Source organism: Heterodontus francisci, chromosome 2 (assembly GCF_036365525.1).
Source record: "Heterodontus francisci isolate sHetFra1 chromosome 2, sHetFra1.hap1, whole genome shotgun sequence".
Taxonomy (NCBI): domain Eukaryota; kingdom Metazoa; phylum Chordata; class Chondrichthyes; order Heterodontiformes; family Heterodontidae; genus Heterodontus; species Heterodontus francisci.
Window position 1 is genome coordinate 33274250 of NC_090372.1, and position 121896 is coordinate 33396145.

The following is a 121896-nucleotide window of genomic DNA, read 5'->3' on the forward strand; positions in this document are numbered from 1 at the left end:
TATAGAGGAATAACGAGGCACTAAAACCGTAGACTGTCGCCAGTATTACGAATACAGAAACGAATTCCACTTCTGATTACTTACAGAGAGGCCATTCATTGTTGAGACTGCGGATAACGATCAACAGGCCAATATTCGTGGACATGCAATTAATTCAGGTTTACTTAGTCCCTCGAAGTAACCAGGTAAAGAAATTCCATTCGCCGACATGTAGTGACACACCACTCCAACAAGGAACCTCGACCCACCCCCTGAAATTTAGCACCCTTTCTACCTTGGCTTCTTTTTCTCATAATCGGGAGGAGCCGTTCTGTTAAGCAATTTCTCAAAAGCGAATCAAAAGAAACTGCAATTGCGTTCAGTAAATGCTGCAGCCCAAACGCCACAATATGGGTGTGGATTTCGACTCCCCTCCTCACTGCCTTTGCTATTGCAGGTTAATGTGTCTGTGTCAGCCCCTGTTGTCCTCCTCACCTGCCCGGCTCCAGGTCACTCCTCGGTGATTGACATCTGCTCCCCTCACCGGCAACGCGCTGCCCACAACAGCTTACCATTCAGCCGCCGCCCGCCGTCCTCTCTACTGCATTCTGCATTCTCTGTCGCCCTCTGCCCGCCAAAACACTCCAAACAACAATTGAGGAGCCTAAAAACCATTCCACAACATTTTATTTGATCAATTGATTAATGTTGCTGACATGTCGGACAAGATAAGCAGATGAAAGTTCATGCACATAAAGGAATTGGACAAATATTTGAAAAGGAAAACAATTCAGGGCTATGGGGCTAAGAGCAAGGGAGTGGGACTAATTTGAGAAAGAGCTCTTAACGGGCATGATGGGCCAAATAGCCTCCTTCTGCGCTATATGATTCTAAGTGCAAAATATTGCACATAGGATGGAAAAATAAATAACAGCAATATTTCATGAATAATGTGAAAAATGAAATGGAAAAGACCTTAGTAGTCTGGATGTTAAACATGTCCAACCAATGCAGAGCAACAAATAACCAGTCCACTGCATAGCCAAAACAATTGTCCAGAAGTCAGAGGAAGCCGTGATGAAATGATGCTGCAGTCAGATTGCACCCTAATGACTGCATCCAGTTCTGCACAGAAGACCCACGAAGCTGATCCACATAATCTTAGGGTCTGCAAACTTAGAATTATAGAATCGTGGAATGGTTACAGCTCAGAAGGAGGCTGTTCAGCTTGTCAAGCCTGTGCCAACTCTCTGCAAGAGCAATTTAGTTACTCCTACTCTCCCACTCTTTCTCTTCAGCCCTGCAAATTTTTTCTCTTCAGGTACTTTTTCAATTCCCTTTGAAAGCCTCAATTAGATCTGCCTCCACCACCCTTTCAAGCAGTGCATTCCAGATCATAACCACTCACTGCATAAAACATTTTTTTCCTCATGTCGCCGTTGGTTCTTTTGCCAATCACTTTAAATCTGTGTCCTTTGGTTCTCGACCCCTCTGCACTGTCTAGATCTCTCATGATTTTGAACATCTCCTTTCAACCTTTTCTTCTCTAAGGAGAACAAAACCAGCTTCTCCAATCTATCCACACAACTGAAGTCCCTCATGCTTGGAACCATTCTGTAAATCTTTTCTGCCCTCTCTCTCTAAAGCCTTGACATCCTTCCTAAAGTTCAGTGCCCAGAATATTCCAGTTGATACCAAACCAGTGTTTTATAAACGTCCATTATAACTTCCTTGCTTTCGCACTCTATGCTTCTATTAATAAAAATCCTTTTTAACCTCTTTCTCAACCTGCCCTGCCACCTTCAATGATTTGTGCACATATACCACAAGGTCTCTCTGTTCCTGCACCTGCTTTAGAATTGTACCCTTTATTTAATATTGCCTTGCCTTTTCCTTCGAAATGTGTCATTTCACACTTCTATACATTAAATTTAATCTGCCACATGTCTGCCCATTCCACCAACTTGTATATGTCCTTTTGAAGTCTATCACTCTGCTCCTCACAGTTCACTACACTTCCAAGTTTTGTATCATCCACAAATTTTGAAGTTGTGCCCTGTACACCCAAGTCTATGTCATTAATATATATCAAGAAAAGCAGTTGTCCTAGTACTGACCCTAGTATACCTTCCTGCAGTCCAAAAAACAGCTGTTCACCACCACTGTCTGTTTCCTGTCACTCAGCTGACTTCATATCCATGCTGCCAGTGTCCCTTTTATTCCGTGTATTTCAACTTTGCCGGCAAGTCTATTATGTGGCACTTTATCAAATGCCTTTTAGACCTTCATCAACCCTTTCTGTTACCTCATCAAAAAACATAAGTTAGATAACCATGATTTGCCTTTACAAAATTCATAATGGTTTTTCTTAATTAATCCATACTTGTTCAAGTGACTATAAATTGTGTCCCTGATTATCGTTTTTAAACGCTTTTCTGCCAGCGAGATCAAACTGACTGGCCTGTAGTTGCTGGGTTTATCCTTACACCCTTTTTTTGAACAAGGCTGTAACATTTGCAATTCTCCAGTACTCTGGCATCGCCCCATATCTAAGGAGGATTGGAAGATTATGGCCAGTACCTCTGCAACTTGTACCCTTACTTCCCTCAGCATCCTCGAATTTATCCCATCTGGTCCAGTTGATGTATCAACTTTAAGTACAACCAGCCTTTCTAGTACCTCCTCTTTATCAATTTTAGCCCATCCGTTGTCTCAACTACCTCTTATTTCACTATAACTTGGGTAGCATCTTCTTTCTTGGTAAAGACAGATGCAAAGTACTCATTTAGTAACTCAGCCATACCCTTTGCCTTCATGCATTTGTCTCCTTTTTGGTCTCTAATTGGCCCTACCTCTCCTCTTATTATCCTTTTACTATTTATATGCCTATAGAAGACTTTTGGATTACCTTTTATGTTAGCTGCTAATCTCTTCACCTCTCATTTCCTTTTTCACTTCCCCTCTAAACTTTCTATATTCAGCCTGATTTTCATTTGTATTATCAACCTGACAGATGTCATACACACCCTTTTTCTGCTTCATCTCACTCTCTATCTCTTTCAGCATTCAGAGAGCTCTGGTTATGGTTGCCCTGCCTTTCCCCCTCAAGGGAATGCACCGCGACTGTACCTGAGCCATCTCCACTTTAAAGACAGCCATTGTTCAATTACAATTTTGCCTGCCAATCTTTGATTCCAATTTACCACGGACAGATCCGTTTTCAACCCACTGAAATGGACTCTCTTCCAATTAAGTAGTTTTACTCTTGATTGCTCCTTGTCCTTTCTCATAGCTAATCTAAATCTAATGATGCAATAATCACTGTTCCCTAAATGTTCCCCTACTGACACTTGATCTATTTGACAAATGTGAGGTAATGCATTTTTGAAGGTCTAATGCAGGTGGGAGGTATACAGTAAATGGCAGAACCCTTAGGAGTATTGACAAGCAGAGAGATCTGGGCGTACAGGTCCACAGGTCACTGAAAGTGGCAACGCAGGTGGATAAGGTAGTCAAGAAGGCATACGGCATGCTTGCCTTCATCGGTCAGGGCATAGAGTATAAAAATTGGCAAGTCATGTTGCAGCTGTACAGAACCTTAGTTAGGCCACACTTAGAATATTGCGTGCAATTCTGGTCGCCACACTACCAGAAGGACGTGGAGGCTTTGGAGAGGGTACAGAGGAGGTTTACCAGGATGTTGCCTGGACTGGAGGGCATTAGCTATGAGGAGAGGTTGGAAAAACTTGGATTGTTTTCACTGGAACGACGGAGGTGGAGGGGTGACATAATAGAGGTTTACAAAGTTATGAGCGGCATGGACAGAGTGGATAGTCAGAAGCTTTTTCCCATGGTGGAAGAGTCAGTTACTAGGGGACATAGGTTTAAGGAGCGAGGGGCAAAGTTTAGAGGGGATGTGCGAGGCAAGTTCTTTACACAGAGGGTGGTGAGTGCCTGGAACTTGCTGCCAGGGGAGGTGGTGGAAGCAGATACGATAGCGACGTTTAAGAGACACCTTGACAAATACATGAATAGGAAGGGAATAGAGGGATATGGGCCCCGGAAGTGCAGAAGGTGTTAGTTTAGGCAGGCATCAAGATTGGCGCAGGCTTGGAGGGCCAAATGGCCTGTTCCTGTGCTGTACTGTTCTTTGTTCTTTGTTCTTTGACTCACCTCATTCCCCAGAACTAGATCCAGCAATGCCTCCTTCCTCGTTGGCTGGGAATGTACTGAACAAAAAAATTCTCCTGAACACACTGCAGAAACTCTTCCCTCTCTCTGCTCTTTACACTATTACTATCCAAGTCTATATTAGGATAATTGAAGTCTCCCTTTATCATTATTCTATTTCTTTTCCACTAGTAAGTGGGCTATAGAATACACCCAGTAGTGTAATAGTTCCTCTAGTGTTTCTTAACTCTAACCAAATAGATTCTGTCCTTGATCTCAGGACATCCTCTCTTTCCAGCATTGTGATATTCATCTTCATCAATACTGCCACCCCTCCTCCTTTCTTTTTTCCCTATCTTTCCTGAACCCCTTGAATCCAGGAATATTTAGTACCCAGACCTGCCCCATTTGAGATCGGTCTTTGTTACTGCTATGACATTATATTCCCATGTGGCTATTCATGCCTACATCTCACCAACCTTATTCACCATACCTTGCACGCTAACATTCTTCTTCTTCTTTGGCCTCCTTGTCTCGGGAGACAACGGGTAAGCGCCTGGAGGTGGTCAGTGGTTTGTGGAGCAGCGCCTGGAGTGGCTATAAAGGCCAATACTAGAGTGACAGACTCTTCCACAGGTGCTGCAGATAAAATTGGTTGTCGGGACTGTTACACAGTTGGCTCTCCCCTTGCGCTTCTGTCTTTTTTCCTGCCAACTGCTAAGTCTCTTCGACTTGCCACATTTTAGCCCTACCTTTATGGCTGCCCGCCAGCTCTGGCGATCGCTGGCAACTGACTCCCACGACTTGTGATCAATGTTACAGGACTTCATGTCGCGTTTGCAGACGTCTTTAAAGCGGAGACATGGACGGCCGGTAGGTCTGATACCAGTGGTGAGCTCGCTGTACAATGTGTCCTTGGGGATCCTGCCATCTTCCATGCAGCTCACATGGCCAAGCCATCTCAAGCGCCGCTGACTCAGTAGTGTGTATAAGCTGGGGATGTTGGCCGCCTCAAGGACTTCTGTGTTGGAGATACGGTCCTGCCACCTGATGCACTGTAAACCTGAATTTGGCCTTATGTATTCCCTTTTAGTCTGACCCCACCTAATATATTACTATTTCTTGCTCTAGTGCTATCTGTCTCTCCCAATCCTTTGTGCACCTTGTTTCCCCTTTCTAATGCTACATCCTGGTCCCCATTCCCCTGCAAAATTAATTTAAACCCTCTCCAACAGTACTAACAAACCTCCCCGCGAGGACATTGGTCCCGGTTCTATTGAGGTGTAACCCATCCATCCTGTACAGTCCCCACATCCCCCAGAACCAGTCCCAATATCCCAGAAATCTAAAGCCCTCCCCCCACACCATGTCTCTAGCCACGCATTCATCTGTTTTATCCTCCTATGTCTATAATCACTAGTGCATAGCACCAGGAGCAATCCATGATTACTACCTTTGAGGTCATGCTTATTAATCGCTTTCCTAGCTTTCCCCACTTTATTTCCATCATGAAAATGCTTACCTCATTAGGAATGGTGGGTATAACCTTTTTGTTGGTTTTCTACAGAAAATGTTCACACGTATTATATGCAACAAAATTTAATTATTCAGTTTATCAGATTGATGGAATCAGGCATCAAACTTCTACCCTTGTATGAAACAATTGCATTTTGGGTCCCATTAGTAATTATGGAGGTAATTTTCTCTTGGACATGGGTGGCAAACAAGCAGGATACCCATTATGCATTAGTTTGCCAACTTTGGTTGGACGTATTTGTAGAGATTTCATCACATGATCTCCTGCGTTCGACTACCCCACCCAGACAAACAGCCGTTTTTACCATCTCCAATATATTTATAACTAATAAACAAAAATATTCAAAGAAAATGAAAAAATATGACTTTTTTAATGTCCCTGTGATTTTTCTCCTGGGTTACTCACAGCAGTAGCTCCCGCACCATAACCTCTGGTGTCCCCCAAGGATCTATCCTTGGCTCCCTCCTATTTCTCATCTACATGCTGCCCCTCAGTAACATCATCCAAAAGCACAGCATTGGTTTTCCCATGTATGCTGATGGCACTCAGCCCTACCTCACCACCACTTCTCTTGACCCCTCCACTGTTGCTGAATTATTAGACTGCTTATCCGACATCCAGTATTGGATGAGCAGAAATTTCCTCCAATTAAATATTGGGAAAACTGAACCCATTGTTTTCAGTCCCAGTTCCAAACTCCACCCACTAGTTACCGACTCCATCCCTCTCCCTGGCAACAGCCTGAGATTAAGTCAGTCTGTTTGCAACCTTGGTGTCATATTTGACCCCGAAATGAGCTTCCGATCTCATATTTGTACCATCATTAAGACCACCTATTTCCAGCTCTGTAACATTGCCCGACTTTGCCTTTGTCTCAGCTCATCTGTTGCTGAAACTGTCATTCATGCCTTTGTTACCTCTAGACTTGACGATTCCAACAAGCTCCTGGCTGGTCTCCCACATTCTACTCTCCGTAAACTTGAGGTCATCCAGAATTCTGATGCCTGTATCTTAACTCGCACTGAGTCCCCTATCACCCCTGTGCTTGCTGACCTACATTGGCTCCTGGTCAAGCAACATCTTGATTTTAAAATTCTCATCCATGTTTTCCAATCCTTCCATGGCCCCACAACCCTCCAAGATATCTGTGTTCCTCTAATTCTGGCCTCTTGTGCATCCCTCATTTTAATCACTCCACCATTGGTGGCCTCTCAATCTCGCTTTCCTCCTTTAAGACACTCCTTAAAACCTACCTTTTTGTCTAAGTGATAGTTATACAGCTCAGAAACAGGCCCTTTGGCCTATCGTGTTTGTGCCGGCCATCAAGCACCTATCTATTCTAAATTGACCCCTCCACTAAGGGAAAAAGTTTCTTCCTATCTATCCTATCAATGCCCCTTACAATTTTGTACACCTCAATCAGGTCCCTCCTCAGCCTTCTCTTCTCTAAGGAAAACAATCCTAGCCTATCCAGTCTCTCTTCATAGCTGAAATGCTCCAGCCCAGGCAACATCCTGGTGAATCTCCTCTGCACCCTCTCCAGTACAATCACATCCTTCATATAGTGTGGTGACCAGAACTGTACACAGTACTCCAGCTGTGGCCTAAGTAGCATTTTATACAGCTCCATCATAACCTCCCTGCTCTTATATTCTATGCCTCAGCTAATAAAGACAAGTATCCCATATGCCTTCCTAACCACCTTATCTACCTGTGCTCCTGCCTTCAGTGATCTATGGACAAGTACACCAAGGTCCCTCTGACCGTCTGTACTTCCTAGGGTCCTACCATCCATTGTTAGCCTTGTTAGTCCTCCCAAAATGCATCACCTCACACTTCTGAGGATTAAATTTCATTTGCCACTGCTCTGCCCATCTTACTGTCCCATCTCTTTGTCCTGTAATCTAAGGCTTTCCTCCTCACTATTTACGACACCACGAATTTTCGTGTCATCTGCGAACTTACTGATCATACCTCCTATACTCACGTCTAAATCATTAATGTACACTACAAACAGTAAGGGTCCGAGCACCGATCCCTGTGGTACACCACTGGTCACAGGCTTCCACTCACAAAAACAACCCTCGACCATCACCCTCTGCCTCTTGCCACTAAGCCAATTTTGGATCCAATTTGCCAGATTGCCCTGGATCCCATGGGCTCGTACCTTCTTAACCAATCTCCCATGCGGGACCATATCAAAAGCCTTACTGATGTCCATGCAGACTACATCAACTGCTTTACCCTCCTCTACACATCTCGTCACCTCCTCGAAAAATTCAATCAAGTTTGTTAGACACGATCTCCCCCTGACAAAGCCATGCTGACTATCCCTGATTAATCCCTGCCTCTCCAAGTGGTTTCCCTACTACTGATGCTCGACTCACCGGCCTGTAATTACCTGGTTTATCCCTGCTACCCTTCTTGAACAATGGTACCACATTCGCTGTCCTCCAATGCTCTGGTACCTCTCCTGTGGCCGGAGAGGATTTGAAAATTTGTGTCAGAGCCCCTGCGATCTCCTCCCTTGCCTCACATAACAGCCTGGGATACATCTCATCTGAGCCTGGGGATTTATCCACTTTTAGGCCCACTAAAACAGCTAATACTTCCTCCCTTTCAATGCTAATTTGTTCAAGTATATCACAATCCCCCTCCCTGATCTCTACACCTACATCGTCCTTCTCCATAGTGAACACAGATGAAAAGTAATCATTTAAAACCTCATCTATATCCTCTGGCTCCACACACAGATTGCCACTTTGTTCCCTAATGGGCCCTACTCTTTCCTTGGTTATCCTCTTGCCCTTAATATACTTATAAAATGCCTAAGCATTTTCCTTTATCTTGCCTGCCAGTGTTTTTTCATGTCCCCTCTTCACCTTCCTAATTACTTTTTTAAGTGTCCCCCTACACTTTCTATACTCCTCTAGGGCCTCCGCTGTTTTCAGCCATCTGAATCTGTCATGAGCCTCCTTTTTTTTCCTTATCCAATCCCCTATATCCCTTGACATCCAGGGTTCCCTGGAATTGTCGGTCCTACCCTTCACCTTTACGGGAACATGTTGGCCCTGAACTCTCACTATTTCCTTTTTCAATGTCTCCCACTAATCTGCTGTAGACTTTCCTACAAGTAGCTGCTCCCAGTCCACTTTGGACAGATCCTGTTTTATCATATTGAAATCGGCCTTCCCCCAATTCAGTATCTTTATTTCCGGTCCATTTTTGTCCTTTTCCATAAATACCTTAAATCTTACAGAGTTATGGTCACTATCCCCGAAATGCTCCCCCACTGACACTTCTACCACTTGTCCACCTTCATTCCCTAGGGTTAGGTCTAGTACCGCCCCTTCTCTTGTAGGACTTTCTATGTGCTGGCTCAAAAAGCTCTTCTGGATGCACTTTAAGAATTCTACCCCCTTTAAGCCTTTTGCACTAAGACTATCCCAGTTAATATTGGGGAAGTTGAAATCCGCTACTATTATTACCCTATTATTTTTACACCTCTCTGAGCTTTGCCGACATATCTGCTCTTCTTTCTCTCCCTGACTGTTTGGAGGCCTGTAGTACACTCCCAGCCAAGTGATTGCCCCCTTTTTGTTTTTAAGTTCTCCCCATTTGGCCTCATTTGAGGAACCTTCTAAGATATCATCCCTCCTTACTGCAGTAATTGACTCCTTGATCAACAGTGCAATGTCACGTCCTCTTTTACCCCCTCCCCTGTCATGCCTGAAGATTCTATACCCTGGAATATTGAGTTGCCAGTCCTACCCTTCCCTCAACCACGTCTTTGTGATAGCAATAATATCATATTCCTATGTGTTAATCAACACCCTCAATTCATCAGCCTTACTAGTAAGACTTCTTTGACCAAGCATTTGGTCATCTGACCTAATGGGCTGAATTTTACCAGCCCTCTGACGTCGGCGTCATGTCGGGGTGCCCCAGAAAACTCTTCCAGGAGAGACCCACCATGCCCCACAATGCCGGGAAGGCTTCAAGGCATTTTCACGGCCTCAGTGCAGCCCCCACACCAGTCAGCGGGGTTGGGGGGGGGCCTTCATTTAAATATTAAAATGAATTAAAATAAATATAAAATAACTCAGCTTGACCCGACAGCCGTCCCAGCTGGTGGCCGGAACTCCCGCACCATCGGAGAAAACTCTTTCCATTGCCTGAGGGATGGTGGGAAGAGATTGAAGGGCAAGGGTGACTAAGTTCGGGGGGGAGGTTCAGCTTAGGAATAAAGTTTTTTTTGGTGGGAAAGGCCCAAAACTAAAGTGTGTGGTCATTGGGTCAGGAGGGGAGGTAGTAGAGGGTTTTCAGCTTTTATTGAATTTTTTACACTTAATGTCAAAGAAATGTATCTTTAAAAATGTAAATTTGGATGAAGGGCTTGAAGCCCTTTAAAATGGCAGTGGCGCCTGCGCGGTGGCGCCAGACGCCATTGCCAGGGTCGGAGCAGCCTCCCCCCTACATCATCAGTGCCGGCCATTCCACCCCACCATTTAAATGAGGCCCCGTACAAAATATTAAGGGGGCTCAATGGCACACAAGTCGCACACGCACGTACCTTCTTTCAAGCTCGCTGCTGAGAATGGTGGCAAGCTTTTAAAATTCAGTCCAATATCTCCTTTGGTGGCTCAGTGTCGTACTTTGTTTTATGATGCTTCTGTGAAGCACCTTGAGCTGTTAAAGGCACCATATAAATATAAGTTGCTCTTGTTGTAAAATAAGCCAAATTGATTTAATCTAGATTCTTCATTGTAATAATATCATAAATAAATCACGTGGAGGGGGCGGGCTGTCCGTCGCTGGCAATGATGTCAGCTGCCTGTGCACAGGCACTGCACCATTTTTAAATGGCAGCCAGCCCTGGCAGCATATTTAAATTTTTTAAGAAAGATTCCCCCAAAAGTAAATAAATAAATTTCTTATGCCGCTATCCCATGCCCAAATAACAATTACAATAAATATTTGCCCTTTGACCCCCCAAAACACTTACCTTTTACATCTGACTTCCCCCCACCTGCCCAAATTGCACAAAGTTTCAGGTTCAACTCTTCCCACAATCCCCTATATCCATTATGTGTATTTGACCCCGTTCCCCCCCACCTCCAGCACTGATAAAACTACCTACTCCCCCCTTCCCCACCAGTGTCACGCCCGTTTCCCCGGACAAGGATCTGAAGGCGCGGGAGCGCTGGCTGTCGCGCGGAAGATCACGGTGGGCCCTCAAGATCTCAGGTAAGTGTATTTAAATGTATTAATTTTATCGATTTGAATATGTTATTTGTGGTCCCATCGCCCAGCGGCAGAGGGGCCACCACGGAGCCTCACCACCGCCAGGAGGATCGGGCTGGGCCCTGCCGGCATCGAGGTCCGTGGCGGGCCTCAACAGGAGCCACCTTCAGGCCCCCCCGCCATCACGGATCATGACGTCAAGGGTTTCTTAAATTCCAGACCCTTGCGGATACCAGTGTGATACTATATTCAAATAAATCCCCTAATTGTGGGAGGGAAATGGAAATGGAAATTTGTATACTGATCGGAGGGACAATTAGGAATAAAAGAATTATTGTTCTAGGATATTTTAATTATCCACTCATTGATTGGGACTGGGTAAGTAAACAGAGAAAAAAGAATGGAATTTATAAAAGATGTGCAGGACTCCTTCCTCGAGGAAGGTTAGAGGCATTGTTAGATCCAGTTATGCATAATGAAGTAGATCAGATAGTGACTTAAATACGGGTGAGCACTTTGGGAGTAATGGCCATAATATGATTTGGTTTTGGTATAAATAGAAAGGGAATAGGTTCGTATAGAAGCCAGGTGACCAGATTGAAAGAGGGCTGATTTAAGACCAACAATGAGCAAGCAAACAGCTAACCTAAAAAAGGTTGTTTTATTCTCAAATCACAGAGGAGTAGCCTGCATTAGGCTTATGAGTGATATGTTAAACACAATGTATAATTATCGATATAATAAAAGCAGGATGCTGGAAATCTGAAATAAAAATATAAAGTGCTGATGAAAGCTCGGACCTGAAATGTTAACTCTATTTCTCTCTCCACAGGTGCTGACTGACCTGCTGTGTATTTCCAGGACTTTCTGTCTATAATTGTCAATACAGTTTGGATTGGGTTATGTGACAGTTAAAAAGCAAGCTGATTTAGGCATATTAGAAGGTAAATTCCAATCCAATTCTCTGGTGTATGCATATTAGAAGAGAGTAGGATATGTCAGATTTTTTTGACTAATAATAATTATCTCTTGGGATTTGGGATAATATTTCTTACATAATTTACAGGATTTAATGTTCAGCAACTTTTCAGAGTCCTCAAAAATAAAGTACGATTTAATTGATTATTCTTTAAAGTCAGAGCACCACAAAGATTATTTTTCCTAAATAGTTCCCTTTTAGATTGGTCAGTGTCCTTCTGGATCTTAATGGTGTATAAAGGAGACAAATCTGAAACTTGCAGTTGCTCTATTATTCTTGTTATTCTTGTCAAAATAACATGAATGTGCATTTTTATACCACCTTTAATGTAGGAAAATTACTCAAGGTGCTTCACAGCAGCATAAGCAGACAAAAATTGACACCAAGGTAAAGAAAGAGGTATTAGGATCAGTGACTAATAACCTGGTCAGAGATAGGGTTTAAGTCAGGTCTTAAAGGAGGAGAGAGAAGTGGAGAGGTTTAAGGAGGGAATTCCAAAGCTTAGGGCCTAGACAGTTGAAGGCATGGCCTCCAATGGTGAGACAAAGGGAGTTGGGGTTGTAATAGGCCTGAGATGGAGGAATGCAGGGTTCTTGGAGACTTATAAAGTTGGTGAACTTGGCAGTGGTATAGAGGGGCATGCCCATGGAGGAATTTGAAAACAAGGACGTTGACAGGCCCAGAGCTAACATAGGAGATCAAGCACAGGAGTTATTGGTGAGCGGATATTGATGCAAGTCATGAGACAGGCAGCAGAGTTTTGTATGAGCTCAAGTTTATGGTGGGTGGAAGATGGAAGGCTGGCTAGGAGAGCATTGTAATCATCAAAGGTTAGAAGATCAAAGGTCACAAGAGCACAGGTTGTAACATTGCACCCAGTTGCTATCAGGGCAAGAATCTAGTATAGATCATCTATTGTTTCTTGTTACTATGTTTATAAATTTGACTGGTTTTGCCTAACATCTACTTTGTTTTAAATTTATGACTTTCTCTTTTGTAATTTATGTATTATTATATAATTTTAGTTGGCTATGAATTACTGTGTAATCAGTTCAATTTCTATAGCAATCATAAGATTAATATGGACAAGGAACTGCATACATAGAATTACATGGAATGTAGAGCACAGAAACAGGCCATTTGACCCAATGAGTCTATGCTGGTACTTATGTTCCACACAAGCCTCCTCCCACCCTAATTCCAGTCAAATCATTTGTTAGGCTGCAGTGAGAACATTGGGGGTGATTTTGAGCATATTAATTGATGCACCCACCCAATGCCATCAACATTTTGACAATTGTGCCGCATTTAGACAGCCAAGCTGCCCACAGCTTTTCAGTGTTGCTAGGCAGCTCACTAATCTGGGGCAAAAACAAGAAATGCTGGATTCACTCAGCAGGTCTGGCAGCATCTGTGGAAAGAGAAGCAGAGTTAACGTTTCGGGTCAGTGACCCTTCTTCGGAACTCCGAAGAAGGGTCACTGACCCGAAACGTTAACTCTGCTTCTCTTTCCACAGATGCTGCCAGACTTGCTGAGTGAATCCAGCATTTCTTGTTTTTGTTTCAGATTTCCAGCATCCGCAGTATTTTGCTTTTATTTCACTAATCTGGGGGACAGGGGACAGTGTGGAAATCTGGCAGCCCATTTGCAGAAGTAATCTAGTACTTCCAATTTAAATTGGAGATCCAAGCGAATCGGGGAGGGGCAAGTGTAAGGTGAGTAAGCAGTCAGAAGCATTTTTTTTACCACGCTCATCCTAACCCAAAATAATGCTGCCAAAAGCGTGAAGTACCTGTTTTTCTCAGCGGTCGTCAGCGATCCCTTCTGTTCTATTGGGTAATTGTGCAGGTGTATTTACCCATAAAAATTGCATCATCATAGGACCCCAAATTGCATCTAGTAATGAGAATACAGCTTATTTGGGTAGGGAGTATTGGCTACCAACTTCAAAGGACTGAAAAGGGAGTAGGTGTGAAGATGGCATTAATTTTTCCTTTATGATTTTAGCCCCACTACAAAACCATTCCCACCTAAAAATAGGGCGGTAGAAAAACTAAAATTGTCCCATTGTCTTCTATTTAGGGTGTCTTACTTTAGGAAGGATGTCAAGTCCAAAAAGAAGGTGCAGATGTGAATTATTAAGGCGATAACAGGAATGAGATGCTGAAGTTATAAAGAGCGATTAAGGAAACTGGAGCTTTTCATTATAATGTTTATCAGTCAACTGTTGTCGGAGGCCCTGTGACTGTGCTCCACACCCCCTTAAAGCAGGGGCTTGAAATCTGGTGTTTTTCGAACTGTCCTTGGTTGTTCTTTCATTGACTTGTTTTGTACTTCAGCTGCAACACAACTTGCAGGTTAAGGATACTGCTGGCTAATTCAAGGATTAGCTCACCCACCTTTTGATGGCATTTCTTCCAACAAGGGTCCCATTCCCCTCTTCCAGCCACTCATCCACCCAAAGTTCATCGGCCCTTTCTGGAGGAGGCTGGGCTACTTAACCACTTCCTGGCACTTGGCATTGACCAGTCACAGCAAGCACTGTCTACTGGTGTTACTGTAACATATCCTTAACACCTGACATGACATCAATTATAAATTTAAGAGGAGATCAAAAAGAGGTGTTCAAAATTATGTAGGTTTCAAAAGGTAAACAGAGAAAAACTATTTACATGGTGAATTGGTAAGTAGAAGACAAAAATGTAAGATCATCATTAAAAGAGCAAAGGGAGAGATTAGAATTTTTTTCACACAGAAGATTAAGGGGATGTGGAATGCCATACCAAAAATTCATAATAGTTTTTACAAAATTGACTAAATATTTGAAAAATAAAAGTTTGAAAGGGTGTAGGGAGTAGGTCAAGGGAATGGAAGTAACTGGATAGCTTTTTAAAATGCTGGCACTGGCATCATGGTGTGAATGCCTCCTTCGGTGCTGCAAGATCCTAATTCTAATCATTCATTCCAGCCCACCTTAATTCATGCATCTAGAAAAATTTAAGATTTCCCATTCACACCATCATAGCATCTTTAATAATTCAAGGGTATTTCTATCTATTACCTTACCTAGAAATCATTTTCAATTGTTAATCAATCTTTGTGTCCATCTTTTCTGGAACTCCATGTTTGAATCCTTCCAATCAGATATCTGCCCCTGCTACAGCACCGGAGCGGCTCTTATCAAAGTTACAAATGAAAACCTATGTGAATGTGACAAAGGTTATCTATCCTTCTCTACCTATCTGCAGCCTTTGACATGGTTGACCAAACCACCCTCCTCTAAAACCTTTCCTTCATCGTCCAGCTGGATGAGACTGCACTCGCCTGGTTCCACTCTTAGCTATCCTGTCTAGGCAGAGAATCACCTGCAATGACTTCTCCTCCCATGAAAGTGCTTCTATTTTTAAAATATTTTTTGAGGATGTGTGTTTTAGAATTATAGAGATGGATTCATTGGAAGACTGAAGTGATTCCATAGATGCTGGACTTTTTTTTCAAAGTGTCATTGGAAGAACTCTATTTAAAAACAACATTTACTGAATGTCACATGTCGTCAGCTAAGTAAACAACAGTTACTTTCTGACTATGGGAGTTATTTATTTATTTTATTTAGAGATACAGCACTGAAACAGGCCTTTCGGCCCACCGAGTCTGTGCCGACCATTAACCACCCATTTATACTAATCCTACACTAATCCCATATTCCTACCACATCCTCACCTGTCCCTATATTCCCCTACCACCTACCTATACTAGGGGCAATTTATAATGGCCAATTTACCGATCAACCTGCAAGTCTTTTGGCTGTGGGAGGAAACCGGAGCACCCGGAGGAAACCCACGCAGACACAGGGAGAACTTGCAGACTCCACACAGGCAGTACCCAGAATTGAACCCGGGTTGCTGGAGCTGTGAGGCTGCGGTGCTAACCACTGCGCCACTGTGCCGCCCAAGAGAAGTGACATGTCAAGATTTATGGTGCTCAAGAGTAGGTTTCATTTTTGAAAACTGTTTTGAGTCAGTTAGGTTTGTAGCCTGCTGAAAGAAACACCCAGCTCATCTTTTCTCCACCTCTCTGAGAAACCTGCAAAAAAATTCAACGTGTGATAGCTGTGATGCCTGATGCTGCATTTCTCCTAAGAAGTTTTTGGATCACTTCCTCTCGACATCTCCTGAACGAACTGCTTCTGAAAATATCCCCTTGACCCATCTATGTGTACCTGGGCCCTAAACTGTATGCCATCTGGAACATAACATATCTTATCCTTTTTCTTCAAGAATTAACAAGTAGCCAAAGCATCTTTATTCTTCCTTTAACTGTTATGTGTGTCTGTGTGTATGTGTTGGGTATTTAGAAGGGAATGTATATATTTACTGTCATATCTCAAACTGTGTGTTCAAACTGTTTTATAATAAATTAATACTTTTGTTGTTTATTAAAGAAACCTGGTTGGTAGATTGTAATCTGAAACTAAAATAGAGTATATAATTGGCCACATCAGTAAATGGGTACACATTTAAATATATGTTGTGACCTGTGGAGAAATGGAACTATTGAAAGACAGTGCACTCCTCCTGCCTTGGTTGTAACACCACTCCCGCATGAATTTTTCACTCGATTTTAAATATTGAAATGACTGCCAAAGTACTAGGACGGACTTTCATTGATAATAGAGAGAAGAGCATAATCCATCTGAAAAGTATTAGACAGATACACAAGGACAATGGACTGAATAGTCTCCTTCCGTGTGATAGGATTCTATACAGGTTGAGATTTCTCTCATTGCAACTCCTGAGTGTGTTTCGAAGTACAATTGGAGTCATGCCTCACTAGGGATAAGGGACTTGGCTTTATTCCTGTTGGCATTTTAAAAAACTTAGGAGATGGGTCAGCAATTTTACAGACCTTCATCTGAATTATTTATGCTGTCACTTCAATGGTAACTGATTAGGTTCAGCCTTTATGCCAACATTTTACCTGGCAGTCATTCTTGCCTCTTAGTAATAGTTACTTGAAAATTAATAAGGGAGTCCAGACCAAATCTCCATTGAGAATAAAATAAATTAACTTAGCTTCCTCAGACAGTTTTCTATGTTGCATTGCAATAACAAGGTACAAGTGAGCAAACTGCAAAGACAGCTGTCTCCCTGATTTGAACTCATTGGTTGCCAGGAGCTCTTTAAAGATGTACAAAATTGTACTGAGTTACCAGTATCAAGAACAGCAATCCAGTTAGTTCCACTCCCTGGATCTTTCTCCATAATCCTGCAATTTTTCTCCTTCAGTATCTATCCAATTCCCTTTTGAAGGCTACTATTGAGTCTGTATCCACCACCCTATCGGCAGTGCATCCCAAATACCAACCACTCATTGTGTAAAGAAGTTTTTTCCTCATGTTACCTCTGGTTCTTTTGCCAACAACCTTAAATCTGTGCGCTTTGGTTATTAACCCTTCAGCTATTGGAAAGTTTATCTTTATTAACTCTATCCAAACCCATCATGATTTGAAACACATTTATCAAATATTGTCTTAACCTTTTATGTTCTAAGGAGAACAAACCCAGTTTCTCCAGGTAACTGTAATCCCACATCCCTGGAACCATTCCAGAAAACCTCTCCTATACTCTCTCCTAAAGTGTGGTGCCCAGAATTGTACACAATGTTCCAGCTGGGCTTGAACTAATGTTTTATATAGGTTTAGCATAACTTACTGGCTTTTATATTCTATGCCTCTACTTATAAAACCAAGGATTCCAAATGCTTTGTTAACTGCTTCACTAACCTGTCCTGCCACCTTCAGAGATTTGTGCACAAACCACTCCCAGGTCTCTATTCTCACACCCGCTTTAAAATTGTACGATTTAACTTGTATTGTCTCTCCTCATTCGTCCTACTAAAATGTAGCTTGTCAAACTTTTATGCATTGAATTTCATCTGCCATGTGCCTGCCCATGTCATCAGCCTGTCTACGTCCTCTTGAAGTCTATTACTATCTTCCTTACTGTTTACTACACTTCCAAGTTTTGTGCCATCTGCAAATTTTGAACTTGTGTCCTATACCCCCAAATCCAAGGGCTGGATTTTACGTCAGGCGGATGGGACCTGGCCACCGACGTAAAAGTCGATGGCGAACCCGCTACTGCCTGGCCCGGGGATCCGACCGACATTTTATGGGTCCCCAAGCTTTAATTGTTCCGAGGTGGAACTTCCACCCGCTTGAGAGAGGAAGTCCCGCCTCATTGAGCTGCTGGCCAATCATTGGGCCGGCTGCTCTTAGTCCCAGCAGAATCACCGGGAGCGGTGGCCACTGCTGGGACTGCATCCCAGCCGAGGAGCCAGGAATACAGGTAAGTTAGGGTTGCGTTGCCGGGCTAATCGGTCGCACCCCAGCGAGGCAAGGATGGTCGTTTGGGAGGAAGAGGGAGGCATCTCGGGTCCTGGGGGTGGTTGGGGAAGCGGGGGTGGCCCTCAACCAGGCACCCTGTGCCCGTCTGTCCGGGCCGCAACCCCCAGCCCCACCCCCCCATCCCCGAGAGGCCACCAGGTTTCATTGGGCGGCCTTTCACCTCTCCCAGACGCCCGCTTGCCACAGGTAAAATCCCTGGTAAGTGTCCGTTAAGTGACCACTTAAGGGCCTTGATTGGCCTGGGGTGGGTGGCCCATTTCTCACTGCCCCCCCCCCCCCGCCCTGGGCCATGTAAGGTGGGGCGGAGGCAGGAGCGGGTCATTGGGGTGGCGTAAAATTCTGGCCCAAGTCATTAATGTACATCAAAAATAGCAGTGGTCCTAATACTTTAACCTGCGGAACACCACTCTTTTAAAGGCTTGCTCGAGTCTGCAAATGAGACCCCACCCAAGTCAACAGAACCCCATCCGACCCCAAGCCTGACCCGGCTCGAGTCCTTCCATTTTTTCCCACACCTGACCCGACCATCAGTTAACCTACCTTCCGTTTTTCACTTTGTTCCTTACCTGCACAAGCTTAAAATAACTGTAACAAAACCACCTTTAAAGTCCAAAAAATTAACATTAGAGTCACTTACCTGAGGTCGTGATAGAGCGTGTCTGATTCGGCCTGACCTGACCCGAGCCCGAATGCCAGACCCAGATGTGCAACCCGACCCGAACCCGACACATCATCAGGTCCCATTGAGTTCGGGTTGGGTAGCAGGCCTGTGCACTCTATCCCTTCCTCCAGTCTGAAAAACAGCCATTCACCACAGCTCTTTTTTCTATCCCTTAGCTAATTTTGTATCCATGCTGCTCCTGCCCCTTTTATCGCATGGGCTTCAATTTTGCTTCCAAGCTGAATATGTGGTACTTTATAAAACGCCTTTTGAAAGTCCATATGCACATCAATTGCACTGCCCTCATCCACCTTTTATGGTATCAAAAAACTCTATCAAGTTAGTCAAACACGATTTGCCCTTAACTTTAACTCATCACATGGTTTCAGGTGGGGTAAGGAGGGTATATATTGCAGACCATTTGTTTTTTTCCTGTCTGTATGTTCATACTTGAGCACACAATTTAGATTGACTCCAGTGCAGTACTGAGGGAATGCTGCACTGTCAGAGGTGCTATCTTAATAGAGCTCTAAATATTGATGTCCAACAGGGGTACTTGCCTCTGATGAATGTGGCCCCATAATTAAGGTTAGGTGGGATATCTTAGGCTTGGCTGCAGCCCACCTAGCAGAAGGTACTCCAAAGATTAACTGTGAGGAAAACAAAAGGGAACCAATTCAGTTACTCCTCCCTAGTAAGTAGCTCAAGAATCTTGTGTGTGAGACATGAATTAGAACACCATGGACAGACTATATATGTTGGCATACTTCGGGAGAGCTGGCTCTTGGTATCCATGAAACCAATGTCTCGGATATATATACCTGATATATGTAATATGTATATATAGGTGAATTGTTCCTTTGAGTGTCAGCTAATAAACATCAGTTCTATATGAACAACTGATGATTGATATCAATCTTAGGTGTAGATAAGATGAGGTAGATAGGAACATCAAATATTAGGCAAATGCATGAAAAGTTCAGGGTGATGTCAAGGAATACTTCTTCACACGAAGGGTAGCGGAAATCTGGAACCTTTTCCCCCAAAAAGTTCGAGACTAGGGTCAATTGACAACTTCAAACTAAGATCAATAGATCTTTGTCAGGAAATGGTATTAACAGTTACAGAACCAAGGTGGGTGAATTGAGGAAGATACAGATCAGCCATGATATAATTGAATGGCAGAGCAGGCTCGAAGGGCTAAATGCCCTACTGTTGTTCCAATGTTGCTAAGGAGAAGAAGGAGCATGAGCTGCAAATATGGCCAACCAGGCAGCGGCGACAGGGAGAGCGAGGTGGCAGCTGGGTAAGTGAGTTTACAACTTATATAAACTTACCTTTTTGTTTTGGCGGTTTCTTTTTGCAGCGGCGACAGGGAGAGCGAGGTGGCAGCTGGGTAAGTAAGTCCTATATATTTGGGCAGCGACTGAACCCAAGACACTACATTTGTAGTGTCTCCCACCCACCCTCCTCCTCTAACCAAAAAAAAGGACTCGGTGGTGTGCAGATAAGGTAAGGCTTTTTCTATTTATTTTTTTTCGTGTGATTGGTAAAAACTTTTCGTTCCTTTTTCATTTATCTAAGTTAAGACTAAGTTAAGCTTAAGATTAAAAATGGCAGGAGATCTCAGACCCGTGTTATGCTCCTCTTGCTCAATGTGGGAGCTCAGGGACACGGCTGATGTCCCTGACTCCTTCACGTGCTGGAAGTGTGTCCAGCTGCAGCTCTTGTTAGACCGCATGACGGCTCTGGAGCTGCGGATGGACTCACTTTGGAGCATCCGCGATGCTGAGGAGGTCGTGGATAGCACGTTTAGTGAATTGGTCACACCGCAGATTAGGATTGCTGAGGGAGAAAGGGAATGGGTGACCAAAAGGCAGAGAAAGAGCAGGAAGGCAGTGCAGGTGTCCCCTGCGGTCATCTCCCTCCAAAACAGGTATACCGTTTTGGATACTGTTGAGGGAGATGGCTCACCAGGGGAAGGCAGCAGTAGCCAGGTTCATGGCACCATGGCTGGCTCTGCTGTTCGGAAGGGCGGGAAAAAGAGCGGAAGGGCTATAGTCATAGGGGATTCGATTGTAAGGGGAGTAGATAGGCGGTTCTGTGGTCGAGAACGAGACTCCTGAATGGTATGTTGCCTCCCAGGTGCACGGGTCAGGGATGTCTCAGATCGGCTGCAGAACATTCTGAAGGGGGAGGGTGAACAGCCAGTTGTCGTTGTGCACATAGGCACCGATGATATAGGTAAAAAACGCGATGAGGTCCTACAAGCAGAATTTAGGAAGTTAGGAGCCAAGTTAAAAAGTAGGACCTCAGAAGTAGTAACCTCAGGATTGCTACCAGTGCCACATGATAGTCAGAGTAGAAATGAAAGAATAGTTAGGATGAATGCGTGGCTTGAGAGATGGTGCAGGAGGGAGGGGTTCAGATTTTTGGGACATTGGGACCAGTTCTGGGGGAGGTAGGACTATTACAAATTGGACGGTCTACACCTGGGCCGGACTGGAATCAATGTCCTTGGGGGTGCGTTTGCTAACGCTGTTGGGGAGGGTTTAAACTAATGTGGCAGGGGGATGGGAACCAAATGAGGAGGTCAGTGGACAGTAAGGAGGTAGTAACTAAAGCCTGTAAGGAACTAGATAATGAAGTCAGCGTGACTAAGGGAAAGAGTAGACAGGGAGCAGATGATGAACGCAAAGGGACTGGTGGTCTGAGGTGCATTTGTTTTAATGCAAGAAGTGTAGTAGGTAAGGCAGATGAACTTAGGGCTTGGATTAGTACCTGGGAGTATGATGTTATTGCTATTACTGAGACTTGGTTGAGGGAAGGGCATGATTGGCAACTAAATACCCCAGGATATCGATGCTTCAGGCGGGATAGAGAGGGAGGTAAAAGGGGTGGAGGAGTTGCATTACTGGTCAAAGAGGATATCACAGCTCTGCTGAAGGAGGGCACTATGGAGGACTCGAGCAGTGAGGCAATATGGGCAGAACTCAGAAATAGGAAGGGTGCGGTAACTATGTTGGGGCTGTACTACAGGCCTCCCAACAGCGAGCGTGAAATAGAGGTACAAATATGTAAACAGATTATGGAAAGATGTAGGAGCAACAGGGTGATGGTGATAAGAGATTTTAATTTTCTCAACATTGACTGGGATTCACTTAGTGTTAGAGGTCTAGATGGAGCAGAATTTGTAAGGAGCATCCAGGAGGGTTTTCTAGAGCAGTTTGTAAATTGTCCAACTCGGGAAGGGGCCATACTGGACCTGGTGTTGGGGAATGAGCCCGGCCAGGTGGTTGAAGTTTCAGTAGGGGACTACTTTGGGAATAGTGATCACAATTCCGTAAGTTTTAGAATACTCATGGACAAAGACGAGAGTGGTCCTAAAGGAAGAGTGCTAAATTGGGGGAAGGCCAACTATACCAAAATTCGGCAGGAGCTGGGGAATGTAGATTGGGAGCAGCTGTTTGAAGGTAAATCCACATTTGATATGTGGGAGGCTTTTAAATAGAGGTTGATTAGCGTGCAGAAGAGACATGTTCCTGTAAAAATGAGGGATAGAAATGGCAAGATTAGGGAACCATGGATGACAGGTGAAATTGTGAGACTAGCTAAGAGGAAAAAGGAAGCATACATAAGGTCTAGGAGGCTGAAGAAAGACGAAGCTTTGAAAGAATATCGGGAATGTAGGACCAATCTGAAATGAGGAATTAAGAGGGCTAAAAGGGGTCATGAAATATCTTTAGCAAACAGGGTTAAGGAAAATCCCAAAGCCTTTTAATAATATATAAGGAGCAAGAGGGTAACTAGAGAAAGGATTGGCCCACTCAAGGATAAAGGAGGAAAGTTATGCGTGGAGTCAGAGAAAATGGGTGAGATTCTAAACGAGTACTTTGCATCGGTATTCACCGAGGAGAGGGACATGATGGATGTTGAGGTTAGGGACAGATGTTTGATTACTCTAGGTCAAGTCGGCATAAGGAGGGAGGAAGTGTTGGGTATTCTAAAAGGCATTAAGGTGGACAAGTCCCCAGGTCCGGATGGGATCTATCCCAGGTTCCAGAGGGAAGCGAGAGAGGAAATAGCTGGGGCCTTAACAGATATCTTTGCAGCATCCTTAAACACGGGTGAGGTCCCAGAGGACTGGAGAATTGCTAATGTTGTCCCCTTGTTTAAGAAGGGTAGCAGGGATAATCCAGGTAATTATAGACCGGTGAGCCTGACGTCAGTGGTAGGGAAGCTGCTGGAGAAGATACTGAGGGATAGGATCTATTCCCATTTGGAAGAAAATGGGCTTATCAGTGATAGGCAACATGGTTTTGTGCAGGGAAGGTCATGTCTTACCAACTTAATAGAATTCTTTGAGGAAGTGACAAAGTTGATTGATGAGGGAAGGGCTGTAGATGTCATATACATGGACTTCAGTAAGGCGTTTGATAAAGTTCCCCATGGTAGGCTGATGGAGAAAGTGAAGTCGCATGGGGTCCAGGGTGTACTAGCTAGATGGATAAAGAACTGGCTGGGCAACAGGAGACAGAGAGTAGCAGTGGAAGGGAGTTTCTCAAAATGGAGATGTGTGACCAGTGGTGTTCCACAGGGATCCGTGCTGGGACCACTGTTGTTTGTGATATACATAAATGATTTGGAGGAAAGTATAGGTGGTCTGATTAGCAAGTTTGCAGACGACACTAAGATTGGTGGAGTAGCAGATAGTGAAGGGGACTGTCAGATAAAACAGCAGAATATAGATAGATTGGAGAGTTGGGCAGAGAAATGGCAGATGGAGTTCAATCAGGGCAAATGCGAGGTGATGCATTTTGGAAGATCCAATTCAAGAGTGAACTATACAGTAAATGGAAAAGTCCTGGGGAAAATTGATGCACAGAGAGATTTGGGTGTTCAGGTCCATTGTTCCCTGAAGGTGGCAACGCAGGTCAATAGAGTGGTCAAGAAGGCATACGGCATGCTTTCCTTCATCGGACGGGGTATTGAGTACAAGGGTTGGCAGGTCATGTTACAGTTGTATAAGACTTTGGTTCGGCCACATTTGGAATACTGCGTGCAGTTCTGGTCGCCACATAACCAAAAGGATGTAGATGCTTTGGAGAGGGTGCAGAGGAGGTTCATCAGGATGTTGCCTGGTATGGAGGGCGCTAGCTATGAAGAGAGGTTGAGTAGATTAGGATTATTTTCATTAGAAAGACGGAGGTTGAGGGGGGACCTGATTGAGGTGTACAAAATCATGAGAGGTATAGACAGGGTGGATAGCAAGAAGCTTTTTCCCAGAGTGGGGGATTCAATTACTAGGAGTCACGAGTTCAAAGTGAGCGGGGAAAAGTTTAGAGGGGATATGCGTGGAAAGTTCTTTACGCAGAGGGTGGTGGGTGCCTGGAACGCGTTGCCAGCGGAGGTGGTAGACGCGGGCACGATAGCGTCTTTTAAGATGTATCCAGACAGATACATGAATGGGCAGGAAGCAAAGAGATACAGACCCTTAGAAAATAGCGACATGTTTAGATAGAGGATCTGGATCGGCGCAGGCTTGGAGGGCCGAAGGGCCTGTTCCTGTGCTGTAATTTTCTTTGTTCTCTTTGTTCAGTAGAGAATGAAGGAATGTGGGAAATAAATTCCACTCAGATTTCCCTTCCCCTTTAAGAAAATGACTGCTAACCCACCATCTTGTAAAAGAATGACAGCCTATCTATATCTATTTGATGTTGTAGAGGTCAGATTGACAAGGAGTAGTCCATGAATGACACTGGTCTGTACTACAGACAACCAGTAAAACAATTGCTCTGGTTAAGTAGAGGTAAAATTCAATCCATTTATTCAAGTGAAGCCGTTTCAAATTGATTTTGTCTACAACATTCTGAAATTTTGTCTGTGATGGGGACAGATATATTTTTTCTAGCAGTCTGATTTCATCCTGTTTTCTTATTTTGAAAAATAGTTAAAAAGATTGTTTTAAAGTGTATGTATCTAAACCTTCTACTGCAAATGTTTGTAATGTATTACTGCCTGGAGAGGACAGAAAGGAGCAATGGTTGGCTGGCAGTGTGCCTGGCAATTGTCAAGAAAGCTAACAAACAACATTGCAGAAAAAGACCAGGCAGATAAGGACAGGGTATGTCTGTTGACTAAATATACTGGGTTACTGGTTGACATCAGAGCAAATACTGAATTAAATCAATGGTTCCACACCATTCCAAGTCAAGCAATATGGAGATCTGTGCATGTCCACTTACGCAAGCTTAAAGAACTCCACTCACTGACACCAAAGCTGAGTAAAATTATTAATGTGAACAAAGAGCTGACATTCTTTGCTGAAACTAAAAAGCCTGAACATAAAATGTAAGCTATTTGTTGCTAATTCATTAATTTTCAGAGCTTGTAGTCCATATGAAGCCAAAGTGGCACTAGACTATACCTATGAGATGGCCTCACTTCTGTTAAACTGGATTGCTGCAGTTAAATTGCAGATGCTGCATCAAATGAACACAGAACATGCAGTATAACTGACTTGTGTATATTTGGTGTCCAAACTGGACATACACTGCAAATGAAAGCCAAAAGCTGTCACTGACCAGCTGCCAACAAGTCCCCTGACCAAATTAGGCTATGATCCAAGACAGTGTTGCTTGATTTTAAACTATATTGAAATATGAATAGCCAAAAACTTTGCTTCAAGGACTGAAAGTTGACCTAATTTTACTTGAATGTGGTCAATTGGTCGTATGCTGAGTTCTACTTGCAGTTGTGATTACATTACAATCTTGAGGTCATTCACCCTTTTTAATATTTTGCCAATGTCTATTAGCCTTGAGATTTAGAACACTTCTAATTCAATTTAATATTTAATTTTCTGTGACATTATCCTTTATTGGTACCAAAATATATTCATTCTCATCACTGCTAGTCCTTGTAAAACTCAGAAATACTGCAAACAGTCCAAACCTATATTTCATTGGGTGAATCTACAGATTACCAACTCTTGTTATAAAGAGTTTATTAAAGTTTGTGGTTCTGCGTATTTACATGTAGTCATTTGACCCATTAGTCAGAGAATCACTAACACCAGGTGCAATTGGCTTTTTTTTAACTCTTTCATGGGATGTGAGCGTCACTGGCAAAGCCAGAATTTGCTGCCCATCCCCAAATGTTCTGTTCTATAGAAAGCTTTGGCAGTCTACAGAATTTAAAGCCAGAAGTTGCCATACACAACCAACAAAATTTCCTCAAGCTCAGGAACAACGAACTCTTGCGACAGGCTTTAAACCAGGGTTGTCCAACCTTTACGGACGGAGGACCGCATTATGATTTTTGCTCAGCCCAGGGGGCTGGTGAGAAAATTTCAAAAGATAAAGGCATTAAAAATTTATCTTACTAATAAAAACAACAACAAATGTGCATTTTTGTGAAGAGGCTTTAAATGAGAAGAGCAATTTTTTTTAAGAGATACAGTACTGAAACAGGCCCTTTGGCCCACCAAGTCTGTGCCGACCATCGACCACCCATTTATACTAATCCTACATTAATCCCATTACCCTCTCACATCCCCACCTTCCCTCTATTCCCCTACCACCTACCTATACTAGGGGCAATTTATAATGGCCAATTTACCTATCAACTGACTTACTTTCTTGTCACTATATTGAAAACTGATTTAGTGACATACCTGGCATTGTTTTTGCTTGCATAATAGTCAATCTCTGCTTGCACACTTAATGTAGCGATGCAGAACATTCTGGATAGATTTCCATCTGTCAGGAGAGACCTTGTTCTCTCCTTGGTCTCTCTCTGCACATGTTTCTGTCTCTCTTTCCCCCTCTCCCATCCCTAGGACTAGGGAACACAGATTTAAAGTTTTCGGCAAAAGATGCAGGGGGAATATGAGGAAGCACTTTTTTTACACAGCTGGTGGTAATGACCTGGAACACGCTGCCCACAGGGTGGTGGAAGTGGAGACGATCAATGAAGGCAAGAGGAAGTCAGATGGCCACCTGAGAGAAATAGACTTGCAGGGATACTGGGATCAAGCCAGGGAGTGGGACTGACTGCATTGTTCCAATGAGAGCCAGTTGGCCTCCTTCTGTGCCTTAATTACTCTCTCTCCAGCCCCCGCCTGTCTGTCTCTCTCCAACCCCCACCCCCCCATATCCCCCACTCTCCTTTCAGTGTTACCACTGTGTTCCCCACTCCTCACTCAGTGTTCCTCACACCTGACTCAGTGTTCCCTGCTTACTGTTCCCCACAGCAGCCATTCCCACAACTGGATAATTACCATGCCTGCATTATTTAAGTTGGGGTGAGTGAAGATGGAAACCTGCCTAGTGTGCAGAATACAGGACATTTACTGAATTGCTCAAAAGCAGCAGGGGTGGCCGATCCCAGGGTGCCTGCGGCGCTTTCCACCAATCAGCGCTAGTGCTGCCCGGGCAGCCCCTATGAGTTACAAGGAGTGACCAATCACAGACAGGGGTCCCCCTGCCTGTCAGACACAGGTCCCACCTACACCCTCTGCCTGATGTACATGGGAATCGTCAATCAGAGCTGAGCCACAGGCAGATTGGCGGGCCAGATTTTGGCCCGCGGGCTGTATGTTGGACAACCCTGCATTAAAGAGACAATATTTTCTACAGTAAATAAAAACAGTGCGGGTAATACTCAGCAGGTCTGGCAGCATCTCTGGAGAGAGAAGCAGAGTTAACATCTCCGGTCTGTGACCTTTCATCAGAACTGGCAAAGGTGAGAAATGCAATAGGTTTTAAGCAAGTGAAACAGGGGTGGGGGGAGGAAAGAGAACAAAAGGGAAGTTGTGTGTTAAGGCAAAGGGCAGGAGAGATTAAATGACAAAGATGTCATGAGACAAAGGCAAAGGGAGTACTAATGGTTGTGGTGAAAGACAAAGCATTAGTCCAGATAGTGTTAATGACAGAATATGAACAGCTCTGTCCAAAAGCACAAAAATGAAAAACCAAGTTTATGACAGGTAACATGGTTAAAAAATAAGAGGCCAGTTATGCTCTGAAATTATTGAACTCAATGTTGAGTCCAGAAGGCTGTAGAGTACCTAACCGGAAGATGAGGTGCTGTTCCTTGAGCTTGCGTCGATATTCACCGGAACACTGCAGCAGACCAAGAACAGAAATGTGGGCATGGGAGCAGGGTGGTGAATTGAAATGGCAAGCAACCGAAGCTCGGAGTCTTGCTTACAGACCGAGCGGAGGAATTCCGAAAAGCAGTCACCCAATCTGCGTTCAGTCTCCCCACCGTAGAGGAGATCGCATTGTGAGCATTGGATACAGTATACTAAATTGAAAGTACAAGTAAATTGCTCCTTCACCTGGAAGGAGTATTTGGAGCCTTGGATAGTGAAGAGATAGGAGTACCAGGGCAAAGAGTACAATGGGTATTATTTACTCATGGATTCCCCATCCTCTTATTTCCTGAAGGTGCTGGCAGCCCTTCAATACAGCATCAAGCCACCATTCTTTAATCATGAACCTAGATGTCATCAGTAGATTATTCAGCTATCAAAAATATCACAATTTGAGCCTAATCCTGTTCACATGCACAAACATTCCAGTGATGATCCAGAGTAGGAAAGCCAACCAAATTTTCTCTCCCTTGCTCAAAAACACAGGGGCAAACTTTGGCATCTTGCAGTCCTTGCTGAAATTGACAAAAATCAAGAGATTATTCTGGCTTACCCTATGGAGAGGCATATTTACCTACTGAGCTAAGGACTATGTTATGGGTCATGACTGAAGCTAGGAGATTCTGAACGGGCAGGTATCATTCTGACCTCATTGTTGAAAGCCACCTGCAGCCCTCTAACCTTCAAAAAACTGTTCCTCCAGCTCTGGATTCTTGTGCAGTAACAGTCCCCCATCCCCTTCCCCCAGTTTCATTAGGCTCTCCTTTGGTGGCTATGCCAACTTTCTAAGCTCAAAGCTCTGCAATGTCCCCCTACATCTACCTCTCCAGTCTTTTAGGTCTCCTACCCCACACGCTCCTTCTTTGGCTTGATGTCCATTTTTGTCCGATTACATTTCCATAAAGTGTCTCAATGCACCACTTTACATTTATATAATTACCTTTTAATGTAAATTGTTATTGAATGACTTTCTTACCCAAAATGTAGAGCATTATCTAAATGACAGACATGGTTATAGATCAGAAAAAGCTTTTAGTCTGCCAACTAGAATGCTAAAAACATTTATAAAGTCATGGCTTTGATCACATATCTAAATTTCATAGGTAAAATTGGCCATTACAAAAAAATAATCGCCCCTGGTGTATGCAGGTGGTAGGAGAATTGAGGGGATGAGAGGGGGAAAATGAGATTCATGTAGGATTAGTATAAGTGGGTGATGGTTGGTATGGACTTGGTGGGTTGAATGGCCTGTTTTGGTGCTGTATCTCTTTAAAAAAAAAAATTAAAACAGAGAAAGAAAACACCAAATTCCTTGCAACTGTTAAGAAACTAATCTCTTAAGGATATCAAATCCAATAATGTATGCTGCTATGCAAAATTACATGCTGAAAATTTGAAACAGGAAATGCTGGAAATTCACTTGCTGTATTTGCAACCTGCTTTCCACCTTGTGTAATATTTTTAATTGATGGTCCTTCAGTCATCACTTCACACTATTTGTGCATTCATTTTTCCTTTCAACATCCCTCCATCGCCTTATTACCAATTTTTGTAATGACAGTTTTCTACTAAGCAATTTGAAAGCCATTTATCACAATGGTCACATGTAACATCTGCATTTTCTTCCTTCTCCGTATAGACTTGGAAGTCATTTGTCCCAATTACCTTTTCAGCACAGCTGGGTTAAATTTCACTGTGCTGTATCAGTTCCTGGGCGAAGTACATTTTAGTTCAGATCATTGGAATTGGTTCACCAAATTTGCTCCTCTGAACACAGGCATTTGCTCAACTGTATTTTCATAGCTGGGAACTTTACTGTCCTAAAAAGGTTTCTGTTTAACTAGAGAACTAATGATCATATGGTAGGTAACAAATGACTTTTAGTTTGCCCATTAGGAAACCATTTAATAAAACATTTAATATACCAAAGTGAAAAGTGAAAAAAACTTTACAAAAGTAATTTATTACACAAAATGGTGTATACACTAAAATATAAACTAAAAACAAACTTAAATATACACTTTCCTGGAATGCATTTACATACCAAAAAAAGGACAGATTTAGTAATCTTGTCCATCAAGTTTATTGGACAACTATTACATTGGTGACCTTTTACATTTCCTTACATAAAAAGGAATATTTTACACATGCAATTATCAATTTGTGCATGGAACAAAATTCCACAAGACCACTTGTACGAGAGATGACAAGAATGGCAGTTCATAACTGGCAGTCATTGTTGTAGCACTGAAGTTCTTTTGAAAACTATGCAGGGGAAATAAGTCTCCCTCCTGTTTGGCATCAGCAGCTTTTTATTAAGCAGTCTAGAATATAAATGTACCTAATCTTCCTCATTAGGCCCTATCTCAGGACTCTCAATGAAAGATTCATCTTCTGTAGCTTCTGTGGTCACCTTGGACTCAGCTTCCTGTTCCAACTCTGCATTGAACTCATCAGAACTCTGTCCAGTGAGCTTCTGTTTGAAAGTATGTAGAAAAAAAAAGTTAGAGAAAAACAGAAGCAAAGAGAGAGAGAGAGTTTAATTAAAAAGGAATACACAATTATATTTGCAGCCTCAATTAAATATAGTGGGCCACTGTAATTAGTTACAGAAACTGGCTGAAAAACATCCAGGACAGTCAACTCTGGCACAAGTACAATGACATTCCAGAGAAAACATTTTGTTCGCACACAACTCTGCTCAAACTCAATAGTTATGAAGTCCACTGTACATGAACAAATTGCAATTAGGTACAAGATACCAAACTAAGGAACAAATATCAGTATAGGTACAGTAGCAGAGTGGATGCATTACTGGACATGTAATCTACTGGCCTGAGTCATTAGTTCAGGAGTTCAAATCCCACCACAGCAACTGGAGAATTCAGTTAGTTCAATAAATTTGGAACACGCTAGTACAAATAATGACCATGAAACAACTAGATTGCTGTAAAACAGCATCTGGTTCACTGATGTCCTTAGGGAAGGAAATCTGCTGTCCTCATCTGGTCTGGCCTATGTCTCACTCCATATGTGGTTGACTCTTAACAGCCCTCAATTTGCCTAGCAAGCCACTCCGTGATAGCAAACCAGTGACAAAGTATAATAAAACCAGAACCATCAGCCAGCATCAGATTCTGACAATAAAGAGTCACACAGCCCAGTCAACCCTGCAAAGTCCCCTTAATTATCTGGCCACTTGTACCAAAATTGAGGAGCTATCCAGACAAGTCACGCAACAGTCCGACGGTCATACACACAGAATCATAGTTTTCAGCCAACGTCCCAGATTCCTTCATCACCATCCCCAGTTATGCCCTGTTCCATCAGCAGTACAAACACACCAGAGGTAGCAGCAGAGTCATATACAGAAGGGAGTCATCAATATTGGCTCTACACCCCATGAAGTCTCGTAGCATCAGGTCAAACATGGCCAAGGAAACCTCCTGCTGATCATCACCCAACACCCTCCCTTAGCTGAAGCAGCACTAAGGGTAGCAAGGGCACAAAACACTCTGGATATAGGACATTGATGTCAGTCATCGAATGGATCAGCAACACTACTGACGGAGTTAGCCCCATCCTGAAGGGCATAGCTGCCAGACTGAAAAGACCAATAAGAAAAACCTGACATCTTCACAAATCTACCAGTTTTAAATGCTTCTGTCCATGAAAGTATTGTTAGGACTGACCACACAGTTCTTGTAAACAAAGTCCTACCTTCACACTGAGGATACCTGTCATATTGTATGGTACTACCACCATGCTAAATGGGATAGGTTCAGAACAGATCTAGCAGCCTCCAGACTAGGCACCGGGCCACCAGCAGTAGAAATGTATTCAACCACAATCTAACCTAAGGACAATATATTCCTCAGTTTACCATTACCATCAAGCTAGAGGACCAAGACTGGCTTAAAGAGTGCAGGAGTGTATGCCAGGAGCAGCACCAGGCATACATAAAAATGGAGGTGCAAACCTGGTGAAGCTACAACAAAAGTGACTACAGGCATGCTGAACACCAGAAGCAGTATGCTTTAGACAGTTATGCAATTCTACAACCAATGGATCAGATCAAAGCTCTGCAGTCCTCCCACATCCAGTTGTGAATGTGATGGTACAATTAAACTAATTGGAGGGGGGGGGGGTGGAGGAGGAAGAGGAAGTGGTGGTGTTAGTGGCTCCATGAGCATCTCCATCCTTAATGATGAGAGTCCAGTTAGAGTACAAAAGACAATGCTGAAGCACTTGCAACCATCTTCAGCCAGAAGTGCCAAATGGATGATTCCTCTCAGTCCAGGACACCCACCACAGAAGCCAGTCTTCAGCCAATTTAATTCACTCCCCGAGATATCAAAAAATGGCTGAGCACACTGGATACTGCAAATGCTATGGGCCCAACAACATCCTGGCTTTTGTGCCTGTGCTCCAGAACTAGCCATGCCTCCAGCCAAGCTGTTCCAGTACAATTTCAACACTAGCTTTACCAGACAATGTGGAAAACTTCCCAAAAAAATCCAATTCCAACCACCACCCCATTAGCCTCTCAAAGTGATGGTGTTGTCAATATCAAATGGCACTTACTCAATAACCTGCTCACCAATGCTCAGTTCAGGTTCCATGAGGTCCATTCCACTCCAGGACCTCATTACAATTTTGGTCCAAACATGGACAAAAGGAGCTGAATTGCAGAAGTGAGGTGAGTGACTGCCCTTGATCAAGGCAGACTTTAACGAGTGTGGCATCAAGGAGCCCTAGCAAAATTGGAGTCAATGGGAATCAAGGGGAAAACTCCCTTGGCTGTAGTCTTACCTAGCGCAAAAAGATGGTTGTGGCTGTGGAGTCAATCCTTGCTGTGGAAGTTCAAGGTAGTGCCCTAGCCCAATCAACTTCAGCTGCTTCAATGACCTTCCCTCCAGCACAAGGTCAGAAATAGGGATGTTCGCTGTTGATTGCGCAGGGTTCAGTTCCATTCCCAACTCCTCAGATAAGGCAGCAGTATGTGACTGCTCACAGCAAGACCTGGACATCATCCAGGCTTAGGCTGGAAGGTGGCAAATGACATTTGTGCCACACAAATGGCAGGCAATGTCATCTTCAACAAGTGTCTAACCACCTCCCCATAACAGCATTATCACTGAATCCCCACCATCATCCTGGGGGCTCACAATGATCAGAAGCTTAACTGGACAAATCACAAATATTGTGGCTACTAGAGGTGGTCAGAGGCAGGGCATTCTGCAAGATCTACAGCAGGGTAGAGTTACGCTACAGCTAAACAAAGCCCTAGTTATACCACACTTGCAGTAGAGTAGCAGCTCTGGCCCCCACACTTTAGAAGGGTATATTGGCCTTGGAGGAAATTTGGCACAGATTTACCAGAATGATACCTGGACGCCAAGGATTTAATTACAAGGGGGTTTCACAAGCTCAGTTATGCATCCCAGAAAATTAAGGGGTGACTCACTTGATGTTTAAAGGTATTAAAGGGAACAAATAGGGTAGTTAGAGAGAAACTGTTTCCAATGGTTGGAGAGTCCAGAACTAGGGTGCACAACCTAAAAATCAGGACCCACAACCCCCCCCAAAAAAGTGGTAGAAGTTTGGAATTCTTCCACAAACAGAAATTGCTGCTAGATAGATGGTTAACTTTAAACAAGATTGACAGATTGTTAACCAAAGGTATAAGAGATATAGGGCAGATGGTATTTGGAATTAGGTCACAAGTCAGCCATGATCTCATTGAATGGCAGAACAGGCTCAAGGGGCTAAATGATCTCCCCCCCATTCCTATGCACAAGGCACATATCAGGACTATGATGGAATACTCTCCACTTGCCTGGACGAGGGCAGTTTCAACAGAAGCTTGACACCATTCAGGACAAAGCTTGCTTGATTGGCAGCTCATCTTGCACCACTAGTTATATATAATGTGTACCATCAACAAATACATGGCAACATCCCCAAATTGGATCTCTACCACCCAGGACAACAGCAGCAGGTACATGAAAACCCCTCAAAGTCACACACCATCCTGACTTTGATGTACATCTCTGTTCCTTCACGGTCTGACTAAAGATCCTGGAACTCCCTCCCCAATAGCACTGTTAGGTATACCTACACAAGGATTGCAACTCATCATTACCAACTTCTCCAGGGCAATTAGAGATGGGCAATAAATGCTGGCCTTGCCAGTGACACAATTGAGTGAATGAATTTTCAAAAAAAGTACAGAATGGTGCAGTCAGAGACATTGGCCTTTCACCCCTTGAGGCCTCAGTTCCAATCTAGTTTAGATTGGATCAAAGGAATGAAAATCTCCCATCTGCTGGCTTTTCTGGTCATGGAAAGCCATTTTGATCACTCTGGATAGTCTTGATCCAGCTGTAAGCGGAACTCATTTGTTAACCTCATTTCCTACATTACAACAGTGACGACAATGAGTGATGCAAATGCAAGTGTTTCATTTATTCATTCAGAAGGCCAGAATGACTGGTGGGGGAAGTGGAAAAACATCACCTCATGCAGAACAGAGCACTTTATTTTGCACCATGCTATATCTGACAGTGCTTGTTCCTGACATCAGCTGCTTGAAATGAAAGTATCCATTCCCAACAAATGTCTGCCTATAGAATATGAAATTGACCCAACTAAAGTTATGAAAAGAATGCAACGTGACAGTGGACAAGGAATATATTGTAATACATGGTAAAATATTATTTGAAATAGATGAGACACAAAACCATTTAGTAGCTACAAGTTAGTGAATTCCAACCACGACCATGCTTACACTAACTTCAGGTAGGAAGTGGCAAGGATTAGAAATCCAGTTACAAATTCTGCGTCACAACATGAATTGAGGGATCCTCTTGGTCATGAGATTGAAAAACAGCAACTAGATCACCACCTTCTCCACACAGGAAGTCTTCTCACCTCAATCAGATCAGCCATGTACTGTACATACTCTGCTAACTCTGCTAGCTCTTGGTTCTCCTTCTGTAACTTCAAAATGTCTTCATCTTTATGTTCAATTTCTTTGTGTAGCTGGAGGGGAAATGTTTAAAAGATCACATTTCAAACATTTCCAAATGTTGTTCATTTGAAATGACTGACCACACGAAGAATAATCTCAAAAGTACATACTCTTTCATTTTCTTGTAGAACCTTGAACAAGGCTTTTCTTCGCTCTTCTGCCAATTCCTTCCAGTACATGGAACTTGGGTTAGCTATAAAGATTGCCAGAATTCAGGTTAAACTAGAATTTAATTCATTAGGCAACTTTAAAGTTTCTCAATGGGTTTTAATTTTCAAAAACGGTTAAAACCAGAACAGTACGTACTTTTAACTAGAAGTTGGTAAGCTTCTTTTGTCATGTCTTGACTTTCCAAATTCTCATTATTGCATTTTGTGCTGTCTTGAGCAATCTGTGTGCGCGATTTCTTGCAGCTCTTTGGTTGATCATCATTCCAGTGTTTTCTTTTGGGAGACTGCTTTGGTGACTGCAAGAGGAATGCAAATCTTCATGTATCTGGCATTTTTGCCATACAGTACAGTAACAAAGACAATCAAAACATACATGAGTCATTCTCAAATGCACTGAAACTACAATAAAGCACACACAATTTGCACCACTGAAGAAAAAGACTGTGGGGTGGGGGTCAAAAAGATCATAATGTTGAAACGTTTTCACCCTTTGCCATGTGCAAATTTTCTCTTCAGCATGTAAATGACAAATATATCAACTGTATTTCTAAAGCAGCGTAAAATGCTCTGGTAAAAAGCAAAACACGAATACACAAACAAGGAGCAGGTGTAGGCCACTTGGCCCTTCGAGTCTGCCACACCATTCAAGATCATGGCTATCTAATTGTAACCTCAACTCCACATTCCTGCCTAACCAGATAACTTTTCAACCCCTTGCTCAAGAATCTATCCACCACTGCCATAAAAATATTCAAAGACTCTACTACCATTGCCTTTTGAGGAAGAGTTCCAGAGACTCAACCCTAAGGGAGATATAAAAAAAAAATCGCTCATCTGTCTTAAATGCACAACCCCTATTTTTTCTTTTATATAAAAAAAAGTGATCCCTAATCCTAGAATCTCCTACAAGAGGAAACATCCTTTCCACATCCACCCTATCAAGACTCCTCAGGATCTTACGTTTCAATCAAGTCACCTTTTACTCTTAGCTCCAGTGGATACAAGCCTGGCCAACCTTTGCTCACAAGACAACCTGCCCATTCCAGTTATTAGTCTAGTAAACCTTCTCTGAACTGCTTCCAACGCATTTATATCTTTCATTAAATAAGGAGACCAATACTGTACACAGTACTCCAGATGTGGTCTCACCATTGCCCTGTATAACTGAAGCACAACCTCCCTACTTTTGTAGTCAATTCCCTCACAATAAATGACATTCTATTGGCTTTCCCAATTACTTGCTGAACCTACATACTAACTTTTTGCAGATTCATGCACCAGGACACCCAGATCTCTGCAATCTTTCACCATTTAGATATGCTTTTTAAAAAAAAAAATTCTTCCTGCCAAAATGGATAATTTCACATTTTCCCAAATTATACTCTATTTGCTAGATCTGTGCCCACTCATTTAACCTATCTATATCCTTCTGTAGCCCCCTTATGTCCTCTTCACAAGTTACTTTCCTACCTATCTGTCATCAGCAAGTTTAGCAACCATATTTTAGGTCCCTCCAAAGTCATTATTTATATATATATATATATATATATATATAGTAAAAAGTTGAGACCTCAGCCCTGATCAGCACACTACACATCTTGCCAACCAGAAAATATGACCCATTTATGCCTACTGTTTCCTGTTAGCTGGCCAATGCAGCCCTGTAATTCTCGATTAACATTCCAACATGCAATAGAGCCTCAGCAATTAACATTAATCACATGCTTAAACAACTGAGACTTAAAAACAGCTCCCTCTCCAACAATCCCTGCTGAAAGTGCACCTGTGGGTACATGAGGACAGAGGTGGTCTGGGACACCCTTCATGTTGCTCCACTATTTCAACATCTACCATGAATCAGTGCCTTCAAGGAAAGGAGTGGAGAAAATTGGTAAAGAATTTAATAAAAGTGTTAAACAGGTTACAGCAGTGACATTTTATCTTCATAGACTATACAAATCAAATTATCGGGTTTTAAAAGCTTACTGTACACCATCCCTTACGATCTGGGCAACCCCAATTTAAAACAATAGCTGTTATAAATGTTTTATTCCATCAGTAAAAGTTCCACTTCAGTTCAAATTTTACACTTTTGAAAGCAAATTACATCAACTAACCCAACACAGCAGTTAACCAGCCAAACCTGAACCATCAAGTGGGAGAAATTTACATATTACCTCATTTAGCCTGCCAACAAGTTGATTTGAAGTAGCAAGTGGTTGAATCACTTGTAAAGTCCGTCTCAGTGTAGTATTACTCGTAGTTCCGCTAGTAAAGAAACTCTAATGGAGATAGGAAAGGGAGGAAAAGGAAGTTAACATTTAAGCTTAAACAGAGTCATGTAATCAAAAGATTATTTACAAACAACTTTTGCAGCTCAGACAAATATAACCTGCTTATTTATAAAATTTCTCCCATCTCTTGCCTTGGCATACGAGCAATTAGACAAGTACAATTCTGTTGCTGCGCCTGACATCCACAATTGCCCACTTTCCAAGAACATATAAACTTGCATCTATATAGAACTGTTCACCACTCAGGAAATGCTGCAGAGCCAATTTCTGTAAACAAACGGGGCAGTCAATTTGCACACCAGATCCCATAAATAGATGGTAAAAACCAGCTGTAGTAATAATGCTGGTCTACTTTGATATATCATTACATCAATATGTACAGCAGATATGTAGGCAAAGTTTGTAGTAGTGCAAAAACAATAGGGCAGTAATAGTAGGGGATTTTAACTACCCCACCATTAACTGGGACAGTTTTAGTGTGAAAGGAATTGAGAAAGCAGAATTTTTGAGGTGCATCCAAGTTAACTTTTTTTGGCCAGTATGCATCAAATCCAACAGAGGGCACAGTTTTAGACTTAGTTTTAGAAAATGACAGGCAGATGGAAGGAATGGCAGTGGGAGAGATTTTGGTGGTTGAGATCATAATTCAGTAAGCTTTAACAATTATAGAAAAAGGACAAGGATAGAACAGGAGTTAGAGTTCTCAATTGGGGAAAGGCTAATTTTACTAAATGAGTGATTTTGCGAAATGGACTGGAAACAGCTACTTGAAGGTTAATCAGTATCAGAGCAGTGTGAGGCAAAGGGGTTCAGAGTATACATGTTCCCACAAAGAAAAAAAAAAGGGTGAAACGGCCAAATCTAGAGCCCCATGGACCTCAAAGATAAGGCAGAAAAGGAAAGTTTATGTCCGACACAGAGCTCAATGCTACAGAAAGCAGAGGGGAGTATTTAAGCAGAAGGGTAAAATCAAAAAGGAAATTAGGAACGCTAAGAGACAGCATGAAAGAATATTGGCAAGCAAAATCAAGGTGAACCCAATGATGTTTTATCAATACATTAAGAGTAAGAGGATAACTAAGGAAAGAGTAGAGCCCATAAAAGACCAAAAAGGTGTAGGGGCAGATGAGGTTGGTATTGTTCTCAATGAATACTTTGTGCCTGTCTTCACAAGAGGGGGACGATGCAGATATTGCAGTTAAGGAAGAGAGGTACGACGTATCGGATGTGATAAACATAGAAAGAGAGAAGCATTAATGGGATTAGCATCCTTGAAAGTTGATAAAATCACTAGGGCTGGATGAAATGTACACCAGGCTGTTAAAAGCAGCTAGAGAGTAAAAAATAGCAGAAGGTCTGACCATCATTTTCCAGTCCTCACTGAATACAGGTGCGGTGTCGGAGGATTGGAAGACTACTAAAGTTGTACCTCTGTTTAAAAAGGGAGCAAGGGATAGACCAAATAATTACAGTCCAGTCAGTCTAACCTCAGTATTGGGCAAATTATTGGAATCAATTCTGAGACACAGGATAAACTGTCACATAGAAAGGACAGATTAAATCAAGGACAGTCAGCAGGGATTTAAGGGAAGATCTTGTCTGACAAACTTGATCGAATTTTTTGAAGTATAACAAGGAAGATAGAGGAGTGTAGTGCAGTTGATGTGGTCTAGGTGGATTTTAGCAAGGCTTTTGACAAGGTCCTACATGGCAGACTGGCTAAAAAAAAAAAGCCCATGGGGGTCCAGGGAAATGCAACATGGTGGATACAAAATTGGCTCAGTGGCAGGAAACAAAGGGTAATTGCTGATGGGTGTTTCAGTGACTGGAGGGCTGCTTTTAGCAGCATTTCGCAGGGCTCAGTACTGGGTCCCCTGCTTTTTGTGGTATATATTAACAATTTGGATGTAAATGTAGGGGGCATGATCAAGAAGTCTGCAGACGACAAAGATTAGCCATGTGGTAGATAGCGAGGATAGCTGTAGGCTGCAGAAAATGTTGATGGTCTGATCAGAAAAAAGTGGCAAATGGAATTCAGCCCAGATAAATGTGAGGTGATGCATTTGGGGAGGTCAAACAAGGCAATGGAATACACGATTAATGGGAAAATACTAAGTGTAGAGGAAGTGAGGGACCTTAGTGAATGTCCACAGATCCCTGAAGGTAGCAAGACAGATCGATAAAGTGGTTAAAAAGGCATGTGGAATGCTCTCATTTATTAGTCAAGGTATAGAATACAAGAGCTTATGCTGGAACTGTATAAATCATTGGTTAGGCCACAACTTGAATACTGTTTGCAGTTCTGGTCACCTCATTACAGAAAGGATGTAATTGCACTAGAGAGGGTACACAGAGGAGATTTACAAGGATGTTGCCGGGACTAGAAAATTGCAGTTACGAGGAAAGATTGGATAGGCTGGGGTTGTTCTCCTTGGAACAGAGAAGGCCAAGGGGAGATCTGACTGAAACGTACAAAATTTTGAGGGACCTGGATAGAATGGAGGTGAAGGGCCCATTTACCTCAGAGGTCAGCGACTAAGGGGCATTGATTTAAAGTGATTGGTAGAAAGATTACAGGGGTGATGAGGGAAAGATTTTTCATCCAGAGGTTGCTGGGGGTGGGGGGCGGTTCTGGAACTCACTGCCTGAAAGGGTAGTTGAGACAGAAACCCTCAACTCATTCAAATAGGAGTCAGATATGCTCAAGTGCTGTAATCTACAGGGCTACAGACCAAATGTTGGAAGGTGGGATTAGACTGGGTGCCTCATTCTTTGGCTGGCACAGACACAGTGGGCCAAGTGGCCTCTTTTTGTGCCATAAGCTATGATTCTAGGTGTACAGCGCAACAGGCCAATGAGCCCAAATGGTTTATGCTGGATTTATGTTCCACATCAGCCTCCTCCTATCCTACTTCATCCAGCATATTCTTTTTTTCCTCTCTCCTTGTGTTTACCCAGACTCCCTTTAAATGCATCTATTCTATTTACCTCAACTACTCCTTGCAATAGCACATTCTATATGTTGAGTTTCTTCAGAATTCCCCATTAGATTTATTAGTGACAATCATATTTATGACCACCACTCTCAAAAAGTTAAATATTAAAAACATTCTAGATCGGTGACATAGAATAGCAGTATCAATCTACAGCACTGAAACTACCTTGGCCCAATTGTCCAAGCCATAGAGTCCTAGTTAAGCTATAGCCTGTAGGAAAGGAAGAGAATGAAAGCAACCAAGCCAGGCAGTCAGGAAATGTTCAGGAGCAGGGTACTGAGCTATCTCTCACAAAAGATCTACAATATATTTTTAGCATTCATCCATGACATGCCAATAGGCTCTGGGTACAGCACTTGTTAGGTACCATTACAGTGCTACCCAAGTACCCCAATCAATTCAACATAATGGGCTATGATGCAAAAAAGCTTGCAAAGACTAATCTTTTTATTGAAATATCAAAAGGTACCCAAAGCACATTCAAAATATTCTAAAAGCAATTATAGCTCTAATTTAGATGAATTGCACTACTTACATCACAGATTAGATTCATAAACACACAGCAAAGTGAAAACAGCAGTGATTCAGGGGGATTTAAACCTAAAAACACACTTCAAAACAGTCTGCCTTACATAATTTTATATTACATTTACAGCACATTGACCTGCTGGGCCAAATGCTCTGTTAATGTTCTGCTTCTGCTCCACAAACCTCCTCCAACCTACTTCATCTTACTTTATTATTGCTATTACTTTATCCCTCATGTGCTCATCTACCTTCCCATAAAGAAACTCAAGATTAATAAAGCCAACCTTCAACTTTTGGAAAACATGTCCTTTGATTTATAATAAATATTTAAACTCTCAAAACAAGTCCGCTTGTTCAAATACAAAATAAAAACAAGAAATGCTGGAAACACTCAGCAGGTCTGGCAGCATCTGTGGAGAGAGAAGCAGAGTTAACGTTTCAGGTTAGTGACCCTTCAGAACTGGCAAATATTAGAAATGTAAAAAGGTTATAAGTAAAATGGGGGTGGGGCAAGAGATAACAAAGGAGAAGGTGTAGTTATCACTGGCATGATTCCAATGATAACAACATTTGCCACTGTCAGTCCATAATTTCACAACAGAAGCACACTGTACCCCTCGAGTATGAAAGCAAGTTCCTTCAACCGGGTAATTTTTGGTAATAGCAAGATTGCTATAAATAGCAATAATTATGAACCCTTGATCTAACAGAGACCACTTACAAGTATTAAAATCACAAACCTTTGACAAAGTCACAATACCAAATAATTTTAAAACACTATAGCATAAGAACTCTTCACTCAACCTAGCCACATTTTACCAATCCCAGTGCAACTCTCACTAAATGATCTTCAGATCAGAAGAACACAACTTTATTTCACTGGTCTGATACATACACTTCAAAACACATTAGCTCCAACAGTTGAAGAGGGCCTACCAAGCTATTGTTCTCTGGGCTGGAGCACTGAGTTTATCACTTTACCTGACCTTAGTACAAATGGCTTTTATTTACTAAAGTTGGAATCCATTCATCTTTCCTAATGATTAATTAAACTTCCACCATAAAAACCAGCTAACAAAGGTAGATTAAAGGCATGATTAGGATTGATGCAAGTTGTATTCATGCATTACACTGCAAGCGTGGGAAAATAATTTATACTGTACTGTGTACGTGTAGCAATAGAATTCCCACGGTAAAGTTATTTCACTACAGATTATGACTCCTGTGGTGGACACACCTTACCAAGCGTGGGAAAGTGCTACACAATAGGTCGGTAGACATCATTAAAGATTAAACCACACAGATTAGTTATTCCTTCCAAGGTGAATATATGCCAACAAATGCTGTTTCAGCAGTTAACCCATCACTTATAAAACAGTACTGGAGTACAATAACATTAGAGTAGCACATATTTTGTAAGTTTTGTACAGGTTGCATTTAATTTCAGCCCTTTATTGTATATCAGTTTAGCTATGGCAGCATTTCAGGTAAATTGAAATTGAATTCATTACCACTATTGACTGACCATCAGCTTGCTGTTCAGAAACAGAGGAGTTCCCATTTTCACTATACCTTTCATTTCCAGAATCCTGCCTGTCTTACAGAGGTTTATCTAAAATCCTCTATGATAATGCTGGTGTTGGGAATTCTGGACTTACCTTTATGGTTGGTGTGGGCTTATTGGCATCAAATCGGTGGTTCATATTGGTGGTCATTGTTAGAGCTTAGGAGGGGCAGGGGTGGGTAGGAAAGAAAATAAGATGTCAGTCAAAAGCACCAACTTTAAAAAAAAAGTACATACAGGAAAAGGTTCCAAATGCCTTTGCCTTCCTTTTTTTAAAAATGTTATTCCCTTCTTCTTGACAAACTGCTCATAAATGATGGCTGCCCCCTCACAGGTTGCGTTTTATTTGTAGCATTTCCAGCCAGATGCCAAATTACTTATGCATTGAGCCTCAACTCCCAGAACAAACACCCATCCTCTTACAGCAGATTCAGACAGGTACTGGTAAGCTGAGGATAAACAAAGAAAGAATGCATTTCAACACTCAGCTTCAATGACATTAAAAGTGACTGACCCAAAAAAGTTAGCATTTATATAGCACCTTTCACGACCACCAAGTGTTTCAAAAGCATTTTACAGCCAATGAAGTTCTTTATGTAGCCACTGTTGCAATGTAGGAAATGCAACAGCCAATTTGTACATAGCAAACTCCCACAAAAGCATGGGCTAATGACAAAATTATCTGTGTCTTATGGGAAACACTGGCTAGGACACTGGGGATAAATCTCCTGCTCTTCTTTGAAATAGTGCCATGGGATTTTTTTTTTTGTTTTTTTACATCCACTCGACAGGGCCTTGGTTTTAACGTCTCGTCCAAAAGACGGCACTTCCTCAGTACTGCACTGGAGTGCCAGACTTGATTTGTGTGTTCAAGTCCTAGAGTGGGACTTGAACTGACAATCTACTGAGCCAAAGAGGAGTGCTACCAACTGAGCCATGGCTGACACCTTAAAGATTTATGCAATCTGAGAAACCATAAATGACAACATTTGAGAAGTCCATGGTAAGGTTTATGGAGAGAAATTAGAGGCCCTGCTTAAAAAAAAGGCTTCGGCATCCTGCTATATTAGATTGCTTCAAGTTTGTCCATAATCTTAACACACTTTAACTTGTTCTCTCATCTCAAACGTTATGCTAGCTTGACTATCAAAAAGGCCGCATTAACTTAACCCCTTTAGTGTAAAGTCTGAAATTTAACTTTACGGCAAAATTGCAGATGAGTTGAGAATTTTCCATAATCAAAATCACTAAAATTGCAGTGAGTACAAATATGGAACACAAGGCATAAACACTACATTTATTTTACAATTAATTAGGTTTAGAACTTCTCCCCTTCCCATTAAAGAGGTTATAAGAGCTAGGTAAAGGAGACATGCTTATTACATTTCCACATTTTTTTCAAGGCTATGCTGATGCACAATTGTACAGACTCATTGGTGGGCTTACCTGTGTAGAGAAACAGGTTTCACAAAAAACAAGCAGGGCTTGAAGTTGAGGAATGACCATTCATTTCAATCACTCTATGCAAACATCCCCCAGGTTTACAGGTTCAATGCACCATTTTAAGGAGCCAGCAATGGGTTAGAACATCAACCTTTCATTGCTTAGACCTGCATTTGAACTCAGCCCAGGCTAATGAATGGAAGCACTGCAAAAATTGCCTTGGGCAGTCTCAAACCAGGTGACAGTGATTGAAATTGGGAGCACAGATCTACTGCAATTTGACACTAATTACTTAGCTTTTCACAGTGCCTACTAGAATGGCTGACGAGCTGAAATGTCACATGGGTCACAGAAATTAAGTGCTGATGTAGAGGTGACAGCATATTGTTCAGCCAGAATAGCAGCTCTGCCCCCACATTACAACATGTACTTGATGGACAGGGTTGGAAGATATTCCAGTTCACAGTACAGACAGTCTTCACCTTCCTGAACATAAAAATGCAAAAAAGGCAGTTTAAAAAAAAGTCAGACCAATGTGTTTGCATTGGTGGTATGCCTGAATCAGCGCAGTATATTTAACTGAGTAGTTCCCCATAGCATATTCGTTATTTGGACAGAAGGGTCTTTATTAAAAAGGAAATCAGGAGCAAAGGAGCAACAGTAGTCCTCGACCAGTAGCAGGCTTGCTGCACTGTAATCAGCTGAGAAAACTAGTGGGAGAATATTTATACTTCCTCAAAAAAGCTAATTTGGTCTTTCATAGTATCGCACAAGAATGTAATCTACATAAATAGCCATTTTATAAAAGGCGAGGTAAACTGCAGTAGTGTGTATGAGAAGTAACTATTTTTCTTTCAGCCACCAGAAGCTACCAAAGCTCCACAGAAAGTTTTACAACCTATCTTATTTCAACATCTTTCATGTACCCTCAAATCATATTTGCCTTCTACCCGTCCAGATCCACATTATCTTGGAAGGATGGTTTTGTGTTAATACAAAATAAAATTTATGTTGACAACTTTTGCTCCACAGCAACCAGATAGAACCTTAACGTACCTAAAATGCCCTTAAAATAATTTTTAAAATTTATAATTCGTTTATACCAGACAACATCTAGCCTTGGATTTCAGTACTCTGAGTAAAAGTGTCATGACCTAACTGGAACTAAAGGGTGTTCGCTTCCAGCTTTCCGCTGATACACAAGCGAGCGATCAATGTCAGGAAACAACTCAGATGGAAAGAACAGTTACTGCAGACATGATCCGTACCGCCCGTGTCAGTAGGAAGCACCCCATACCGTTCGAATGGAGATCATCACTCCTCATATTCTCTCAGATCATTAGGTACCACGACACCCACCCAGAAAATGATTCTACTGCCGCTTTAGTTAATGAAAAAACTCCATGAAAGAAAATCAAACCACTGACAGCCGCCGATCCAGTTTCCCGGTAGGGATCCATTTCTTCCCCCCCACCCCCACCCCAAGGGACTCTTACCCCAGACACAGTCCGGCATGGGCTCGGCCAGGCCCTGAAGGGGGTCCCTCACAGCCTGTACACGTTCGGACCAAAACTGAGCGTCTCAATTTACACAATTTTTTTTTTGTAAAGCACACAGCAAACAGTCGCAGATGACTCACCGTCAGTCTATGTCTCTCTAGGTTTAGTTCCCCACCCCTGCGGGCTGGGTGGCACGAACAGAGGTGCTCCGTTCCTGTGATACTACACTAACCGCCAACCACCCGCCCTCGCGCTCTCTCCCTCCGGGTATTTTTGCCGCCTTTGGATCGAGGTTAAAATATCCTCCGGTCACGTGACGGAAGGTGGGCGGGGAAAGCGAAAGGCGCTGTGGGTAAAGGGGTGGCGGGGTCGACAACAAAAACAGTAAAAGACGTTTCTTTATCCTACAAATATAGCCTAGGAAACGTAAATTGAGAGATATTAAAATATTTAAAGTTAATTGGCTATCTAAACGGCCATCGGCAAGTACATGGAGGTCACGTGACAGTGACCCCGTTTGAATCGAGCGGGTCCAACACGTGCTCAAGCTTGTGACAACAAACTAAACGCTGCATAGACTTTACATATACAACAACGCACAGGATCAGGCCATTCAGCACAACCAGTCTGTGCCGGCGTTTATGCTCCATTGCAGCCTCCTCCCATTCTCATTTAACTCTCATAAGCAAAACCCTCTATTTATTCATTTCTCTCTCATGTGCTTGTCCAGCCTCCTCTTGACTTAAACCACTCCCTGAAAAAGTGAGTTCCACATACCCATCTACTTCTTCTGAATTACCTTTTTGGTTTCTTGGTGACTATCTCATATTAACAGCCTCTAGCTTTGCTGGGTCACAACCCCCAACAAAAACACTGCCGGTGTACCAACACCACATTGACTGCAGCGGTCCAGGAAGGTGGATCACCACCCCCTTCTCCAGGGCAATAAAAACTGGCCTTGCCAGTGATGCTCACATCCCAGGAATGAATAATAAAAAGCAAACTGCGATGGGAGCTCAGGAGCAGCCGCTTACTAAAACCTGGCCAAACTGTTATAGAGTTAGCAACCAAATCAATCTCCCCACTTCATTAAAAGCAAAATACTGCAGATGCTGGAAATCTGAAATATTCTTGTTTTTATTCCTCACTTCATTAATTGACCCACCCACATTCATACCCACAATTCATTTACTCCCCATCCACATTTGTAACCTCAATTCCTTTACCCCACACCTATGCCCTCAATTCCCCTACTCCCCACTCACATGCATATCCTTAATTCCCCACCCACATTCATGCCCACAATTCATTTACTCCCCATCCACATTTGTAACCTCAATTCCTTTACCCCACACCTATGCCCTCAATTCCCCTACTCCCCACTCACATGCATATCCTTAATTCCCCACCCACATTCATGCCCTCAATTTCCTGCCCCCAGCCAGATTCGTACTCGCCACTCTCATTCCATTGCACACTGAAACCCTCTATTTCTATATGCGGGTACATTTCTGATTTTTACGAAAAGTCCTTCATTGGCTGTAAAGCAGTTTGGAGCTTCCTGAGTTAATAAAATTTACTACGTAAATACGAGTCTTCCTTTCTCAACACCTCCCACAATAATACTCCATCTGACTCTCTCCCAGTATAAATTCCACCACTCCTGAAACCTCCATATAACCTTTCATTTCCTGACTCCCTTTCTCAATAAAATTCCACTATTCCCCTCATCACCTTCCGTGCTGAAATCCTCCATTGCCTAACCCTTCCTATACTCTCTCTCCACTGAACTTCAACTCTCCAGTTCAAACCTCTGGATTAATCCTTCATCTTGTAATGAAACGATTGAATAACAATATAAATATAAAATCCCACTTAAGAGTATAACAGCGCTCAATCAATCCATCCCCACTAATTTACATGAATTTCGCTAGAGTAAAAGGTCACGCTCAGGGTCAGAAGCAAACACGTGACATGCCGTGACGTACGCTGGTCTGTTTACATAGTTTGAAATTAAACTGGAATTTGAAAAATTATAACAATAATACAAAACATTGACGTTTGTACGCTAACAAAATATGTTAAGTTTAAAAAGATGTTTTTTTTTTAAAACAAGTTTTGCAGTGAGTGGGTTGTGACGTCAGTGCAGCCATCTTGCCCCGGAGAGGCGGTGGCGGTGGCGGAGCAGTAGCTTTAGCAGCAGCTTGTAGTTTTTGGGGAGGGAGGGGACGAAGGACCACAGCATCTGGAGCGGGGAGTGAGAGGCAGGGAGAGAAAAGCGGATAGATAGAGAGCAGGCCAGGGCAGGTCTCCATAGCGAACGTTGTGAGGGAGAGAGAAATCTACCCGGAGGCAGGCTGAAGTACCCGAGGGCCAGGCCGCTTCTTTGTGCGGTTTTCTCAAACCAGTAGCCCGCTTTAAGACTATGGGTGATCGAGAGCGCAGAGAGCGCGGTTCGCTCACACTGACGGGTTTGACCGGGTTCGTGGTCTCTTCTTGACATGGGCGGGGAGTGACATTGAACGTTGGTTTGCAATATATATATATATATATTTATATATATATATGTTAAACATAAACAGCTTAGGAGAGGACGGCAGAGAGAAAACCAAAACAAAAAAAGGAAGCAGCAGAAACTCAACATCTGAGCGAGAGGATCTGAAGGAACAAACATGATAAATGATTTAATTTTTTTTGTTTTGTTTTTCAGTGCAAGGAAATGTCAGGAAACGGGGTAAAGGTTTGCCACCATGGTGTTGATTGAACTCGTCTCTTTGATAAAGTTAGAAATGTCTTTTGCTTGGTTTTTTGTTTGTTTCTGCCTAGGTGCCAGTGAGCAGCGCCATGTAGTTGATGTGCCAGCGCAATCCTCCTCTTTCCCTTTTATTGTCTACCCTTAAAACAACAAAAAAAACAATCTAGTCAAATATGTTTGAAGACAGCCATGTTGGAGGCTGTAGGTAGAGTTTTCAGGCTGATTTTTCTGTAAGAAGGCAAAATCCTGGCTTGTATGTAAACATGGGATCTGGCTGTGTCATTTCTGTGTCATCTTTGGGCACACGCAAATTGCAGTTAGGTGTTTAATTTGTTAGATTCATTGGCATCCATCATTGTAAACTAGTTTTAGTTCAGCGGGTTAAAATCTAGCATAATTTGGATTGCTTTGGTTTGTAGGTTTTGTTAATGTGAATTAAAAACAAAGTCTAATTTCCTGCACTCCCATGAAACCATGTATATATAGGGACTGTTATCATGATTGGACTCTGGCCTACATTTATCCTAAGTTTTTGCACAACACCGTTTTAGACTTTCTGGTCTAGTAGTTGTGGTAGAATTTTTTTTTTCAGTTAGCACTACCAGACTTGTTCTGTTGCACTGTTTTCTTTTGAGAGAAATTGCCCTTATTAGGTTTTGTCAGTTTCTGGTAAGCTAGAAACAGGGTTGCCACTCATCCAAACAAAATGGGTGACCCAAACTCTCGGAAGAACCAGACTTTGAATCGACTGCGTGCTCAACTTAGAAAGAAGAAAGAATCTCTGGCAGATCAGTTTGACTTCAAGATGTACATTGCCTTTGTATTCAAAGATAAGGTAGGTATTTTATTTTGTCTTGTCTCAACACATGTGGCAGCACTAAAATTTAGAACAGTTGGTACCCACCAGACATGGAATTGTGACATATGTAGAATGGCAATAAGAAGTTCTGATTTCTATTTAGAGTGTAATATTAGACTGCATTTACGCTGATGTTTCTGATCTCAGAATGGCTGTATTGTGGGTTCCAGCCAGGCAGCCACATTGACATTGGCTGGAGCTATACCAGTTATGTGTCGAAGAGAGAGCTCTGACATGCCTGTATCCAGATGTGGGCAGACCTTTCTGGAAAGTCAGGAAGGAATAATTCCTGCTATTGGGTGGGTTTATAAAATGATAGTTACAGTGGACCCCTCAAGCACTTAATTTACACTCTGGCATCTGACTGTCCCAGGGAATCTTGTTTACCTTGCTCCAAAATTAGGTTGGGCCCTAATTTTGAAATTACACTGTCAGTTTAGCTTGGATATAAAGTTTAAATTGCTTTGCCCTTTACTCATAAACTGCAGGGTAAAATTCAAATTGTCTGCAAAAAAAAAAAACTTGCTTAGAGGTAGAATGGATTTCATTTGAATGATTCTAGCCTTGTTGTTTCTCCTGCCCTTTCTTGACTTATTCCACTATCTCTTTGCTATCTTCACATTTGCATGCTGTGTAGTCCCAAATTCAAAGGTCCATTTGGTGGTGTCAACCAAAATTTGTGAATGTCCACATTGCGTTTCTGGTAATGCACTGTTAATGTATTTGTCTTAATGTATTGCCATCTCATACTGTGGAGACCAAAATATACACCTAAAGCCACTCAAATATCTTGCACTGCTTTCATCAACATCTAGGAACATAGGAACGTGATAGGCCATTTCATCGCTCAAGCCTGATCTGCCAATCATTGAGTTCTTTGAAGGAGTAGCATGCGCTGTAGATAAAGGGGAACCCATTGATGTACTTGGATTTCCAGAAGCATTTGACAAGGTGCCACATAAAAGGTTATTGCGCAAAGTAGAAGCTCATGGTGTAGGGGGTAACATAGCATGGATAGAAGATTGGCTGGCTGGCTGGCAGACAACAGAGTATGCATAAATGGGTCCTTTTCTGATTGGCAGGATGTGACAAGTGGAGTCCTGCAGGGGTCTGTGCTGGGGCCTCAACTTTTTACAATTTATATCAATGACTTGGGTGAGGGGAGCGATGGCATGGTAGCTAAATTTGCAAATGACACAAAGATAGGTAGGAAAGTATGTTGTGAAGAATATGAAAGGAGCTGGTAACTGATATAGATAGATTGAGTGAGTAGGCAAAAATTGGCAGATGGACTATAATGTGGAAAAATGTGAAGTTGTTCACTTTGGCAGGAAAAATAAAAAAGCAGAGTATTTCTTAAATGGAGAATGACTGCAGAGTTCCGAGGTGCAGAGGGGTCTTGGTGTTCTAGTGCATGAGTCACAACAAGTTAGTATGCAGGTACAGCAAGTAATAAAGAAGGTTAATGGATGCTATCCTTTATTACGAGAGGAATTGAAAATAAAGGTAAGGATGTTATGCTTACATTATACAGGGTGGTGTGACCACATCTCGAATACCGTGTGCAGTTTTGGTCTCCTTGTTTAAGGAAGGATGTAAATGTATTGGATACAATTCAGAGGAGGTTTACTAGATTGATACCTGGAATGAGTGGGTTGTCTTCTGAGGAAAGGTTGGACAGACTGGGCTTATTTTCACTGAAGTTTAGAAGAGTGAGGGGAGACTTGATTGAAGTATAAAAGATCCTGAACGGTGTTGACAAGGTGGATGTGGAAAGGATGTTTCCTCTTGTGGGTGAGTCCAGAACTCGGGGGCACTGTTTGAAAATTAGGGGTCACCCATTTAAGACAGAGATGAGGAGAAATGTTTTCTCTGAGGGTTGTGCAACTTTGGAAGTCTCTGCCTCAGAAGGAGGTGGAAGTGGGGGTCATTGAATATTTTTAATGCGGAGTTAGATAGATTCTTGTTAGGCATGAAATCAAAGATTATCGGGGGTAGATGGGAATGTGGAATTGGAGACACAGGTCATTGAATATTTTTAAGGTGGAGGTAGATAGATTCTTGTTAGGCATGGGAATCGAATTATCGGCGGTAGATGGGAGTGTGGAATTGGAGACACAAACCAATCAGCCATGATCTTATTGAATGGCAGAGCAGGCTCGAGGGGCCGAATGACCTACTTCTGCTCCTAGTTCGTATGTTCATATGTAGATTGTGGCTGATCTGTGACCGAACTCCATATAACTGCCTTTGCCTCATATCCTTAATACCTGTGGTTAACAAAAATCTATCAAATTGATTTAAAATTAACAAGCATCATTTGCCATTTGCAGAAGAGAGTTCCAACCTTTGTGTGTAGAAATCTTTCCTAATTTCACACCTGAAAGGTCTGGCTCTAATATTTAGGCTATGACCCCTTGCCCTAGATTCACCAACCAGCAGAAATAGTTTCTCTCCATCCTATCTGTTCCCTTTTATCTCAAAACCTTTGTTCAAATCATCCTTTAACCTTCTGAATTCCAGAGAATATAGCCTTAGTTTGTGTAATTGCTTGTGATTTAACCCTTAGAATTCAGTTATCATTCTGGTAAATCTACAACGCAATCTCTCCAAGAGCAATATATCCTTCTTACGCTGTTGTGCCCAGAACTGAACAACATACTGCAGGCTTTATATAGTTGTAGCATAGCATCTCACCCCTTGTATTCTAGTTCTCTAGATATGAAGGCCTTTTGATTATTTTCGGTTCCTGTTTATGACATTTTAATCTCTACCTGGACCCCCATGTCTCTCTGCGCCTCCACTGTTTGTTTCTAGCTTTTCACCATTTAAAAGGTTCTCTTTTCTATCCTTTCTCTCATATACGTTGATGACACCAAGCTCTACCTCATGACCACCTCTCTGACCCCTCCACTGCCTAAATTGTCAGATTGCTTATCCGACATCCAGTGTTGGATGAGCAGAAATTTCCTCCAATTAAATATTGGGAAGACTGAAGTAATTGTTTTCAGTCCCTGCCACAAACTTTGCTCCCTAGCCACCGATTGCATTCCTCTTCCTGATAACTGTTTGCAGCCTTGAAGTTCTATTTGATGCCAATATGAGCATCCAACCACTTATCCGCACCATCACTAAGACTGCCTATTTCCACCGTAGTAACATTACTGATTCTGCTTCTGCCTCAGCTCATCTGCTGCTGAAACTCTCAAACATGCTTTGTTACCTCCAGATTTGACTATTTTATTGCACTCCTGGATGGCCTCCCATGTTCTACCCTCCGTAATCTTGAGCTCATCCAAAACTCTGCTGCTTGTGTCCTAAATTGCACCAAGTCCCATTCACTCATCACCCTGTGCTCCGGATTAAGCAACGCCTTGAGTTATAAAATTCGCATCCTGGTTTGCAAATCCCTTCACTGGCCAAAAGAACATATGTTAAAAGTACCTTTTCCTAGCTTTTGCACTAATTTCACCATTTGAGGTTTTGTGCCACTTCTTTCCTTGCCATCTAATAGACCTAGTACTGTGCAGTACACCAGTCAGTTTTACAGCAACTTGAATTTCTGTTGTAGTCATCACAGAAAGGGAGACATCTCTGCATTATGTTAAGGAGGACAAAGCAGAGGGAAAGAGGGAGAACTGGAGAGAGGGTGTGAAATAAATGGAACAGCTGAAGAGATGGATTTTGAGGTTTTTGACAATGGAGTGCGAGGTGGCAAAACAGTGGGAGCTTACAGAAGTTTGAGAGGAGGAGTAGTTAGTCGCTGAGCAAGTGAACATGGACAATACAACCAGGGTGTTACAGGAGTGGAAGTAATGGACAAGGATGTATGGCAAAAGATCACATTTAACTTTCAAGGGGTTGAGATTGGGTTGAGAATTTTCGGGTCAACTTATTTGAAGAAGTCTGAGAAGTCAGTGCAGTTTGGCAAAGACTGGTATGTGGATCTTGAAATGTGAGGATATGGTATTTTGCATGATTAGTTACTGGAAAGTGCAAAGTATAATCAAATGTAAAAATGTTCAACTGTCGGAGGGCTAATTTCAGTGAGATGAAGGGATCTGGCCCAGGTGGATTGGAATCAGATTCATAGGTAAAACAGTAAATGAGCAATGGAAGGCTTTCAGAGAGGTAATAGTTCAGGTACAGACTGGTCACATTCTTCTGTCCTTGCTTTTGTATTCTGTTCCTCTCTTTATAAAGCCAAGAAACATGTACATTTTTTAAAAAAGTCTTCTCAATTTGTCCTGCCACATTCAAAGGCTTGTGTACATGCATCTGCCTGTGTTCCTGCGCCCCCTTAAAATTGGACCATGTAGTTTATATTTTCTTCCCTCATTCTTCCTGTCAAATATTTCATGGAGTAGATTTGGGCAAGGAAAGAGAGCAACAATGCAGCATTCGATGATTCTGCCAGACTTGGCAGTGGACAGTCTGGTTGATCACTCACCATATACATTTGAGTTTGAGCCCATGGAAGCAGTTCTTGTACTGTGGGTGCGATGCCGGGAAGATGAGGGTATCAAAAGTGGAGACGAGGCTGCTGAGAGAAGCTACACATGTATCCATGTCACCCAGGATGGGAAGTAATAGAGAGGTTACTTCTGTGTTTGCGGGGGGTGAGGTAGGTCGGGGTGGGGGGGGGGGATAGAAAATGCCTATGGAGGACTTTGAGGTGGGGTTGGAGCGTGGAGATGAGAAAGAGGTCAGAAAGAGCTGTGCCATTGATTAATCTCAGGCCTGGAGGCCACGTTTGATGACTAGATTGAGAGCTATCTTACCCCGTTTGCTCTCTTGTGGGAGCTGAAGACTTCAGTTCTTTGCAATATTCAGTTGGTTTCAGTACCAACACTTTAAATTGTGTTTGCTTACTGGGAGGAACTAGATATAGAGATTTAATTTATTTCCTGGCAGGCAGTTATTCATGTAAGTCTTTTCTGTATTCATAATCATCATACACAAGACAACATTTAAAATTTTGAAGCCAATAATGATTTTCCAATAACTTTACTTGGGGAAACTTTGCTTTTTGACCTTCAGTCTATTCAAATTGTCACAGAAAATAAAACATTTTTTATTTATGTATTTGTTCCAATGGCCATTATTAGTGTTGTTGGATGAGAATTCTCAGTGTCCATTTTTTCCCTCTTAATTTTTGGCCAGGACAAAAATATGGCGAGTACTACATCACAAAGTGTACTGAAACTTTGCCGTTGAGCTCAATGATGGTTGAAATTAAGATGTGTGTCATCTCAAAGTCTTTATTCTGTCAAGAGCCTATATTGCTCAGTCATATATTTTTCATCAAATTTACAGAATTCCAAAAAGTTGAACCGTACTCTTATTAATATGCATGATTATCCTGTTTCATGTCATGATTAGCTGCAGTTAAGTAGGGTTCAGTCAGCTCGAGATGCTTCGTTTCTGTGACTTTATGCCCATGTATGTTTCTTGATTTAGTGAATTGACACTTAAAACAATGGTTGGGAGCTATGGTTGACAATCCTATGTTTGTATCTGCCTCAGAAAAGAGAGTGCAGAATTTAGTGGTGAGGGGATGGGTCTCTCACTGGCTACATTTGAGGTGTCAGAAGGGCATGCACTCTTGAAGCTGTGGAATGACTGATGATGATTGAAATAGAGTGGAGTCAACTTAATAGGATTGATAGATGATGGAAGGGGAATAGAGTGACATGGGATTAGAGTAAGCAAATGGAAGTAGGACTACTGCTGATATAAACAACACAGACTGGGTTGAGTATCCTGTTTCCATGTTGCACTTTCTATTAAATTATGTGTATTCTGTTTTTCTCTCTTTCCCCACCCCCTTGCCATGCACGTGTGCATACCATGTGATTCATTCTTGTTTCTGGATTAAATTAATTCCATCTGTCATTCCCATACTGATTTTTATTTTACCTCCCTATGATGCATTGCTCTTGGTTCCCTTTGAAAATGGTTTGACTGGAAATCATTCCTTTAAATTCACAATTATTTTAAACCTTTTATAGTCTTCAGTATTGAAAATGAAGTCTGGCAAACGAATCAGGATTAATACTATAGTTTTATAAGTTTCCCTTTTATTCAAAATTTTTGAAGAAAAAAATGCCAGAATTTATTTAAACAGTGAATTATTTACTTCATAATTGTCAGTATGTTGCACCATGTTGGAACACTTCTTCAAAATTAATGGCCCCTTTGCTCAATAAATGACTAGAATCCTGTGGAATGAAGAAGTTTTGTTCCTAATCTGTCCTTTTCATCCCTTTTTCAAAAAGAGCCAACTGCCAGACCATCACTGACTCCAAATATTACAATTCCAGTGTGAGATATTTAGCTTTACAGTTGTTAAAAATAGAAATTTTAAAAAGATATAGATAGAAAATTGGTCCTTTTTTATTTTAAGAATGTGATTCTGGTATGTTTTTAAGAAGAAAAAGTCAGCACTATTTGAAGTGGCTGAAGTGGTACCGGTTATGACCAATAACTATGAAGAAAATATCCTCAAAGGCGTACGGGAGTCCAGCTACTCACTGGACAGTTCCATAGAGCTGCTGCAGAAGGATGTAGTTCAGCTTCACGCACCTCGCTACCAGTCCATGCGCAGGGTAAGTAGGATGAACCTTTTTGTTTCAGTAGAATATTAAATGTTCTAGTTTGTTTTCAGACCAGCACATAATCTCATATCTGGTAGCCTGCTATAAGTTGGTACTCTGGGTGTGGGGGGGGTGTTCACATCAGAAAATCAAAACCAAAAATACTGGAATAACACCGCAGTTCTTTCATCTTAACAGTAAAAGTAGGTTCGTGTTTTGTGTATTTGTCAACAGATGAAACAACTATTAATACTCTTGCATATGTATAACTATTTATCTATGCTGATGCAGACTTTACCCTGATTGTCTGTTGTTTCTGCATTGTATCAATACGGAATCTAATATCCGGCTGGATGCCGGCTCAGAATTCAAAGCTGGAGTTTCCGTCTGCCAGAGTGGGGTTTGACCACTGCACAGTCTGACCTAGAGTGGGAATGCTACCGCTAAGCCAAAGATTTGCTTGTGGATTGGGCTATTATTCAATATTTTATAATTGTTGAAACTGGTGTCCATTGACAGTCGTGCAAACTGACTGCATTAAGTTATGTTGCTGGCTCTTTTCTCAGGCAAAATTGATTTGTGTACAGACTTGCATCCATCTGTTCACTCGTATCGACCGATAGCTTTTTACTGGCACCAACAATGCTAATGGGATGGTTGGTTCTTTACTAATTAAAAACAAAGGCAGTCCAGGAAACTTTTGAAAACATTTGCTTGGTGCTGCTGATCTTGCAATCTAATAAATCATAGATTCTGCATTGCTTACCCATTGTCTCTCGAGACAAGGAGGCCAAAGAAGATGATGATGCAGAAATCACACCACTTCTGCTAAATCAATTCATGCTTGGATTGTTTGATGTAAAACGAAGTTATACTAGATTCTCTGTGTTGTAAAGTCATTTCAAATAGATGCAAGCTTTGCATTATAAATTGGCCCTGTAAACCACCCAGATACCTCATTTTAATTTGAAGAGACAGGGTTCCTTTGACCTACTGGCTTTGTTCCTATTGGCAAAGATGCTGGATAACCACAAAGGAAACCTGGAAAGTAATTTGGCTAGGGAAATATGATCATCTGCAGGGAGCAATTTATTCCAACGAATAACCTAACTTTGTTATTCACGTTGGTTATGTAGTATATCGTACATAAGCTGTTGCTGGGTAGATTATGTATATAGACCTTGAGCAGCATCACAGGATGTGATGTCACAAGTCTGAACCTCATGTTGCTCAGTGTTCATGCAGATACTTTAGAGATGAGACCCCTGTAAATAAACTGCTGTTACTTTGACCCAAAGTCTACTATGCTCATTTAATACTAACAGCACACTGACAATGTCGTACAGGTTAAATTCTTAACTACTCCTTTACAAAATGCATATGGATTCTTCTGTTCTAAATGTAGACTGGCGCTGAAATACAAGATGCTTGCAGCCTTTTGAACCAAAATAAAGGATACTGTGATAAGACACTGGAAGCTGAAAATCCATAATGCATCTGACCTCCAGTTTATCTTTTACCCTGAGCTACAACCATAGTTATCAAACTTGACCAGCAAAGGTGGCTCAGATTGAGATCACTAAAATTTGGTTGCTGTTTCTGATACGAATGCCATTTAATGCTGATGTGGGAATTTTCCTCCTCTGTTAGGACGTAATTGGCTGTACGCAGGAGATGGACTTTATCCTTTGGCCACGGAATGACATAGAGAAGGTGGTCTGTCTCCTGTTCTCCAAGTGGAAGGGTACAGATGGTGAGCCTTTCAGGCCTGTTCAGGTACTATTTCACCATTCATTGTTACATAAGTATATAGAATGAGTTCTGTCCATGTAGCTTTTTCCTCTTGGCTATGACTTTTCCAAGCTTGTTGACAATTGCTGACTTTTTTTTTTCCAATTGGTTCAACGATTTTTGTCTAAAAGTCATGTTTGTACAAACTGCAGACAATGTGTTTGAAGTTTGGACTGATGTTGCAAATGATTCTTCGTGACTGAATATATGGGATTCATTTCAAACATCGTTCTCAAGTGTCACCTGTGTTTTGATTAAATGGATCCTTGTATAGTACATGCAATGTTGTTTTGATAGTGTGTAGATTTTTTTTTCTCATTTCTCAGTTTTGCCCCTGCTGGGTTAATTTAAGGTACCTTGTTAAAATAGATTAGTCATATGTGAAGCTTGGGTGGAGTGCTTACAGGTTATTTGACTATGGGACATTATAGCCAAGCCTGACCCTCTACTTACCTGGAGTCCCACATACATGCAAGGGTAACTGGATAGAGGCCAGAAGCAGGAGTTCTGGCAAATATGAGGAGAGGCGATGAGACCAATTGCAGCACCCCTACATCCATTCTAACTGAAATCAGTTGGACCTGAAATTGAACCTGGGGCCGTGTTTGCTCAGTTATTCACTGGATACTTGGTGAGCTCGCGGTTAAGCCACAAATCTAATCTTATTTTTTAATGCCATCGTATTTTAAAATATTTACTGTTTATGCAGGCCAAGTTTGAGTTTCATCATGGTGATTATGAGAAACAGTTTCTGCACTTACTTAGCCGAAAGGATAAGGCAGGACTCATCATAAACAACCCAAGCCAGTCCATCTTTCTGTTCATTGATCGTCAGCACTTGCAGGTGAGTATAATGCTGATTGCCTTTGTTTTTTCTAAAGATATTCAGTTCCAGCTACTGTTTAACTAAGGGGATATGGAAATAGTGGCATGGCAGCCAGTTTTAATTGTTGATTGCTATTGGTGTTTACAACCTGATTCATTCATCTGAATTTTATGCTGCTTCATGTTTTTTAACTTTGTGGACTGATGTAGCAGCATTTTAATGGTACATTGATGGAGCTGTGCTATTAACTCTGCCATTCTGTGTGACAGTTCTTCTCTACATGATTCCATATAATTACTGCTAGGTTTACATTCTAGGACCTGTAGGAGACTATTCCAATTTGAATGCATTTGTTGACTTGCACTGTTGACATGTTATAGGGCTATGGTTGCTTTTGCAGAAATGTTTGCTGTGAAAGAAGCTCTTTTTTTTGATTCAACAGGATGCCATTTTCATGTATTGATAGTGTGACTGCGGACTATAAATTCAATATTTTTAAGAGTTAATTTTGAGATTACCTAATTGGGGTTAAGCTTCCATCTCACATTGGACCTTCAGTCTGTACAAAAGTAACTGCTCTCAGTTTAGGTGCTGCAGTTGACTCCAGAGTGCCTGCATTAGAGGAGGGGGTGTGGGGGGAGATAATCAGTCAGGGTTCTTGCTCCTGATCACTGTACTGTACCAGGGTTTCCAGTGTATGGACACTGGGTGAGATGGGATTGGCTGTGCTGTAGTCTCCATACCGAGAGAGTCTGCTGGCACAGGCTGTCGAGGCTTAAATATGAATGGCAACTTGAATGAGGTACTGGAGGATGATCTCAGTCTGTGGAATCAAATCTCAGGAAGACCTCAGAAGGGTGGGGAAAAAATAATCAAGTTGGAAGGAATTTTATGACTGATAGTAAATGTTTCATGAGCTCAGTGTAGATTATTCTTTCTAGCAATTTCATTTTGGCCATAAGTCTGATACTGTTATATTCAAATAGGCTGAACATAAAGTAACTGTTTAATTTGGGGTTTGTGACCCAAATGCAATGTTTTTCTCCTGCAGGGAGACCTTGGGCTTTGTCTGTGCCTTGTATGCAAAGATGCCCTATTTGCTTATCAGAAGAGTTAACCCAAAATCAGAAGGATTACAATGTAATCATCAAAAATGATTTGTAATTTTGATTAAAGAGAGATTATTTGGAATTTATTTTTCCTCACTCCTTACCGCCACCCCCCCCCCCCCCCCCCCCCCCCAAAAAGTGTTTTTCTCCACAGAATTTTGAAGTTTAATTTCTGTTCCCTGGTGTAGTAAAGCTCAGCATTTGCCAATTCTAAGGTGGTAATGCATTCTTCATCCACAGAAGCCTTGCTATTACTATCCTGGTCAGTAAAGCAAGCCATTTTTCACATGTATGTTATGGACTCTTCTGGTGATCAGTGCCAAAGCTGACAACTGCAAAAATGTATGTTGGTAACCTTTTAAATCAATGATAGGTCTCTGGAAGTTCAAAGTAACATTAAACTTAACTTTGGCTTTTAAAGAAAAAAAACATACTTACCTCACTAGATTGAAGAGGAGAGTACGTTACATTGGAACGACTGACTCTTGCATGTTCTGATAACATGATAATCTGCAAGTACCCAAAATGAAAATAATGCATCTCTTACAATTTCTAAATATTGACTTTTGAAGTAGGGCCATGAAAGTACTTCACAATCTAGTTTTTGTTTACATTTAATGTGCAGCTGTATTGCAAATTAACCGTCATGGAATTTTTTTTTTATTTTGCAGACTCCAAAAACTAAGGCCATAATTTTCAAGTTGTGCAGTGTCTGTCTTTACCTGCCACAGGATCAGCTTACCCATTGGGGAGTTGGAACCATTGAGGACCACCTCCGTCCCTACATGCCAGATTAGGGGCAACAGCCAGCAAAAGAGGGAAGACCATAAGAGCCAACAACAGTGAACTCACATTTCATCTTTATTTCTGAGTTTATGATCCAGTCATGAAAAGAACAGTCTGTTACAAAGCATACTCATGTTGAAATTTAGTTTTTTTTTCCAGTCATGCATATCTCAGAACTTTTTCTTTAATGTATTAACCTGCACACTCACTGTAATAGGCTGCTTTGCAGTTAATCTGCATTGTGTCAACTCCAAATGGAAAACAAAAAGGTGAAATTTGAAGAGATTGTTATACATTGATGCATACATACCAGAAATGTACATATTAGTCTTCTCGTTTGTGCTGGTTATGTACCCTGACAATTACAGTAGATGTTCTAAGATGTAATGTTAGGGTGAGAGTGCATTTGACAAGGATTTCAGCAATTAAAGGATACAACTTAGATGAGTTGTCCAGATGAAGGGCTTTAAAGCTGAATAGCACTATCATTACAGTCCTGATAGATACATTTATATTGGAGACCTACTGGTCATAATTTAATGACAAGCAACTGAAAGGGGTGAAAGTAATCTTAAAGTACTCATTTAAAAATCTCTTGTGTAATGTAGGTCCTTGTAGCTTGTGTGGGCTACATTTGAGTTTGCTGGCATGTTCTTTTTGGATCTCTTTCCCTGAGTTGCTATATAAACGTACAAAGGAGTTTTCCTTCTATACTTTGGGGAGTTTTTAGCAGGTTAATAATGGGCAGACTCTGCAAATAACAGAAATGGAGTCTCGAGGAGCAAAACAGCTACAAAATCGTCACTAAAGTTCAATGTTACTGGAATTTTTTTTTTAAAAAGCCTTCCTGTAGCTGAAGCAGCTTATTTACCTAGAAAGTGAGGTTGGGACTATAAGATGAAGGTAGAAAGATGGTGCAAAATATGCTGGTTGCTGATAGCACAGCTGTGTAAAAGTTAATAAAATGACTAATGGAGAATTACCAGTACTTGCATACAAGAAAATGCACCTAAATTGCTTCTTAAAAAAATCTTCTGGAGTCTTTCAATTTGGTTATTAAGGGGATTGTTTGTAAGACTTGATTTTGAGCTTGTGCAATTAACATGAGGCAGGCTGCCGAGATGAATCGAAGGGGAAAAAGCTTTTCTATGGAGCTGTAAGAAGTCTGAGCTTTCTGAGGTTATTTATGCATGCCTGGCCACTTCAGATAAGAACAGAGCTAACCAGTAGGAAATTTGTACTCACCTTCTGTTCAAATTGGGAAAAATGAAAATAAATCTTTAATCCATATTGATAATTGTCTGAATTGTTTCTTGAAAAAATGGTTTTGATTAGCAATTAGAATATGGTAACAACTGTTGGTAGATATACACCATTTTACTGTTTCTACAGAGTTACTGGTTGGTTCAGTAAAAGTGATCCTGTCATTTCGTACTAACAAATGTAATAACCTGTGAGCAAGGAACATTGCACCAAGTGAAATGAAATTTAAAGGAGATAGGAGCAGGTAGCAATTAAACATTTGATCTCTGGCACCGGGGTTGCCTGGCTCTAACAGACGGAATAAAAGTTTCCCCTGTTTGCTGCCTCTAAGGATGGTATGAATAAAGTTGGGCATTTGTAACCTAGTTCTTAATTAGTGTTGGGATGGTAGCAGTTGCAGTAGCTAGTGCTTTTCCAAGGTTGTGTGATGTATTTTTAGGAAGTAGAGTTAGAGTAAATCTCTAAGTTGTATTTCTGACCTGAGAATAGTTGACCTTGGCACATGCTGCCGGAAGTGCAAATGTTTTTAACCTCGATGAACATGAAAATTCTATTTTTAAATAACTACTTTTTTTTAAAGTTGAAACGCGTAACAAAATTTGGCAGCAAGTTTCATTTTTGTAACTTGGCACCCTAACATTATCAAGAGATAATTCTTTAGGGTGGGTTGATTTTTGAAACTTTAACAGTTATCTCAGCATTTTTTATTTGTCTGCAAACAGACGAGCTATAAATGTTTCTTCTGAAATTTTCAAACATGTCTTGTCCATTGACCTCCCAGGCTACTGGATATCTGTGCCCAATGAAGCTACCTTCAGCAGTACTTCACTCACTAAATATGTTTAAGATTGTGTGTTTTGTGGACTTTCACCTTGCCCCAGTAGTGTGTCTCATCACTGCTGAATGATGTGTAAATGGCTAGCAAATGCTGTTTTAATTTGGACCACACCATCCTGAAGAGTACTGAGCTTTTTAAAATAACTTTCAATCCAAAAATATCCTTTTACACAGTATTGGAGCTATTACTGGAGGTCCAGAACTATGTTAACGGCTTGCCTTTATATCGTACCTTTAACATAGCAAAATTTCCCACGGTGCTTAATGAACAATACAAAAAGATTGACACTGAGCCACAGAAGGAGATATTAGGACAGATGAACCAAAGCTTGATCAGAGGTAAGTTTTAAGAGGCATCTTGAAGGAGGAGAGAGGTTTAGGGAGGGAATCCCAGAGCTTGGGGCCAAGGCAACGAAGTATGGCTGCCAATGTTGGAGTGATTAAAAGCGGGGATGTGCAAAAATCAGTGGAGCATAAAAATCTTGAAAGCTTGTAGAGTACACAAAGAGGGGATGTATTTCACTGTGACCCACCTAGTCTAATTCTATGCTCCTGCTTACACCCCGCATTTTACACACACAATTCTCGGTGTAGCACACATGTTTTTCAAAACTGTTGAATATATATAGTTTCTCGAGGTTTGGTGATGCATAGAAAACTTGTGCATTTACTGGTGATACACACAATAGCCGGAATTTTACACCCCCCGCAGGAGCTGGCAGTGGGGGGAGGATGACCATAAAATTGAGTGGGAGGGGAAGGGGCCGTTCCAGTCGCCTTTCCGCCCCTGCTGCAATTTTGCAAGCGGCGATGATGAGAAACAGCCTGCCCACCCCAAGCCAATTGGGGTCGGTGGCTCAGGACCACTAGGAGGCTGCCCAGCAAAGCCTGGCGGCCTCCTTGTTGGCTGGTGGTGGGGAGATCCTCCTGATTGGGCACCCTGTGCTCCCTGGAGAGCCCCTCACACACAAGCCACCCCCACTGCAGCACATTTAGCCCCCTCGACTGACCCACCGCTCCCGGTGGCGCTGCTGGGACTGAGCTGCTGGCCCACTGATTGGCTGGCAGCTCTTGGAGGTGGGACTTACTGTCTCGGGCAAAAGTCCCACTCGAAGCCAATTCAGGGCTTGGGCCACAAAATCATGGTGTGGCTTACAGGCCAGGCGGAGGTGGGCTCCCCCCAACTGTTTGGCCAGTGGGTGGGGGCTCCAACATAAAATTCAGCGTGTACTGCTGTTTGTGCATATCTCACTCTAATATCAGATTAGCTACACTTGATTAACAGGTTTATGAAACTTAATCTCTGATCTGGTATTAACAATTCTTATTGCAAATCCATAAGAATGATAAAGCACACCTAGTCCTAAATGCTAAATACCATGCAGTATATGCTCAATAATGCTGGCTTTCCTTTCTTGTCTGTCTATAGTTGCATGTTGCCAGAAGGGGAAGAAAGTGCTTTGTCTCGTGACTTCCATGCCAGGTCCAGCCCTATTTCTATATCCCCCTTCTCCGCACCCCTGCCACCAACCCCCCCCCCCCCACTCCCCCAGTTCTCTTTCCTCCTTGCCCCATGAAATTCATCAATGGGCAGAAGATTGAGGAAAAAACAAGGTAGGTGAGATAGAGTACAAATAGTTCAGGGTAACAGGGCATGTGATGTGCCCTTCCCAAGGGACTGCCTGACCTTACCCATCTCCTGTGAGATTACACTCCCCACTGTGTGGTATTAGCTACGGATTTGCCATTCTATTCTGTGTTGTATTGCAGTATCCGGGGGAGGCACTGGAGACACAGGCTCTGATTGAGTACAGATCCAGGATATAACCTATTTACTCTCATTCTACCTACTAATTACTCTGGTAAATAATTGAAAGCATAATCCACAAAATGTGAAATTAAATTATTTAATTTGTGTTACATTTTTCTTGGACAGAGTAAGTCCATTCAAGCACGAGAAGAACATTTTCCGTGAGTCAAGAAATTGTTCAGCTGCCTAAATACTTTGTGTGTCGACCTTGAGCTAGAAGATTTCCTGTTACTTTGCTCGTCAAATCTACAGTTGTAAATGCGAGAGATTTACCTTCCTTTAGCACCTGAGCAGTTATGATAATATCCTCTCCCAGTTTCGCTGCATTCATGTATCTAAAAGGAGCAGTAATGACCAGTCACACAATAATAAATTTACAGCTATCGAGAAAATCATAATTGTTATTGGACAGTGACAGTTTTTTTAAAAATCAAAAATAAATCCTATTGTGCAATTTCACTTTCCTCCTAAATTAACCCCTATTCATACTATTTTTCCTAGCTGGTCCACCAGAATACTCTAATTCATAAATATCTCCAACAAGGCCACGCTGTTGCTCTTTAGTTGATCTACTTGTACTTGATCAATATGGAAGTGGAAGTAGCCAATCTACATGCCATAGAAGGTAGATCGAAAAGATGGGTATACCCAAGCTTCACATGCATTGTCAACTGAGTCTGGGTTCAAATCCCACTCCAGAGACTTGAGGACATAATCTAGGCTGACACTCCCAGTGCAGTACTGAGGGAATACTACACGGTCAGAGGTGTCATCTTTTGAATGAGACATTAAACCGAGGCCCCATTTGCCCTTTCTGTATGTAAAAGATCCCAGGTTAGAGGCCTGCTCAGGTTGGGAAAAAAGAACCGGACCCAAGACTGACCCAGCCCAAGTCCCCCCGATTTTGCCCTGAGGCCAACCCGACTCAAACCCGCCCTGACTCGACCCAACCCGAGCCCGACCCAACCATCCCTTTACTTGCCTTCCTGACACTGAACCTGCAAGAAGCTGCAGCGCATGCGTGATGAGGTCACTCAGTCACTGCGCAGACTCAGTTTTGTCCCGAATTCCCAGCTCATAAGTTTTTTTAATTTCAATACTTACCTGCAGAGCACTTACCGCATGTGTCCAACCTGATGCAACCTGGACTCGGCCCGACCCGAGCCCGAAAGCTATGCCCTGAAGATAGGCCCGACCTGACCCGAACCCGACACGTCGTCGGGTCCCCTCGGGTTCGGGTTGGGTAGCAGGCCTCTACCCAGGACACCTTTCAAAGGAGGGCAGGGGAGTTATTGCTGGTGTCCTGGCCAGGCAATATGTTATTCCTCAATCAATGGAATATTTGGTCATTTATCTAATTGCTGTCTGTGGGACATTGCTGTGTGCAAACTGGCTGCAGTGTTTACAACATTACAACAGCAATGGGGTTAAATCGATAGCTCTTTGAAAGAGCTCTGACAAAATGGGTTGACTAGCTTTCTTCTGTGCTATGTGAATGTGTGCCCAGCTTTTTTAAAGTTCCATTTCTCTGCTAACGAATATCTAGATGGTTCTAAATGTCATTAGCATCTCCACCACATCTTGCATTTGAAAACAATCCTCTATGTAGGATGCTATAAATTATTGGCAGTGAATTTAGATGCTGTGCAACAAGACTTCAGTACTGCTACCATACCATCAAAACAGTTTATATTTACCAAGTTCTGAAAATTGCACTCACGTTACATTCATGTCTACACTAACTCCCGGTAGTGCCCGTTCTGTATTAAGTAAGGCTGTCGTTGATACCACGTCAACAAGAGTAGCAGTCAGTCCTCCATGCAGTGTGCCTGCTCGATTCACATGTTCCTGTTGCACTTTCATTTCGCAGACTATTTTCCCAGGACTAGCTGAAACAACAGTCATCTAGACAAAGGTGCAATTGTAATTCCATTAGAAATTAGTTTGCCTTTTAAAAATACTATTTTGCTAAATAACGAGTACTGTTCCTTATGAGACATTAAACTGAAGCCCTGTCTACCTTCTTGGATGGACATAAAAGATTTTATGGTAGTATTTTGACGATCTCCCAGCGACCTTGCTGTGCACACATTGGCTGCCGTGTTTCCCACAAAACAGTAACGACACTTCCGCCTGGAACTGGAAAACTCTATTAACTTTGCTTCTAATTTCCACCATTCTCTCACCTTTACATGGTCCATCTCTGACACTTCCCTTCCCTTCCTCGACTTCTCTGTCTCCATCACTGGGGATAGGCTGTCTACTAATATTCATTATAAGCCCACCGACTCCTACAGCTACCTGGACTACACTTCTTCCCACCCTGCCTCCTGTAAGGACTCCATTCCATTCTCCCAGTTTCTCTGTCTCCGACACATTGCCCTGATGATGCAACCTTCCATGACAGTGCTTCTGATATGTCTTCCTTTTTCCTCAACTGAGAATTCCTCCCCACTGTGGTTAACAGGGCCCTCAACCGTGTCCGGCCCATTTCCCGCACTCATTCCATCTCCTCCCAGAACCGCGACAGGGTTCCCCTCGTCCTCACTTTGCACCCCATCAGCCTCCACATCCAAAGGATCATCCTCTGTCATTTCCGCCACGTCCAGCGTGATGCCAATACCAAACGCTTCTTCCCCTCCCATCCCCTGTCAGCATTCCGAAGGGATCGTTCCCTTCGCGACACCCTGGTCCACTCCTCCATTACCGCCACCACTTCGTCCCCTTCCCACGGCATCTTCCCCAGCAATCGCAGGAGGTGTAATACCTGCCCATTTACCTCCTCTCCTCACTATTCAAGGCCCCAAACGCTCCTTTCAGGCGAAGCAGCAATTTACTTGTACTTCTTTCAATTTAGTATACTGTATTCGCTGCTTACAATGTGGTCTCCTCTACACTGGGGAGACCAAACGCAGATTGGGTGACCGCTTTGCAAAACACCTCTGCTCAGTCCAAAAGCTTCCGGTTGCTGGCCATTTCAACACACCCCCCTGCTCTCACCACATCTCTGTCCTGGGATTGCTGCAGTGTTCCAGTGAACATCAACGCAAGCTTGAGGAACATCATTTACCAATTAGGCATGCTACAGCCTGCCAGACTGAACACTGAGTTCAGTAATTTCAGGGCATGACGGGGCCCCCCTTTTTATTATTTATTTGTTTATTTTAGTTTGTTTCTACTGTGCCTACTCACTGTTTTTTTCATGTTTGTGCTTGGGGCCAGGGCTGTTCATTTTTCTGTCAATTAACACCCTCGCTGTACTAACGCTTTGTCTTTCATCACACCATGAACATACCTTTGCTCCATGACCTTCTGGTCAGTTATTCTCTGTGACCTTGTCCTATCAACACCTCTTTTATTATCTTTTTCCCCACCCCCACTTTACTTGCTTAAAACCTATTACATTTCTAATATTTGCCAGCTCTGATGGGTCACTAACCTGAAACATTAACTCTGCTTTTCTCTCCACAGATGTTGCCAGACCTACTGAGTATTTCCAGCATTTCTTGTTTTTATACCTGAAACATTAACTTTGTTTTTCTCTCCACCGATACTGGCAGACCTGCTGAGCACCACCACCTGCAGTTTCCCCTCCAAGTTACACATCGGACTGAATTTAATGAACCCATCATGGGTCCCGGCAGCGGAACAGGAAATAGTTGCTGTCACCACTCGTCACGTGTGTGGCCAGCCCACCGCAATCACGTGGTGGACAGCCAATTATCATAAAGGAGGCATGGGGCCCGTCCAATCATCTGACTGGGCGCGTGGTTCAAGGGACCGAATAATTGTCAGATGACTCCAGAGCAGGTGCTGACGCCACGTTTAAAGCCCTGCCAGACCTGCTTTCATTGCTGTCTTTGAGTCATTTGCTGATTCGTGTTCTTTGTTAAACCGGTGTTGGCGTGATCCCTGGACCCCTTAACCCACCACCCCCCTCACACCCGGAGAAGGATAGTGCAGTATGACAGAGGCAAGACACCAGGTGACCCTACGGTTTAGCGATGCCTCTCTGGAGAATCTTCTCCAGGCTGCAAGGGAAAGGCATGAGGTCCTCTTCCCCAGTGATGGCAAGGACATGTCCTCCTGCCTGACAAAGCAAGCCTGGATGGAAATTGCAGAAGAGGTAAGCAGCTGTGGGGTCACCGCCTCCTCCCCCCACCCAGCCCCCCGAACATGGGTCCAGTGCAGGAAGGGAGTCAACGACCTCCTTTGTTCTGCCAAGACGAGTGCTCCATATCTCTCCCCTTTTTGCAGATTGCATGTGGCTATGCAGGAGCAAGCGGGACATGGGCAGGGAGGCACCACAAAGTCGCTGGCAAAGGGAGTTAGATATCACCACATCCTGTCAAATGCATGGCTGCATCTTGACCAGATGACACCTTCTTTCACATCTCATCCCTATTAACCCCCTGAGAGCTGACGTGAGGATGAACCATATAGGAAACTCCAGCAGAACTGTCCTGATGCTCTTTCGCCGATGTATGACTATCCCTCTTTCGACTTGCAGGACATGCTGTCCCATTAACAACAGGGAGACCTCGCAGACTGGTGGAAGAATTTCAGACATATGGCCACTCTCGACAGCTGAGAATGAAGTACTGGAGTTGGTGGGGACCCAGGGTGGCCGCTCAATAGCGTATGGTGAGACTGGAGTCTCCATGCAAGAAGAGTGAGAATTGTCTTCAATTGACATACGGTTTACTTCTGGAGATCCACATCACACATGGATATCACGACAAGATCTGCATAGCCTAACTCACAGATGTCTGTGTTCTCTCATGCTGGTAGGCATCCTCAGGTTACTCCAGCAGAAGGGGGACAGCAGTCAACCTCTGAGGAGGAGGAGCAGTTAGAGGATGCACCGTCACATGACTCTCCTGCACCTTACAGTGCAGATACTTTCACCTCAGTGGGTTTAGGCTCAGCTTTAGAATCAGGGTCACAAGCTGGTGACAGCGCTGCACACGCACCCGAGCAGCTGGCTAAGGCTGAGACAGCCGAGGCCTCTGACAGTCAGAGGACTGTGGGTGGCCAGTCCCATGCTGAGCCTCAAGCTCATGAGGAGTCTCTGGTGTCAACAGCACAAGGCATGTTGGAGCTGCAGAGTGAGGTAAGGCAACATGTGACCGAGATGTCAGATGCAATGCGCAATCATGAGCGGACGATGGAGGAGTCCATCCGTGCCATGAGTGCTGCCATGTCTCAGGCATGTGAGCACATGGCTTGTTCCACGGAGAGCCAGATCCCACAGTTGCACACAGACATGCACACCATCGGCTTGGCCATGAGCTCAACGCAGCAGAGGCAAGGCGAGAGAAGAACGTAACACCTGGAGTCATCTCCAGCTCCTTGTCTTCTGGTCAACATAAGCCTTGAAAGGGAGGAGGAGAGGCTGACCACCACAGCTGGGTGCTTCTCTCAGGCTGTTCAGAGTGTGGATAGTGGCCCCTCAGTCCCTCCGCCAGTGAGCCCAGCTCCAGTAGCCGTGACGCCTGAGGAAAGTCTTACACCTGTGCAGGAAACCCTCAGGTAGCTGGGGCCCTCCAGGCCTCAGGCAGCTAGAGGACACTTGCCAAAGTCATCACAGGCCAAGGGGTAGCCTGATCAGCAGGCTGCCTCCAGCCCAGCTTCTTACACAGGAGTCACACCTCATGGAAGCACTCTAAAACATATAAAGACCACCTAGACACACTTGGGGTTTCCTGAGTGTTTGACATTTGCCATTTGTTTTGTCATAAAGTTTTCTTGTTTTTGAAATTAACATTCATTGTGGAAAATGCTTATTCTTTCATGCTTTAATCATGAGATGCTGACTTCACCCTTCTCCCTTAGTGGGCTGCTAGTGTAAGCACAGCCCTCCTTTGGTAAGTGTTTTACATGGGCCAAAGCATATAGTTAAGCTGGGGACTCGGCACAGAACCCAACAGAAAGGAGGTAACAGACAATGCACTGAGGTGAATCTTTATTGAATTCACTATGAAAGGCTATCATGGTGGCTGGAAACAGGTCAGTTTGAGACTGTCTCCTTGCCTCCTTGGCCCGTCGCTCAATGTGACTGGCCTCCAGTGCAAGGGGTTTAACATCCAGTGCTGCCAGCTCATCACCCTCTTCCACATCCTCCTTGTTGGTCGAGGAGTGGTGATCAATCATGTCCTCTTCATGCAAGGCCTTCTCCCTCTGTCGTGCTAGATTGTGCAGAGCACAGCAGAACACGACGAGATGCGAGACCCTCGCTGGGACATTCTGCAGGACTCCATCGGATCGATCCAGGCACCAGAATCTCAGCTTCAGCAGCCCAATAGCCTGCTCGATGGTCGCTCAGGTGGAGCCGTGGCAAGTGTTCTACCTCTCTTCTGCTGCAGTGCGAGGGTTCCTCACAGGCATGAGTAGCCATGTCTTTAATAGGTAGTCCTTGTCCCCAAGAACCCATCCCTTAAGGTGAGTGGGGAGAGTCTGAAAAGCTGTCGCACTTGGGATTGTCGAAGTATGTAGGAGTCGCGGCTGCTTCCCGGGAACCTGGTGCACACTTGTAAGAAATGCTTTCAGTGGTCGCAGACCAAATGAATTTTGATGGAATTAAAGCTGTTCCTGTTGATGAAGGCAGCTGGCTGGTCCATTGGAGCCTTGATGGCCACATTCTTACAATCTATCACACCTTGCACTTGGGGGAATCCAGCGATGGCCCCGAATCCGACGACCTTCTATGCTTGACTGTCAGGGTCAGTCATTAGCACACATAGCCACCAGTCCTCTTGAACAGGCATTGGTTACCTCCTTGATGCAGTGGTGGGCTGCAGCCTGGGAGACCCACGGATGTCCCTGGTGGAGCCTTGAAATGATCCAGATGCATAAACATTAAGTGCCACAGCAATCTTCAAGGGCATAGGGTGACCACTGAATCCCATAGGTCGCAACTCGCCCTGCAGCATGGCACATAAGTCGGTGACAGCCTCCCCCGGGACCCAGAGAGTTTGCTGACAATGCCACTGAGACATCTGGAGGTAGCTGATTCAGTCCAGTACATTCTCTGGCACAGGTGCATCCTTCTTGGCACGGTCGGCTGCTGCTGCTCTTGTTATGCAGCTTCACAGACAGGCGCAGCTGCCTCTTGGCTCTGCCTCTGTCAGGTGCGCTACATCATGCCACAGGGTCCATAAAGACCGGGTGTATGAGACTTCTACCAGGTGATCAGTAGGCCTCCACAGCGCTGTCCTTGCGGAGATGAAGTTGCCTTGGCAGCTTTGCCTTTGCTACTCCTCTCGACTTCCTTCCTAATGGCCCTCACTGCCCACCCTTCCTGAGAGTCAACCCTCTCACCCGATAATATGGCCACTTGGGCAGATCACCCAGCAACATGCCCACCCAGGCAGAGTTGACATGAGTGCAGGCTGACAATGTCCTCCACACTGCACCCCCACCCCCCCACAGCTGCCTTCCCCTATCACTGCATTGAGATCTTGCCTCAGTGTGCACCTTTCAATGGCCGGGAATCCAAAGGCATGTGAGGGCCACCCATCGTCCACTTTAATTCCAAGCACCCCACTGAATTGCTTTCAATTGTATGCCAATGTATTTTAAGAATCAGTTTAACAATTTAAATTACACTCCCATCGTACTGGGGAGGCAAGGCCGACTTGGTGCTTTCCCGCCGTTGACTAAATCTGGAACCGACATCGGATTTCCAGGCGGTCGCCTCCAGTCCCGCTCCAAACAGCCTCACCAAATTCAGCCCATCATCCTGACTTAGATCTGGAGCGCCGCTATTTCACTGTCGCTGGGTCAAAATCCTGGAACTCCCTTCCTAACAGCACTGTGGGTATACCTACCTCACATGGACTGCAAGAACCAAGGAACCAAGAAGGTTCACCACCACCTTCTCAAGGGCAATTAGGGATGGGCGACAAAAGCATCAGTTTTTGAGTGTGTCTGAATGTGTAAAAGATACTCATTACTACAATTGTTGTTGATTACTGAAGTCACTGTGACTGTCTGGGATATCAACACAAATGCTATGACATTGGGAACTAGGCTGATGCTGCTCAAATGTTAGCCACCAGAGGGAGATTTTCATCTCATTCAAATCCCGGTCCCGAAGGTTAAAGGGCATTGCGCTACCTATTGTGCCTTTAAAAGTCATATTGTTAGTGTTTGCAGCACCTTTTAGTATCTGGGGAAGGTGCTATTAAATATACCACCACATAAAACACCGACTGTGGAAGTAAATAAATTAGATTCAGGCATTGATTAGTACAGCATTAACAACCTGGATTAATTTCCCTAAATCATATCAGTGCAGTCGGAACAACTGCATGCACTCCATCCCCAATCTGGGAACTATTACCATTTTCGACCGAATTGTGTGAAAGCAAATTTAAAAAGCTAAATCATGCCCATCAGAATCAGATCTCTACTGACGGTGTGGGCATGTCCTGGAGGGCTATTTACTGTTAGTTTTCTGAGATGCCCTTGATTAAACCAGTGGACTTTGCTTCAGTAAAAGTTAGTAATCCTGTCAGCTATCTGTCTACCTTATTCAAAACCCGATCGAAGCCGGTTCCTCCCGTTAAACCCTGGACGACCTGTCTGAGAACGTTCAAGGACGAAGAAGCCATGGCCTGAAATCTAGTGCAGGTTAAAGTTGCAGCTTCACAGACGACGGGAAGATTCCAGTTACAGACAGGTCTTTACTTGCAGCAGGTTATATTGTTACAGCGCCCTGGGTTCCAGCTCCTGCTGATTGGCAGCTCCTCCCCCGCGCTGGATCTCACACAGCGCTGCAGCTAAACTTCCTCAATCCTATCATTCCCCCTGCTAACACAACTCACTAACTTTCGTTCCTTGCAGCATTTTTGTTTTCGAACTGAGCAAGTTTTAGTCGATCTAAGGCGCATTTTTAGCCTGTATATTAACTGAGGGAAGGGGAGAGTGGGGTAGACACAGCCGCCTATGTGTCCATCCCCCACCCCCCTGTGTGTCCATCCCCCTCTCTGCGTCCATCCCCCCTCCCCCTCTCGGCGTCCTTACCCCTCTCTCCTCTGCGTCCACCCCCTCCCCTTTCTGTGTGTCTATCCCCCTATCCATGTGTCCAGCCCTCTCCCCTCTCTGTGTCCATCCCCCTTTCCGTGTGTTCAGCCCCTCTCCACGTCTCTGTCCATCCCCCTCTCCCCCTTCCTCCAACCATGTCCATCCCCTCTCTCCCCTCTCTCAGCCAGGGACATAGGGGCAATTTGTCTGCATATAAAGTGTATAGCCAACCTAATGCCATCAAAACAATCCAATTTAAAACACATTTCTCTATTTTTAATGAGATACCTGGCATTGTTTTTGCTTGCACAAGTAGTCAATGTCCGCCCTCACATTTGGTGTAGCGAAGCAGAGAATTCAGATAGATGTCCATATGACTGGAGTGATCGTGATCTCTCCCTCTCCCCTCTCTGTTTGACCATCCACCTCTCTGCATGACCATCCCCCTCTCTGCGTGACCATCCCCCTCTCTCTGTGTCCCTCCACCTCTCCCCTGTGTCCAGCCCCCTCTTCACTCCCCTCTGTCTGTCTCCCTCTCTCCCATCCGTGTCCATCCCTGTTACGGCCCTCTTGCCCTTCTCTTATTTGATCGCAACAGGGTTTATTCCTTTTAAACAGTGCTTGTGCTTACCACCTCTGTGAGTGTTTTATCTTTTTCTTTTACTGTGATCTTAAAGAACCAATTGGACAGGTTTTCTTGAGTTTAAACAAGAAAGAGATAAGTTTGTTATACTTAACAATCTAACCCCGATTTAAAATAATAAGAAATACACTACACACTCACGCACAAATTCATACAAGAATCACACACACACAATAGATTACAGAGGAAAAAATAGATTGGTGGTTGGATTAAAGTCCAGAATAAATGGAACATAAATATACAGTCTGTGAAGTGGATGTTCTGGTAGTCCTCTGGCTGAAGCTGTATTCCTGAAGTCCTCAGTTGGTCAAAGTGAACTTTGTGGTTGGCCTGCTTTCCTCGGGGTTTTCTTGAAGGCAGACTGGTAGGTGGCTCTCTTCCCCTGGTCTCTGGCTGTAGCAGTTTGTCGGCTTGGAGGGTCCACAGTCACAGATGGTTTTCAAACTTGATGCTTTCTGGAGAGACAGAGAGAAAGGAAAGCAAACAGTGTTCTCTGCTGCTGCACTCTCAGTTACTGCTTGTTTTCTGTGAGTGTAACAAAACTCCCAGATTTTTCAGAGATGGACACATGGTCACATGATTCTCTCAATCCCCTTTGTTTTTAATGAGGTCCAAAGTCTAAAACCCAAGAACTCTCTTCAGTGGGGTTATCAGTGTTAATCCGCTGGAGGGACGTCTCCACTTATGAATGTCTCAAGATAGCGCTGACTGTCCCGCTAATGAGGATGATCTGCATAATCTACTCAAATCATTGTTCTGGCTGGGCTTCTGGTTAGACTTTTGTCTCCAGTTCAATCTCCTGGTATTTCAGATGCAAATTGCAGTGGCCATCTTGGCTGCTAGTTTTTTTAAAAAGTTAGCTGTCGGACTTTTTCCATTAAAAGTGTAATGTAAGTTTCCAACTGATGAAATTAATATTCCTCATTTAGCATATGGGGTTTTCTTGACAATCCTCCTCTGCCGTCTCTGTGTGTCCAACCCCCCCCCCCCCCCCACAATGCCCTATTCCCCTGCTCTCTGAGCTGGTGCTTCTTTAAAGGGGTACCCAGCTCTCAGCGTGCTCCTTCCATGCTGTGCCTCTGGCTGCATGCAGACCCACTTCCTGCTGTCCTCTCAGCCTCTATCTCTCTCTACCCCACAGTAGCCATTCCCTGAACCGCGCAACAATGGCAGGGGCGTTCAGTCCCAGCGCACCTCTGCCACAAACCACCAGTCGTCGTTCACCCTGCCCAGGCTGCCTGCTGTCAGTCACAGATACTGTGCAATCATAGCCAGATGGTTGGCATCCGTCAGACGCAGATCCTGCCTCCGGCTGACATACACTTTAACAGTAAAGCCATCAATCAAAGCCAAGTCATGGGCAGCCCGGTGTCAGTCAATGAGGATGGCGAGCTGGACGGAAACCACGGACCTCAAAATTTTTTACCACGAACACTGGTGTCTGTGTACAGACATGTTGTTGATCCTTGCCTGCAATTTCAGCACTCTCCAAAAACGTGTGAGGAAATTGGATGGTTTAGTTTAGTTTAGAGATACAGCACTGAAACAGGCCCTTCGGCCCACCGAGCCTGTGCCGACCATCAACCACCCATTTATACTAATCCTACACTAATTCCATATTCCTACCACATCCCCACCTGTCCCTATATTTCCCTACCACCTACCTATACTAGGGGCATGTGGGAGGAAACCGGAGCACCTGGAGGAAACCCACGCAGACACAGGGAGATAAAAGCAAAATACTGCGGATGCTGGAAATCTGAAATAAAAACAAGAAATGCTGGAACCACTCAGCAGGTCTGGCAGCATCTGTGGAAAGAGAAGCAGAGTTAACGTTTTGGGTCAGTGACCCTTCATCGGAACAGACACGGAGAACTTGCAAACTCCACACAGGCAGTACCCAGAATTGAACCCGGGTCTCTGGAGCTGTGAGGCTGCAGTGCTAACCACTGCGCCACTGTGCCATGTGTGTGAATGTCAGGCTGTCTGTCCCCAGATTCTGCTTAGAAAATATGGTCACCCTACAGTAGGAAGTTATTTACTCCTTGAAAGATAAGAAACTAAAATGGCATGGAGGAGCAAAGCAATCTAGAAATACAGATTCATAAATGACAAAAAATAGCAACACAAGTTTATGAGGTCGGTCACAAAGAATACAAAATACTGAGGTTCATTTCTAGATGAATAGAATATGAAAGCAGGGAAATAATGTTAAAACTAAATAGAACCTTGGTTAAACCACACTAAAACAGATTATTGGGTCATTATCTCATTACTAAGTGCAGGAGTTTGCTGTGTCCAAATTTCCTACATTACGACGGTGACTACACTTCAAAATGTGCCTCATTGGCTGTAGAATGCTTTGGGATGACCTGAGGTTGTGAAAGGTCTCTCAGGTGGATATAAACTAATCCATAACATTTTTTGAAAAAGAGGAGGGGAGTTCTCCTGGTGTCCTTGCCAACATCTAACATCATTAACATTATCCAGTATCACTACAACAGACAATGTAATGTAACGTGAAGATGATTAGGAATAACATTATTGTTCTGGATGATTTGGATCATAGATTTCTTGATTTTGGACAGAGAGGGAATGAATGGAGTAAAGGGAGTGGAATTTCTGAAATGTGTACAGAACTCCCTGTTCCAGCAGCACATTTTAAGGGCTACAAGGGGGAGGTGTTGCTAGATGTGGTTATCAGTAATGGATTGGATCAGGTAGATGAGCCAAATGTGGGAGTAGTGACCACAATATGATAAGGTTTAACATCCAATTATAAAATGAATAGTCATTATAAAAACTAAAGCCCCAGACTGGATTAGGGCAGATTTTACAAAGATGAGGAGTGAGCTAGGTGAGGTGAGGTAGAAGGAGACATTTGCACACAGGAATGAGAACAACAGTGGGATATTTTTTAAAAGGTACAGAATAAGTATTTTCCATTACAAATGATGGAAATTACTAGTAGTTTTGGGATGCCATGGATAAATAAAGTTGTTAGAAACCAATTAAAGTTGAAGAAGAGGCCTATAAGAAAAAATGATGAAAAGGGAGACCATGAGAAAAAGAATAGGTTAAGAAAAAGACATGGAGGGAGTATGAAGAAAACTATTTCAAAACATCATAAAGAATGGTAACGTTTTTTAAAAATCAGTAAACAGGGAAATGAAGGAGGAAATTGACGACGCCCAAGATATTTTTCAAAGCTCTATTGAGTGTGGATGTGTACTGGAGAACTAGACATCGGACAATGTAGTACCCCTTTTATCAGAGGGTATCAGAGCTAAGTACAGGCCAGTTAGTTTAAAGTCTGTGGTAGGGAAAATTTTTGTCTTTAGTTAAGGATAAAGTTTCAATGTATCTAAATAAAGAGAAAATAATTAGAAGTACCAACATGGATTTCAAAAGATATGCTCTTATTTAACAAACCTCATAGGATTCTTTGAGGAGGTAATAGTAGATGGGGAAATGCAGTGGCTGCTGGTGTATTTGAAGTTTAGAAAAGCCTTTAACAAGGTACCACACGGTAGATTATTAGGGAAAATTAAGGGCATTGAATTAGGAGAAGACAACATACTATTAAAAATTGGTTAGAGGGGAGAAGAGAGAGAGTAGGAGTTAAGGACATTTTTTCAGAATGGTTGTAAGTAGGTAGTGATTTCCCCACAGGGTTCAGTTCTGGGGTCACATCTGTTCATTGTGTATGTCAATGATTTGGATATAAGCTTAGAGGGAGAGGTGTCAAAATTTGCAGATCATACCAAAATAAGAGAAATAGTTAATTTATTAGAAGACCAAAGGAAACCGCAAAGGAATATTGCTAAGATTGGGCAATAGGTTAAAAGGTGGCAGGAGGAATTCAGTGTTAGTAAATTTGAGGTAATGCTCAAGAGGAGGGCACTAGTAGTGTAGCTCAAAAATAAATTGAACTAAATTATAATTTTGTCCTCATCATTTATGATACAAGTAAGATCCTGTGGTATCTACCAGTCACAGAAGGCCTCGAGCATACTGGTGAAAACTGTGTGATCTCTCTCCTGGGTGTACTTTAGGCCATAAAACAAAGGCAGGACGTCAGAGCGACCCTCCCTGTGAATCCTGGACGTGTGAATTTTGGCCAGGCCCTGGAGCAGAGCCATAAGATGATCCTCCAATCTGCCAGCTCTACCACACTCCAACACAGACCCCCACCCACACCGAATCTATCAGGTGGTCAATTGGGTTGCCAGCCCTCCAGGATTGCCCTGGAGTCTCCAGGAATTGAAGGTTAATTTCCTGAAAATTACTGTGAGCATTCCAGGATAAAAAAAAGAGCATTAAAAAAGTGCATCTCTTTCATTTTCTTTGAACATTTCTGTTTATGAGAAATATAAAAAATGCAAATGGGGAAGAATGGATATTTGACCAGTTTTATGTGGGGGGAATCATGTGATGAAATCAGAGTTGGCAACCCTTGTGGTCAAAATTCAGGAGCATCAGGCTGAAGTGCTGCCAAAAAATTGAGGAGTGTCCCCTTTAATTAGTGGAACAGGGGCTGTAACCTTTCACAGTCCAAATAAATATGAAAACTTGCCAGCATGCCGCAGAAAGGGAGGTGCAGCGAAGGTATCGTGTTCGAATGAGTGTGAGCAGGGATCACAACAGCTCCAAGCTAAAAATGTCAGTCCCAGTGAGGGACATTTGAAAGTTTGTGCTATGCTGCAGTCTCCCTGCTGATGGGGCTAGAGAGTGACCGGAAACCAGAGACTACCCCGCCCTCCTCCTCCAATCACCTTGGTAATGCTGAGAGTGCGCAGTCCATGTGTCCGGAGGAGGGGGATGGAATCGGAATAAAACAAAAACAAGAAATGCTGGAAATACTCAGCAGGTCTGGCAACATCTGTGGAGAGAGAAGCAGAGTTAATATTTCAGGTCAGTGTCCCTTCATCAGAACTGGCAAATATTAGAAATGTAATAGGTTTTAAGCAAGTAAAGCGGGAGTGGGGCAAGAGATAACAAAACGGAAAGTGTTGATAGGCCAAGGTCACAGAGAATAACTGACCAGAAGGTCATGGAGCAAAGGCAAATGGTATGTTAATGGTGTGGTGAAATACAAAGCGTTAGTACAGAGAGGGTGTTAATTGATGGAAAAATGAACAGCTCTGGCCCCAAGCACAAACATGAAAAAAAACAGTGGGTAGGCACAGTAGAAACAAACTAAACAAACTAAAATAAAATTAACAAATAAAAAATTAAAATTAAAAAAGAAAAAAGAAAAAATAACTAAAAATAAAAAGGGGGCCCATCATGCTCTGAAATTATTGAACTCCATGTTCAGTCTGGCAGGCTGTAGCGTGCCTAATCGATAAATGAGGTGCTGTTCCTCGAGCTTGCGTTGATGTTCACTGGAACACTGCAGCAATCCCAGACAGAGATGTGGTGAGAGCAGGGGGGTGGGGTTTTACTGGCCAGCAACCGGAAGCACAGGGTGATGCTTTCGGACTGACTGGAGGTGTTCCGCAAAGCGGTCACCCAACCTGCGTTTGGTCTCCCCAATGTAGAGGAGACCACATTGTGAGCAGTGAATACAGTATACTAAATTGAAAGAAGTACAAGTAAATCGCTGCTTCACCTGAAAGGAGTGTTCGAGGCCTTGGATAGCGAGGAGGTAAATGAGTAGGTCTTACACCTCCTGCGATTGCAGGGGAAGATGCCGTGGGTAGGAGATGAGGTGTGGGGATAATGGAGGAGTGGACCAGGGTGTCGCGAAGGGAATGATCCCTTCGGAATGCTGACAGTGGAGGGGAAGGGAAGATGTTTTTGGCAGTGGCATCATGCTGGAGGTGGCGGAAATGGCGGAGGATGATCTTTTGGATGTGGAGGCTGGTGGGGTGGAAAGTGAGGAAAAGGGGAACCCTGTCGCAGTTCTGGGAGGGAGCGGAAGGGGTGAGGGTAGAGGTGCGGGAAATGGGCCGGACCTGTCAACCACAGTGGGGAGGAATCCTCGGCTGAGGAAAAAGGAGGACGTATCAGAAGCGCTGCCGTGGAAGGTAGCATCATCAGGGCAGATGCGTCGGAGACGGAGAACTGGGAGAATGGAATGGAGTCCTTACAGGAGGCAGGGTGTGAAGAAATGTAGTTGAGGCAGCTGTGGGAGTTGGTGGGCTTATAATGAATATTAATAGACGTTACTGGCATTTTCAGTTTTGGCTCAATTAGTAGCACTCTTGCCTCTGAGTGAGAAGATTCAAGTCCCACTCCAGGACTTGAGCACAAAAATTAAGCTGACAGTGCAGCACAGTACTGAAGGAGTGCTGTCCTGTCTTTCAGACAATGTTAAACCAAAGGCCTTTCAGGGGGAAAGAATCAGAATTTCCACCTAGTCTAAATCCCCTCGGCAGCGGCGCATGCGCAGAGCTCGGACGATGAGCGAGCCGCAGAGCAAGAGAGCGAGGCTGGGCGGCCCGGAGCAACTTGTAGCGGCCAGGCCCCAGCATGAAGAGCCGACTGGTAAGGCCGGTCCGACGGCCAAGGAGGAGGAGGAGGAAGTGGAAGTGGAGAGGCGCCGACACCGCGAGGGTCTTTGTGCCGAATTCGCTGTTGTGACCGGTACTGATGAGGCCATAGCTCAGTGTTACCTGGCGGAAAATGACTGGCTCCTAGAAGTAGGTTCACTGAGTGGTAAAAGTTGGTGGCCTGTTCGTGCTGATTTCATTTAAAGTGCCATAGAGTGAAAGGCATTGGAGTGGCCAGTGTGGTTGGCATCTTTCCATCTACTAAAGATGATGGAATCCATTTAGAGGGGGAGGGGGGGTGACTTCTCTTGGTGCACCTTTGCTGGTGACTGTGAAGGCCAGTCCTTCAAAGGCAGGTTCTGCCACAAGTGCTGCACATGAAGCTGCCAAGTGATGCTGTGAGTTGTTGTTTCTGATGTTGGCGCCTGTTGCCAAGCTACTGTACGAGCTGGTCGTCATAGTAGTGCACACCAGTCCACTGGATGTGTCGCCATTTCCCTCTTCCGCCAGCTAGTGATCCCCAGGCACGATAGTCAACATTTAGGGCCTTCATGTCGCGCTTGCAAGGCTCCTTGAAGCGGAGCTTTGGATGCCCCACTGGTCATCTGGCTGCTGCTACCTCAGCATACAGAAGGTCCTTGGGTATGCGTCTTCCAGCCTGCAGACGTGTCCGATCCACTGAAGGCCCCTCTGTTTGATTAGTGCCAACTTGGGAACTCTGCCATTGAAAGGACTGCTACATTTTGTGATTTTTGTCCTGCCAGAATATACCTATAATGCATTACAGACAGTGAAGATGGAAATTATGAGCTGTTTTTCCAGGTAGCTGTATGTCACCCATGCTGCACAGCCATACAACAAGGTGCTGAGAACACAGGCCTTATAAACCATCAGCTTGGTGTTATTCCATGCGCATTTCGCAAATTGGCTGAAGGTGATAGCTGCTTTTCCTATGCGTGCATCAAGCTCTGCATCAAAAAACAGATCATAGAATCATAGAAAGTTTACGGCACAGAAAGAGGCCACTTGGCCCATTGTGTCTGTGCTGGCTGAAACACGAGCCAACCAGTCTAATCGCACCTTCCATCGTTTGGTCTGTAGCCCTTCAGGTTACGGCACTTGAGGTGCATATCTGGACATCTTTTAAGGGTTGAGGGTTTCTGCCCTACTACCCTTTCAGGCAATGAGTTCCAGACCCCCACCACCTTCTGGGTGAAAACATTTTTCCTCATCTCCCCTCTAATCTTTCTACCAATCACTTTTAATCGATGCCCCCTAGTCACTTACCTCTCTGCTAAGGTTCACATCCATTCTATCCAGGCCCCTCACAATTTAGTACATTTCAATCAGATCTCCCCTCAGCCTAAAGGACTGCTACCCGACCTGAACCCGATGGGACCCGACGACATGTGTCGGGTTTGGGTCAGGTCGGGTCCGGCTTTCGGGCTCGGGTTGGGCCGGGCCGGAGACACATGGTAAGTATTGAAATTAAAAAACTTACCTGAGCTGTGAGTCCGGGACGAAACTGAGTCTGCGCAGTGAGCGAGTGACGTCACTATGAAGTCATCATACTTGCGCTGCAGGTTCAGAGTCGGAAGGTAAGTAAAGGGATGGTCGGGCTCAGGTCGGGTCGAGTCGGGGTCGGGCTTGGGGCAAAATTGGTCTGCTGTGGTTCAGTCGGGCTCTTTTTCCCGACCTGAGTAGGCCTTTACCTCAGCCTTCTCTGTTCTAAGGAGAACAACTCCAGCTTATCCAATCTTTCCTCATAGCTGCATTTTTCCAGTCCCGGCAACATCCCCGTAAATCTCCTCTGTGCCCTCTCTAGTGCAATTACTTCTTCTTTGGCCTCCTTGTCTCGAGAGACAATAGGTAAGCGCCTGGAGGTGGTCAGTGGTTTGTGAAGCAGCGCCTGGAGTGGCTATAAAGGTCAATTCTAGAGTGACAGACTCTTCCACAGGTGCTGCAGATAAAATTGGTTGTCGGGGCTGTTGCACAGTTGGCTCTCTCCTTGAGCTTCTGTCTTTTTTCCTGCCAACTGCTAAGTCTCTTCGACTCGCCACGCTTTAGCCCCGTCTTTATGGTTGCCCGCCTTTCTGTAATGTGGTGACCAGACCTGCACACAGTACTCAAGTTGTGGCCTAACCAATGATTTGTACAGTTCCAGCATAACCTCCCTGCTCTTATATTCTATACCTTGGCTAATAAATGAAAGGATCCCATCTGCCTTCTTAACCACTTTCTTGACCTGCCCTGCCACCTTCAGGGATTTGTGGACATTCACTCTAAGGTCCCTCACTTCTTCTACACCTCTCAGTATTCTCCCATTAATCCTGTATTCCTTTGCCCTGTTTGACCTCCCCAAAAGCATCACCTCACACTTCTCTGGGTGAATTCCATTTGCCACTTTTCTGCCCATCTGACCAGACCATCAATATCTTCCTGCAGCTATCCTCCTCACTATCTACCACATGGCTAATCTTTGTGTTGTCTGCAGACTTCTTGATCATGCCCCCTACATTTACATCCAAATTGTTAATATATACCACAAAAAGCAGGGGACCCAGCAATGAGCCCTGCAGAACGCCACTGGAAACAGCCCTCCAGTCACGAAAACCCGTCAACAATTACCCTTTGTTTCCTGCTATTGAGCCAATTTTGCATCCACCTTGCTGCATTTCCCTGGATCCCATGGGATTTTTTTTTAACTAGTCTGCCATGTGGGACCTTGTCAAAAGCCTTGCTAAAATCCATGTAGACCACATCAACTGCACTACTCTCATCTATCAAGTTGGTCAGACAAGATCTTCCCTGATCAAATCCCTGCTGACTGTCCTTGATTAATCTGCGCCCTTCTAGATGACAGTTTATCCTGTGTCTCAGAATCGATTTCGTTAATTTGCACATTACTGAGGTTAGACTGACTGGCCTGTAATTTTTCGGTCGATCCCTCACTCCCTTTTTAAACGGAGGTACAACTTTAGCAGTCTTCCAATCCTCTGGCACCAGTCCTTCCGCTATTTCCTCTCTTGCTTCTTTTAACAGCCAGAGGTACATTTCATCCAGCCCTGGTGATTTATCAACTTTCAAGGATGCTAATCCCATTAATACTTCCTCTCTCCCTATGTTTATCACATCCAATACTTCACACCTCTCTTCCTTAACTACAATATCTGCATTGCCCCCCTCTTTTGTGAAGACAGGCACAAAGTATTCATTGAGAACAATACCAACAGCTTCTGCCCCTACACATAGGTTACCTTTTTGGTCTTTTATGGGCTCTACTCGTTCCTTTGTTATCCTCTTACTCTTAATGTATTGATAAAACATCTTTGGGCTCACCTTGATTGTCGCTGTGGAGCCAAGGTAGCAGAATTTGCTAACCACTTCCAGTGGGGTGTTATTTAGTGTGAAAGGGGAGGAGATGCAGCACCTTGTCCCACGACCACAGTTGTCTTGATGCTTGTGGTCAAGGAGAACAAGTTACAGGCATGGGAGAGACAATCCATGAGTCTTTGTAGCTGAATTTCCATGTGAGCAACTCCTGCAGCATCATCAGCCTAGAGGAGTTCTCTGATCAGGACGTGATGTGTTTTTGTCTTCGCTTTCAGCCTTGATAGATTGTAGAGCTTGCCGTCTGTCCCAGTGCGCAAGTAGACTCCTTCCATATCAGCAGGGAAGGTGAAAAGAGGCGTTGGAATTGCTACATTGATCAATTTACTGTTCAGTGAAGAATGGGACATTCAGTTTTATTTGAGGATCTGGGTACTGCTGGCAGAGCTACATCCATTGTCCATCGCTAGTTCTTCACTGTCTTTCGCATGAGATACTGACTGCTTTCTCAGGTGGACGTAAGAGATCCCATTATTTTGAAGAAGAGCAGCAGACCTTTCCCCAGACCAACATGCTAAATTGATGTAACATCTCAGAAGATACACTACTGCAAAATCCACCATTTTGTAGCTATCTTGGAAAGGTGGACTGGGTCATTTCAGGGAAATCTATATTGCGATTCAGTGTTGCATTGATAATGGCAATATAAGTGGGAGGTCAGTGCAAACAGGTAGTTAACATTTATGGAGTGTTACCTATGTGTTTCCTACATTACAACAGTGGCTGCACTTCAAAAGTACTTAATTGGCTGTAAAGTGCTTTGGTAGTCCAGATGTCATTAAAGGTGCTATTTCTTTGCCTAGGCACTTATCATATTTTCTTACTGTTTCAATCTTACTACCAAAGAGATTTTAAAAGTGCTAGGTTATACCTCAGGCACAGTACGCTATAGCTGTCCTTTAAGTATCTCCATTTCTGTTAACTGCAGTGGTATTGTAGTAGCACATGGGAGATGAAGGAGAAAAATCGTATGTACCTTGGTAGGGTCATTTCCTTTCTTTGTTAAGTTTTCTTTCATGTTCTAAGCTCCCACCCAGCCAACCACATCCAACCTAGTTGTGGTTTGGGGCATTACTGCTTTAATTATTTGCTCCTAATCAATCTCATTATAGTGAGATTTAAATTTGATTAACTGTCATAGAATACAAGAGAGTAGCCTGAGGGTAGGGAAGGGTACAAAAACCAGATCAGCTATTGTAAGATGATGGCTGCTCGTAAAAGCATAGTTACAGACTGTGGCACTTTTATAGTTAAACTGCATCAATGTGATTGTTTGGAAAAAAAAGGTGACTGAAGATTATTTTGGATTGATTTTTATTTTCTGTAATTATTTGCAGAGAGCCCTTAATTCCTATTTTGAAGCACCTGTCCAGCCATCTTCCTCTACAATGGAACCTGCCTCGCAGTTGGTTGAAGAAGCAGACTCCCAGGGATGGTATGCATGGACTCCATTTATTTTAACCATTACTTAACCATTCTTCGGAGTGTAGTGTAACTAATAAATAGGGAAAAATACAAAGCTTATGGTGTAAACATTTATAAGAATTTTATAGTTGTCTATAATATACATAGACGTGTGTGTCTCTGTACAGATTCACATTTTGATGTGGAGAACATCCCCTTGCACATCCCTGAATATCCTTGATTTTGAAATAATTGGCTATCGTCAGAAACTTGCCCTAAACTTATAACTCTGTAAAACTGGTTGATAGCTTAATTTGCCTGTAAACAAAGTTTGAATGGGAAGTCAAGCTACTTTTTAAAAAAAAACCCCGAAAATGCTGGAAATACTCAGCAGGACAGGCAGCTTCTGTGGAGAAAAAGTCCTGTGAGCTTTCATCAGAACTGGCAAAAGTTAGAAATGTAATAGGTTTTGAGCAAGTGAAAGGTGGGAAGGAGGAATAAGAACAAAAGGGAAGGTCTGTGACAGGATGGCGGGCAGGACAAATGATTAAATGACAAATGTTTTCATGGTACAAAGCCAAGGGGAGTCATAATTGGGCAAGTAAAGAAACAAAAGATGCATCTGGATGAGATGTAAATGGCAGGAAAGCAGCCGCCCAAACACAAAGTAAAGGGATTAAGAAAGAAACTGGGAGGGGAGAACCAGCAAAACAAAAACAAGAAAAAAAAAAGGGGGCAGAGGTTATGATCTAAAATTATTGAACACAAGGTTGAGTCCAGAAGGCTGTAAAGTGCCCAGTCGAAAGATAAGGTATTGTTTTTGAGCTTGTGTTACACTTCATTGGAACACTGTAGCAGGCCAAGGACAGAAAGGGAGCACAGTGGGGAATTGAAATCATAAGTGACAGGAAGCTCAGGGTTGCTCTTGTGGACTGAACAGAGGTGATCCACCCAGTCTGCGTTTTAGTCTTCCTAGTGTAGAGGAGACCACATTATATAACTATATAAATTATATAGTTTAGATGAGTACTATTATCAGAAACACAAGAAAAGAAATAATATTTACAAAAAAAACTGAACATTCAAATTGCAACCTTTTATTTTCCTTTCAGGAAGTAATGTGAATGGAAATTCTATGCACAGTATTTCCGTTGTTTATTTGTCTTTTGTTAAATAAGTTCACTTAATAGTTTAATCCTAAAATTAGGGCTGATGATGTAAAGCTATGCTGCTAATTGAAGACAGGAGAGAGATCCTATAGAAAGGTACAGGAAATTCCAGTAGTTAAAATAATTCTCTGAAAGGGTGTTCCATGTATTATCCTGGGTGCATTAGTGGAGGTAGACAAAGACACTTCTAAAGGCATTAGGGATTTACATCTCACCTATGATTGGCTAAAGATATGGGAGCCATGAAATCTGGAGTAAGCAAGGTGAAAAGGACCCAAAAAGGAATAAGTAGCAACATAAGGGGGGAGAAAAAGAAACTGCAGTCTAACTGGTTCATCGGTGTTGTTGGTTTAATTAAGATTGGAATGCAATCGGAACACAATATATGATGAGGGTCTCATCCGAGTTGCAATCATTCATGGCACTGACCATAAGTTACTTGCAGCATGTGGATTATCAGACTGCCCGTGTGATATTAATTGCATATTCAATTACTTCTCATCTCGTGTATTCTGCGTCTCATTATAAACCTGAAAAGTAACCTTTGATTTTCCTATTTTAAGGGTTATATTTTCCTCCATCTGCGAATTAATATTTGTAAAAAAAAAATCTGCTTTGGACCCTCTTAACTTATTTCATTTCTTCTTCCTTTTTCCTCAACTCCCCTTGCCAGCATTCAGCTGTTGTAACAAAGCAGTCGTACACTGGTTACACAGTTCCAAATCCAAATTTTTTTAACCATGTAGTCATGTAGCTGCTCATTATTCTGCTATTAACACTCTCTCTGGACTAATGCTTCGTCTTCCACCACAAGCATTAACACACGCTTTGCCTTTGTCCCAGGACAGCTTTGTTATTTAATCACCCTCTCCCCTAAAGGCCTGCTCTGGGCTGCAAATAAAACCCGACCCGAGCCCGACAGAACCACAACTGACCCCAAGCCCGACCCGGCCTGAGTCCTTCCATTTTTTCCCACACCTGACCCGACCATCAGTTGACTTACCTTCTGTTTTTCACTTTGTTGCTGATCTGCACAAGTTTAAAATAACTGTAACAAAACCACCTTTCTAGTCCAAAAATTAAATTAACACTTACCTGTGATAGAGTGTGTCTGACTCGTCCCGACCCGAGCCCGAATGCCGGACCAAAAGTGCAACCCGACCCGAACCCGAACCCGACACAGCCGGCCTTTACTGTGCCCTATCAAACACCTTCCCCTTTGTTCTCTCCCCCACCCTCCCTTCCCTTCACTTGCTTAAAACCTAATTATTTTCTAATCTTTGATGAAAGGTCACAGACCTGAAATGTTAACTCTTGTTTCTCTCTCCACAGATGCTGCCAGACATGTTAAGTTTTTCCAGCAGTTTTTGTTTTTGTTCCAAATCTCAGACCCGTTGCTAAGCCAGAAGGTTCCTTGCCTTTTCGACTTATAACTTTTTCTGACCTATCCGACATTGAATAAACTCTATGACTTCCCTATTTGGCTTCTGATCACCTACATTCAGGCATCCAGCCATTAACGCCTGACCTCATTGATGGGTAGCTTATCTAATTTCTCCTCGAAGACCTGTTTGCCATCTTTAGACAACATGACACTATGGCTGGAATTTTACGCCCCACTCCCAAAGAGCGGGAAGGTTGGGGGGTGGGGTGCATAAAATGGAGTGGGGGCCCTTCCAGACCTGCTCCTGCTATCAATTTACGCAGGACGTTAGTGGCAAAAAATGGCCCGCCTGCCCCAGAATGTGCCCGACGGAGGGCTGCCCCCGCTGCCCCACCCACCTACCCCCTGGCCGCTCAATCGACCACCCTTGCCCACTGATTGGCCGGCAGCTCTGTTAGGCGGGACTTCCTGCCTCAAGCGGGTGGAATCCCATCTCAGAACAATTAAAGGCCGGGGACCCGCAAAATGCGGATCGGATCTCCAGGCCAGGTGGACACGGGTTCGCGACCGACTTTTCAGTCGGTGGACGGCTCATGTTCGCCGAGGAAAAATCCTGGCCTTTGTCTCTCGTGAATGCCTTTGATGGCTGTTGGGTCCACTCCAATAAGGTTCCCCTCCCGAGACGCATGTTGGCCAGGCTTGCTAATCTCGAGATTTTTTTTCCATCAAAAAGAGTTCACAAATTAGTCATGTCTTGCTGCAGTAGCCATATGGAGTCTTTGTAAGGTTCGTCCCCCTTACTGGTAAAAGAACAGATGTGACAAGATATTCAGTTGTGAATCTACTTTATTGAGACAAAGTCAGAAGAAATTGATTATGTTTTACTTAAACTATAGCAATAAACTCGGGCAGCAATTTACAGTCTAACACAAGCTGTATACCTCCCGTGCTAAGTCTGGACAGGGAGCGCATGTCTTCTCCTGCAGCTTTCCGTCTTTGAACTTCTCTTCTCCTTTGTCTTCCTGTTTTTGGTTTTGTCTCCTCTGTATGGACCCATCTAATATCTTTGCCTTTGGCTCAATTTGCATCCGATTACACTCTTGTGAAGCACTTTGATACGTTTTACAATGTTAAAGATGTTATATCAATGCAGGTCGCTATTGTTATATTAGTGTGGTTTATATCTGTAAGAGGAAGGGTGTATGCATGTGTATAAGGCCACGCATAAGTATTAAGCAATGTGATACAGGCAATGCAGCTTATGTGAGTGGGAGGAGAAGGGAACATAGATATGTAATTTAAGAGCAGTTAAGGTAACTATAGATTAATATTCTTTTACTGTTCATTTTTTAATGCAGTATTGATTTGACAGAAACTGACAATGTGCAGACCAGCAAGGGCGACAGTGCACAGCCACAAATAGATGAAAGTAGGATCTCGTTGTTAACCTGGAATGTAGATGGACTTGATCTGGCAAACTTGCAGGAAAGAGCACGGGGTGTTTGTTCTTGCCTAGCGCTGTGAGTACAAATGTTACATCAGTACAATAAGGCACAATCAGCTCCTAAAATATTTTGTGACGTGATTTATACACACGACGTTATGAAAATATGTATTTTACATGTCTTTCAGCACAGTTGCCGATTGCCACCTTTCACCTTTTCAGTCGTAACTTATATGTGTGTGTATATATAAAATAACAGCATTCATGGACACCTACTTTCCATGTGAACCTGGGTGTAGTTTTTAGTTGATTGTGTGTTTGTGGAGGAGGAGCATGCAGTGAACCAATGATTTACCTAGAATTGCATTCAATTTTACAGCATAGAAACAGGCCATTTGGCCCAACAGGCTTAATCGGGTATTTATGCTGCACATGAACCTCCTCCCACCTTATTTCTTCTCATCCTATCAACATATCCTTCTAATCCTTTGTCCTTCATAGAATAACAGAATCATTACAGTGCAGAAGGAGGCCATTCGGCCCATTGTGTCTGCACCAGCTCTCCGAAAGAGCAACTCCCTCAGTTCCATTCCCCTGCCTTCTCCCCATAACCCTGCACATTCTTCCTTTTCATATAACTGTTTAATTCCCTTTTGAATGCTTCACTTGAACCTGCCTCCACCACATTCTCAGGCAGTGCATTCCAGACCTTAACCACTCGCTGTGTGAAAAAGTTTGTCCTCGTATCACTTTTGCTTCTCTTACCAAATACTTTAAATCTGTACCCTCTTGTTCTCGATCCTTTCACGAGTGGGAACAATTTCTCTCTATCTGTCCAGAACCCTCATGATTTTGAATACCTCTATCAAACCTCCTCTCAGCCTTCTCTTCTCAAAGGAAAACAGTCCTAACTTCTCCAATCTATCTTCATAAATGAAATTCCACATCCCTGGAACCATTCTCATGAACCTTTTCTGTATTCTCTCCAATGCCCTCATGTCTTTCCTAAAGTACAGTGCCCAGAATTGGACGCAGTACTCCAGCTGAGGCCGAACTAGTGTGTTATACAGGTTCAGCGTAACTTCCTTGCTCTTGTACTCTATGCCCCTATTAATAAAGCCCAGGATACCATATGCTTTATTAAGCTCTCAACCTGTCCTGCCACCTTCAATGACTTATGCACGTATACACCCAGGTCCCTCTGTTCCTGCACCCCCTTTAGAATTGTACCCTTTATTCTATACTGTCTCTCCATGTTCTTCATACCAAAATAAATCAGTTCACATTTCTCTGCATTGAACTTCATCTGCCATCTGTCTGCCCATTCCACCAACTTGTCTATGTTCTTTTGAAATGCTGCACTATCCTCCTCACAGTTCACGATGCTTCCAAGTTTTGTATCATCTGCAAACTTTGAAATTGTGCCCTGTACACCAAGGTCTAGGTCATTAATATATATCAGGAAAAGCAAGGGTCCCAACACTGATTCCTGGGGAACTCTACTACAAACCTTTCTCCAGCCCGAAAAACATCCATTAACCACTACTCTTTGTTTCCTGTCACTCAGCCAATTTCATATCCATGTTGCTACCGTCCCTTTTATTCCATGAGCTACAAGTTTGCTCACAGGTCTGTTGTGTGGCACTGTATCAAACGCTTTTTGCATGTACCTATGTACTTATCTAACTTCCCCTTAAATGCATCTATGCTAATTGCCTCAACGCATCCATATGGTAGTAAGTTGAACAATCTCATGATTCCCTGGGTAAAGTTTCTCCTGAATTCCTTATTAGACTTATTAGTGACTATCTTATATTTGTGGGCCCTAGTTTTGGGCTCTCCCTCAAGTGCAAATGACTTCTTTACGTCTACCCTATCAAGGTCCTTTGTAATTTTAAATACCTCTCGTGGTTCACTACCTCAGCCTTCTCTTTTCTAGAGAAAAGAGCCACAGCCTGTTCAGTCTTTCCTGTACCCCCTCAGATCTGAAAACAAATCTAAATTGTGACACCTGTCTTGTTCTGTGGTGGCAGAACTAACTGTCTATAGTGTGCAAATTCTTGGTAGCAAAAAAGTTGTATATTTGCAGGAGTGCTGTCTGTGAAAAGGTGCATTTATGTTGGGATTACAAGTTCACAATGACTATCTGGTGAGAGTTTTTACAGTGGACTCTAAACTATACACATCGTGGTGCTCTAACCCAGTCTCTCTTCATCCCTTTGTTTCTGTGCTCAGTCTCTGGGAACATTTAAGCAATTCAGAATATCTAACCAGCTACACATCCAAATCTGCCATGAAAGTTGATCAAAATAAAGTTTGTTGTTGATAATACATTGATGTCATTGAAGAGGCACCCAGGTGTGAAGGGAGTTCTCAATAGCATGTCTGCATGGTGTTGGAATGTGTCAATGATTCCGTCCAATTGTTACTTATGCACAGCAAGGTCTCTCAAACATGAATGTGATAATGACCAGAATTTTTTTGGAGGCATTGGTTGCGAGATAAATATTGGCCAGGACACTTTAAGTGTTGTCCTTTTCCCCTATTAACTGTTATTTAACTGTTCTTTGCAAAAAGGTGAAACTTCTATACCAAGTAACAAAGTTGAGGTTCACAAGCTACAGAAACCTGTATGGAAGCTATGATTTGTACACTGGAGATTACAATGTACAAAAGATTGCTAGATTAGTTTAAGCATTAATCTGTTTCAAGGTGTAATTTACCACTAGTCCTGCAGATAGAATTATTGCCGAACAAATTAGATACAGAGGAAATTGGACGAGGTAATGCATAATATTGCAAGACTGCTTCCACAGTATATTGGGGCTGCCTGTATTCCAAATGCATCCTATCCGTATCGAGGGCAAGATTTGCAAATACACACTGCTCGAAAGTCTCATTTGCCACTTCGTGTTTCTGGCCTTGGATCTTCTTGCTAAGGCTGGCACTGTGAACCACTGTCAGCCTGTCTCTGGCGAGCAGCAGCTGGCTTCTGGAGTTGAAGATCAAACCACTCTGTGACGTGGAATCTGTGCCTCTGGGAGGCACACATGTGCCCCAATCTTTGTTATCCCACTGCTTGCGCCCCTACCTTGCCATTTCCCACTCTGGCTGCTCACTCCAGGTTCTGCAGTTTCAAAGTTCTGAAAAACACTTATGTTCCCTTTAAACTTGACTTCTCCAATGGCCTTGTTTCCTTTTGCCTTCCATAAACTGCAAATTTTTCAACGTTTGCCACCTATTTTTTGATCTGTGCTAAGCCCATCTCTCCCATCACCCTTGCCCTTGCTGACCTGCCCTGTCTTTAATGTCAGATTTAAAATCTTGGTCCTCATATACAAATACCTCTGTGACTGTACTCCACCTTATCTTTGCAACTTTATCCAGCTTTATATCTCCTCCCTTGCCTTCCAGTCCTCTCTGGTCTCCTTTTCATTCTCTTCTCCACCACACCACCCTGTCCATCCATCCTGACAATTGCTGGCAGAATTTCCAGCCATTTTATTCCGCTTCTCTGGAACACTTGTAACATATCTATCAACCTCTCTTGCCACCTTTTAAAAGCGTTTTCGGAACCCATTTCTTAACCAAGCTTCCCGTCATTTCTTGCAAAGGCTCAGCATCCACTCCTTTCCTTCACACAAACAGGAAGAGGCCATTCAGCCCCTTGAGCTTGTTCTGCAATTCATTTAGATTATGGCTGATCTCTATCTTAAACCCCTTTTACCTGCCTTGGTTCCGTAACCTTTCATACTCTCTATCAATCTCCGTTCTGAAATTTTCAATTGACCTAGCCTCAACTGCTTTCTAGGGGAGAGAATTCCAGATTTCCACACCCTTTGTGTAAAGAAGTGGTTCCTGACATCATCCCTGACCAGCCTAGCTCTAATTTTATGGTTATGCCCCCTTGTTCTGGCCTCCTCCAGCAAGGAAATATTTGTGCCTCTCTGTCTAATTAATCATCTTAAATACATAATTTAGGTCACCCCTTAATCTTCTATACTCAAGGGAATATAAGCCTAGTTTATGCAACTTTTCCTCATAATTTAACCCTTATAGCCCCTGTGGAAACTGCATTGCATCCTTTCTAAGGTCAGTTATATATCCTTTCTGAGATGTGATACCCATAACTGAATGCAGTAAGTACTCTAGATGGGATCCAAACCCTTTTCTGTATTCCAGTTCCCTTGAGTTAAATGTCAACCTTGCATTAGCTTGTTAAATCATTTATTGGACCTGTCCACTAGCTTTTAGTGATTTCTGTACTTGGATCCCTAAATCTCTCTGCGCATCCACATTTCTGTACTTTTCTCCATTTAGAAAATACTCTGATCTCCCTTTCTGGGTTCCATAGTGGGTGACCTCACACTTGCTCACGTTGAACTCATATACCACAGTTTTGTCAACTCACCTAATCTAGCATTGTCCCTTTGAAAACTTTCTGTAACCATCTACACTATTTACTATGCTACCTAACTTAGTGTCACCAAAAAACTTAAATATATGGCTATCTATCCTTTCGTCCAAGGCCTTTATGAATATAGTGAAAAACTGAGGCCCTAGTAAAGATCCCTGGGGGACACTATGAGCCACATCCTGCCAATATGAGTATGTATCCATTATTCCGAGACTCTGTCCCCTACCTCCTAACTAATTCCCTATCCAAGCTAATAGGTTGTCCCCAGTTCCATGTGCTCTCATTTTTGTGAACAGTCTCTTATGTGGAACCATGTTGAATACCTTCTTGAAGTCCATATAAATAACATTCATAGACATTTCCTTATCTACCACATTGGTTATCTCCTCAGAAAAAATTGTCTCTGTTTATTAGACATGACTTACCCTTTACAAATCTGTGCAGGCTCACTCCCATCAGCTCGTATTTGTTCAACTGCTCAGTTACTCTATCCCTAATAGATTCTAGTAACTCCCCACAACTGACGCTAGACTAGTAGGCTTATAATTTCCTAGTTTATTTCTATTATCCTTCTTAAATAATGGCATGATAACAACAGTTTTCCAATCCAACAGGACAATTCCTGAATTGAGTGTTTTGAAAGACCATGATGATAGCATCAACAATTTCCTCATTACTTCTTTTAATATCTTGGGGTGGAAGTCATCGGATCCTGGTGACGCTTTCATCTTTAATCTCATTAATTTCTCCATCACTTTTTTTTACCTATATTGAATCTAGTTAGTTCCTCTCCTTGATTTATGTTTAGTTTTCCTTGTATTTGGTGGTCCTTTATCCTCATCCTCAATTGTGAAGGCAAATGCAAAGTCTAACATATCTTGATTTCCAATTACATTATCACTTGTGTCTTTCATTAAGGGCCCCACATTACTCTTTGGCACTCTCTTTCTCTTAATATATTTGTAAATGCTTTTGGTGCAGGCTTTATTTTGTTTCCTTTTTTTTTGCAACTCTTACTACTTATAACCTGGAATATTTATTTCCCAGTATGCCCAGCTTGTAGTCAGATCTCAGCGTTGACACTATGCCATACCCTTTAAACTGAATTTGTTCTTCCAATTCACTTATTTTATTTCATATGTTCCATGAATTCTTTAAAATACTTTTATTTGGGCCTTAGACTCTGTCCTGCCCTCATGCCCTGATATTTTTAGCATACATTTTAACTTATTCCAGTCCTTGCTTTTTATCACTTCTGCTGCATTTTTCTGTTGTTTTGCTATTTCCTATATTTTTTTTCTGAACTGGAAGTATTTACCTTTAATACCTTTAACAGCATTGATTACCTGGACTTTTACTGTCGTCTCTTTTTAAAATCCTCAAGCTATTTTTGTTTTTGCCTATATCTACATAATTATGATACTATATAAATGTGAGTTGCTGTCATAATGCATTTGGATTTCTGAGCCCTTCATGGGTTTATATTAAAATATCTGAAGATTATTAGATGTTGAAGTTCAGTAAGAATGTCTAAACAAATTTTCCTCCTTTTTTTAAAGGTATACCCCTGATATAGTGTTTCTGCAGGAAGTTATTGAACCCTATTACCTATACTTAAAGAAGCGAGCAGTCAGCTACACAATTATTCCAGGTATGATATGAGCTCTGGGCTATGATCTAAATCTTGTAGACTTGAGTTTCATTTCTGTGCCTGAATGAGGAGAATATGGTTTGCGGTTTTAATTTTGAAAATATTGCAAATTTTCAATTGATCGATGGTTCCCCAGGTGTTTACACTGACCTTTCCAGTTTGTTCTTGCTGATGTTCTATAATAGCAATTATAATAGGGAATTTAAAGGTTGCAGTACGATTGATGGTCTTGCCTTCAGCTGCTTAGCTCTGGAGTACCTTCTGTAAACCATTCCACGTCTCTACCCCTCTCCCTTTTTAAGATGCTCCTTAAAACCTACCTCTTTGACCGAGCTTTTGATCATCTTCCCTAGCCATCCTATGGTGTTAAATTTGGTTTGATAACAGTCCTGTGAAGTACCTTGGGAATTTTACTATGTTAAAGGCACTAAATAAATGTAAGTTGTTCTTCAGTGCTGTTAACAGGGAAAAACAAATCAGAAAGCCACCAGCTGGCTTTTTTTTTGTTTTCCATTTCATGCTGTTTTGATAAATGTCACTCAGGCAATACAGTTCATACAGTTCCGAAGAAGGGTCACTGACCCGAAACGTTAACTCTGCTTCTCTCTACACAGATGCTGCCAGACCTGCTGAGTGGTTCCAGCATTTCTTGTTTTTATTTCAGATTTCCAGCATCCGCAGTATTTTGCTTTTATATTAATACAGTTCATCCTGCCCTAGTAACAATTTGCCAGTTTTATTGGCACTTTTTCAGTTCTACAGAAAGTAGTTCCATGGATGTAGGTTTTAATTTTGTTAAATGCGTGTTTTTAAAAGTTCTTTCCTGGGAAGTGAGTGTTGCTGGCAAGGCCAGCAGTTATTGTCCACCTCTGATTGCCCTTGAGAAGGTGGTGGTGAGCCACCTTCTTGAACTGCTGCAGTCCATGTGGTGTAGGTACACCCACAGTGCTGTTAGGAAAGGAGTTCCAGGATTTCGACCCTGCGACAGTGAAGAAATGGCGATATAGTTTCAAGTCAGGATGGTGTGTGGCTTGGAGGGGACCTTGCAAGTGGTGGTGCTCCCATGCATCTGCTGTCCTTGTCCTTCTAGGTGGTAGAGGTCGCAGATTTGGGAAGTGCTGATGAAGGAGCCTTGGTGAGCTGCTGCAGTTGCATTCATTTGTTTTTGAGGCATGGTGGTAGTGTCTATCATGCACCAGTTCTGGTTTAGGTTAGAAAGAAAACCATTTTAGTGATGCACCAAGTAGCAAGCGTGAGATGCTTTTGATGATTAAATTTCCTTGGGGCCAGTGGATAATCAGGTGACCACTGTGATCACTAAATGTAAAACATGCCAAGGTTATCTCTGGGAAAGGAAGAAGCCTCCAAATTTAATTTTGTGATAGCAGTTTTCTGTATTAAACATCTAATGAATAAAATGCAGACTTGCAGCAGCTCAACCAACTGTCTGGACACAAACCTGAGAATTTATCGTACTTTACAACTGGCAGCTTATCAAAATCCTTCAAAAAAATTAAAAACAGATGATTTTATTTTACTTAACACTTAGAAATGGCCAGTTGCTTCAACTTGGTGGAAATAGCAACGGTCTTGGCATCATTTTGACTGTAGCTCCAGAAACCTGTTATCTGGCAAAATCAAACAGTTTTAACATGTCAGCTGTCACTAGGTGGAGTATCTCCTTAAATCAGAATGTCAAGCTTCAAAAGGAAAAGAAATGAAATTTAGCCATACTCTTAATGAATAAGAGAAAATGGACAGATGAACAAAATTACAGGGATGTTGCCCTTTTTAAGGAAATTTCAGTTGTATCGCTGGTTTTCTGTTTTCCTCCTATTACGGTGTGAAGTGAAATAAGTAATCCAGTTATGTAAGTACATTCAGAAATGCTTTCATGCTTATCTGGTGAACATGGCTTGCTTTTATAACACAAATTGGAGTTATGATGCACCAAACAAGTCCATGATCAACGTTCCTTCTGAATGGCTGTGTTTACTGACCCACCTAAAGGGTTCAAACCCTCCTCAGTTACAGACATTCAGCAGCTTGGCATGTGATCAGAGTACGGTAAGGGAAAAGAACTGGTTGTTGCACTGGTTTGCAACACCATCCTTTCATCTATGGGACCTGGGTTTGAATTCAACCCAGACTGGCGGGATGAAAGTCTACTCTTCATGCAGGTTGCAAAAGTTAAGTTGCATATGTATACACTTTGTTTTCGCAGGTTTTGCGTTCACGTTGGGAAAACCTACCCCTTAATTCAGAAGTAACTTATTGACGGCGAAGCATTGTGGGATGTCTTGAGACCATGAAAGATGCTATATAAATGCAATTTCTTTCTCCTCATTGGCATCCTTATATAAAGGGATGTGAAATTTCCGACATTGGGGTTTCGGAAATCCGCCATTGGTTTCTTCCTTTCCGACCTCCAGTCACAGATTCTGTCTCTCCCAGTCTCGGCTGCTGCAGCTTGTCCAATTACAGCTTACAGCTGAGACCTGGAGAAGTAATTCAGCAGCTGGCCACTGAGAGACAGAAAAAATGCTTGGTCAGCTCAGGAGTAGCAGGATGGGAGGATAGGACCTGTTGGATTAGCCAGGAGGTCCTTGAGCAGCAAATGAAAGGTGGCGGTCAGGAGGAGCATCAAGAAGAGTGAGGAACATTGAAGAGGTCAGTTGAGGAGGGCGAGGAACATAGAGGAAGGCGAGGATCAAGCATGCCAGTGATTGGCTTGATATGTGTCAGACTGGAAGCTTGTACGGTATTCAACCAGTGGCTCTCGATTTATTTCAGCTACTTTGCGCTCCTGAAGGAAAATATGCACCATGGCAAGCCACAGGAAAGATATTGTTGATCATGGAGATGAGAAACTTGGGGAGGAGGTTGACAAGGGATTAAAGAATATGTGGTGCTGGGACTGGCTGGAAGCAAATGTTGGTGGTGTGTTACTTGCTGACTTCTTTCAAAAGATTCGGCAACCCATCGAAGTGTAGTGCCTGTGGTGCAATTCAGAAGTACACTGCGGTGTGCGGGGAAAGAACTCACTTGTGAAGTATGCTGAAAGCGCAAATCACATTGAGAACATGAAGCTCCGTAAGACCAATTATCAGCTGTTAGGTAAATTTCATGAAATCGTATTCTGAGTACAGTGCAATTTTATTCATTACGTACACAAAATTGTACAAAGTTGCCATTATTCAACCACTTTGCTTCGAAAGTGCACAATATTGCATTTGAAAATATGATGGTACTATTACCATTTTACAGCTGGAATGCTGAAAAAATCCCATCCAAACAACTCCCATCCAAAGGCCTCCAATCTTCAATGCTGCTACTTCTACAACAAGTACCCTTGCATTGTCATCAGTTCCCTCATCTCCACCAAAGCCATCTGTACCGAACAAAGATCGGAGGACAAATTTTGAAGCCATGCTTTTTGGTTTTCTTTCTGAGAACAATCTGCCTTTTACCATGGCACTAAAGACTCTTGCAAAAGAGATTTCTAAAGATCAGAAGGCATCCAGCGAACTTTGAGTAGATCGCACGTCAGCTTCATAAAAAATGAGGTTTGGCATTGGGAGGTTCTTCCAAGAAACGTTGGATGAAGATGTGAAGATAAGTTTCTTCTCTCTGAACATTGATGAAGCCAGCACTGAAAGTCATCAGAATTTTTGGAATTCTAGCTATTTATCATCAGAATTAGGAAAGGTTGTTGTTCACCATCTGGATTCTGTTGCAGTTATTTGTGTCGACACTGAATCCTTGTTTGAAAAACTAGCTGAAACATTTGACGAACATAAACTACCATGGAACAATTTGATATCTATCTTGGTGGATTCCTGCAATATGACGACAGGCTCATAAAATGGTTTGGAAGTGCGCATTTGCAGAGGGAAAAAACCCACATTTGCTGAATGCAGATAGGGATTCATGAGACCACATTCACAATGCATGTAAGAAGGTCTGCAATCCCTTTGATTTCCATGTTGAATGTCTTCTACATGATCACTTTAGTGACTTCAAATGGTCAACAGACTTGCATGAGTTCTTCAGCCAAATTTGCATGTGTCTTGGGGTCAAGTATAACAAGCCAGAATGCTATGTAATGAGAACAGAAAGTGCCTGAAATACTCAGCAGATCTGGCAGCATCTGGCAGAGTTCTGATGAAAGGTCACAGACCTGAAACGTTAACTGTTTCTCTACACAGATGCTACCAGACCTGCGAAGAATCACACAGAAGCTCTCTCACAGAAGAAAGTACATGCTACTAAACATACATTTCTATGCTAGTGTACTTCCTATGCTAAAGGAGTATATGCTTCTCTTTCAGAGTAAAATTCCAATGATTCAGAAGCTGAAAGATGAGCAGGTCAACCTAGTCAGGAGGTTCTTGGCATGTTTTCTGATGCCAGGGTTATTAATGGAGCCAAAACTAGCAAGCAGCTTACAGAACTGGATGTAAAGGAAGGCAAAAAGTATCCTTGCCCTGCAGGACATGCTAGTTAGTCAGGCTGCAGAGAATATAATTGCAGAATTGAAATCTGATCCAGTCATCAAAAAATTTCATCAAGAGTCAAAACGTGTATTCACAGACACTGCTGCATACATTCTGAAGAAGCTTCCCATTGACAACTACAGAGGCACATGCCCATATTGAACCCTCTTGCTGTTGGACATAGTGTCAGTATGAGGTACTTGAAATCCTTGCCAACACTTGCCACTAATGTGCTTTTGAGGGAGAACTTCAGAGCTTCAGTCAAGAGGTCAGGCAATTCCATACAGACAAACAGTTGCCCCCATTCAAAAAGGAAAGACCTGTGGTGGAATGAAGTACATAAGAGGTGGCAAGTACACCAGTCTCTGCAGACTTGTATTTGCTTTGATGAGCTGCTACCATGGACCTATGGTTGAAGGTTCTTTCAGCACCATGGTCAATATCATTGACTCAGGGTCGACCCGGAGGAAAGTACATAGTGCTGTCCAAACTCCGAAATATGCACCGAGAGTAGAGGATAAGTCAAGTTTGGAGTACTTTGCAAGAAGACACAAGACTAGTGATCTTGTCAGTGGCAAGTTGATGAAGTGTATGCAAGAGGCCCACAAGATGTATACTGAGGAGAAACATTAGGGGAGAAAAACAAAAGAGGAACAGAGGAAAAGGCAAGAAATCACACCAGAAAATTGTCATAAAATTGTCTGCCAAAGCAGTTATGATGGTTGCTGCCTAGAAAGGTCCATGTTACAGCTCTGCATTCATCAGCTAAAGAGAAAACCTAACCAGTCAATTAGCAGTGTTTGGAAAACTTTAGCACAGATTTGTGTACAAAGCAGAGAATACCTCAAATTGTGTGCTGATGTAAAGAAAACCTGTATAAAAGCCAAAAACAACTGGCTGAGCAAAAGAGCTGTAGAAGCAGAGGCAGCTTTTAAGAATAGTAACACCAAGAACGTATGTTCATTAGTCAAGGTCATAGCTGGAAAGAAATATGTCAACCCAGGAATAGTTATCAAGGACACATATGCAGACTTGTTACATGATAAGGACAAGATCAGGCTGAGATGGGAAAATTACTGCAGGAAACTGTTTGAAGAACCAGAAAAGATAAACAACAAAGATTAGAAGTTAGAAGAAGAACTAGTACCTGAAGAACAGAAAGATGAGATAAGAAAAGCTATAAAGAACATCAAGTGGAAAGGCAGAAGGACCATTTTAGATACCAGCGGAAACACTAAAAGTGGGAGGTGAAACAGCAGTAGATGCAATGAAAGAAATTATTGATATATGGGCAACAGGTGAATGGCTTGCAAGTGGACTATAACTGAGATGGTCACAATGCCTAAGATAGCAGGCACTCAGACTAGAAATGTCCAAAACATCGTATGCCAATCTCATCAGTCATGCTTCTAAAGTACTACTTGACGTCATCAGGAAGAATCACCCCCTTTGTGAACAGGGAATTGGTAAAGGAGCAGTTTAGCTTCATTCCAGGAAAGGGTACAACTGACGCTATGCTCAGAAATCGCATGGGGAAATGTGAAAACAAGCAGGTGTTCTGATGAAAGGTCACAGACCTGAAATGTTAACTCTGCTTCTCTCTCCACAGATGCAGCCAGACCTGAGTATTCCCAGCATTTTCTGTTTTTATTTCAGGAAGCCCAGCTTTGACTCATGTTCATATGCCAAAGCTTTCGACACTGTCCAGCATGATGCTCTATGGAAAACACTTATAGACTTTGGTGCACCCAAACATCTTGTGTGGCTAATACAAGAGCTATACAGAAATGCTTCATGAGTCGTCAAAGTCGGTGATGAGCATACAAACCAATTCCAGTTTGAGGAGGGAGTAAGGCGGGAGTGTCTTCTGTCATCCATACTGTTTAATGCTGTGGGAAAGAAGATAATGAAGATAGTGCAGGAAGAGAGTTACCAGAGAGACATAGGAGGTCATAGCATTTGAAATCTCAGGTATGCAGATGACACCATGCTCATGACCAGAACAAAGGAAGAGCTAGAGCAGGCCTAGTCAAAAGACACGGTGAATCTTTTGGACTAAACATAAATGAGGCAAAGACCAACGTTATGGCTCTAAATGGCTGTGGCAAAGTCAAGATTAGAAGCACCGAGATAGAGGCAGTGGACAAATTCAAGTACCTTGGTTTAATAATAAACAACAAAGTTACCTCCAAAAATGAAATCCCGGTTAGATTAGCTATGGCAAGAGGTGTGACCAGTGACTTAAGTAGCATCTGGAAGTCCAAAAGCATCAGCATGAGGTTGAAAAAAATGTCTAATATGGTCACTAGTGCAAATTGTTGCATTCTGGATGCAAGAGTTGGACTCTGAAGACAGAGGATGAGAGGTGGATAACAGCTTATGAAATGTGGGAATGGTGGAGGTTGCTCAGAATCAGCTAGATAGACAGAAAGACAAATGAGTGGGTTAGATCAAGAGTAGACATTCAGGAATCAAAAAGGTTGCTCAGTAAAGTTAGAGAAATATAGTCAAGTACGGACATTGGAAACAAAGACCTGACAGCTTTGTCTTGGCAACAATTGAAGGAGAAATTGAGGGAAAAAACAGAAGGGGAACTGGAAAAATTAGATGGGTGGACAACATTGAGACGTGGACTGAGGGAGGCTTGAAGAAAGCCAGAGAAGAAGTTAGACGATGCCAATGAACAAGCGCAGATTTATGAATAAGTTTTCAAGGTCCTGTTTAGGTGTTAAAAATTTATTTCATCCTTCATAATTATATGTACTAACTGTATTAACTGCTGAGGTCACTTTGGTGATTTTATACAAATGCATTGGTCCACCGTTTTGACGGTAATCGAAGGTAAACAAAGGGAAAACTTACATTTTACAAACTTGAAGTGGCCTGGAAGCATTTGTATTCATTATAGATCATTAATAGTGCTATACTACATGAATCCTTGTCAAAAAAATTTTTCAGACCTTTTGGTCTTTGGCTACATTCACCCAAGAATGACTGGTGTGGGAGATATCCCTGTTGCAGCTGAAGTTTCTTTTGAGGTTGGAATTAAGGCATTTTGTGGGAGGATTTATAGTTAATTAAATCGTAAATCCATTTGTATGATTTTACGCGAAGCAAATAGAGGAAAGCTTTCTCTATGGTTGGGGCAATATAAGAACATAAGAAATAGGAACAGGAATTGACTATACAGCCCCTCAAACCTGCTCTGCTATTCAATTTGATCATTGCTGATCATGCACCTCAACTCCACTTTCCTGCTGTATCCCCCATACCCCTTGACTACCTTAGTCCTTTTGATCTATCAATCTTAATCTTGAATACACTCAACGACTGAGCATCTACAGTCCTCTTGGATAGAGATTTCCAAAGTTCATAGCCCTCTGAGTGAAGAAATCTCTCCTCTTCTCCGTCCTAAATGGCCAACCCTCTATCCTGAGACTATGACCCCTAGATGTAGACTTACCAGCCATGGGAAACCATCTTCTCCACATTTACCCTGTCGAGCCCTCTAAGAATTTTATACATTTCAATGAGATCACCTCTCGGTTCTTCTAAATTCCAGAGAACATAGGCCCATTCTACTTGGTCTCTCTTCAGAGGAAAACACACTCATCGCACAAATCCTACAAGTGAACCTTTGATGCACCCCCTCTAAGGCACGTTTTTCTTTGAGACAGATAGACCAAAATTGTACACCGTACTGCATGTGTGATCTCACCAAAGCCCTATATAATTGCTGCAAGACTTTTATAGTCCAAACCCCTTGCAATAAAGGCTAACATACCATTTGCCTTCCTAATTGCTTGCATGTTAATTTTCTGTGACTGTGCAAGGATACCCAAATCGCTCTGCATACCAACATTTACTAGTCTCTCGCTCTTTAAAAGAACAATCGGCTTTTCTATTTTTCCTACCAAAGAGAATAACCTCACATTTCCCCACATTATATTCCATCTGCCACCTTCTTGCACGTTCATTTTACCTACTTATATCCCTTTGCAGCCATTGTCTTTACATCCTCCTCACAGCTTACTGTCCAATCTAGCTTTGTATTGTCAGTAAACTTGGATACATTACACTTGGACCCCTCGTTGATGGAGATTGTAAATAGCTGATGCCCAAGCACTGATCCGTGCGGCTTTACTGGACCTTGACCAAAATGTTGATGTATTCCAGTGCTATCACTGAAGGAAACAATCAACGCTGAGGGCTGGAGGAATAGCAATCCCAAACAAACTTTGGCTTAACAGTAAATGCAGTGCTCCAAAATACCTGCTTCTAGCCTATAAATCTCTTGGTTCTTTTTAGCAGCCTGCAGAGAAACTCACTGCTTTTTGTTGACTTTGCACAGTCACTGGACTTGAGGATTTTTTGTGTCTACTATCTTCCACAAGTTCTTGACTGGAGCACCGCTGCACTGCAAGAGTTGCACCAGCTGGAACTCCATGTTTAAGAATATGCAGGAAAGTGGAGTTGAAGCCAAGATCAGATCAGCTGTGATCATATTGAATGGCAGAGCAGGCCCGAGGGGTTGAATAGCCTGCTCCTATTTTTTATGTTCTCCCTTTACCTACCTTTGCTCCATATTCCTTGATACTCTTACCAATTGAAAATCCATCAATCTCAGTCTTGAAAGCTTCAATTGTCCCAGTATCCACATATCCACAGCCTTTTGCGGGAACAGAATTTCAGATTTCTACTACTTTACCTACCTTTCATGAACATCCCAAAGCCATAATTTTGAAGAATAGTCACTATTGTAATGTATGCGACAGGTCCCACAAATTGCAATAAGATCATTTGTTTTGGGTGTTGATTGAGGGTAAATGTTGGCCAGGACACGGGGAGAGCTCCCCACTCTTTGAATAGTGCAGTGGGATTTTGTACGTTCACCTGAGAGAAATTCGATTTAACGTTGGATCCGAAAGTCGGCACCTCCAACATTGCAGCGCTCCCTCAGTACTGCACTGACGTGCCAGCTTAGATTGTGTGTGCTCAAGTTTCTGGAGTGGGACTTCTGAAACAGGCCCTTCGGCCCACCGAGTCTGTGCTGACCAACAACCACCCATTTATACTAATCCTACATTAATCCCATATTCCCTACCACATCCCCACCTTCCCTCAATTCTCCTACTACCTACCTACACTATCTGCTGCCTCTTTGGGTGGTTTCAGAAACACCTCTCTGAAAAATATCACCCTGCAGAAATGTGGCTTTTATGTCAATGGATCCCATGAATATGTGGCCAAAAGAGCCAAAAAGATTTTCATGATTACCTTTCCAGCTATAGAAGAGTCCACCCTAACGTCAGTATCACCCAGTCGCTCTTCAAAACCCCTCGCAACTAGCCTCGCTTTAGCCTTATACGCTCCACCCGGAAGGACTTTTTCATTTCAAATCCATCTATGTGGCAAGGCCGGCTGTCCCTTATCTGGTACCTCAGAATAAACCTCAAACTCTCTAATTCCTTATGTTTTGCTTCTATTAGTTTATCCTCAGCTTTATTGGCGGCCACTAAAACTTCACAGTCATGAGGTCTTCCACTTTTAGTTCTATTCCGAGACTGCTCTCTAGCCTTCATTTCGTTGTGGAATCTGCTCAAACTACAACTTCCATTAGCACTTTGATATCTTTCAGGACTACTGCTAGAAGATCTTCCTCGCACTTTGTAGGAGGCTCTTTCTCCAGTATGTGATCGCTTCCTTACGCAAGAGTCACTTCCTGACCCACTACTGGAACTTGCACTGTGTTTTCTTACCCTCCACTCTTTCACTCCATTCTGCGAGTTCATGGACCTTGCTTCTTGGCCATCATCTTAAACATTTAACCAATATTTAAACTTGTCTGTAGATTTTCCTGCATGTCCCACAATTGTGCATCCCTCTCCATCTATTAGATCCCTCTGGTACATGTTACCCGAGTACCTACTCGGGGCAATTGCCCTTTGGATGTGATAGCTCTTTCTTGAGTATCATGATTCCTCACATTACAATTCAACCGTTGATCTACCTCATTCAGTTTCTCAGGACTTTTATCACAAAACACATGTGTATTTGAGGTACAAGGTGCATTTTTTCCCTCTATCAACTGCTCAGATTCTGAGATTTTGTAATCAACCCAGATCAATCACGAGGAATTAACCTGAACAGTTTGACATCCATGCTTGATAACTACTGTCTTACCATCACGACCGATTACCTATGGCCCTCTCTTTTATAATAGACCAAATCTCCTGAATTAAATTCTATTTCAGATGGCTTTATACGATGCCTCAGAGCTCTCTGAATTTTCTCAGATCTCAGTCTTGATGAAAGCCTGTCTCCCTGCATGCAAAGCATTCAAATGTGCAGAAAAAAACTGAACTAATTGTAGTACCTTCTAGAGCAGTAGGACTGTCGCACAGCACAGAAGGCAATTTGGGATTCTGCCTATCGACCAATTAATAGGGACTATATCCTCCAACCATCTGAAGCGAATTCTTCGTGTGAACCGCCCATGCCAGGGCAGTTGTCAACTTGCAGTTTGGTTGGTCAGTTAAGATTTTATGCAGCATTTCATCAACCACTGTGTGATTCCTTTCACAGAGCTCATTGCTGAAAGGACTTTCAGTTGCAGTATTCATAACCATAATGTTTGAACTCATAATCTTCTGACTCTGACAAGAATAGCACCACTGAGCCAAGGCTCACACCTTATTGAAGCTTTGAGTGATGAGCTGCTGCAGCTGTGCTTAAAGATTCTGTATTGGTCCAAAACGTTGGCAAAGAGTATCAGCAGATAAGGTTCATGTATCATGTGTCTTGCTTGTGGGACTCTGCCCCTGGTGTGCAAAACTTGAAACGTGAAGCTAACCATCAAGAACCTTCAGGCACTGTAGAGACAGAGATTTGGGAGTTCTGATACAAATATAAATCAAAATGACTGATGGTATGTTGGTCTTTATCTCAGTGGGCCGGAATACAAAAGTGAGGAAATAATGCTTCAATTGTACAGAGCCTTGGTCAGAACCCATCCTGGAGTACTGCTTGCAGTTTTGGCATTGTATCTTGTGAAGTATATATTGGCCTTGGAGGGGGTGCAATGTAGATTCATTCAGGGCTTAGAGGGTTAAATTATGAGGGTACATAAAATTGGCTTGTATCAAATATTGAGAGGTGATTTGATCAAGGTGTTTAAATTAAATAGAAGAATTCAGTAGGGTAGTTCCAGAGAAACTATTTCCTCTGATGGGGGAATCACAAATGAGCAACGTGATCTTAAAATTAGAGCTAGGTCATTTGGAGCAAAATCAGGAAGCACTTCTTCACACAAAGAGTAGTAGAAATCTGAAATTCTGTTCCTGCAAAAGGCTGTGGATATGTGGATACTGGGACAATTGAAGCTTTCAAGACTGAGATTGATGGATTTTCATTTGGTAAGAGTATCATGGAATATGGAGCAAAGGTGGGTAAATGAAGAACATAAAAAATAGCAGGCTATTCAGCCCCTCGAGCCTGCTGTGCCATTTAATAAGGTCACAGCTGATTTGATCTTTGCTTCAACTCCACTTTCCTGCATATTCCCCATAACGCTTGACTCCCCCTTAGTTCAATAATCTGTCTAACTCAGCCTTGAATATATTCAATGATTCAGCCTCCACACTTCTTTGGGGTGGAGAATTTCAAAAATTCACAACCCTCTGAGAGAAGAAATTCCTCCTCATATCTATCTTAAATGGGTGACCCCTTTATTCTGAAACTGTGCCCCCAGTTCTAGATTCCCCCACAAGGTGAAATATCCTCTCCGTATCTAGCCTGTCAAACCCCCTCAGAAGCTTGTATATTTCAATAAATATCATTCTACTAAACTCCCAATGAGTATCGGCTCAACCTTTCCTCATAAGACAACCCCTTCACCCCAGGAATCAAACTAGTGAACCTTCTCTGAACTGCCTCCAAGAAAGTATATCACTCCTTAAATAAGGAGACCAAAACTGTATGTGGTACACTAGATGTGCTCTCACCAACGCCCTGTATAGTTGTAGCAAGACTTCACTACTTTTATACTCCATCCCTTGCAATAAAGACCAACATTGTATTTGCTTTCCTAATTACTTGCTGCATCTGCATGCCGACTTTTTGTGTTTCATGTGTGAGGACATCCAGATCCCTCTGTAGTCCCTCCATTTAAATAATATTTTGCTTTTCTATTCTTCCTGCCAAAGTGGGCAACCTAACATTTTCCCACATTATACTCATCTGCCAAATTTTTGCCCGCTCACTTAACCTATCGATATCCCTTTGCAGAACCTTTGTGTCCTCCTCACAACTTGCTTTCCCACATATCTTTGTATCGTCAGCAAATTTAGTTTAGTTTAGTTTAGAGATACAGCACTGAAACAGGCTCTTCGGCCCGAGTCTGTGCCGACCATCAACCACCCATTTATACTAATCCTACATTAATCCCATATTCCCTACCACATACCCACCTACACTGGCTACAATACACTTGGCCCCTTCATCCAATTCATAATATAGATTGTAAATAATTGAGGCTGCAGTACTGATCCCTGTGGTACCCCACTAGTTGTAGTTTGCCAACCTGAAATTGACCCATTTAACTCAACTGTTTCCTGTTAGTTAACAGATTCTCTATACATGCTAATATATTACCCCCAAGCTCTTATCTTGTGTAGTAACCTTTTATGTGGCACCTTTATTGAATGCCTTTTGGAAATCCAAATACACCACATCTACTGGTTCCCCTTTATCCACCCTGCTCGTTACATCCTCAAAAAAACTCCCCGAAATTTATCAAACATGATTTTCCTTTCATACAATCAAGCAAGATCAACATGGTCTTATCATGATTTTCCAAACACTCTGCTACTATTTCCTGTTATGAACCCTGGACTTTGTAGCATGATTACGTCTTAAAGATTGTGATTTTTAAAAGTTCAAGATGGAGTTCTGAAGGTCAGCTGACTTCACCTCCACTCTGCGAAAGGTTACCAGGACAACAGGGAGTACAGATCAAAGGCTGTCTTCTGAAGAACAGAGACTGCAGCACTAACACCTGAAGAACAATGCGTTTCACCTTCCCAGACTTTTGGATCATAAAATTCAGGAGTCAGCCATTGAGAACATACTAACTAACCAGGCAGGTGTTAGCACCAGGGTCAATGGAAAGGCTTTGTGGAATTCAGACAACTGGTCTTTGCATTTTGGAGCTGAACAATGAACTATTGAATTCGAATTCCAGATAAATTTAACAGACTTTCTGGAGAAGAATGGGCTGTAAGGAAGGAACCATCGACTTGTGGCCTCACGCAGGCTGTAAGAAGGGAACCCATCAGGGTGCAGCCTCAGGACAGCCTGAATATTGGTCACCTTGCAACCACATTTCTGTAATAGCTGTCAGAAGATACCCATTTATTTCTATTTATGCTGTCAATTCATTTATCTCTATGAATGCTGGGTGCATTCAGGTACTATTAATTCTTTAGTTTTGTCTTTTTACCGCTTTTCCTACTCTGTCCCTATTTGCTTGTGCGCTCTTATGTTTGTACGCTCTGTCCCTTCCTGCCACTCTGGTTATCATTACCCATATCCTAACCTGTCTTGTCCTATCTCTTTAACTTCCTAAATTTCCCCTCACCTCCCACCCCCCCCCACCAAACTATTTGCTTTAAAGTCCTCTCTGTAGCCCTAGTTATTCGATTCGCCAGGACACTGGTCCCAGTATGGTTCAAGTGAAGCCCATCCCTATGGAACAATTCCCACTTTCCCCAGTACTGCTGCCAGTGCCCCATGAATCAAAACCCATTTTTCCCACACCACGCTGAACCACGCATTCAACTCGCTGCTCTTTTATCCACTCCAGTCTTACTGAGTTCTCGCTGCTCCTGGTCTGAGGCACATATCATCCATGATCTGATTGAATGGCAGAGCAGGCTTGAGGGACTGAATGGCCTTATTCCTTATGTTCCTCTTACTTGCAAAGCTAGTGTGATTGGGGCATACATTGGTCTGCAGATGTATTTCCTGTTGGTGTCACACTGTGTTTTTTCCCCCAGGTCTTTCTCTGCTCCTAAATGACCTTTGGGATCAATTTTCAGGAGGCATCTGTCCTTGTTGTATCTGGCTATATCTTTGTTATTGTTCTCCCTAAGTGTACACAAAAGGATTTGAAACAGTTCAGGTTTCAGAGTGTACTTGGCAGTCATATTTATCAGAATGGTAAGGGGATAGATGGTGGTTGTCTTGGTTACTGCTTCATCACACAATCCGTGTATTGATAATTTTTGGCATGAGAGTGGCATGAAGTTATAGATTGACTGCAACGTTGACTAATGACAAACTTCAATATCTTATAGTTATGTTGGGTCAAAGGTGTAGAAGTTTATGTATTACTAATTTGTATTGAGAAACTGCAAATGCGTCAGAGTAAATGGAGTGACATTAGTTCACACATTTACCCAAAACACCGAATGGTGAAGGTGACAAGGTTGATTAATGAAGCTCATATAGTTTTGCTGATTTTTATTATTGATTCATTTGTTAAATACACTTTAATTAATCAAATATAAACCACAGGTGACTAGAATTATATGTGGTAATGGAGTGTATTTGTCTTCTCACCTTGCTTTAAGGTACTTGTTCAAATCTCTGTGTTAGGCAGTGAGAAAAGTAAATACACTAACGTGTGCTGTAGATTTATTTCAATATTCTGATTGGCTTTATTTTTGAATACTAGTGTACTCAGTATATAGATCTTCCGAACCTTCTACTGAGATTCATTCTCTACGTTAAATAAGCTGTTAGTGTATGGGGTTACCTGGAGGAACATAAAATCCCTTTAAAGTAAAGACCTCCCTCATACTCCTTCTTGCATATACTGAGTATACGTTGAGTCCAGTCTCTACTTGAAGAATGCCTATTTTAGATGTGTAATCAAACTTTCGTCCAATTTGGTACCAAGCGCACACTTTGGTTAACACAGAGCAGAGCGACAACAAAAAAAAAATTGTGGATGCTGGAATTCTAAAATATAAACAGAAAGTGTTGGAAATGCTGTGCAGGTCAAGCAGCATCTGTGGAGTGAGAAACAGCATTAACGTTCAGGTCAATGATCTTTGGTTCCACCTGGTTTTCCCATACTCTGCCATCAGTTCTGACAAAAGGTCATCAACCTGAAACATTATTCCATTTCTCACTGATGCTGCCTGACCTGCTGAATATTTCCTGCATTTTCTGTTATAGTAGAGCAGAGTGAGTCTGAAGTCTTATGCACCCCCACTTCCATTGCTCCATCATTGGTGGCCATGCCTTCAGCTGCATAGGCCCAAAGCTCTGGAATTCCCTCCCTAATCCTCTATGCCTATCTACTTCTTGCTGGTCTCATTTTTCGATGCTCCTTAAAAGCTACCTCATCTGTCCTAATATCTCTATGTGGTTCATTGTCAACTTGTGTTTAACACAGCTGTGAAGCACCTAACAATGTTTTACTTTGTTAAAGGTGTTGTATAAATGCAAGTTATTGTGAACCTCGAAATTAATGAGGTTATGTGGAGTGGAACTATCTTTACACTGAACGTGGAAGATGAAGGAAAGGCATTGTTTAATAATGAAGCTTAAAGCATGCATTTTGTTTTTGTTTGTCTGTTTAGCAGCTGAAGATGACTACTACACAGCCATTATGCTGAAAAAGTCCCGAGTGAAATTAATGAAACAAGAAATAACACCTTTCCCAACCTCCTCCATGAAGAGAAACCTTCTCACTGTTCAGGTAGGCAGGATGCAAAGTGATCTCTCAGGAGAAAATCATTTATCAATTGTCATATCATACAAAAAATCAACTTTATAAACTGCATCCTAGTCATTTTTCTTGGGAAATTCATTTGAAGTGCCAAATTTTAAAAAAATCTATTTAAGTTCTCATGCTGTAAAAGTTCTAAAGACTAAGCTCCTTGGTAGATGAGCAGAATGTATGTGGCTGAATGTTACTCTGTACTTGTGAATAGGTGTCTTTTGAGTAGAATTAGATCAGCAAATGTGCTTTAATTGGATGAGAATTTTTCATACATCTAATTAATTCAAGAACCTCTAATCACTTCTCTCCTACCTGTATAGTCGCCTCTGCTGTACCTCAGGAATCTCTCCTTGGTCCCTCCTCCTCATTTATGTGTTAACCCCTTGGTGAGATCATCCAGTAGGATGGAGGGTGAGCAGTTAAGAACATAAGAACTAGGAGCAGGAGTAGGCAATTCAGCCCGTTGAGCCTGCTCTGCTATTCAATACGATCATGGCTGATCTCATCTCGGCCTCAACTCCACTTTCCTGCCCATTCTCCATAACCCTTCAACCCATTACTAATTAAAAATCTGTCTATATTCTCCTTAAATTTACTCAATGTCCCAGCATCCACCGCACTCTGGGGTAGTGAATTCCACAGACTCACAACCCTTTGAGAGAAGTAATTTCTCCTCATCTCTGTTTTAAATCTGCTACCCCTTATCCTAAAACTATGACCTCTCGTTCCAGATTGCCCTACCAGAGGAAACATCCTCTCTATGTCTACTTTGTCAATCCCCTTAATCATCTTATATACATCAATTAGATCTCCTCTCATTCTTCTAAACACTAGAGAGTAAAGGCCTAAACTGCCCAATCTCTCTTCATAAGACAAACACCTCATCTCTGGAATCAATCTAGTGAACCTCCTCTGAACTGCCTCTAATGCAACTACATTAAGTAAGGGGACCAAAACTGTACGCAATACTCCAGGTGTGGTCTCACTAATGCCTTGTACAGTTTCAGCAACACCTCCTTACTTTTATACACTACTCCTTTAGCAATAAATGCCAATATTCCATTTGCCTTCCTTATTACCTGCTGCACCTGCATACTAGTTTTCTGCGATTCATGCACGAGGACACCCAGATCCTTCTGCACCGAAGCAGTCTGAAGTTTCTCTCCATTTAGATGATAATTTACCCTCCTATTCTTCTGGCCAAAAAGGATAACATCACACCTCTCCATGTTAAACTTGTTGCATGCATACTATCAAGGAAAAGACTCCAATCTCCTAACAAGTGGTTAGCATTTGGAATGCATTGCCTGATAAGGTGGCGGATAAAGATTCAATAGTAGCCTTCAAAATGGAACTTGAAAATCCTGAAGGAGCAAAAGTTGCAAGGGTATAGGGAAAGAGCAGATGAGTGGGACTAACTGGATGGCTGTTCAAAAGAGCTGGCGCAGCTTCTGCTCTGTACGATTCTGTGAGCCAAAATATCCTTTGCTTAATGTTAGCAAAATTGAAGCCATCCCCTTTGGTGTTTCCCAGAGCCTACATGCTTCTGGCCTTGACTTCCATCCACCTCCCCAGATGCCACTTTTGGTTGTGTTGTGGGGAGGTGGGTGCGGGGCTTGCCACCTTTGTGTAAGGCTCGACTCTGAAATCACCTGCCTCTTTTATACCTGCTCTGCTGCCAAGCCCATTTTCTTCTGGTGCTGGGGGCACCCATGATTCCTTTCTGAAATACTAAGGGGTGGTTTTTTCAAATTGCTAATTATTTACAGCTCACATATCCTTCGAGAACTTCCATGTTTTCTTTAAAACTGTATGGCAGCAAATGTAGCCCTGCACCATTCCTGTGTTGGTGGGAAGCTTAAAACAGTCAAGGGGAGCTGCAATAGAATCCCTTTCTCTTTTAAAAAAAAAAATGGCATATAGTGATGTCACAAGTTCCGGCTAGAATGGGGGTGATTGGATATTTCCCATGTCAGTCATGCCTGAAGACTACACTGCTATATGTGACTCGGATTGATCCTACACACACAATTTATATTATGTAACTATCTTCCACTTACTGCATTTTGGTGGAGAAAAATGCTGCTTTCATGAGGAGACAGCTGTAGTACTGGTCACAAATTCTGTGAATTCATAGAGACTGGTGTGAATTAGCCTCTGCTGCAAGTCCTGCCCCGTCTCCAACTCATTGGCTGACAGTGGAGCCAAAACTCCCTTTCTAAAATAATACCCTTGTGTTATCAAAGAATGAACAAAATCCTCTGCCATTCCCCCGCCCCCCTCAAAGCCCCCAACATTTTTAAGGGGCACAACTATTAAAGGAACTCAAAACTTAAAATGTACTTTCAACAAAACAAAAATGAAACTTATAAAGCTGAATCATAATATTATTGTTAGTGTCTGTCAGACTGTGTATATCCCAGTTGACACCGCAAGGAGTAATGCAACTATTGAAATTTGAGGGAGAAAGACAAAATCTGACCCCTCCCCCCCACCTGACTCCCGAACAAAATATGCTACTTGATGCTTCTAGGCGATTCCTATCCCTTGCAGCTGAGGGAGGTTTAAACATTGCACCTCAACTCCCACTTCTCAAGCAAATTTTTAAAATCACGCTGAATTAGTTTCCAAGGGTAACAGAACCTTATTTAACATATAGGAATATACTTGAATATCTTTTAAACGTGGCTTGTCATGTGAAAGAGATAGATTGTGAATTGCAAATAGTGTGTCATTCCAGCATTGTAATGACAGTTTCCTAGAAATACTGAAAAATTATGTGTCAAACAAATGTCCCTGACTTTCTGTCCCTTGTTACAGGTAAACATTGCGGGGAATGAACTCTGCTTAATGACTTCCCACCTGGAGAGCACAAAGGCACATTCTGAGGAACGTATGAAACAACTGGAGATTGTACTGAAGAAAATCAAAGAAGCACCAGAAAGTGCCACAGTAATATTCGGAGGTGACACCAATCTGCGAGACCAAGAGGTGAGTGTTACAGAAAGTACTTCAGCGTTTCAGTGGTTACAGAAATATGGATTGAACTATTTTGAGTCAGGTTTGAGTTTTGTTCCTTGTCATTTGTTGAGACTCTACACACATAAATTCTGGGGCGGGAAAGGGAGTAGAGAGGAGGAAAACCATTAAGACATTAGTGATACATTGTAGCTATGCAAACACACGACCTTCCCACCCATCTGCTTCCCATGCATAAAGTTTTCTTCTGGCAATGTACCTCAGTTCCTGTTTTTTATATTCATACATGGGATGTGGGTCTCACTGGCTTGGCCAGCATTTATTGCCCATCCCTAATTGCCCTTGAGAAGGTGGTGGTGAGCTGCCTTCTTGAACCGCTGCAGTCTATGTGGGGTATGTACACCCGTAGTGCTGTAAGGAAGGGAGTTCCAGGATTTTGACCCAGTGACAGTGAAGGAACGGTGATATAGTTCCAAGTCAGGATGGTGTGCGGCTTGGAGGGGAACTTGCAGGTGATGGTGTTCCTACGCATCTGCTGCCCTTGTCCTTCTAGGTAGTAGAGGTCGTGGGTTTGGAAGGTGCTGCCTAAGGAGCCTTGGTGCAGTGCATCTTGTAGACTGTATACACTGCTGCCACTGTGCGTCAGTGGTGGAGAGAGTGAAAGTTTGTAAATGGGGTGCCAATCAAGCGGGCTGCTTTGTCCTGGATAGTATCGAGCTTCTTGAGTGTGGTTGGAGCTGCACCCATCCAGGTAAGTAGAGAGCATTCCATCACACTTCTAACTTGTGCCTTGTAGATGGTGGACAGGCTTTGGGGAGTCAGGAAGTGAGTTACTCGCCGCAGGATTCCTAGCCTCTGACTTGGTGTTGTAACCACAGTATTTATATGGCTACTCCAGTTCAGTTTCTAGTCAATGATAAGCCCCCCCCTCCAAGGATATTGCTAGTGAGGGATTCAACGATCGTAATGCTATTGAATGTCATGGGGAGATGGTTAGATATTCTCTCGTTGAAGATGGTCATTGCCTGGCACTTGTGTGATGCCAATGTTCTCTGTTGACAAATTCTGTTGCAGTTCCAAGAAGATTTCTTTTCTGGCATTAGTTAATCTTTTTCTGCAACCTACCTTCATTCATCCCTCTTCCTTTTATCTTGTCGCCTCTCCAACACTTTTTAACCTTGATAGTCATTTACACTGGGAACTTTGGCCCTTAACCTATATTTGAGAGACTGTATTTATTTATTTATTTTTATTTAGAGATACAGCACTGAAACAGGCCCTTCGGCCCACCGAGTCTGTGCCGACCAACAACCACCCATTAATACTAACCCTACAATAATCCCATATTCCCTACCACCTACCTACACTAGGGGCAATTTACAACAGCCAATTTACCCATCACCTGCAAGTCTTTGGCGGTGGGAGGAAACCGGAGCACCCGGCGAAAACCCACACGGTCACAGGGAGAACTTGCAAACTCCGCACAGGCAGTACCCAGAATTGAACCCGGGTCCCTGGAGCTGTGAGGCTGTGGTGTTAACCACTGCGCCACAGTGCCGGAGAGGCTACATGATCACTATTTATATGGTCACCTTCAGAGAGTCTTCACTATTTTCTTTGTACTTGTGTATAAGAGCCAGAAGGGAATTTTATTTTTCTCATTTGAAATAAGATTATGTATCATTGCTTTGTTGACAAAAAATTTCCACTGTCCCATTCAAAAGAAAAATACTAAAATTATTGCTTTGGCTCACACATTAACCCCAATTTGAATAAAAATGCAATATTTAGTAGGAAAAAAACTTGCCTTTTTAAGATCCTCAATAACAAAACTTCTTGTTGTCTCTGATGTTCTTACTATCCCTCCATCATGTTTCTACGTAATTTGCATGGGAGGTGAAAGATTAAATGCTGCACAAAGAAGTTACAACAAGGAAACAGGCCAGTCGGCCCAATCAATCCATATCTGCATTTACCTTCCATGCAAGCAAATATTTCTAAACACCTTTACTCACCCTGTTCACATCTCCCTTCAGCTCCTTTTCTTTCATCCACCTATCCAATCTAATCTTGCCGATTTCTGTCTCTCCCTAATCCTAGAAGTTCCGTCTTCACATTGAGGATACCCTCCATCGTGTTGTGTGACATTACCACCGTGTTGTGTGGGATAGATTCAGAACAGATCTAGCAGCTCCAAACTGGGCATCCATGAGGTGCTGTAGGCCATCATCATCAGCAGTATTGTATTCAACCACAACCTGTAACCACATGGCCTGTCATATGCCTCACTCTGGCATTACCAAGCAGCCAGAGGACTGACCCTGGCTCAATGAGGAGTGCAGGAGAGCATGCCAGGAGCAGCACTAGGCATACATAAAAATGAGTTGCCAACCTTGTGAAGCTACAACACAGGACTACATGCATGCTAAACAGTGGAAACGGCAGGCGATCAACAGAGCTGAGTAATCCCAGAATCAGTTGAAACAGAATCAAAACTCTGCAGTCCTGACATATCCAGTCGTGAGTGGTGGTGGACGATTAAACAACTAATGGGAGGAGAAGGCGGCTCTGTGAACATCTCTATCCTCAATGATGGAGTCCAGCATGTGAGTGAAAAGTGCAAGGCTGAAGCGTTTGCAACCATCTTTAGCCAGAAATGCTGAGTGAATGATCCATCTCGACCTCCTCCTGATGCCAATTTTCAGCCAATTCAATTAATTCCACTTGATATCAAGAAACAGATGAGCGTCCTGGATATAGCAAAGGCTATGTGCCCTGATAATAACCTGGCTGTAATGATGAAATCTTGTGCTCCAGAACTACCTGTGCTTCTAGCCAAGCTCTTCCAGTACAGCTAAAATACTACTGACAATGTGGAAAATTGCCCAGATGTATCCTGTCCACAAAAAGCAGAACAAATCCAATCCGGCCAATTCCTGCCCCATTAGTTTACCTCCATCATCAGCAAATTTCTGGAAGGTGTTTCAACAGTGCTATCAAGTGGTAGAAACACCAATAACCTGTCCACTGATGCTCAGTTTGGGTTCTGCCAGGACCACTTGGCTCCAGACTTCAATACGGCCCTGGTCCAAACATAGACAAGAGAGGTGAATTCCAGAGGTAATGTGAGAGTGATTTCCCTTGATATCAAGGCAGCATTTGACCGAATGTGGCATCAAGGGGCCCTTGTAAAATTGAAGTCAATGGGAATCAGGAGGAAAACTGTTCTATTGGCTGGAGTCTTAATTAACACAAGGCAAGATTGTTGTGGTTGTTGGAGGCTGACCATTTCAGCCCCAGGGCGTCGCTGCAGGGATTTCTCAGGGCAGCGTCCTCGGTCCAACCATCTTCAGCTGCTTCTCTTCATCATAAGTTCAGAAGTGGGGATGTTCACTGATTAGCCAGTATTCAGTTCCATTCATAACTCCTCAGATAATGAAGCAGCCATGCCCTCATGCATCATGGCCTGGACAACGGTAAGGCTTGGGCTGTTAAGTGGCAAGTAACATTTGTGTCACACAAGTGACAGGCAATAATCATCTCCAAAACAAGTCCAATCACCTCCCCTTAATATTAACAGAATTATCATTGCCAAATCTGCCACTATCAACATCCTAGGGGTTACCATTGACCAGAAACCCAATTGGACTGGTCACACAATTATTGAGGCCAGTATTCTGCAGAGAGAGCTCACTTCATGACTCCGCAAAGACTTTCCACCATCTGCAAGACACAAGTCAGAAGTGTGCTGGAATACTATCCACTTGCCTGGATGTGTGCAGCTCCAACAACACTCAAGACTATCCAGGACAAAGCAGCCCACTTGATTTGCACATTATCCACCAGACATTCATGGCTCCAGAGTGTACCATCTGCAAGAAGCACTGCTGCAACTTGCCAAGATTTCTTGGACTGCACCTCCCAAACCCATAACCTGTACCTCCTAGAAGAACAAGGCCAGCTGGCTGATGGGAACACCGCCACCTGCAAGTTCTTCTCCAAGTCACACACCATCCTGACTTGGAAATATGTCACTGTGCCTTCATTGTCACTGGGTCAAAAACCTGGAAGTCCCAATTGAACAGCATTGTGGGCATACCTTCACCACACCAACACCAGTGGTTCAAGGCGGTGGTTCACCATCTTCTCAAGGCAATTAGATTTGGGTAATAAGTGCTGGTTTTGCCCACGATACCCACATCTCTTGAATAAAAGAAAAATACTGGTATGACATTAAATATTTACTGGGAAATGGAACAGTAGTGTTAGAGATTTTCAATGGAGATGGGAGCCTCTAAGAAGCCAGCTTGGAGCACTGTATTCCAGAGTTCTTGACTACATGAAGAATCAGATGAAAGCATCGGTGTTTCTTTGTTATGACTTCACACAGTAGTGTATCTGCCCAGTACTTAGTGTGTGCACTGATCCATTTAAATGAACTCTTGTTCTGTTTTGGCGATAGTTAGTGATGTCAGACTAGTATACACAATCTACACAATCAACAGTTTACTGAAACTGTCAAGTAACATTTAATCTCATAACTCACGAGTCCAAAAGGGACATGGTAACCTGAATTATTGGATGCTTTATCAGACATTTATTGCTCTAGCAAAGCTTGGTGTCTCATTCTCTTGCTTTACCTTCTATTTTGTCATCCATCTGGTGTTCCCTGCAACCCCCTGCCCCTGGATGGCATATCCAAAGTCATGAACTTGGTAAGGGAGGAGCTATAGGCATGAACATGGCTCAATGGGGGAAAATGTCACATGAACACAAACATTGCCTAACGTGTGGTTTGTTTCTTTTTCATAATCTGTTGCAACTAAATGGTTTCATTGATTTCTTCTACTACCCAAGAATTTTCTATGAAACATTTTTATCACGTTGGTTTTAGTATATAATGGAGCGAGGGGATCTCATCTTCAAGATTGCTTTGTAAAAATCCTTCAGAATTCTTTTTGCAACAGAGAGTGAATTTAATATCTCTGCTTCCATAAACCCTTGGGAGCTTTCCAGAGAACCCTCTTTTTACTTTATTAATAAACTTCTAATTTTATTTCACCCAAGTGAAAGAAAATGATAAATTTTGGCTTTGGAATATTTTGAAATAACGAGCATTTTTCAGTACTAGAGTCGATGTGGGTAACCTGTCCTGTGTTACCTCACTACCTGTTGGAAAGCACTAGGCTTCCACCCAGTGCCAATCCAAGATGTTGAACTTAGCGAGAGAGGATTGTGGTGATGAACGTCTTGTAGTGCATGGTCATGAACATAAAGTTGCTTGTGACTACTTTTGGTGTATTGCGCAGATCATCTTTTCTCACCATGAGTTTTCTTTGCAGGTTACAAAGGTTGGAGGCTTGCCAGCTGGTATCTCTGATGTCTGGGAATTCTTAAACAAACCCGAACACTGTCGGTATACTTGGGACACTAAAACTAATAATAATCTGAAAGCATGTTATACTTGCAGACTCCGCTTTGACCGTGTGTTTTTCAGGGCAGCCAGTGAAGGTCAGATTGTCCCACAGCAAATGATCCTCATGGGACAAGACAAGCTGGAATGTGGACGGTTTTGCAGCGATCACTGGGGGCTCCTGTGTGACTTTGACGTCATACTGTGAGATGTCACTGCGGTGGTTAGGGTAGAAAGCAACGCTTAAAATATAATTACACTTCAAAGCTGTACTTATAACTTAAATATTCAGGGTTCTTTCTGAATAGATCAGGTCTCTCAGGTTATTCCTGACTAAACGTATCATGCCACTTTGGAACTTATGTTTACAGTCACGTTCTGAAGGGCCAGAGGGATAGGCTGTGAAGGAAATGGAAAAGTTTGTGCTGATGTGACATAAGGTTTAAGTCGCGTTATTGGAGCAGAGCTTCTGATGGACTGGGAGTGCTTAATGCTTAAACCAAGTGCTTCTGATGGTAATCTGCACCATTCCTTAGCATGTCTGTTGCCTTGATGAGTAGAAAAAAATTACCTTGAATTTGTTTTTAATTTACAATGACTGAATGCCTTTCAAATCACTGCCTTATCGCTTCATCAGTGTAGCTGTGTTGGAAAGCTTGGAAATATGTGTTTGTGCATCTGTGCCGAATGGTCAAGGCTCCAAGATGCATTATGCCTGTAAAAGGTAATCGTATGTCTGAGCTTGTGAAGGTAAAGGTGGGAAAACTCCCCTTTTCCCTCATCTTGTCAACATGTAAAACCCAACCTTCGCTTTTAAGTATGATTCTGATTTTAATATTGCAAATAAAGAGAACATTTATCTACAAATTAATCGTGATGTATTTTCTTTTGCCAAGAATCTATTAATGAGTGAAGTGCAATTTGTTTTGAAATGGTGCAGTGATGCAGAGTGATAGAAGAGCAAAGCGCAGTCCCCTTTCTGCAACAGTCCTGAGTTTCTGATTTCCATTGTGCTGTGTGGAAGGACTGTCAGGTGGGAGAGTATTTGCAAGGACACAAAGATACCTAGAAGCTGATTGAGGAAGAATAGCATTGACCAAGGCCCTGGGAGTATGTTACCCAAGCTCTGTTGCAGGAGTGGTGTAGCTGACTGAAACCTACATGGGAGAGGGTTATTGTGCATTTGGTTGCAGGATGCAAGCTATCTGTGTCTATCCCATTGCCAATCAGTTGGTGAGTGAGGAAAAAAAATGTTTCCCACTTGCAGCTGACGAGCCCTCCTGCCAAGTATGGAGAAAACAGCTTGTTCGGACTTTTCAATTCTGTCTCTGGTGCTCTAGTCTGCTGCTCTTGTTTCTATGCCCATTATGTTGTATATTTTTCGTTTCCTGTGTTTTAACCCTTTCAGTCGTAGCCTCTAATTTTTTTTAAAGATTTATATTCCTCTTAATTCTCCACTGGTGGAAAAACATTTTAAGATCGGTAAAGGGCATATTTTTTTCTGATGCTCTGGTTTTGTTGCAAGAAATTCTATGCTGGTGGTACTGACCTCTGCCATTGTGATATTGCTACAAACCACATATACAACAGAGAGTGCCTCTTATTGTTACACAGAGAGGGGAACCTTGGAGGTAGTGTGATGGCAATGGACAGACCTGTTTGTGCTTTACACAATGGGGAAGTGTTTCTTGGCACACTGTCACTGGCAGAAATGCTGCATTAACGTGAGAGTTCCTGTCAAGTCTCAGCCCTATGCCATTTAAAATCCCTGCTAAAGCCCCATAGGCAGTGTTAAATAGAAACTGAGGCAGAATGAATTAATGTACCACCATTTGATACCAAGGATCATATTGAGTATTAGAAATACTACAAGATATCATTTGTAGTTCTTGCATTTG

General features: G+C 42.7%; 5 protein-coding genes across 7 annotated transcripts in view; 2 read left to right on the forward strand and 3 right to left on the reverse strand.

Annotated features, from left to right (window-relative positions):
- The window catches only part of LOC137383600 (endonuclease/exonuclease/phosphatase family domain-containing protein 1-like), a 182937-nt gene extending 182480 nt beyond the window's left edge, over positions 1-457 (reverse strand). The window contains 1 exon segment of the mRNA XM_068056759.1: positions 85-457. The gene's annotated coding sequence lies outside the window, so the exon portion shown is untranslated.
- A 29621-nt stretch (positions 458-30078) lies between these two features.
- gmnn (geminin DNA replication inhibitor) lies at positions 30079-45954 on the reverse strand. 3 transcript variants are annotated; one of them, XM_068056776.1, is made up of 7 exons: positions 45802-45954; positions 42814-42878; positions 37515-37619; positions 35474-35633; positions 35278-35360; positions 35068-35178; positions 30079-30610 (listed from the first exon to the last, which is right to left on the reverse strand). In XM_068056776.1, the coding sequence occupies exons 2-7, from the start codon at positions 42868-42870 to the stop codon at positions 30476-30478; spliced, it is 651 nt and encodes a 216-aa protein (XP_067912877.1). In that variant the 5' UTR covers positions 42871-42878; positions 45802-45954; the 3' UTR covers positions 30079-30475. The 3 variants fall into 3 exon arrangements, with proteins under 3 accessions (XP_067912877.1, XP_067912870.1, XP_067912884.1); XM_068056769.1 differs by lacking the exon at positions 45802-45954 and adding an exon at positions 45659-45692; XM_068056783.1 differs by lacking the exon at positions 45802-45954 and adding an exon at positions 44166-44417.
- A 1862-nt stretch (positions 45955-47816) lies between these two features.
- c2h6orf62 (chromosome 2 C6orf62 homolog) lies at positions 47817-61680 on the forward strand. The gene is made up of 5 exons (XM_068056794.1): positions 47817-49251; positions 55707-55883; positions 57522-57647; positions 58372-58506; positions 60269-61680. Exons 1-5 carry the CDS (start codon positions 49123-49125, stop codon positions 60392-60394), a joined length of 693 nt encoding a protein of 230 aa, XP_067912895.1. The 5' UTR covers positions 47817-49122; the 3' UTR covers positions 60395-61680.
- A 2696-nt stretch (positions 61681-64376) lies between these two features.
- acot13 (acyl-CoA thioesterase 13) lies at positions 64377-73192 on the reverse strand. Its single transcript, XM_068050139.1, has 3 exons — positions 72825-73192; positions 66014-66198; positions 64377-64628 (listed from the first exon to the last, which is right to left on the reverse strand). The coding sequence occupies exons 1-3, from the start codon at positions 72906-72908 to the stop codon at positions 64472-64474; spliced, it is 426 nt and encodes a 141-aa protein (XP_067906240.1). The 5' UTR covers positions 72909-73192; the 3' UTR covers positions 64377-64471.
- A 7131-nt stretch (positions 73193-80323) lies between these two features.
- Positions 80324-120865, forward strand: tdp2b (tyrosyl-DNA phosphodiesterase 2b). The gene is made up of 7 exons (XM_068056805.1): positions 80324-80610; positions 85188-85285; positions 89166-89327; positions 95228-95319; positions 111464-111582; positions 114427-114597; positions 119928-120865. Exons 1-7 carry the CDS (start codon positions 80353-80355, stop codon positions 120204-120206), a joined length of 1179 nt encoding a protein of 392 aa, XP_067912906.1. The 5' UTR covers positions 80324-80352; the 3' UTR covers positions 120207-120865.
- The last annotated feature ends 1031 nt before the right edge of the window (positions 120866-121896 follow it).

Coding starts and splice junctions, on each gene's coding strand:
- gmnn (XM_068056769.1), bottom strand. Junction 37,620..42,813: donor AGCCCACACCAACCATAAAG/GTAAGTCCAGAA, acceptor TATCTCCATTAG/AGTTTCTTTACTAGCGGAAC. Junction 35,179..35,277: donor TTCTACAAGAAAATGAAAGA/GTATGTACTTTT, acceptor TTTCCCCTCCAG/CTACACAAAGAAATTGAACA.
- c2h6orf62 (XM_068056794.1), top strand. CDS start 49,123: ATGGGTGACCCAAACTCTCGGAAGAACCAGACTTTGAATCGACTGCGT. Junction 55,884..57,521: donor GCTACCAGTCCATGCGCAGG/GTAAGTAGGATG, acceptor CTCCTCTGTTAG/GACGTAATTGGCTGTACGCA. Junction 58,507..60,268: donor TTGATCGTCAGCACTTGCAG/GTGAGTATAATG, acceptor TTTATTTTGCAG/ACTCCAAAAACTAAGGCCAT.
- acot13 (XM_068050139.1), bottom strand. CDS start 72,908: ATGGCTTCTTCGTCCTTGAACGTTCTCAGACAGGTCGTCCAGGGTTTA. Junction 66,199..72,824: donor TCGATCGGGTTTTGAATAAG/GTAGACAGATAG, acceptor ACCTTTGTCTAG/ATGACTGTTGTTTCAGCTAG. Junction 64,629..66,013: donor AGTGTAGACATGAATGTAAC/GTGAGTGCAATT, acceptor TGCTCCTTTTAG/ATACATGAATGCAGCGAAAC.
- tdp2b (XM_068056805.1), top strand. CDS start 80,353: ATGCGCAGAGCTCGGACGATGAGCGAGCCGCAGAGCAAGAGAGCGAGG. Junction 80,611..85,187: donor AAAATGACTGGCTCCTAGAA/GTAGGTTCACTG, acceptor AATTATTTGCAG/AGAGCCCTTAATTCCTATTT. Junction 114,598..119,927: donor CCAATCTGCGAGACCAAGAG/GTGAGTGTTACA, acceptor TTTTCTTTGCAG/GTTACAAAGGTTGGAGGCTT.